This window comes from Calypte anna, chromosome 3 (genome assembly GCF_003957555.1).
Source record: "Calypte anna isolate BGI_N300 chromosome 3, bCalAnn1_v1.p, whole genome shotgun sequence".
In the NCBI taxonomy this organism is placed as follows: domain Eukaryota; kingdom Metazoa; phylum Chordata; class Aves; order Apodiformes; family Trochilidae; genus Calypte; species Calypte anna.
The window spans coordinates 42,325,057-42,469,235 of NC_044246.1; the positions used below are offsets into that span (position 1 = coordinate 42,325,057).

Here is a 144,179-nt window from a genome sequence, read left to right on the forward strand (position 1 = left end):
CCATTCCTTGTAAAACTTGAGTTTCCTGAGAACATCTTGTGAACATAAGATGCGGGAAGAGAGAAAACAAGAAGAGTTGATCTGTGTGACTTGAGGGTGAGGAACTTGTGGTTGTAGGCACCAAAGCTGTGTAAGATTCTTCCCTCTGGGCACCATAAGCAAAGGTTCAAGGCTTCCTGGCATGGCTTTTGGCTGGTGGTTGCTAGAAAGAGGAGGAGCAGAAGTAAGGAAGAAGACACTCTTTGGGGTAGCTGTGGCAGATACTTGGCTGTCTGTATCACGTTGATGCTGGGGGAGATGCTTGCAGAAGCCCTGTGTAACTGATGGGTGAACAGTGAGAGCAGCCAGCTCTCCTCACAGCTCCCATGAGCCCAGTCTGGACAACATTGCCCTTCCAGAGGTCCAAAACTGGGCTCAGTGCAGTTAGAGGATATTTGCCCTCCCTCCCATTTTTGAGCACTTTTCACACTGCTTTGAGGTTTTTCTTGTAAAAATGCCTGCTTAACATTTAGTGAGGTTTACTAAAGAGAAGTTGCAGTTAATAGTGTTGCCCTTCAGTTGTTGGGAGTATGTTAAAGCCAAGACCTACATCCACGTCCCTCCCTATGATTTGCTGCTTGCTCTGGTGAGCTGCTGCAGCCCTCCTGGCCCCACAAACCTGGCCATGTAACATGTAACCATGTTATAAATGCTTAATAAACTCTGCCCTTACTGTATGACCTTACCCAAGGGTGTCTTGCTACAGCTGCAAAGCTGATGCTGCAACTGAAGTAGATGCTGCTCCAAATGGTGGAGCCCAACCCCAAGGAAGCCATGGGGCAGAGCCTGCAAATACCAGTCCAAATGTTTGGTTACATCCTCAAGCTCAGGGAAGGAGAATACACTGTGCACCAGGGGAAAGAAAAATGACCACCAGCTGAGCCCTTCACCAGCTTCACCTTTCCTGCTAACGAATTACATGAAGTTCTTTTGCCACATCTATTCCTGCCACTGCTGCTTTTCTATATGCATAGGCACATGGCAGACCTGCTTGACAGACCATGGCTCTTATTCATCCCCAGCATGGTGAATCTGCACCATGTTTGAAGGCTGACATCTAGGCTTTAATTTACAGATACTGGATTTGTTTCTGAGATTTTTTTCTTTTCCTTCTACTATGCTTGAAATCCGTAAGATGCCTTGCCCCAAAGAAGCAACATTTTCAACATTTTCACCACCACCACCAGTAGTGAGTTTGGCCCAAGGTGTGGATCACCCACAAATGAGAAGATGTCAAAAGCAACAAAAATGAAGAAAAGGCACCCTCTAGCAAGGTACGCTGAGCCTGTGGCACTGGGCACTCTGTAGAAGGAGTGAGTACAAAAACTTTGAAGGATTTAAAGTAAATACTTTTGAATTTGCTTTATTTATTTAGATATAAGGAATGTAAAGGGATACAGCTATGTCACCCCCAAAATAATAATTAAGCCAAACAAGCCAGAAGTGTGGGAGGGATGGAGCATCTTCTGGCCTCCAAAAGCACTGCTGAGCATCTAAACTGGGGTTTAGCAGCACCTCTTCTCTCTCTGGAGCCAGACATCATGCTGTGGGACCTGTACCACATTGATAGGTCAGGGCTGGCCAAACTCTTGGCTCTACAAGCCCATATCTTCCCAGTGACCTGGGCCTTTTCAGGTGCTCTTGGCAGTTCAAAAGCCATGTTGTACTTGGCTGTTTGCCTTCCACATCTGTCAACTGAGACTTTGGCTGGAAAGTCACCTACAACCTTTATTGTAATGATTGTTGGTTTTGTTGTCTTTGGGTGGTTCATTTAAAGATTATGGCACTCTTTCAACAGTCTTTGGCTTTTCAGGACTAAGAGGTGCTCCTGATCCTTAAGTTTCCTGGAAGTTTCATGCCCTTGAAATATGCTTCATTACAGAAAGACAGTGTCAGGGAAATCAATTCCTACAGTGGCAGGGAATGCTGAAAGGAAAAGGAAAGCACACCTGATCAGCATGTGGCTTAGAGGCTGATGCCACTTCACAACATGCTCTAGTGGGTAATACAGATATTTCTATATATATTTTATTCTGGGATGATGCTGACAGCTGGACACAGAGGTCTTTTTCAACAGTGGTGGTTCTGTGATAATCGTCCTCTGGTGGAGAGAAGGGAATCTTAGTTTCAGGATGCCCTTTGGATTGTTGCTTGGTTCACGGGTTGTTTAGACAGTCTCACAACTTGATATTTCAGTGCTCTGTCTTTCTCTAAAATGAACTCTGCTTTTATTTCAAAACTGGCTTCCTGGTGTGCCTGGGGAAGCATAGGAGAGAACCAAGTTTAGGCTTGCATTTCCCACCACCCAGAAGGATGCTTCAAATGAGCAGGTGCTTGGAATTTGTTGTGAAATAAGCAGGTGTTAGAAGTACATGGCACAGACCCAATTGGCTCCTTGGACTCTGCAACACCCAGCAGCAGTGGTGGCACCCATTCCCATTCTTGTGCTGAAAAAACTTAATAAAATCTTGGTCCCTTCTTGCCCACATTGCACTAATTTGTGACAGCTGAGATCATTCTTGCTGGGCCCTTTTCAATGAGTGCTCATGTTGAATAACCACCATTTCTAAGGGGTAGAGGGGCCTTTCTCCATCTCCTGTACTGAACACTCTTTCTGACAAAACCCAAATGGTTGCAATCCTGTCATCTTGGTGGCCCTGTATGAAGGTCAGATCTGTCCAGATACATCAGGATGGACTAGAGAATGCTATACTGTAGAAGCATTTACGTTGACTGGCTGCTGCTTCCTTTGCAATCTCTCAGTGGTCCCAGGATCTTCTTGAACAAGTGTACCTGGTGTCATGAGAATCCTGCAAAGCTCTTCTAGCACTACTGTCTCCAAAAGCTTCTTGAACACCTTGAGACAACTCTTATTTCAGCTCGGAGCAAGTAAACAAGTGCTGGGGTTGCAGACCTCCTGCAAGCTGGATATAGAGCTAGTGTCAGGCAGCATTGGGAAGGTGAAAATGCTTGACAGGAAACGCAAACCTCAACCTTGCTTTCCAACATCAACAAAGTGCATTTATGTATGGTCTTTCACAGAGGTGAGGCTGATGCTCGATATGCTTATGTGAGGTTTTCCTCCCTCCAGGTTGAGTCCTGCCATCTGAAATGGCCCCCAAGAAACGAGCCCTAAATTGCCACCAGATGGAGCAGCCTCTCCGAGTACCTCCACCACTGGCTCTGTTTTCCTCAGCACTCTCTTCTTCCTTCTATTTATTTATTTATTTATTTTCCTGCAGCAATTCAATACAATGAAGGTTTTATCAGTGAATTCTGAAAGCATTATCAATGATATGCCACTTACATTAAGGGACTTCCAGTAATTGTAATGGAACAAGAAATTAGTGTACTTAAGTGACACTTTTAATTAAAAAAACTCAAAAAGACAAAAACAAAAATCACAAATCCAACCTAAGAATGATTAAAATCCCAAAGCACAGGTTTCACTTTACATGATAAACCAAGGTCAAAAAGACCTGTTTGGAAGGTCCTGTGCAAGAGGAGAGGAGACTTAAGAGGTTGGGGGGGTGTGCAATCAGAGCCAAGTTTAAACATGCACAGAGCACACTGAAGTGTGGCAGGGTCACATGGAAATCCTGAAAGCCAACCTGATTCCTGTGGGAAAATGGCTCTGAGAAGGCTGAGCAGAAGTGGTAACCTGGCTTCTGTTTCTGCAGACTTAGAGTGATCTCAGATGTTATTAGCTCAGCAAAAGCCTTCCCCAGGCACAAATCCCCTGGTTTTTTCCAAACAGGCTCGGGAAGGGAAGGTGTCAATCTGGCCAGCAGCAATGGGAGTATAACTAAGGATACTTTAGCCTTCAACTCATCCTAGCAGACTTACTTGCTTGCTCTTCACCTAATCCACATCATCTGGACAAATACCCTATGCTGCAAGGGGCTGAGCAGCCTCAAGACATGTGACCTCCCTCATCCTCCAAAACCATAGGGGTTTTTTTTTATCTCTCGACACTGTGTTATTCAAAAAAGGGTGAGATGGAGAGTACCTGCTTCTAGATGAGGAATGTTTAGTTTTCTCCTTTCAAACATATGCACCTGCCTTGGCCAAAAACTGTCCCTTGCATAAGCAGGCTACAGCATGTAGACCATAAGTGCCTCTTTCTAGGCTGCACAGTTCTTCAGATACAGTGAAAACAGTACTTGATGAACTGAATCTAAGAAGATGCTGTGTTCAGCTATTGCTTTTATTTGTCTTTCTCATGTTCAACTGCTGCTACTATGACCACACGTGACAGCTGGGTCCTGCATCCACCACAAAGGAAGACATTCCTCATGGCCATGTCTTGCTTTCTCATCTTCCATTTGACTGTCAAAGGACTGTGGGCAAAGGAAGGGCTGAATTTCAGAGAGGGAATCCATTCTTCAGAGACTTGTGAACACACCAAGACAGCCCTCTAGCTTTTGGTTATTAACGATTAAATCCTCGGCCTTGGATAAGAAGAATAAGGCAGGCTTGGCACAAGTTTTTAAATCTGATGCCATAGGAAGAAAAAAGCTGCCTTCCCAATTCTGGCAATATCTTCTGCCCATTCAGTCTTGAAATAAGTGGTGGCAGAAAGGTCAGATAAATAATATCTACTAAATACTGCATGTTCTCTATAATACCTGTGGATTGCATATATGTGGGGGTATTCTTTGACAGATGCCAGGGATTCAGTACTGGTATAACATCTGGGATGGTTTTTGTAAGATCTCTGGTAAAGCGATGGGACCAACTCAGTGACATTTACCCCTCAAAGCTGCAAAGTACCCATTCTTACCTTTCAGAGAGGCTGTCCAAAAATTCCCTTGAATTATCCGTTTCTCACAAGACTGCTGTCAAGTAAAGAGTAAATTTAAATGAGGACCCGGCTGGATGTGCCAGTGATTGCATGTCCAAACTGAAACACTGACAACAGAACTGACAGCTGCTCGATCAGCATGGCTCAGAGGGGATAAATACACAGGCTGCATCACCTCATCTTCAGGACAAGCTTTATTAACATTTTGCTTTAACAAATGTGGTAGTACGAAGGCATCAGTTCTTTAGGTTTCCAAATGCATGGCACAGACAAAAGGAAAAAATAACAGACTCAGAGGAAAATTCAGCATGTAACTGACAGATTAACAAAAGAGACATGTTAATATAGCTGCTAGACCATCTATTAGAAGACATTTTGCAAGCAACTGTCTACATTTCTTTGCATCAAAGTAAAAACAAAATTTTGGATCAAGGAAACTACCTATTTTATTTTTTAAATTTTTTTAAAAACTTCCTTTATATCACAAATGTCAGGCTAAGGCAAATCCTGGGTTGATAATTGATAATACAATAAAAACCCCTACTCCCCATGAAAATAGATCCACATACTCTGTTCAGCTCTAATTTTAAAAGCAAAGCTGGCATGCACTGCAGAGAGAGAAAAGTCTGGTTTAATTTTTTTTTACATATATTTTTTCAAGTGCTTAAAGCAGAACAGTGTTATTTCAGAAAGAAGCTTTTTCAGTGCTTCATAGAAAGACTGACAATTAGCTGCAGCGAATGTATGACCCAACACTACAGATTATGTCTCAAACATCCCCTTTGGATGTCTGAATGGGAGGAACTCCATTTGTCATTGGAGCAGTCACGAGCCTGAGGAATGTTGTGTCTGATGGTAGAGATGAATGCTTTCAGACACCGGGCTATTACCAAAATCCTTGACATAAATCCCTGTGGGGTGATCCTTTCTTTTCTACACAACCTGCACCTCCAGCAAGAGCATTGGAAGCTGCATCAAGCTGCATGGATCCAGCCTCAACTACTAATTCAGCTGAAGAACTCATGCTGCCAAACTATGCTCACTTTATGACTACAGAAAAACCACAACAACTCAAGCCAAAACCCACCTCAAGATTTATGGATATAAGCACAGATGCAAGTTGTCTTGGAAGGACTTGCTCAACTTCTCCATTTCCTTGGTTTACATGTCCTACCTGGGCTTCTCACTTCACTGCTGCATCCTTGAGAAAACACTTCACAGTTTCAGAGACTCGCTGCTGTTTTGAGTACCAAGGTTAAATGAAAAGTGCAATGAAATAACTGCCAGGGGTTAGAGAGTGTGCAATGTGACATATCTTTGCAGTTTTTGTTTTTTAAAAAATATCAATCTTCACAAGGAGTCTTTGTCTCTTTGCTGAATAGTCACACCTCAGCATCCAGCCTCCAGAGGGGCTCTCCTTTTCCTTTCTCCACTAAAACTAAGGTTGGCAATGGTGAGAGGGACATCGGATACATGGCTAATGACATCCTACAGCTCTGTTAATGTTGCCCATGAGTGAGCACAATTGGAACAAGAGCTGTGTTGACTCAAGTTATCATAACTATACAGAGTGCAGTTCACTCTGGCCAAGGATGTGGGCAGCCTCAGATCTCCTTCACGTTTTGTACAGCTCAAAGTTGAGCTTCCTGAGTTCATGTCCAGCTCTGACAGAGCCAGTTCCCTCGCTTACCTAGATGGAGAGAGAGCTCTTCAATCTTGGTCTTTCCACACAAAAGGGGAACTGAGAGGCAAGAAAACTACTGTGTTTATTCCTCTTCCTTCAAAAGTATTTATCCACTTTTGCCCCAGCTATTTTGACAGGCTGTTTCAATCAAAATCATCCAGTTAGGAAATGATACAGAAATATATGGGATGTGCACCATGCTGAGGTCCTACTCACAAAGCCTCCCACTGCAAAATTGCAATTGGCTGGAGACCAGGTGAAGGAACAGCAAGAAAAAAATAATCCATGTCCCAAAAGACACATTCTGTTGAGCATGACCCCAGGAATGGGAAATAAAAGCATCAGTGACATCTCAAAGAGGATGAGTCCCTGCAAGGATGCTCCGAAGAGAAAAAAAAAAAGGGCAGAGGAGTGACATCTAGCAAATTTAGGTAAACTTAGCAATATCATAAGCCAAATCCATAGGCTTTCTTACTCCTTTCACAGTCAATACAATTCAGAATTAGGCATCCACTGATCTCTGGGAGAAATGGGTGATAAAGAAGTCCAAGATCTTCTCTGGCACTAGTGTCATCTCAGTTAAAACACCACAGAAGTTGGCATGTGGAAAATACTCTTCTAACCCCAGCACAAGCAAATGTACTGTAGCTGCACATTGGAAGATAGGGGTTTGCCTTTCTAGGGACCATACACTCCAGGTGAAATCCTGGCCTCTTCTTTTCTTTTAAATATTTGTTTGTCCTGAAACCCTTTCAAATTAACCTGCAGCTGATGGCAGCCACCAGCTGCTGTAGACAGTGCTAGGTGTTTCAGGGCCCCATTTGACTTGCTGTTACACCAGCAGATGGTTTATCACCAAATGTTCTCTAGCTGGGATAAAACAAAACCACAGGAGGATGGAGACGCATCTTACCCCTTCCTTTACTTTACTTTTTCTTCTTTTGTTTTTTTTTTGGCCAGCTAGTATATAAATGTTTCCGGATCCATGCATATTTTGGGAAAACAACCCAACAAAACAACAGAATCAATTACTTTGCCCAAAATTAGCAAATTATTATCAGCAGCATTTTAAAATACAGTTTGTAGCACATCACTTCCTGGCCACAGGTTGCATGCTCCTCCATCAAATGTACTGTCTATCGGTTTTGGTTACAGTATGGTTGCGAAATGTATGTGAAACCCTTTTGTTCCTTTTCTAAAAATTTCAGTGCAGCATTTGCTGGCAGAACAATTGACATATGGTGAGACATTCCTTTCCAAATAACTGTTAATTGCTTTAAAAAAAAATAAAAAAAAAACATGCATATGCAGTAGAAAATATAATGAGGGCTCACACATGATATAGTGTGAAGCTGTTAAAGCTGGGAGACGTATTTAAAGATGTCTTGAATGCAGAGTGCCTGTTATCCTCTGTCTCTTGCAGGCTCGAGGAAGTATCTGTTGCTACCTGCACCTGAGGGTCATACCTACAGCCCTGATTTTCAGGTGTGCAGAGGTGACTGGAAAACAGCAGGACTGATTTTGGGCACTGGCTGTTTGAGGCCATGCATGTTCTATTCAAGTGTAGGATCTAGAGAGAGGCATGACACAGCGCGGGCTGGTCATGGTTTAGCTTTCCCATGCCAGAGAGAAAGGGGAAGGGCAGAGCTACGAGCAGTCCTGAGGCATTGGGATGAGACACTTAACACACAAACTCTGCTTCCAGCATGAACTCCAGGGAATCCAGCCAGAGCCTCTTCTAGCAGCTGGGGTTCAGACAGGGTGACCTGCTGGTAGGTGCTGGCAGGAGCAGCCGATTGACAAGCCTGGAGGCAAGCAACATGCAGGGCTGTCTCTATCTATATTTCTGAGATTTTGGAGCATTTAGTCTTTCAAAACCCTAGCACAAGGAGGGTGGTTGCTTATCAGTGTGTGAGGGTTATAATCCTTTGTGGCAGTTCATGTTCTAGAAGCAAATTTCTATTCATATCCTACAGAAGTTTTTAAAAAGGGAGAGGAAGAAGGGGAGAGAGTAATAATCTGGGTCCCACAGGTTTCCTGTAGACAGTACCATAATGAGGAAAGAAGATAAAGGATTGGGCCTGGAAACAGGCTACTGATTATATGATGCAGGAGCAAAAGAGACCCAATATAAGACGGACTCATGGTTCAGAAGAAACTGTTGTAATTGCAGGGAAAATTGCAAAACATTGTTAGAACTGGGAAGTTATGTTTCTTTCCAACAGGCTTACAGAACAAAATGCAATGAAGAACAAAGAGAAAATAAAGCAAAGAGTAATTTCCCCAAAGCTCCCTCCCTCCCAACCCGTGGAGCATCTCTGTGTGCTCTTTTCTGCCAAGAATGATGCTGTAGGATGTCGGCGCTTGCCCATTGGGTTTCCTCAGGTCTCTCCTCTCCTGCATCCTTCCTTCACCACAGTGGGAAAGAGAAAAGAGAAAACAAAAAGCAAAACTTCAAATGGCTGCACAGAAGCCCGGCTATCTTGCTGTCTTTCTAGCACAGTTACAGTTTCTTTTTCTGTCAAGCATGCAGCACATGTATGTGTAACGTGGCTTATCTAAACCAGTCACTGTTATCACTACAGTAAATGGGCTGAGCTCATCACAGTTTCTTAGTTTCCCATAGCTCCATGCTACCTAGCTTGATGTCAGGGGCCCCCAGCTCTGGTGGGTGCTTTGTTGCTAGACCACAGGACATACATTAGTACTTTAAAATACTACACATGTAAGGAAAGGGATCTCCTCAGCTCTGAAAAAACACAGCAAAACCCTCTGAAGTTTAACAGGCTGATTAATCCTCGCTTGCAATTAAAACAGTAGCAGCAGTGTCAGGAGGACTTAGCTAGAGATATGTGGAGGCTTTAATACCTGCTCCTAATCACGTGTATGTCGTTAAAATGCTGGGCAAGACATGGTGCTCAGGGCCCTTTTCTCCAGAAAGGTGCTTGGTGAAGCCAAGACTTGCAGTGGAATTGAAGGGAATTATTAATTGATTGCTAATTGTGCTATTATTCCTGTGAACCCTGTCTTCATAAATCAGAAATTACTCCAGCCCAAAACGTTCAGATATTCTTTCGCACTGGAAAATGCAGCGTGAAACACAGACTGCCTAGAGACTGCCTGAGAATAACAACTGTCAGATTTTTTTAAAGTGAGGAAGGGTATTAACCTTGCCATGTATTTTTAACAGTGAGGATTTCATAAGTTCCTCTTCCTTTTTTTGATTGATCAGAACATACAACCAGAAGCTAGGGGAGTGAGAAGGGTGGGCAGCAGAAGCTGCATTTTAATGGGGAGGGTGCCTTTAAGTTTTGATACAGTACTTTTTACCAGGGACCCCATCAGGGCTATTTCTCACTCCAGCAGCATGGCAGCACGCTGTCTATATGCTGACAAGGACAAAGGGCTACATGCAGTAATGAGAACTTGTATTTTAAATCTCTGTGATACAGCTGCCACCGTTGTGAAGCCACTATATTTGGTCTTGAGCTACATGAAAACCCATTACAAGCATAAATAACACATCTTGCTGTGTATGATATTGTCATCTCACAATAAACCTGTGCCAAGGAAGCAGTACGAGTTAACACTTTAAAACTACTTCTAAGGGAGAAATAGCAACTGCTTTTTGTCACTGGGGATGAGGCTCAGATTTTTGTCTTCCTACCAAATTATTCATCTTTATCTAGGGTGAGGCTGCTTACCCCTGTGACGAACCCTGCAGCAACATCAACCATTGCAGGCTCCTGCCAGAGCACTATTACTTAGCTTATAAAGCCATAAAAATCTCCAAAAGGCAGCAGAGCTCCAGAAGGCAGCTCACTGACTTTGCCCTGTTTTTCAGTGATATTGCTACAAGTGACATTAGGCATTGGAGACCCAAGGGCAATAAACCCCTCATGATGCAAAGCTGTTGTTCCCAGAATACAGATCGTACAGAACTGAGCTTGGTTCCAACCAGTATAAATTGCCTGTCATTTTGCTAAGCATTGCCAAAAATTGTTCACTCGGTTACTCTTCTGTTCCTTATCTCTGTGCTGTCTTGCCTTCTGATGATCTAAGACTGTGCACTGTTTAAATCCATTACAGTTGCAGACTGTTAGTATAATATTTACTTGACAAATCAAGTTTACTGGATATTTTTATTTTTTTGTGTAATACATATCATATTAGACAATTTATTTTCTTTTGTATTCTGTCTTCCTCTGTTTTTTTCTTGTGAATTCCAACATTAATTAAGGTAATTTTAAAAGCAAGTTTTCAAATAGAAGCTGAATGGAAAATGGTAGGGAAAAATAGCCATAAGGTCTTACCTGTTACTTAGTTTCCCGCTCTGTTTCCATAGGATCATTTATACTTTCAACTTGACTATTCATTTCCTCTGTAAAACAAATAAGACAAAAAATAATCAATTTTTATTCATGATGCTTATTAAGTCTGATACATTGAGTAATAACTGCTCCTAACCCAAAGAGGACATATATTGCATTAAAACTCTATGCTGTAGATACACAAAAAGGTCTCTTAGGCCCTAACATCCTACACTGTGGTGACATGGAAATCCCCATGAGAAGTCCTGCCAGGGTGCAGGCTTCAGCACTGCTAGAAATGCAAGCCTCTGGATCTAGATTTTCCCTTTGGTCCACACCCATCCAGTCTGATGTGGGTGCCCAACCAAGATGCCCAGCTCAAGAGCTCAAGGACCCTCCACTACCTCTGTAGGCCACAGACAGAGATACAGGTATCTCCAAGAAATGCTTTAGAATTTCACTGGGCTAAGTGGTCTTGATCCTTTGACTTGAACATCTGCAGACTTCAGACAAAGTCCCTCTGAGGACCTGGGGCTGAGCTGTGGCTCAAACATGCACTCAGTGCATGCACTCAGTTACAGAGATGCTGCCACTGCCTTCAGGTCCTTGAATAGAAAGTTGCTGCAATCCAGGACAGGGTCCAGGAGTAACACCACTATACTCCTACACATACTAGTTATACTCCTACACATACTCGTTAAACCAATATTTTTTTTTCTTCTCTTAATTTAAAATTACTAAAAAATAAGAAACAATATAAATACAAGGCTTAAGCTCATTTCAGCATGACCTTTGTCAAAATACCATCTAAACTAGGGCAGATATGGCTGGTGCTATCTAGGGTAAACATAAAAGGGTTACTTCACCACATGCATTTTATAGATTCATATTTAGTATGCCTTTGTATGCAATGCCTTTGAATGGAGACATTTATAGTAAGACCCTGGTTTTCTTTCTTTAACCTTGCTTTATGTTGTGGTATCAACTACAGATTGTAAGTCATCTGATGTGGGCAATGGGGGAAAAAACCTCAAGCCTGAATGGGAGATTTGGAAATTAAGGAAAGACAGGAGAGAGGAGGAGAAGACCCCAAAAAATCGGTAACTATGCTATATCCAACCAAGCAATACGATCTCTTCCAGAGTCAATATCATGTCAATACACCTGTTGGGATTTAGATGAATTATTTGTAAATTATTCATCAACCATTTGCAGAACAGATACTGTAATGGCTTCCTGGATGTATGCAATGAATAATAAGACAAATATCCGCTCCTGATTATGGAGCTCTGATGCACATCGCATTTAGTGGTGATGTATTCTTAAGTGCATTTGCATAGCAAAGACAGGATGCTTAATAAAAGATCATTAAGGGAAGGCTGCTGCACACTGAAGACAGCAGCCTTTCTCAGCCTCATTATGCCGTTCAGTTTCACTGGCTGCATTTTCTGAAAATACCATAAGGCTTCATTCACATTTTACAGAGATCTCCCGCAAAACCAAAGCTTTATTTGAAATCTGAGGTTAGGCTTTGCCAGCATCCCAGATGAGTGTGCCTCCTTCCCTTTGCTTTTTTTTTATGGCTATGAGGAGCTGACCCCTACCCTTCATGCTGCCAGCATGTCACGCCGAGGGAGTCAAACTGCAAAATGCCAGGGATGCTTTAAGGGCAATGCAAAAGCATGGGGGAGCCCCAGCAGAGGTGTGGGACCTGAAGCCCCCACCAATAGGGAAGCTTTTTCCTGTGTGCTTGGGACTAAGCTGGGGGCTCTTTGCATTGCTGCTGGTAAGGACAGCAAGAGCTAGCTGAAGGGTAAGCTTCTGCAGACAACTGGGTCAACCCCAACATCAGATGTCACCACGAGGCCACCTACACAATCCTCTATATTTGGCTGGAAAATCACACAGCAGAGAAGCACCTACTGCAAGAGCAGATGGAAGAGCTGCCACCAGGAGCTGCAGTGGGGATGTGACTCACAGCCCTCCTGTCCTCCCAGCATGAGTTAAGTGTCAGAACAATGTTGTTAGCCTTGGGCACGCTACATCTGATTGCATTGCAAGCTAAAACTGGCCTTCTCCCCACTAAACTATGTTCTTGGAGGTGTTTGAACTGCTAACTTACGTTAGTGGTCTTTTAGCACATACTGTAATATACTACAACAGCCAGCAGCTCAGCAAAGCACCTCAAGTTCATGGAGACAGCAACTCTCCTAAATTCAGTTTTACTTGCTCCCCCCTCATGCAGCTTCATGTGGGGCTTTTAATCCAGAAATAGCCTTTTCTGTGCAATGGAAACAGACATTCCTCTGTGTTCTCTCCCTGTCTGTTTTCCCCTTAGTTTTTCCCCTTTAAGGAGAACCTGTCTGCACCTCCTCTTTCAATCTGTGAGCTGCCTAGCAGCTCTCAAATTATGACCAGGGAAGGGTTTGCCCCCCAAAGCAAAGCAAACAAGTTCCCCACAGGTGGCAAAGGAATAACCCAGCAAATAGTTTACATCCATCAAAGTGCTACAGTTGGGGCTGACCCAGGGGATGTGTGGTGGCAGCAAGGCATCTTGCTTCTCCCTGCTAGAAAGCTGTGTGCTTAAAGGTCAGCTAGCCAGGAGTCATAGCACAGCATCTAAGTAGAGAAGACAGGCAAATGGGAGATTGGAAAAACATGTTTAGAATTATCCACGAGAGAGCGGGCGCATTTCCCCACCCCAGCATATGATGGGATGGCAGATGACATCAAAATATCACCATCTTGATTTACTAACAAGCTCAGTCAGACTTTTATTTGAAAACATAACCTATTTCTTCAGCTACTTCCTAAACCATGCTTCCCCTTGCACCCACATAACTTGGCTACAGTACCTTCAGCTGTAACTCCAGCCCACCTGGAAAGAAGACCATCTATCTGGAATTCAACATGAATGTGCAGTGATGAAACGCATGCAGTTCCTTACTTGGTAGTTATTTGTTTCTTGGATGTTACATCAACATCATAAAAAGCACAAGGATGTTAGCTGTTGAGATCTTGCTTTTATATTGCTTTAGTGAATCATGTGAAGGCCAGGTTGCTGATGGCACATTCATTAGCCTGCACAAGCTTTTTAAAAAATGGGAATTTTCAGGTTTGACACTGCCTTCAGCTTTTTATTTTCTTCTATTGTGTCAGCAAGTCAGGATGAAGCTTTCTGCAGGCTTGAAATAAAAAAGGCGAATGAGTAACCCCATTATGAAAGGAGTGAAGAGTTTGATCCGCCTGGTTTGAATACCGGCTGGAAACCAACATCCACCTCAGTAATTTACAAAGCTTTGGTGGTAACAAAAAAGAAAAGAAAAAGAAGAATAAAATAAGCCTGTCAGCAGGGAAACACAGTTGAGGATACTGATCACCAAAGGTGGGTTTTGTCATCATTAAAAAATTCTAACCAGTAAATCTCCCTTGGCTACAAGATATTTACTCTCCAGGGAGGTTCACTCTGGTGGCTGATGGAGATTGCCAGTAGCAGCCCACACCTCTGTACACACGTCCCTATTCAGGCTTATACATGCACCCACTGACAGCTTTCCTGACAAAGAATCATGCCCAGCTTTCAAGTTACAGTCATTTCTGAAATATATCACTATTACGGCCCTGCCCAGTAGATGAACCAATATTGAGATCCACCTGAGCTGTCTAAACTGTCTCCATTTCTAAAACACTTTTTTGCTGTGACACTGTACATGAAATTAGAACACAAGAGCTAGGCTGCCAAGGGGTACCTGGTGATATATGCTTGTGCTTTCAGCTGTGAAGCAATGAGCTCTCCTGAGGCAGAAGGAAGGGGTCCAGAGAAAAAATAGGCAATTTACATAAAATTACTGTCAAATGGAACTTTATATATATATAACTATATATGTGTATGTATATGTATATATATATATATAATATATATATATATATATATATATATATAAAATCTCAAGTAGTACCCAGTACTTTTAAAAATTGTAGGGCTTGTCTTCAGCAAAAATTGACCCCTCAGAATAAAACAGAACATAGGAAGTTTGATCCTTTCTTTTAAACATTTAATGTATGTCCACAAGAAAAAACACCCTGTAATACAATCCCAATAGCAATTAAGGCTGAAGAGAAAGGAAGACCTCCCTGAAGAGCAGTGTTCTTCTGCAGCATTAGCAAATACCCTTTACCTGTCCTTTCATACAACTCAGAAAGTTCACAGAAGAGGAAGTTACCAGATGAGTTATGCATAGAAGACCTTACAAGATAAGCAAGAGTTGAAACAAAGATACCCACCAAGATCATAATTTCAGAAGCTGTCAGCTGATCCAGCTGTGTTTTGCTGTACATTACAAGAGCTATGTAATCACTTTTCTTTCCAGTGCAAAATATCCGTAAGAAAATTTTTTAGTAAATTTGAATTTTTTTTCACTGAGTAGCCCAGACCGTTCTAGGAATTCAAAGTTCAAATATTCTACTGTGACTATGATTTTTTGGTTTGTTTGTTCAGAGGATGAGGAGAGAAGGGTGGTTAAGGTTTATTCTGCACACTTATTAGTAACAGCAGAATCTCTGGTATTTTTAAATAAAGAAAATCCATTACGCATGCTTTCTTTTCCTGTGCTTGCAAAAACTTCCCTACTGGCCTGTATATAAATCAGCCACCAATTCAAATGCCACAGCACAATCTGAACTCAGAAAAGGAAATCAGCATTAGATGCTTTGTGTAACTAATATCAAAAAGAAAATAATTGTTTTGTCTTTGAGATGTAAAAACATATGCCTTGAATGTTAATTATGTTGCTGAAGAGGTTAAAGGAGGAGTTAAAAATTGATCTTTGCTACAGAGGGGAGTCCACCATAATAAAAGGAGGATGTGCATCTCAGTTCCAAACACACTGCTGTTTGGAGCAGGAGACGGGACCCTTTGTATAAAAACCAAGAAAATCCCTTGCACAGCTCTGTTAAGCTCTAAGAGCTGCTTTAGAAGAGTGACAAAGGATCTGCCTCACCAAAACCTAAGCATCAGGACACTGATCCCATCCATTATTTCTTTACACACAGGAAGAGCCTAGAAGGGCAATTTTTTTTTTTTTTTTTTTTTTTTTTTTTTTTTTTTTTTGTTTTGTTTATGAATATGTTATGCCCTGCAGTGCCTTGGTACTCAGCCTTTGCCAGGATTTTGCCAGACAGTTGGGCTCACTGGGGTCAATGTCAAAAAGGTCTCATTTCCAAGTCAGGAGAATTGGGTTGATAAGGTCCACAAACCTGACTGGAACTGCTGTTCCAAGACAGCAGAGATTATGTAAATTCTCAAGCAGACTCATCTGAAGAGATTATAAATGTAACTCCTATTTGTGGGGGGAAGTGTGCAAGCAAAGCCCAAAAAAGCATGCTACATATCCACTTCAGGAAAATTTAAATATTTGAACAACATACCATCCTTTTTTGAATCATCTGCTGCTTCACATACAAGATCAACTTTCATAGGTTCTGAAGAAGCTACCTCTTTCCCTTGCACCCCTGTAAGACAAGCCAAAGATGGAGAAAAATCAGTACTTACAGTGCCTGGTTAATGTATAATTCTCAGAATTTGTATGCCTTTTTTTTTTGTTTGTTTGGCATGTTCTTACCTTTATACACCCTACTCCTGCATAGCATTAACCATTAGAGAAAACAGCAGAGGATATAGGGAAAGGAAAATGGTTTGAAAATATTTGCCTGAATATTTGTAGCTGTATGCACTCTTTTCTAACTGGAATTGTTAAAACCAAATCATGGCCTGTGCTTCTGTCTCCCTGCCATTCTTTTCTCATCATTTTTGAAGAATCCCTTCTGCTCATAAAATGCAATACACGATGGGGACCTAATCGCACTTAAAAAGTTTCTCTAGCTAGCAGTATAAAAATAGACACAGTGAGAGCTGAAATACATTGAGTAGTCAGACACAAACTTGAATTTAGGAAAATGCATTTTTTCACTGTAACTCAACATTTTTATCTTTTCTGCCTTAGGCTTGTCTGGAAGCTTAGATTCAATATCCAACAATTTTTGAAAAGGAAAAGAAAAAAAGTAGTTTTGCTGTTTCATACACAGCTCTCCTAATATTCTGCTATTTAGAGTGCTGAGTAGGCAATTTTCAGTTAATTTCCACCATGCTACTTATCTGCTTTTGTGGCTGCTCTGAAGCCTGTTGCACCTATCATGCGGTTGAACTACAGGATGCCAGGCTACTGGTTGCTAAGCAATCCAGACAGTGGTTTAGTTATTATGAGACAGCAAATTGTAGTATGGACTGAGGCATTTAAAAGAATGCTTCACTATTAAGCTGAAATAATTTACCTCTTCAGCAACAGAGATGAAACATTCACCATCCCACAGACATCACTTTCTCCTCTCTATGGAAGTCTAGAGCAGGTTTTCTCAAGTGCACCTAAGTGCACTACATTTATTTTGTACATAAATACATATCTGTCTCTGAAGTTTTCAGCCGGTTTCCCTTCTAATTGCATCTGCAAGACAAGGCACTGTCACAATCATTTTAGTTTCCTCAGTGCTTGCTTGGTTGTCAGTGCTATTTTTGCAGGCAACTTCCAGTGCACTATGTTCTGACCTAGCATCATGATGCTAAAACAAAGACCCAGCACATAAAGACACCAACAAAAAACCAAACCAAAACCAGCTCAATTATCCATTCCAGTGAGTGTAGTGGAAAGTGCTATGTATGACTTTACAGTGATCTCTCACCCATAATTTTAATGGATCTTATTTCTACTGAAGAAAACCTTTAGGGGATCATTAGATCACCAGCTCACAGGTTTAAAAATCATCTCCTCATACAAACAGACAAAATGCCTGTAAACATCTGCATGGCAGTGAATGCCCGAGATACCCCTTTGCAAGTGAATTAAGTCTCTGATGCTTCACCAGGGAATTCAGGATAGTGAGCTCAGGTTTTCTCCTGAGGTTCCTTATGGGCCAACAGGTCTAAGCTTTCCCAGCATTTACCCACAGCTCTTTTTGGCTCACACAAAAGACATACCCAGGGCTACCCATTGCAAAAGTATGCACACATGGCAGGAACTTGTCAAGTGCAAGGCTGACAAGGTATACACAAAATCCCTGTCTGACTTCTAGCAAAATCAATATGAAATCCGGGTGACTATGAAAGTGCTGACTAATCAGGAAGATTCAGGTTGTGCTACTATTTTGATTATCTGGGAACACAGCTCCATGGAAAATGAAGTTTTGGCAAATCAACTGTTGCACCAGGAGTGCAGCCTGAAGCAAACACAGCTCTTCCCAAGACACTTGAATGTCTGCTGTAGGGATTTGGGATTCTTGCTCAATGCTGACATACTGGAACTGGCAGCTGATGCCTCTGATTCTGATTTTGCCTCCTCTAAAACACTGTCTAGTGACCAAATAAAGCAGATGTGGCATGACAGGCTACATCTTGGCACCCCATTTCTCTAACAGCTAGCGATACCTGCTCGCTCACCTCTTGTCAGCTCCTAAAGATGCCTCTGTGAAGATCCCAAGATCTCCCATTAACTCGCCAGCACGCCTGGCTTCACCACACTGCTGAAAGGTTTCTTGCTTTCAATTTCAGAAATCTCTCATGCAGCTGACAGGTGCAAAGGATTATTGGCACAGTGCTAGGTGAAGAAGGAGCCTAATTAAAGAGAAGACATCTTGTGCACACGTGCGCACATGTGCTACTTAGGGCTGCTATTGCAGGGTTTGAAAGCAGAAGGTGTAGAGTGCCCGCTGTTCCAAAAGCTACAGGATCACCTCTCAGGGTGGACAGCCCTAGAGAGAGGCTGGAAATAGTAACATCAGCAGCAGCAAATTTGCATAATTACTTTTTGAGAGGTTTGGAGTCATAAACATTGTCAAAAGAGAGTTAATGCACGTTCAGCTTTTTTACCCTCTTTCCAAGGCTGAACAGCTGATTTCCCCTTCCCTTTTAAGAAGGGATTAGAGCCATATCAAGGTTTTGGTTTTTTATGATTTCTGTTGGTTGTTGAATACTGTCAGCAAGAAAATGATAGTGGGAAACAACATTCTGGGACAAACAAGTTAGAAGACATTTTAAACCTTAGCAAAGCCAAGCGCCACTTCAAACCTTGAGAGGAAGCTTGCACATTATAATGCCAAACATTTGGGAAGACTTTAAAACCCAGTTAATATAAAACCTCATTTCTTCCCTCGCTGCTATGGGGTGTGGGGGACAGGAGCATTCACTCTACTGCCACGCATGTGGAGAGGGTAGTAAACAAGAAGCTTCTTCCCTGCTGTGGAGTAGAACCAAGTGTCACACAGAAGTGAACCCATTTCACATAAACAGCAGAACTCAATCAATACCAGAACCATCTTGACAACCAATTCATTCTAGAGACTTCCCTTCACTCCCTTGTTTTGATTGCTTCAGGTTAGAGCAAAAAGAAGCAAGGTATTTCAGGTCTTGAAGCTGGAGCTGAGAGGTACTGAAGGGGAGGGTGCCTGGGAGACACCACTTTCAATTTCAATTACCATTTCCAATCACGCTCCTGACAGAGCTCATTACCTGAACCCTTTACAGGCTGGTTACACAACCAGCCTAGCACTAAGTGACAGCAGTCTTCTGGCACAAAGATGGCTCTCAGCCTTTTGAAATATGTAAGACAAGTACATACCAGGGAAATAGAAATATCTGTACTGTTATTTCATCTTTTTTTTCTCCTTTATAGTCACAATCTGTCAATAGTTCCATGTGGTTACAGTTCCTTCTCTAGAGAAATGCTGTTCCAGATTCATGTACGATTCACAAGATTAACATGAAGATGTGGTGGTTGTTGATATGTTAGCATTAATTTTAAAACTGCCCAAATACATAGGTCAGACATCTGTTCTCCACACCCCTGATAGATCCTATTAAGTAAAAAGTGTAACCCTCCTGCCTTTGCGCAAGGTTTACATCTATTTTAAGTGATAAAAGCAGGCAACTGTGCAGGCTTGGAAGCTGCAACACAGAGGAATCTATAAAACTCATTTTTACCTGATTGTCAGAAAGGTTTTGCTGTGTACTGAAGAGCACCTTTGTAATCAGGAGAGAGAGAGAGGCAGGCTACTCATCCAGGTAATTCAAAGCAAAATCCCAATGTAGTCTCCCTAGAATCAATGAATCATTCCTGGAAGGCAGCTGAACCGAGTGTCTGCTTTGAGCTGCCCACCTTAAGGGATTTTATTTCTCTGCGCTGACTCTTGTAGGAGTCTGGAAAATAGGACTCTCTTGGCAGAGCCTGGCCTTTTAGACCAGCCTTGTCAGAGTCCTCCCACAGGGTCTGGGTAAGGGATTGCCAAGTGGGCTCTGAATCAGGACACTGGATTTCTGCTTTTAGTTCCTAGTTTGTTATAAGGTCATAGACTAGCTTTAAGACAAACAGAAAACTGAGTTTCATGCATATGTGAGGGAACACCAAGGTAATTTAAATACTAAAAATCACCCACTTTTAGGAGTCTTGCAACTAAAAGGGAAATCATGACCCTAATATTATTCTGAATATTTGAATATTTTGTATTTATAATACAACAGTCCAGACGACCACTTCTATTTTTACAGGCAAAATGGCAAGGTCATTATTCCCATAGCATGTCTGCCCAGCACTTTTGGGTGTTGCCACAGGAATTCCAATAAAATAGTATCCTGCTCATGGACTATTTGCAACCAGGAGAAATTCATTAGTTGTAAATTATTCGTAGAGCAGTTGCTTCTACTTTGAAAAAATCACTTCTGTCGTGCAATCTGAAAACCACATTGCAGCTATTCTGAACAATCCAGATTTCCCTGATTCATACTCGATGAATAAAATTTATTGTTTTGAGTTTAGCCATAAATATGCTTCCCTAATTGGAAGACTCTGAGAGATGGAGGCTCGTTATAATCCAAATTTCTCTGTTTAAAATTTTAAGGCACCGTTTTTCATCTGCAGCAACGAAAAAGACAGACAAAGCTCTCCTGACCCACAGCTGCATTGTCTTATCTGTCAAAACCAGTTCCATTTTTCTTGCTCTGCAAATAGCCAGAGCTGTTTTTTCCTTCTTCCCAGTCATTTCACTGTAGTTCTTTGCTAATGTGACTGTCAAGTCTTCATGTACTTTGTTTACTGCTGTACTTTAGTAGCATTTTAAATGCTGCTTCACTGAGAAACTGAAGCTGTCTGTGATACAAAGGTTCAGTTTGACTCTTTGACACTTCCATCTGGGATGACTGACCCCTTTAACCAGACCAGATTCTACCACATAAAAGATTTACGCTGGCTTCTTGTATGGCTCTACATGCAAAACTACCCAACCTGCTGCTATTGGGGCTCTAAAAGAAACACAGCAGTCATGGACTGTCACTACTTTGTTATATTCAAGGTGGTGGGCAGCTTTTCCCCTTGTTATCATCCTGCAATGCACAGGTCAAGCACGACAGCACCGAGGCACAGGAATGGCACTGCTGCAAGGATGCTTCTCGCTGTTCAGTGTGGCTTCATTAACAAGAAATGTCTCCATCTGTTAAATCAGGAATATCCTCCCTCAATGAAAAAAAAACCAAAAAACCAACCAAACAACAACAAAAAAAACAAACCCCAAAACCAAAACACCCAGCAGCTAGGCACCATAAAGATGAAAAGAAAACTTGAGGATGCAGATTTCAGAGGAGAGTGTGCCGGCCAGGATGCCAGCTTTGCTAGGCTTTTGAAGGTGCTGAACATCATTTCTTAATGCCACACGTGAGCTGTCAGGATTCAGGTTGCAGCCCCTTCATTGTTAAATGGAGTGTTTAGCCTCTCCTTCTGGCATTTTGGCTTTGTCTCCCAGAGTAACCCAGCACAATGAAGCTCCCTGTCCCTCCAGTGTACTGTGCATCATGTCAGCTCCCTGTGTTTGTGCACACAACTGTACCCAAAGGCATCGCACTACTTCCAGACACAGTTATTTCCAGCCCAAGCTGAACCACATTTTTTTTTTAAATGCAATTTAAAAGTGTCTAAGATCCACTTATCCCTATCCCCTTCCAGCCCTTTATTAAACATACTCTTAGTAAATCTCATTATGCCTCCTTTTGCCTAATGGTGAGAGAGGGAGTGCAGTGAGGATTGTCTCTCAGCAATATGGTCCCTAAGACCCATACAAATTGGGCATCTCTAAAATCTCTAATGCCCATCAGGAGCTCTTTGTAGCTTTTGTCTCTCTGTAACAACAGGATAAGCCTGCACACAGCAGGATCTTGATGAATACAAAGGCTTTAAGGAAAGCCTTTTTTTTTTTTTACTTTTATTTTTTTGATTTTCGCAAAGCCTTAGCTGTGTAAGAGGCCATATTCCTGTTTTCCAGATGTTCTTTCTGTGAGACCTCTCATCATAGAAGAAGCCTTCGGCAGAGAATGTCTCAAATGGAGCACCTAGCAGCTTTCATTGCATTCCTCAATTGTCGAGTGTTAACATGACTAAAATGTTGCTTGGTTGTATTAAAACTAGTAGATCACCATTCCCAAATGGCTTTGGAAGCCCTTGTGCTCCATTTCCCTGCCTACAACTGAGGCAAACAGGTATTATGAAAGTCAGAAGTTTTCTGAACAGATAGAAATGGCATGATTATTTACCTTTCCCTGCCACCTGAAACCATTTACAAAACTTACAAGTAACTTGTTTCAGTTCCTGATCAGTAGCTTACTGAGCCTAAGCTGAGGAGATGTGAGGAGTTACAGCTCTGGAGGACCCTTTCACGTAAGCCACAGGAAACCTCCAGGTCTCCTAAGGATCAGCTTTCACCTGGAGGAATGATGTTTGGGCATTTTTTCTAGTTCCTTGGTGATGAGTGCAAGCCTACTGGCTGCCAGAATTATATGTGCAACCCCACTCCCATCACAACATTATTTTCTCTGCACACTCACCATGCTCATTACCATGTACTTAGTCTCTCTCCAGCTGTCCTTGCATGGCAAGTTTAATTCCTCTTTGCACCACTCATCTGGGGTGAGGACTAGGTCCTTAATTTTGAAGAACAGTTCCAGGCTTTAATAGACCTTGCTTTCCCTTCCATCATGAACAATTTAATAGCTCACGCTGCCACTGGATTTTTCATCAGCACACACATTGTCCTTATTCCATTTCAAACTTGAATTCACTGTATTTTCTGAGCATTTCAAACAATCATGAAGCAACAACAGCAAAGCAATAGACTGTTAAAGCTAACAGCTACTGGATCTCCTAAGTAGGCTGGGTTTATCATAAAACAACGCTATTTATTTCAAAAAAGGGAAGGAAATTTCACGTTCCCCTCCAAAGCATCTGCTCCAAAGAAGACAAGAACATAAAAGTTCTCAGTGCCAAGCAGATGCACAAGAACTAAGTAGGTGCTGAGGTTGAATAGAAACAGCATTGATACGAAACTGAAAGAAAAGGATGGGGAGTGAAAGGGTAAGAACCTGGGAGGACATAAACAGCAAATTGCCCAATAACTGGAAATTAGAAAAGCTCCCTCCAAATGTATAAAACCTTTCAGACAAGGGCCCTCACCTTTTACAAAATCCTCCAGCAAGAATGGAGAGGATGATGGGGTGGAAAAGCACATTATCTGCCCAGGACAAAAGGAGACTTTGCCTGAGTTTCTGATAATGTACACCTGGGGCTGCTCACCCTCATTTTTTGGGGTCACTGCTTCTGAAATTGCTGCTGAGTAAGCCCTGGTTTCAATTCCTTTTCAAGAAGACTATTGCAGAGTATATGAGGAATGAGCTTCGAAGTAGCAGGGAACAGCAGCAAAAGGGTAAATAAGGCAGGTGTATGGATATACCTCAAAAGCAGTACCAATACACAGCATGGGAGAACGATATCTTCTTGTTATTTAGCCAGAGACCCCAGTCTAAATTTTGCAGTTTAAAATAAAACAGAATATTCACAATGAGAGGCACATGAAGCTCAACAAAGTTCTGCTAATATATGTGACATTACAGGTATGATGTAATTTTCAGACACTTTGCTACATAAAGATATGTAAATCCAGAATGAAAAATAAGAATTAAAAAAACCCTAACACCCCAAAACAAAACTCAACAAAAACTGGGATAACCAGAGGCAGAATATGTAACATAACCTGCTGAGATGTCTTCCTCTTTGGAAAGAGTACTTGCATTTCTAAAGGCCTATCACCTCCTGACCAAGCACTCTGTTTTAATTTTTAGAAATTTGTTAGCTTCCCAAAACCAAGCTGAACATAATATGAAACTCATTTGCTTGAGAAGTGGTAAGTAGCAACACTCACTAACAAACACCTCATCATCTTTTTCCCCTACTGAGACACATGCTCAATAACATTTTTTAAAAAGCAAGTAAAGAACTGTAGATTTTTTAATTTTTTAAACTGATCTCTGCTCTGACTCCTCCAAAGCCAAAATTTTACAGTAATTTAACTATACAGCAATAAACACAAATCTGCTATAAAAGACTGATCTTACTCCTGAGCTTCCTCTCACCTGTTTCAGTTCTCAGGGCTGGATGGTGACTCATCAAGATAAGACAAGATGTTTAAACAAAACACAGAGGTGGCCACACTTCTGTGTATATATTTAGATCTGAGGGCAGTAAACAATGGTAAAGAAAGGAATAGTTGAGTCATAGATGGTGGTGCTGGATGTATTGCCCAGGTGATGCTTTCCATACCCTGCTCAGCAAGCTCCATGTGCCTCATGGAGAGAAGCTATTGCTGAGATCAGACTTCTGGAGATTCCATTGTGGGTTTTGCTGTCTGTGGATGTCATTAATGCTGACTGCTTTCCCCATTTCTCTTTTGAAAGCCTGGCATCCTCCTCTACAATGGTAAGCCAACACCAGCCAACCTCAAAGGAATGGAAGGGAAAGGCAACGTATTGCAAGTGCTATATTACCTCCTGAGCATGGATGTCATTTTTAATTTCTACAGATGAACATAAGAGAAAAATTTTACAATTATCACACAGAGTAAGATGGTTCCCCAGGAAACAACAGAACTACATCAGAGCAAAGGGTGGTGTAACCTCCAGCTGCTCAGTGCCAGCAGACAATAACCACATCCTCCTCTGAACAGAGCAGAAAGAAAGAAGCCATGAGAGAACCCAAACTTTCAAAACTGAGTGGTACTAGAGGAAATCTCATGCCACCTATTCCCAAACAGAGACAAGCCTAAAAGCAGCTACTACCCTGAACATGTCAGCTCCATGGTGACAATCATGCTCTTCTACTCAGACCAGTGACATGTCTTAAAAACTCTATTTTGCCACTGACATTTTGGGGAGAGGGAGGTGCAGAGCCAGACAGTGATAGTGTAGCTGGTGTTTAACACTTCAGATATCCACCTATCCTCCTGACACTCACCTCCTCCCTTGAAGCCCAGAGTATTTCCAAAACACAGTGGAAAAGACAACTCCTGTGGGTTGCTTTTAGAAAAAAGTTATCCACCAGCCTGGGTGTTATCTTCTGCATTATAAGAGCATATTGCCACATCATGATTGGCTTGGCCAGCATTTCCTGGCAAGGCAAAACACTGTCTTTAAATTATAAAATCAGTCAGTTTATTTGCTTTATTTATTGGAGAAAATTTTAAGACCAAATTAGTCTGTGTGGGGGTAGAAAAATTTTGCCCAAAACAGAGCTTCCAAAAAAGCAATTTTGCAGGCCATGAAAAACTGAGTGTCAGTTTTGGCAGTCACAGACTTGCTTTTCTCCTTGTGGAGAGCCATTATACAGTGTTTTCTAAAATTGTAAATGTTCTCTCTGGCTCACAATGGGAAACAAGACTAATATGCATCACAGGGCATAAGATAAAAAATGCAGAGCTATTGTTGCCTTTGATTTGTCTTCCATTTATTTCAGCTCTCAGTAAGAATTACACAAAGACAGAGCTGCAGATTTTTCTTCTCAACTTTTTCACATTTCATCCTTTGTTTGGTTCATAAATTCTAGGGTCTAAGTAGGACGTTACATCAGAAACAGGAATTTACATTTAGATAGCATGATGCAAAGAATACTAACAATCATAATCTTCCCCCCTCCAAACAGCTCCAGAGTACTCCCCAAATGACCTCAGCTTTGTTAAACGTGGATCTGGCTTATTTGCTAAAGCTGAATGTTTCTTTCTACTGTAACATATCATTCAGAGGTTTTTTTGGTTGGTTTTTTGTTTGTTTTTTCCTGCTTTTCCCCCCCACTTCTTTTGAGTCTCACTCCATATGTTGCCCCTAACTTAGTCTCTAGATGTAGAGATGTAGAGTCTCTAGATGTAGATGGCTCCAGTTTGTACTCTGGGAGAATACCGTGAGCACATTCAGAGTGTGATAAGTAAAAGAGGAAGGCAACTTTTTCTTTTGTTGAGTTATCTAAAAAAAATAGGATAAGACACCTCCAAAAACAGCTTTCTGATTGCAGGACCCTTAACAGAGATAGCTTTTCTTCTTCAGGACCTTATATAAGGAGTCACTAGTTGTGGACAAGCAACAAGCCATATTATTATGCCATAGAAAATTACTCTAAGTCTTCAGTCAGGTTCATCCACTCTGGCTTCTACTCGTATTGCCACTCAGGCCCGGTGATGAACAGCTCAGTTCAGGTGGAGGGGCAAGCACTGGGAGCGTTTTTGTCTCCCAAACAGCTTTATTTCTACAAACACTTCCCCTCACACAAGATCTTTCCCACTGTTTGAAGGGTTCTAACCTGCTGTTCCTGGTCACTGCCAGTTTCCTAAGCAGGAGAACAAGGGGTCAGAAATTTATTCCGTTTCACACATATCAGGGCCTTATCGGCCCAAAAGAAAGTAGATTCAAATCAAACATCGTGTTAGATCAAGGCTGGCTCAGAAAGCTCAGTGACACTCCAACTAACAATATGGCTTCTGCCTTCTTTTTTTTCCCACAACAGAATGTACAGAACTGCTAATAAAACCAGTGTCTACCCTGGAAACTGGCAGACTCTGGAGTCTGACAAGATAACTGTAATTTTCCTTGAAGCTATTGAGCATGTCTTAAACATCTCCCAAAATCCTCTTAATAACTGACAGCTAACTTCAGTTCTTTACAATGAGGTGTCCTGAAGGTCAGCCAGAATACAGCAGCCAGTGCTATGGGACACTCAGAAATGGATCATGCCTTTATAAAAGTACTGAAATCCAGGCTGGCAAGTTGCAGTATTTAGCCCTTCCCGTAATGCCACCTCCCTGCTATGGGGTGCCAGAAAACTTAGAGGCTTATACTTGGGATCTATGCACCAAAGTCAAGACCTCTACCAGGTCCTTAAGCCAGTAGAGACTAATTGTATTAGTAGCTGATAGCAGCAGGCCTTCGTCCTCCTGCAAGAGGAGGATGACAGGCACACATTAAAAGCATTTCCTCAAGCTAAACTCCTTCAGATTGCTGGATTTGGACCATGTTTTATGATTTATTCATAATGAAGAATTTCGTAGCCCATGAACTTGCAGATGCCCAAAGCCTTTTCATTATACAGCTTTCAATTATTCCAGACTTTAAAAAAAGAAATTGATATAGTGGGTCAACCAGCAGCAGCGTCATTCCTCCTCCTCTGGAATACCCACAGCTGGAGGACAACACAGAGCTCTTCCAGCCTCAGAATTAGAGGCTACAGATGGGCACTATGGTCCAGATCTTCAAGAATCTGCATGCCAGGATAAGGACTGCCACAACCCACAGCCTCCACAAATGCCTCGGTGTCTGTTACTTTCATGAGAATTACTGAAGCTTTGAAAAGAATGCAAAAATTGTTAATCCTCTTGTGCAAGTGACTCCAGCCTTGACAGACATTTTCCCAGAGTCAGAGATAAAACTGAAGGATTCAGCCATAAGGGATTAGGAGTGGTGTCACCTGGAATTAAGTCACTGGCCTTGAACCATGTTTATGTTCAGCCCTGTCAATAGCGAATCCCAGAATCTTGATTTCCTGAGTAGGTTTAAAGGTCTAGACAATTCATGTTCCATTGTTTTATAGTTTCCATTTTATACTACACTTCAGTGCACTAAAAACTGTCAGTCTGACAGTCTGAGGAGACTCAAACAACTTCTTCCCACAACTGTGTGCAGGATGTTTCTTGTGTATATAATGTAAGCAAAGCCAGACAATAAACACCTTGCACGGTGCTTTTCACATACAATCTATTTTAAATACTACAGACTTCAGAAGGAAAGGGCTTATTATGTAGAAAATAGGTGGTCTTTGCCCAGACAGTTTAGAGTTCACAGCAAATCCTGATAAATACCTTCCCTAAGTATCTAACCTGTTCTTCCCATGTAAGCACATCAGAGATACTTATATGAGATGTGCTTTTAATTTAAAGCCTGCAGCCTTTCAATTATCAGGTGTTGAGATGATTTTGAGTGGTAGGAGGGAAACAAGCCTTGTGCCTTAACGGGTTGTTCCAGTGCACACTATCTGTGACAGTGATGAGCAGTTCTTAAAAACCTCATACGAGGGTCCGAAGTACTGAGTACTATTGATACTCAGCCTAGTAAAACCTGCAATAATTTGGGATCATCGTGCAAAGCTAACTTTGATTTAGTACTGTGCACTACAAATGCACTACTGTGCATTAACAAATGAGGAATTTGCAAGGCAGAGACTAACCTGCATCTACACATCATAGCCATGGATTTTAGGTTTGTTCAAAATGCAACAGCCAAGTAAAACAAAACCTTACTTAAGCCTCAGACATACCTCAAGCACAGGGGAGAGAGGAAGAGAAGGTAAGTTTCCATGTCATGCCACATTGTGTGGCACCTCCCAGAAGCTTTGGCTGCCTTGCCTCCTGCCATCAAAGCCTGTGAAAGCACCTGGCTGAGGCTGGAGAGCAGCCAGGCACTTGGCAGGAGCCTCAGCACTGCACCAAAGCTGCTGCAGCTACTGCATCCCACAGGCAGCTGGTGGTCCTGCTGCATGGGGAGCTGGCTGGAAAGGCACACACGGCGTTGATCAAAATATTTCCAACAAAACCTTCTTCCTGAATCAATTTACTTTTTTTTTTTTTTCTTTCTTCCTTTTAAAAGAACTAATGGTTTTATGGGAAATGTCAAGTTTTCAGAGTTTCACACAAAAGTAGCCAAACAAGCCCAAGATTTCCAGACACATGCTGCTGGCTCCTGCCAAAACTATGAACCGAAGCTACTAGGTTTCTGTTAAAAAAATATCAGAAGTAAAAACTTCCCAAATTCAAAAAAGGAAATGAATATTTTTGTAAACATTTTCATGAGTGAGAAATAAGAGGAAAGCACTTCTGACTAGCTAGAAGGAAGCCCCGTGAGTGTGTGTATTGGTCATTCATGCAACAAGCATTTCTGGCAGAAGTAGGTGAACTATTCTTTAACCAGCAGGAGCTGGAGGAAGCCTGCTGCTCACAGATGATACATGGATAAGACAGCAGTACAAACGTGTTGGAAATCCATGAAACGGATGCTCCAAGAAGTTGATAAGCATGCAAAGCCATTAAATTTAGGCTGTACATTCCTTAGGTAGAGACAACCATGTACAGCAACTTGCATAATATTACCAGTTCAAGTTCAGGAGCTGTGCTGCATAATGTATAGCAGTAATGATTAATGATAATAGTAAAAATTCTTATAGTTAAAAGGACTCTGCTTATCCTTCTGCATGTTCTCTGTCAGCAAAATTTTCACTTATTTTCTTAATAGTCAAAATTCATAACCCAAGAGATAACTTAATAGTGCACCAGTTATGATACAATCAAAAGGATATTGAAAATAGACCCAAACTATAGCTTGCTATGTTCAGTTTACCACCACCTCACTCGCATGGAGTGTTTGCTATAGTAAGCCTAAAACTTCAGATTCATTTTATTTCTGCCTGTCCTCAGGTTTACTAACTCTGAATTAATGCAGCTCCTTCAGCAGCCCAAACACAGAACTCTGCAAATAGCTGAAAGAAACGATAAGGACTCCAGGTGACATAGATCATGTACTGTAAACAGAATTACTTTTCCCAGAGTGTGCCCACATAACAGCGTTTTGTGACATTCATCATTAAAGTTCAGTCCTTGGAGTGCTGCCATTGTGGTCACGTGCAGCCAGTTCTCCACGGATAAAGCAAAGCTTGTAACCAAAGGCCACCCCTCCTGAGAGCCACACAAAGGTGATTTGAATATCAGGCATTGGGAAAGGTGGTTTTCTATCCTTAGCTGGTTTTATTTCAGTCTTTCAAGGGCTGCTTGTGGGCCGACCAGTTTAAATGCATGATGGCTTTTATCAACAAAACTGTGAACTTTCCAGAAACTAGAAACAGGTGAAATGTGGAAAAAGAGTTGCCTTCTTGCCAAAACAACATTCCTGGTAGTATACAGTATTGGTTGAATGACAAAAAAAATTGTGGAAACACAGCATGTGCACAAACCTTGTCACAAAGGCTTTGGGGTCTGCTGGGTGGTAGTTTTTCTGGTGACCTTGGCCACCCTGGTTGAACATAGCCAAGCCTGGACCAGCCTCCTGTCTCTTCCTCCAGCTTCCCTACAGACATACCTTCCCAAATCTGATTTATTCCCTACATGGGGATACACACCTTCATCAGCACACTTTCTCAGTTAGTAAGCAGGAAACCCCTGTTCCTCAGAGCAATGCCTCCTCAGCAACTCCAAGCAGCAATGCAGGGAGAGGGCAAGTGTAATAGTGCAGTGTGTCCTATGGTTACTACCTACTGCGCTTGCTCTTGAAGGGTTAGAGCTCACTTAATTTCCAAAGCTTGCAGCAGGCCTGACTACCTCAAGCTCTCAGACTGAACAGGGATGCAGTAAAGCACTGAGAAGCTTCAAGTGGTGCAATTTCATTCTGCATATGCACTTTGGGCCCTGGGGTCTTTGTCCAAAGACTCTCCCTCCTCGCAGCCAATTAAGAGAAGGTGCAAAAATATCAGAGAAATGGCATTTCCTAGCAATTGCAATGAACGAAGTATATAACCAGCTACTTTAAAAGCAGACTTTGAAATGCCACTGCCTTGCTTTGTTCCGAGCACATTCCCAGGGAGAATGTCAGGTCACATAACTCATTTGTTATCTTTACACAGAGGAGCTCAGCTAAGCGCCAGCCATCATAAAAAATACTAACATTCCTTTTTGTGCAAAACAAATATGAAAGAAAAATGCCGCAGCTCCCTTAAAATAAGCCAGTTAGCACTTCAAAGATTACCACATGGTCTGTAAATACCAATGTCAATACACTGGGGAGCTGCAGTCCTCTTTGTTTAATGATAGCCTGAGTTACTCAAATGGAGGTAGTGATGTTATGGGCCTTTCCTGTGACACAAAAATACATCATGCATTCATTTAGATACACTCTTTGCCTTTTATTTCCCTCGATGGCTTAAAAAATACCAAGAATTGCAATAGCACACAAACAGCATTTCAATTTAGCCATAGATGAAACACTGCTTTCTTTTGGGCAGTGTGTACCCAGCAACATCTACTTTATATGTACTATGAAGGGGAATGTCAGGGAGAAAACTGAAGCAATTGAGGTCACGTCCTCTGTGTTCATGAAGAACCCCCCTCCCACACTGTCCATCTGAGGACACTTTCAGGTATTTATGTCTAACCTTTTTAATTATACATAAATATTCATCTCCAAAGTGGCTAAATTAGTAGGTATATAATTCTGTTGAGACAAACACCTGATGGCTGGGTGCTTTCATTTGCCTGTAAACGTGAAACACGAACCACTAAATTCAGTGCACAGGTACCTCTGAGGTATCCAGCATCCCCCACAAAATCTGTGCTTCACATACTTAAATATATTTGTAGGGTCCTTTTTTATATGTTTTATTTGCAGTCTTACAACTAGAGCTTGGAGATTAATAATAAAAGTGCATATGTGACAACGTGGAAACAAATGTTGTTCAATGTCAAATACAAAGGAAGGTGCGAATTTATTTTTCTGTCAATTAACCACACTTTCATCTCTACTGCTCTGATCTGTAAATAAAGCTCACAAGCTAGTCTCAAACAAGTCTGGGAATCAAGCAAACAAAATAAAACAAAAAAACCTCTAAACCAAAATACCCCAAACACAACAGCCTCCTAACACTGTTAGCTAATTATGTTTGCCATTTTTTATTCAGTGGCAACTAAACAGATTAAAACAGGTTAAAGGCAACAGTAAGTACTCTGGTGCTGGCCACAGGGCAACAACCCTCCTTGGAGTACCACCATCCATCAGATGCTGCCAACCACTGCCAGGAACCAAGGGGCACCCTTGAATATTCTGAGAAATAAGAATGGGAAAGGAAAGATGGACAGATGGATGGATGGGAGGACAGGGAGAAGGGAGAGAAAAAAAGAACAAACGACTGGTTTCTGACACTAAATAAAATTACACTCTCAATCAGCTATGCCTAGCCCCTAAGGATCTGTTTTCCAAGCTCTTTATTGAAATTGTTCAGGTCCTTAACTCATCTCCTGGGGGGCAGAATCAGGGGGGCTGAAAAGCCTTAAGCTAATTAAGCATAGCTGAGACATGCTTGATGAGATGGGAAAAACACAAAGCTTTTGAAAGGGTGAAAAATCTCTGACCATCTGGTAGTGGCATTGCAGAGAGAAGAAAGAGGAAAGACAAAAGGGCAGCTCTCCACAGTGAGAAGGTACAGGACTCCTTTAATTACTGGGGCACTGAGACCATTACTGCTTCCAATGCCCGTGAAAGCCCACTAAACAAGCTTAGGAGGCTCAGCAAAGCCAACAGCTCTTAGGAAGAAAAGCATCCGCGAGAAAGCAAATCAGAGCAGCTCCCCCCAAGATTCATCTGCTAATTAGAAATGATAGGTAATAGATGGGGTGGCGAGGCCCCAGGATAGAAATGAGACATTTTCCAGCAACCTCTCTCCTCTGATTGCTGTTCTCCAAGGCCCTGCAGATGGTACTCTCTTTAAATTAATACCACCCTGCCAGCCAGAATGAAGCTTCTGTTATACTTGGCAATACAGGTGAACAGCCTGCATTTAGGTTGCAGAACAAATGCCCCAGGTGTTTCACCAATCTGGCAAGCAGCTGATGTGCTCCAGCTTTGTCAGGCCTGGTTAAGGCTCATCTGTGTTTTCCCATCTCTAAGACGGGCTAGAGCAAAATCACAGCATTCAGAGAGCAAACTTTGCACACCGGAGCAAAATCTGAGCTATTTTTGCTCTAAATGGCTTTGTCAGCCATGAGCTGTGGAAGTGTCAGCTCAATCCAAATGAAGAGCACTCCCCTGCTTTCTCCTCTCAAATGAGCTGGATATGGCTACGGGTGACTACAGGTGCATGCTAGCAAAGAGCAAGCTGGTTTTGACACCAGAAACTGTGACCAAACCCCTGCCAAAGAGCAGCACTACACTAACTCTTACTTTGGGATGAGAATACATGCATCTGGTTTCCTTCTCTCCCACATGCAGATTCTTCTCCAATTATTTCAGCTGTGTGCTGTGATCCAGTCAGGTTCACAAGCTGCAAAAGAGCAGGCTATATCCATCCTTGGATGGGAGACCTCATTAAAAGAAGGCAGCATTATTGGTGATCCAATGCATTGCACCACACTGATGTCTCCAGGATCAGATATAAAAGCCAGGCCTTCACTTCCTGTGATTGTTAAATATCCTGTAGCAGCTGTGAGAGAACAAATGGCACTAACCCTATTCTTCAGTCAAATCTCAACACAAATTTCTCTCCACTAGGCTCCCCTTGAACGTTCATTTGGAAAGAGTTCCTGTGGCTTAAGCTATCACACTTTTAATTCAGTACTGTTAAACATTGGCTGCATTTAGTGCCAGAGAGAACAGTTTCACAAGCAGATTCTGTGATCTCTGTGTACATCAGTTTCTAAGATAACTTGCATTCCTTTAGATATATTTATAATATATATATATATATTTATCCTCTTTTTTTTCACGCTCACACACTTCAAGAGTCAGCTGGATCTGCATCCAGAAAATCTATTTCCCTCCACCTTCTACATAATGCTGGAGGCCATCAATATTAGAAACATTATTAAAAGACATCTTTCTTTTCTTTCTTTTATTTTTTTAAGGAAACTTGCCCATGTCAGAGAACCAGGAGATTCAAAACCAAGCTAAAAACATACAAACTCTTGAACACTTAAATAAAAAGCAGCTCTGCTCCAGCTGGCCCATGATGCTGTGGGGTGCTGCAGTACCACAGTGTGGTTACTGACTCATCTGGTGAGGACCGTGCAGTTCAGTTCAAGGCTCAGGTTTATAAGTGCAAACATATACAAATCCACAAAGGGCACCAGTTTTGCCACTGGGAGTTTTTAGCTACATTCATGTATGAGGAACTGTAAAATAGTTAATAGTTACTGTCCCAAGGAAGAGGTGTCAGAAAATGAGAGCATAAACTTTGGTCTCTTTTGGAGATCGAGCTTTTCAGACCCATGTGAGCACCAGCAAGGAGCTCCAGGTATCCAAAGGAAGGACTGGGTGTACTGACAGGAACCACACCAAAGACACTGGGAGGTGTCTCATCTCATTGTGAGGTGAGATAACAAGAGCCAGGGCCAACTGTTTAACTGAGATGTTACAGCAGCAGACACAAACATCCAAACGCAACTGAGGAAGAAGGACCATGCCAATACCTACCACTGCCTTTGTACCCTGCTGATCAGAGTACAGTGAAAATAAAGCTGGGTTTCAGTTCCTCTCCATTCTGGAAGGGGTCAAATCCTTACTCTCACATCCTAGAGAGCCCTGCAAGGCAGCTGTAAGGAAAAGTGCGTTCCAGTCTTCCAGTGCACGTTGGGCTACCGTCAACAAAAAAGCGTGACCTGTGAAGAACTTCTAACACTCAGGAATAAGCAAAACAAAAGGCAGTGTAGCTGCTCTACCCTTGAAAGACATGTCCTGCTCATTTTTTTTTAATCCTCCAAACTATTTGGGTTCTGAGCTGGAGGTGCCATACTTTGGGTACTCCAGAGCCAGACAAGTGCTAAGACAATGCCCTGCTCACCCTCACCCTGTTTAGTCTGTGAGCTTTTCTGACAATCTTCCCTGTTGCCTGGCCAGCTGGAAGAATCATCCAATTTAATTTCCTTGAATCAAGCTGCTGGAGTTAGGTACTGATCTTTCAGCACAGTGGCATCTTATTTTGAGTTATCTCCATTTGTGCTCATCTCATGCTTTTGTGCCAGATTTCAGGCTGACAGATTATACAAGCACATCCAGGGTATATGTGTTTTAACTTACTGAAACACCTGGCAACCATGAGAGCATTTTGCCTTAAATTGGGAATCTCGGTTTATCCCACTGAGATAGTGACTTTGCTACCCTGAAGCCCTATCCACCATTGTTAGCTGTAACCAGAGGGCAGTAGAGAAAAGATTATTGACTTTTTCTCCTTAGAATCCAGAACACAGTTGAACTGATTTTCTATCCAGGTAAGACTGCTATAACCTCTTAGTGAATGTTTATTTCCACCACAGAGAAAATGCTTAACGTGTAAACATGTTGTCTTTCAAGGGCTGTCAAATAATGTAGGTATCGAGTGTTTTTTGACAGGAATGCTGTAAATGGAATAAAGGCATTTTTGGCCTTTGTGGTAGCTATGTTTGCTGCCAGAGCTATGCCCTTCACACTAGTGACCGGAAAACAAACAATGAACAAACAAGGCTGCACATCTGCAGAGATATAATGAAACAAAATGCTTACATGTCCCAACATTTCAGGGTAAAGACCCTGTAGCAATTAAACAATGACAAAGGGTGTTTTGTGGTTGAAATTTTCTAGCTGCAGAAAGCTATGCATGGTAAACCTCAGGAACAGAAGCTACAAGTGAAATACTTACACGAAGCACTCTAGCAAGTATACGAGTAATTAATAGAAAATGCCATTCAGTGCTCTTCATATTTCTCTTGGATCTCTCAAACAAAATCAGATGGGTTTGCATTTGCCCATAGATTGCCTATAGCTGCAACTCAAAGAACTCAAATTGCATCATGCAGAGCACCTGCTTTGCTGGACTGGTTTGACTGCAGCTATGAACACACAAATTCTCCAGGAAAGGACTTCCAGAACTCATGTAAGATCCCAAAAAAGAGAAGCTGAACTTCTTGATAAGTAACAAGAAGTCCCAAGGATCTGCAGTCCTGTACCCATATATTCAGATAACCACTACTGCACGATCGAGATACATCTCTGCAGTCACAGAGATGTAGAAGGCAAAATAATTGCCAGCCTCCTCCCTGGAAAAAAAATTCATGGTGACTACAGACAGGGTCAGCTGGGACTGCTGGGTTAACATTATAGGCCATGTATACTGGTGGTTACCTCACATGGTCATCTGGAGGTGAAATGTTATGAAAGCCAACCAAGGAGAGGAAAACTGTCCCAGATGGCAAGATCTGCTTGAGAGAATGCTCACCTGTCAACTGCATTAAGAAAAGGTGAGGGGACAGAAAACTTGTTGCCAAAAAATTATGACTAACAAGCAGAAAAAAGGAAGAGGAGATCCAGAGGTATAAAGATACCTGCCTCAGAAGTATGAATGAGACCGGGTGGGATTTTTCCTGTTCAGGAACTGCAGCAATTAGAAGCAGATTTAATCTCAGGGTCATCCCCTATCAAGGTAACTTTCACTTTACAAGTTGTAGATGCATCTTCCATGCCCCTCCATGTACAGATCTGCCCTTACTTTCCAAGTGCCAGGAGCAAGGGCACCACTGAAGCCACAGCACACATCTCCAGCACAGCCAACACTGTAGAGCTGTGAAGAGCAGAGATGAATGAAAATGTTTGCCTCCTGACCCACCTGATAGTATGCAGAGTGAGTAAATACCACACTTCTCATATGAGAACAGGGTTAATTCACCCACACCATTGGGCACAACTTCAGCAATAAAGCCACTGACAGAGAAGTGACAGTGTTGTTCCCCTACTCCCCCACCAGAACAAACAAGGGTATGTTTTGATCCTAGGACATCAGCCACTTTTATTGAAATAGTTTCTGTTTAATACTTAAAATAAGAGACAGTTCTCCCAAATCACCTCCCACCCGCTTTTTCCCCCCACACTTAGTTATGATCACACCTCTCACCCTGCCCCATGAAAATCACTGGCTAAGTGCCTTCTCTGCTGCCCTAAGCATGTGTGTCCATTTGCATTTACAAAACAGCTATAAAATAGTGCAAAAACCTGGACAGCGTGGTACATCCATACATAATGTAAGCAAGAGGGAGCCTGGAATGTCAAGCTCACAGAGCCAGTTCAGTTGGATCTGGGCATATTCCATCATAAACAAACTTTATAAACAAGATAGAATTCCCAAACTGAACAGTGGATTACAAAATGAAGCCTCCTTTTTGCAGCAGACAGGGCACAAGAACACAAAGTTTGGCCATGAGGGATGAAATTATTTTCTTGTGTAGCTCCCCACACCCCATTGGATGGCTGGACCTATTCTAATTTGAGACTGAAGTTCATACTGTCAAAAATAGGAGTTAAGCCCGCTGTTCAAACAGATGCCTCTGCAGCTGTAGAGTATATTTAAAATGGTGCCATTTCTCTGGAGGTGCTAAAGATAATTTCCAGATACACTGTTAACTATGATGCCATCTGTAACAGTGCAGTCCTTGGCCAGTGAGTTCTACTTTTCCAGTATGTTGCAGGAAAAAGTTTCTAAGATTTTAGAGACTCTCTCAAATTCTTTTCACTCGTTCCTTGGATGTTATTTGAGGTGATTTGAAAGAGATGCTTCATTTCCATCAAGACACCACTGCCTCTCTGGAGATTTCAGTTAAACCAAACCCTAGCAGACCTGGACACCACCACATGAAATATTGATTCCATTTTCTTTCCAGGTTTCATATGCTAAGAAGGTATTATTAGCATCTTTATGCTCTTTTAACCTTGTAACTCACAAGCGCAAAACATGTGACATCATGTAATAATATTATAAATATACAGGGGCTTAGAATGACTTCGTAGCATCTGCTTTTTAGGGGGATTTCATGACTCTGTTTTCTGGCACTTCTACCTTGGAAAATAAAAATTTAAATGGGACTTCAAAATACTCCATTAAAAATACTCAGTTTCTCCTCTAGCTTCTCAGAAGATTTAGCATTTTAAAAATTTGCTTTTATTTTTCTGGATATGGAAAAGAGTTCTAAAAATTGTTTTACTTGATATAATGTTGAGTGTGTTTCAATTCAGTACTGTAACATGAGTTAATTAAACTAAACAAAGGCCACATTTTCCACACTTCCAGAACAAAGAGGTGATATTTTTAAATGAAATAAAAATTGCCAATTTGTAATAGCATTTCTATTCTGCTTACTGAAAACGAAATGAAGACAGCAATCAAATACACACAATAAACCTTAAACACTATAATTGTTAAAGTATTCCCTTTTCTTCTTTTTTTCTTTCTGTTCAGCTTTTTGTCTTGTACACTGCCATCAAACGTGATAACACAAAGTGACTGTGACAGCAGGCAAAATGTTTAAGCTGAAACATTTGTTAAATTTTCTACTTTTTATTAGAAAAGAACATAGAAGACAGATATTGTTTGTCATTGAAAGAGATGAAAAATAATTAAAACCTAAAGTTGATCTTCCACCACCTACCCTATGCATACATTGAGACTAGAATCAGATATACAGAGAGCAATGGAAAGAAACAGGTTCCTTTTGTGGCAGGGAAAAAAATAAGACTTTTTGCTCCCCATGGAGACTGAAATCAATATCTGGAGCAGACTACTGACAGCATAGTAACCATCCCACCATCCCATTCTGCCAATGCACAGTGCTGCTCAGCACAGCCCAGGCAGCACCCTTAGGGGAGGCCCAGAAGGGCTCTGAATCCTATTTGCTGCCTCTCTCAGAGTTGGGGAGGAACATCAGTTTTGGGGAGCCTGTGCTGCCTAATGTTGCAACATTTCTGCAGCATCCCATACTTAGGAAATGAGCTAACCCCATTATCCCCATGGTGCTACTGGTAATGGCAGCCTGCAGTAGCATGTGGTCCACAGAAGTGATGCTTGCTCTGAATAATCTTGCTGATTCTTCACCATAAGTGAAGCAATTGCAGCCAGCAACTACCCTGTGCTGATAAAAGATCATGGAGACCTCCCAGCTCAGAACTGGCAAAGCCACCATAAATATAACCATGGACACTGGAACGGGACACTGGAATCCCACTCCTCTTCTGCAAGCTGCAACATCCAACTGGAGCCCAGAACATGCTCGCAGAGAGCCAATCACAGGCAGGTCTGTCTCACCTGTCTTCAGCTTTTAACAGAGCTGCCCCAATTCCATACCCATGCAGGACATTTTAAGTGTGCTCGTGAAATTCAAGATACCATTTGCAAATTTGGAAAAATGCTGCCACTCCTTCCAAAAGTAATCTTTTGTAGTCCGAAAGGTTTATTTTTCCTGCCTACACTTATGGCCTTTGCTGCTTCCACAAGGCATAGAAATTACCTGTATATACTTTTTTGCCACAGCTATGATGCCTTCAGAAGAGCCAAGTGATTTGAGCTGGGTGATGTAGACCAAACAGCCCTTGGACCACCACAGATTGACCACAGTGGGCTGGCAAGCAGAGCCTGTTCACAAAAGGCTCCTCATCTGCCTGATAATGCAACTGCTTGAGTTTTGTAAAATTCTCAAGAAAATAAAAGCATGTATGCTGAGGTTTCTTAAAACTTACAGGTGTACTTGGATAAAGGCACTGTTTTGACTTTCCAGTGATAATCTAGTCACTGCATCCCTCCAACTACTCCCAGCTACTTGCGTTGCAACAGTCCACCTCTCATTATAGCTTAGAGCTATAGACACACAAGTTTAAAAACTCATTGGCAATTTTCTGGTTCAACAGCACTTCCAGCATTTCTGCAAAAGGTTCAAAGGTGCATCTTTTTTCTCTTTGTCAAACATCAACACCTGACAGAAGCAGATTTTAAAGATATATTTCATATTTAGGGACAGACTACTCTGTTACCTCCCCCCAAAAATGTCATCTGTTCCATTTAGTATGGCTTTTTATCAAAGATCAAATGCACTGTACCTGGTTCGGAATATTTATTGCTTTTTTCTTTGGGCAACTATATAAAAGAAGCTGGAGCTTTTATACTAGATCTTCAGAAGTCACAACACTCCAAAATATCTTTATATTCTTTCTTTCCAAGCAAAAATAGAATAGCTTTTTGAAGATATATAACGAAGATTTTTACAATATCTTTATTTCCAAAATGTCTCATCCATCTCCATTTGAGGCTGAAAAGAAGTTCTGTTAAGAAATAAAAGGTAGTTACAATTGTCATGACTCAAGAATAAAGATGTCAGATTTGTCTGAAAAGATCTTTCTCAAAAAGTATTTCGTTTATCTATTACCACAATGTCAAATCAAAAAAGTCATTATTTTGACACTATTTACAACTGTACCAATGCATGTAAAATCATTTACGTGTCTGAAACTGAAACTCTAAAAAATTGAGAGCTTTCATCCTTCATCTTCTGGAATATTTAATTCTCTCCAAGATTATGCCATAAAATTATCTCACTCGCTTAAGCATGGGTAAATGACATGAAAATCCAGCTGTTTATGTGAAGAATGGACAAAATGGTAGCTACAGAGTTACGTAGGTAATGATGTAATAGACTATTGAGCAAAAACATGCTTAGAAAGAACAGAAAGCAAGGAGAACTCAAACTTACAGCAAATTATTTAAACTGTGAAACATCCCCCAGCCCACCTTAACATTGCATGGTTCATACAGAAAAAATGATGGTCAGTACAATTCCCTAAACATGGCACTCAAACAGGCTAAGATGCAGCAGCACAGAAACACTACTTGTAAGGTCTGTGTCCCACTCTTAAGCTAAATCCCTGGATACTTTACAATATCCTTTTTATAGGCATTAATTATGGCATTTTTTCCTCTCATAGTGCTTCAGCAACACTATGCTTCTATATTTCTGGACTTGTCCAATGGGAAATAAATGTGTCCTTTGCCCAGGGAGGATGCAACCTGACCACTTCTAAATTTGTTTCTTGGGTGGAGAAACACAATGTTAAGCTTGAATCATCTTACAAATAGCACAATAAGACAAAATATTTTGGCCTAAAGAGAGCCAACAGAGAAATAACGACTATTTCTGTTCATATTCCAGTTCCCTGACAGAAAACCTATCCCCAAAGAGTTAAGAAATTTCCAGAGATGATCAGTAAAGGAAATAATCATATCTACTATCTTGACAAAGGAAGATAGAGATAGGAAATAAAAATATGAAGGGGAGAGAGAGCAGGCTTAGAGGAGGAGATGGCTACATATTCCCACAAATAAACATACGACTTCTATTTCCATGTCCTGCAAAATCATGACTTGCAAAACCTATGCTGATTAAAACTACAACTAAATGCTGATCCTATGGTCATTACAACATGACAGGACTATTACCAATCGTACATATTAGGAGACTGGAATGGTCTGTTAAGAGAGTGTGAACTTACCTAGTCAGCAAGTAGGTCAGTGATCACTGCTTACTCTGCTTTTTAATAAAGGGATTTGAGAATATTCCCTAATCTTGCAAGAAACATATATTTTCATTATTCTTTTGTGAACTAGAATTAGCATTACAGTAACTGGACAAAATTAATAAGTACCTTAGTTTGTCTTTCTACAGTTGCTCCTTAAAATTATTTAACTTTAAATAACAGAAGTAAAAGAGGAAATAAATTGGTACCTGCTATATTTAATACTGATTTTGGAAAAAGCAACAGCAAGTTTTTATGAACCACACACAGGCCTTTCACTGTAAAGATCTTCAGGGTAATGTGGATTGTTTCATGCTGTTGGTGATGGGAAACAGTAGTGAGATTGACAAGACTTTGATTCTTTGTTCCTTTGGGTTCCCAGTGCCCCAGAACTTTGAAAACACCAGGGTCCATGACTCCTTAGTAATGGGCACTATGGTGTGACCCTGGAGCTATGAAGGCAAATGAGCTGTACAGAACAGATCCCCCCACCCAAGCCCTGAAATCCCTCAACACAAATAGATAAACTATCTGAATTAGATCAGAAATTTTACCTTAAGTTTGTCAGGAGGTTGTGAAAACTGAGACACATCTTAAAGCCAGAAAGAAACAGTCATTTTTCCATGGAAAATCGTATCAATTAAAAAATTTCTAGCATGCTTCAAAGCCAAAGTAACTAAGGGGAAAACTAGCTTTAAGTTGGACTTTGATTTTGTTGCTCATTTAGTGGCTCCCACAGCTCTAGTGCTGGGGATGGCACCGGTAACAAATAACTCCCATCATTTTAATGGCTCCCAGAGAAAGAGAGAGGCACCCATGTGCTACTCTTAACTCCAGGATGAACTTGGTAACACAAAAAAAGGATCAGATGTAGAACAGAAAGACCAGGCAATTTGGAGTATAGTAGTTGCTAGATTTGACTATGCATATAGGTCTAGCACAGGCAAAAACCACCTAAGATTCATGCATTTCTTTTTAATGGGACAAACAGTCCCATTTTAACTGTTTTTTTAATGTGTTCTCAGACAATAATATGACATTTCATTATATGTTAGATATACTATGGATGCTATTTAACTGAAATAGTTTATGAGGTAGCACATAGGTTATGTGAAATAAAGGTACTTCTTAAATCTGTATTTTATGCCAGGTAATCTCTTTCCATTAAGATGAAAATCTCTTTGGGAAACACATCTTATTTTGTCAGCCTGAACATCATCTAATTTCCTTTTCTTCCTTCTTGTCCAGATCTACCTTTGTGGCAAATTTTCAAAACTCACATAGTTTTGTGGCCACCAGAACTGGAAGCATTTAGCAGGACAAGCACTGAGGGTGCCTTACATGTTCTTATACCCATACAAATGGAGCAAAGCAAGGGAAAGTCTTAATTTCCTTTCCCACTCAAAGTCTTGAAAAAGCACACTTTTATTTTCCTTGACCCAAAGACAGTATTTATACAGGAAGAAGACACAGACAAAGACAGGAAGACAAAGAAGGAAGAAGAAAGGAAGAAGTTACACAGAGTACCTATGCAGTTACCCTGCAGGCAGACTCAACACCTCATCTCCTCTTACTACTGACCTGAGAGAAAGCTCAATTAAATTAATGAGTCCCTCTATGAAACTTCAACAAACTTCAGGTTAGACAAGTCTTGTATAGGAGTAATACCTGAGCCCCCATATAGGAACACATTCCTACCCATGTTTGGAAAGAACTTTTTAATCACTTAATAGTCAAACCTTTTAAATCAGGGGCAGGAAAAAGAGAAGTGCCAAGAACAACCCTTTTCTGATATGACCTCCAATTCCTTAACGTTGCATATTTTAATAGTAGGTAGAACAGATGGTGAAATATAATCTCTCCACTGAGAACTAAATGACACTGACTAGCTGTAGGGGACACTAAAGTATTAAAGAGAAGGAAATGTACAAATAATGAAAGTACATTTTGTCCAGCTTGCTTTTGATGAGGCATAAAGTAAGATGTAAATAAGTTCTATTAGAAAGACGTTAATGTAACAACTTTGGTACTTGCAATCAAAATGAGCTTCTATTATTTAACCTGGATTTATACCTGAGGTAGCGCAATACCACTTACCTGGATTTGAAGTAGGGATTATATCAATCCTGTTTTCACCATCAGTAATAAAGCGCAAACCTGATAGTATTAACAGGACTGATAATAAACAGATGTGATTAGTCTGAACTTGGATAGGCAACAAAAAGAAAAAAAAAGGAGAGGAAATGTTCAGCTGTATATGAGCAGAGAAATTCTATTAACCTGGGTTTGTAGTGAAGAAAAGTGTAAATATTGCTAATATAGGTTTGCAGTTATGTTGGTGTCAATGTGGCTGGGAAATGGAGTTCATAATTAGGACAAAACAGCTAGTATTGATCTGAACTTTCAATAAAAATCATGTCTGCATTTTAATTCAGAACTGTAAAATTCATCCCTGTTCTCTACAAATGACCAATATTTATTAACTTCTAGTTACTTCACAATCAGAAAATTATTTGCATGATATCTTAATCTTTTACATGACCATGTCCTTGTTACAAATGGTGAGCTGCACGGAGGGCTTCCAGAGGTATCTGACACTTAAAATTATACTTCTACATTTCTTTGTAAAAGCATTATTAAGAATTTAAATACTTTAAATACTGTTGCTGAGGCTGTGTTCCTCTTCCAAGTATTTTTCTAAATCAGAATTACTATCTTTAATTAATTACTAGCTAAATCTCTATTACCTCACAAATAATTATCATGCCCATTTACTGTAAATACACTCAATGTTGATCAAGATGATCAAGAAGGCACGTAAATGGACAAATTGGTTGTTTAATCAGCCTCATGCACTTTAAAATAAACACTTTTCTCATTGTTGGTTTTCTCCATCAAAGTCACTTTAGAGCCTCACTGTGCACCTTTTTGCACTCATTTTCCTACGTAATTCCAAGTCCAATATATCAAAACAACGTTTAAGGACAGGCAAAAAAATCTGGTTTTTTTTTTGGGAGGGGGGGGTGAGGAGAAAACTTCTATGTGCTTTTTCCATGTTTCCCTTTTAACTGAAAAGGGGAATATGAGCCAAGCAGCATTCTCTGTCTCAATCTATTTTATAAGAAGCCTCACCTCCTCCTCCTTTTTCTTTTCCTCCTTCTTCTTTTTCCTCTGCATCATGAATCAAAGGTATCTCAACTTCTGTTGTGTCTTCCTGGTTTGACAATGGCTCTGAATAAATTTGATAAAAAGGAGATGAATTTTAAGGCTTTTCAGAATGGACGTAAAAGGATTAACACACACTAGGGACATTATAATTAAAAACACTGGTAGAGGAGAAGGATCCTTTTCCCCAAGGGTAATTACAAAAGCTCTCTCAGGGAAATCCAGAGGGCTGTGGTTGACAGCAAAGCCTCGAGCCTCCAAGATGCTGAGCTTTTTTGGATTCAGCCATGTGGCTTGCTCCAAGCATGGGGCTGTCACAGGGACTTGACACAGGCTTAGACACACATACTCCAGTGGTCTGCTAGACTGGCATTCAGTGCTCCAAATGTACACAACTGAAAAGCTTGTCATCAGAAATAAGAAACACAATGTCAACTTGTTTCTCTAACAGTCACAGTCATTAAAAAGTCAGCTTTTATCTCTGAGAATCCATAGATATTCCCCTGCTCAACGCTCAATTTAGAGTTACTGTAAGACGTGGCTTCACAGATTCAGCTTAGTAGGTATAGAGAAAGAAGGGGAACATAAACACTGCAATATACACACACACACACATATGTATATAAATATCTGAGCAATAATTAGTTTTTCTGTCTGTTAATCTTGATTCTTAGTCTGATTTCAAGCTATGTGCAGTACCTTGTACTTCCATGAAGGAGCTTTGGGAATCTGCACCAGTTTTCATCTCTTCCTCTGCAGAAATATCCTGTTGTCCTGTTCAGATGACACATTGGAAATCAGATTAGCATGATGGCTGCACGCAGGCAATGGCAAGTTCATCAGAACAGGACACAAATCTAACATAGAGTACGTCCCTTTTCAGCAAAATACTGCTTTCTTTATATTAAATGAACAATGTTGGAACCATTTTATATTTGAAAATATCACTTAACAAACTCTAGTTAGTAAGTACATTAAATGGCTGGTCAAAACTAACCCTGAAACATTTTTTTTTCTTCTTTTGGAGCTCAGCCTTGACATACTGATTCTAATAGGAGCTGTGCTTGCACTTGACAGTCAGCTTAGCAAAGGGAACAGAATCACCCCATAGGCATTAAGAACAACAAGAAGTACAGTAATAACAAACCTATGCACCCAGGATCAATGTGGTTAAAGCCACATATTTGGAGATGTGTTTCTATTCCAGCAACACCAGAGATTACTGCACCACAACTGGCTGGCACACAACTACTAGTAGCCAAGAGCGTTTTCTTAAGGCAGTAGAGGGAGGTCAGGCTGAAAACCACTGGATGCTGAAAATGGAAGAACTGAGGTTCCCAGCTGGTTCATTATCCCTATCTTTTTAAGAGTTTTGATAGAAAACTTTACCTTCAGCTTGATCTTGTTCACATCCCACAGGATGCACTGGGTCACTCTCTTGTGCACCTTTGCAGTCTTTCAGAGAGTCTGAGGAAACAGCAAACAAACAAATCCTGCAGTAGTTTTCACGCTAGAAAATTCTGGAAGTTATTTCAGACATAGGTAGCCCTTAGGTGATACCTTTATATCTGGCATTTCTGATACACTGACAGATTTTCTATCTATTTAAATGCAGACTTACATACTACAAAAGCATGCTCATGGGTTTCAATTATTCAAATCAATTTCAAAATCCATGCACTTATTGAGCAGTTTTTTGCCTGCAGTACAAACCTAAATGAGAAGCTGGCAAGAAAGGATGTGTAAGAATAATCAGAAGCACTACTGCACATTTTATTTCTAATGAATAGAGTGGCACGAAGCTCTGAGAAACAGCACAAACCACCTACTCCAAAACCAAAGTTATTTCTTATTTATTTAGAACACCACAAGCATTTTTCGAGGTTGAACTTCCACAACCTTGACAAACGTTAAGTCCTATAAATCCTAATGCAGATCCTAGCCTCATTTCACTGAAGCCAGAACTCTCAAGGTCATTATTGTGGTCTAGACTGCTTTTTCTTCAGGGACACACCAGCAAAATGAACTGCCTAAAGACATACCCTGAATCAGTGGCACAGCAAGGTTTAAATTAGACAACACAAGTCCAAACACTATGCTATAAGCAGTCATCATAAACCCACAGCCTTATTTTGTTGTGTTGAACAATGTTGTCTGACAACTTCCACACCACAGTTTTTGCTCAGGGATGCACAATAAATGCATCATTCCACTGCAGCTGGGAAATCACAGTGACACAGCCACCCATTTTAGCTCTGCTCATCTGCATAACACACAGCTTTCACTGGAGAAAGAGCCCTCTTCGAGCCTTGATAAAAATCACTGCTGATCTAACCAGGCATTTCTGCAAACTGCAGGAGTGAGGATACTTGAGGTTGTAGTAAAGGTAACAGTAATCACTATTTGTGTTCCAGAGCAAAACACTTCTTAAATTACTGCTAGAAAGAATAGTTAAGTAACAGTTCCAAAAGATCTATGTTGCATGATAATAAATTGTACTACGACAGTAGTCTTTTCACTGCTCTACTTCTGTCCCTTTCTACGACATATTAGAGCAAATCTTAAAATATACCAGCGGATGGCCCTCTAAAACTCTGCTCCTGGAACCTGCCAAGAATAATCTCTGATGGATAAGTGAGAAAGCTGGGTTGTTAACATCCGATCCAAATTTAATAATCTGTAGAAAAGGTATGCACTGAAAGTGTGTGGCTTTAATTAACTGCAAATAATCCCCCAAGGCAAATATTTAATTACCTGCACAGCTTCTTACTTCTTTTGTGGCATAACAATAAATTTAGAAATCCAAGTTTCAAAGCAGAATATCTCACTGATATACTGTGCTAAATTTGCCTTTGCTGAACTTTTTTTCACCCTACCATGGAATTAAAATGCTACTCACTGCTATCAGCTGGACCACTGTGTTGGCCTTTCATACTAGCATGTTACAGTGTCTTATGAGTTACAAGGAATTACCCTATCAGACCAATTCAGAGCAAAAATAAAACAGAATTTCATAAAATTCCAACTTTAATCAAAAAGCGAGTTGAAGGACCTCATGATGGATGTCTGCAAAAGGAACTGTACCAACAAAGCTGGAAGCAGAAGTCCTCTGCCTTAAGTACTGTACAGCCAGAGGCTGAATACAGCCCTTCAGACAGCAAAAAGTGATGATAAAGTGTGATATTACCTGCTGCGGGTGGGAGAGTTATACATGGCTCTGTCCCACTAGATCCCTTATAGTGATCTTATACTATTGTGCCTACTGCACAATACCTCCTGCTCCCAGACCTGTGCTTTTAATCTCAGTCCACAGGTGCCACCTGTTCTCCCACAATGAGGAATTACTCCAATTTCATGCAAAAATCAATCCCCAGCCTCAGATGAGCAATTACACGCTTTTGTCAATAAAAACAAATGGAGCTTAAGGAGCCTCATGCTTGGCTGATGTATGTGCCCCATCACACTGCTGTTTTTTCACAGAGCATCCCGTTGCTCATGGCAAACTCCAGATACACACAGTGTGGGGGGGTTTTGCTGCTCCCCCCTTTGGCACAGCTGGCAGTGTGGCCCCACAGCTGCTCTGAGCATCAGCACTGGCCGCCGCACCTAGTGACCACCTATACCATTCAGCACATCTCCACACATTCCCATTGCTAGCGCTGCACAGTTTATCCTTATGGGATCCTAATTTTGTGTTAAAATCTCATTTTTATCATATCCAGTTTTCTAATTGTTCTGGGGTTCGAGAAAGCAATTTCATTGCACAGATCCCAAATTAACCCAGGCAATACACAATGATAATTTTGCATGAGTTTTGTTTTGCTTACTGCCTAGCTGAATGAGTCCACCATTTTCATTTCAGCAGTAGAAATGAGATTTTGCATTACTGTGCAGATTCTGAGTTTCAAACTCTTTAGGGTCAAGACCATGTCAAAGATTTCTTCTTTTCACATGCAAATATTAGATGCAATTATTCCATCCCAAAGGTCCAAAGATGGATTTATTTTTAGGATTAACAAGAATAAAATAAAGCAAAGGACTAAACCCAGACATATGAAGAAAATCAGAGCCAAGCAACAATAAAAGTGTAAGACCGAGTGGTCAAAAACCCCCACCTGTTCCCAAACTGGATATGAGGCATGAGCACCACCTCCATTTCAGTTTAAAAGCAGTGGTGGGAATCTCACAGATACTGATGCTATACTACTTCGTGCTTGCAAATTTTCAGTAGTGTTGTGGTATTACTCAGGCTCAGCAGGTTCTCTGTGCTTGCTTGGCCCTTTAGTGCTTTATGCAACTGGGCATAAGCCAGTGTTCTGAATTATTCCAGGGTCTGCGAAAGCTCTGGCCATCCCTAAAACATTAATTCACCCCTAAATGGCTAGGGAACTAACTCAGAATTATTAAACAGGCCAAAGTAGTGTTAGTTTTCTTGTAACACAGCTACTTATGTGTTAAGTTGTACTGGGAATCCAAGTCAGGACATTATTTAGCAGCCAAGTATACTTAATTTTTTGGTAACACCCTGGACACAATTCACCTTGGGTAGCCACAGATTGGGAGTGTAGGGGTTAACATTCCTCCTGGCAGAACTGAAACCACTCAGTGTTTCTGATGGTACACTAGAGAACAGTTACTAATGTCATCATTGATCACGCATGAATGAACTAAACATGACATTTAATGATATAAATGGACCAAAGATAGGCCACTTTTATGTACTGCACATCAAGCACTGAAGTGCTCATTGAAGTCTGAGTATCCCTTAGTTCTTTGAAATCCATTTTTATTTGGTGGCTGCAGTGACACTCTCCACATCAGGAGTGCTGGGCTCTGCACCCCTCTGTTCTACTGAAACAAGTATTTCTTGGGGTTGCATGGTAGAATGCACCTGGGAATCAGTTTCAGCCTTTAGTGACCCATGAAGAAAACATTTGGACTTTAAGCCAGCCACAAAACTCCCCAAACATATTCACAGATCCAATGTATCAACTCTGTATTGAGCTCAACTCCAATGCAGCTTGCTATCAATCAAGCTTGTATCAATACAACTATCAATCCTACCCTTCCTGCCAAAAATCAGAAAGTATTTTGTCTAAATATTTCGTAAACCCCCATGCTTTTCCACACCATTTTTTTTTTTTTTTGACTGTATAAAGCAACACTGCTCAAACAAAAATTTTGCATATGCTAAGGAAGAGAAAAAATGGTAAGATCTGAATGTTAAGAGGTTTTAATGATCTTCTAAAATTCACTTCCCCAGCTACTCTGTACGGCTTATTTACTGAGTCATTTCTAATGTGGAACACACCTGGGTCCTGCACACAGCCTAGATAAATCACCATGTTTTAGGGAGCTGTAAGAAGATTAAAGAAGGAAAAACTGGTCATTATGAAAGAAACAGGTTCAGTGCATTTTATTTTTTAAGCATGATACTGTGAAAAATGACTGGAATATTTCCAGAGTGAAAGAAACCAAGCAGGCATCTAAAATTACAGGTAATGGTGTGCATGGAGGCTGCCACATGATTAGGGTATTCTTTTGCCTCATAAACTGAGGAGAATGTGTGAAAATGAAGTCCTATAAAATGGTGATTTATGAGAAGTTAGGGAGATATTCTTGAGCTTTGACTTTAAAATGTTATTTTTATATCCAGCAAGATTTCATTTTAATCTATCTTTATGACAGATTAGATTTACTGGAGCCCAAGTTTATATGGCTTGGTAAAACAGACCTTTTTAGGTGTAACAACCTGTAGAGATATTTTTGCAAGTGTTTGGATAATAGAATAGGCAGTTCATTCCTGCAGGTGGGGTCAACCAAGTGATGCTCCTTCCTGCTCATGCTTCGAGCTGACAGAAGGGCATATCCTCTGACCTCACCTTCTGTCACAGAAATTTCAGGTGCAGCCAATATGATAACTGTGGGCACCCTGTTGCTGCCATCAGGGGCAGGGATTGTCATGCAAGGCTCCATGAAAGGAAAAAGCTGAGAAAAACCTGGATGCCTTGGTCAGAGCCTTCCCAGGAGATGTCCCCCAGCTGAAGGCGAGGGTTGGGTGGGGGGGATAGACACTCAGATCAGACTGACTGGGACACGTCTGGATGGCTCCAGGTCAGTTAATATCTGAAAATAAGTAGGATCTAAATAAACCAGCTAAGCAGACTGTGGCTGCCTGTACTGGTGAAAGGTAGGGCAAAATACCAAGAGTAGTTGATGGGCCAGACATTGCACATGTCTGGATGTGCAATGCTACAGATGGGTCAGATTAAAAGAGAAAGTCTGCATTAAAAAGAATAATCTCCATTATGTACACCTCAAAGTTACCATTATGGAAGGTATTAAGAGAATAGGCACTTGGTTGGATGGTGATGGTTACATACCTGGGTTTAAAAAAAAACACTTCATCACACCATTTAACTTATGTGAGCCAATTTGCTTTCACAGAAATCCTCCTAACCAAGGGTGAGAAAAATGTTATCACTGTAGCTGGCATGCAGAGCCACAGCTACAGTTGGGGGTGTTGAAACTCTTCCATTAAAAAGGTTCTCTTTCAGTTACCTATAATTGAAATTTTTCAGGCTGAAATTTTCCAGGTCTAATCATAGCCCAAGGGTGAAGTAAAAACATTTCATTGGTGGCTGCTGAGCACTCAGCACTTCTGAAAATCAGGTCATTCATTTAGATGTCTTAATATATACTTAAGAGCTGATTTTAAACACCTCTTTTTGAACATATTGGTCTTTCAGTCAATCTTTTTCACCCACTTATCAATGTCTAATTTGTGCCGATTTACACAGCTACCCCTGTATTTGAAATGCTCTTTCAGTTTATCCCTTCTCAATCACTTATGCCTTAGGACACCAAGGTTTGTCCTTGGGGAGAACTACAGCTGGACAAACAGGAATTTTATATCCATTATGTATTTCAGGCAGGATACTTACAGGCTTCTGGGTTTCACAAAGTGAGTTTTTAGGACTAGCCCCTAGCTAAGGTATATACCTAATTCTGTTTCTGACAACAGAAGCCTTCCATCTGACTGAATCTGACTCCATTTCAGAGAAGGGAGAAAAATAGTGACTTGCTTTAAATGGCACTCCCACAGGAGCACGGACTTTGGTGAACACCTGGAAATAATTAATCGCTACTTTATTTTTAAAATTAATTGGCATATGATTTAATTTAGTTGACCTTCAAATGAAAATTCAGTTCTTATTAAGTGATAAAGAATTAAAATCAGTGTATTGTGCACAGAAACCTTGCCATGATTATGTTCATTCTTCACCTGTACTAAACCAGTTGCTGATTTCATTCTTCTGTAAGAAGGCCCTTTCATTAAGTCAGGTTATATCCTAATTTTTAGGATATAAAGAATTATAGAACCACAGAAAGAAAAGGTGCAGAATAACCACTCACAACCACAAACATTCACACACTCTTAAAAAAAAAAATCAGAGGTTCAAACCAATCCACAGCTATATACAATGGTCCATTTAAAATGAGTTTGTCGTCCCAGCACAATCTTGTATGGACAGGCATACTAGGCTGAGTGCAGCCTGTCTGATACGTGTTTTATCTGCTGCATAAACATTAATGACTTTAATCACTTTGTTCTGCCCTTACACTTCATAAAGGGAAGCATCTCTAACTTGAAATATGCTGTGTATAAAGGATCTACTTCCATATGCACAGTAATGAAGCGCTACGAAGGTGTTGCCTAGAGATGTCAGCTCTTTCCCCAAGAGCTAATAGCTATGCATGCAAGTTTTCAAGGGCAAAATTGCCACATTTCTTCGTGGTATTTCCAGACAGTGGAAACAGAAACTTGGCACAGAAATAAGAGCATAACTCCACATAACATCAAACACCTTCACATTCTTGGAATATGCTTGTTCTGATTTTTTTTTTTTTACTTTTTGTTCTGATGGCAAACAGAGCACTCAAAATTCAGTCTGCTCACAAGATACATGCAAACCGGGCTCAAACAGACATTTTTTTCCTGGACAGTGTATTTACCACAAATCTCCTTTCTCAGTAATTAGGTGGAAGGACTGAAAAAACCATAATTTCTTTAAACGTTTTACATTCAGTTCATTTAGTTGAAGATATGATCTTGACTCTGGAAAGGTTTAGCCATGTTAACTGAGTGAGCAAACAATTTGAAGGCTGAAATTAATTTTGGAAGCAGCAGGTGCCTTTCAGAGCCAAGGTTTTGTAGAAGTACCATTTCCCAAGAAGGAGTAAGGATTTTTTTGTAACATTAATATTAATTTTAAAACAACTGAAAATCTAAAATCTAAAAAATTGAAAATCCACTAATAGAGACAAGAATTGAAACTATGGCCTGGTGAATGTGGCCACTTCATTGTTCAAAATTCTTGGTTATGCTTAAAAAACTAGCGAACAAATCCCAAAATGTGTTCTTTTTGCCACCATTCCTTTCCTCTACAAGTACAACGTAATGAACAAAATATATGAAGGGGAATCTATCTCACTCTTCCATCCCAAGTGCTTTCCATCGCACTTTTGAGGAGAGAGAGATCATGAAAGAGAAAATGCCCTTTAGATTTCTCAGGGTCTGCCAACTGCTCAAGAGAAGAGAGGAAGGCACTCTACTCTCTGCATATTATAGGGAAAGTGAGACCTGCTGCTTTCCTGAAAAAGGGCAATTAATACAATGGGTCAAAAAAAATGAATGGTTACACATTAAGATGGCCACTGAGACCCTGTCTTCATAGTCAGGAATGAGCACTCATAGCAACACCAAAGTGTGGGGATCTTCAGTAAGATCACTGCAGAGAGAGAAAAAAAAACAAACCAAACCCAACCCAAAGCCTCACTATGACCCTCACATACAAAATGTAAAAAACACATCTGATGAGGGATCTTAGAGATATAGGCTGCATAAACAGGCCAAATGTCAACAAAAAAAAAAAAAAAAAAAAAAAAAGGGGGAGAAATGAATGACAGGTAATCACCAACTCTGCAGGGACTAAATCCATCATTATTTTTGCCTTCCACTACCCCTGCAATGACTTTAATCTGTGAAGATACCAAAAGCAAAAGACAGTGTTCTAGCAAGGGTTTGTGTTTTTTTCCCTGTGGGATAAACCTATCAATTAAGAGAGCACTTAAATCAACCTGCAGAAGGCTTTGAACTCATAATCAGGTAAGTATGCCAGCTCTCTAGCATGTGTCTTTGGAACAAAAGGGCAAGATCTCACACCCTGTCACACTTATCTAGAAAAATGAGAAGAGAGTCAAGCAGTGACTCTGAATTACACATTAAATCTTTTAAAATAAATAAGTTAATGGATGTTAATAATTATGTTATCTCAGTGAAATGCATTAAAATTTCCTATTAGTCTTTCTTGAAGGCTGTATTGATGGACTGTATTTATTATAGATAGCAGAACTCCTGTTTTGAATTACCAGTAGCGAACATTTTATAAATCATCCCAGCTTTTTCCTGACGTACCCCCACAAAAAATGCCCCAAACTGTAGACTGGCACAAGCAATAAATAGTGTGATATCAAAAACATTACATCTGAGCACTGGTTCCTATCTGTAAACCAACAACTCTATGGAAAAATCTCAGCTTGAAATATTTAAATTGGATAATCTCTCCTTGTTTCCTAAACTCCCTGTCATTTGGCCCTGTGACACTTTTAAATATTTATCACAAACTAAATGGTCTGAATGCCTAGCACAGGCTGCACCAGATAAACATTACTTTCTCCCTCTCAATTATGACTTCATTTCCTCCTGTCTCCTCTTGATGTGTTTATAGCTATTGTGTTTTAATTTTTCCCCATCAGGAGATCACTGAATAGGGAGCTAATATTGCTGGGATAGATGTGCATGCTTAACATTATGCCTGTAGTTGCTGCCGTGAGCCCAAGCTTTGGGCTTATTTCTGATATGTCATGTATGACATTTTAGTATTACCTCTGTAACAAGGGGACTTAGGAATTCACAACATCTCTCCTACCAGCACAACAGCTGGTGCCACGTTCTTCATTACAAAGACTATTGTATATAACAATCCAAGCATTTACCTATTTCTGTATTGTTTAGCTGTGATTTTTGGCAATTTCCAGACAAAGGAAAAGAAGGCTTTACAAAATGTCCTCTTAGGACTGGATATTTTGAAATGCAATTTACAATCTGTGTACCTTTATCCTTACTCAGCTCTCTTTCTTCTGATGATGATAGGCTGGCTACAGCTGAAGGTTTTGTCTCATCTGTGAGAATGAAGGAAATGAAAGACATTATTCATTAGATAGCTAACTGATAAACCACTTTACTGAGAAAAAGCATTATGCTTTACTGAGGCAAGATGCTACATCTGAATTTGATTTTCTGGGCTTCCATCCATTCATTGGCCATTACTGGTCTGATTGTCTTCCCTAAGCCAGGGTAAGCTTACATTGCAATGCTGCCAAATCAAGTCTGTATTTCAATTCCTTGTAATACAGAGAGAGCAACAATTATCAGTTTCATGGGCAGGCTGGTGTTGCTATTCGCTCTGAGATTCCTTTTTTCATTTAATCTATCTATTTTGAGAAAAAACAATTAAGCTATTCTTAACTTTAATCATGTCCATGAATCCCGTTGGAATCAAAATGATTACATGCAAATGCTTTTCTGAATCAGAAGCTACCATGAATCAGGCCTGAAATTTAGCAAGACCCTGAAAATCTGCAGCCTGGAGGTTTTTAACAGTATGCAGATGCAAATTATCCAAGTTAATAGATAAATCCAGTACCTGAATTTAATACAATTTTTAAACTTTCAGTGTTTGTTTTTCTTAGCGATTTTTATAGTTCTAAAAACATTATGAGCCTTTGTTTTAATTCCTAGCCTTTTACTTCTTTCAAAAAGCTTGCATCTGATTAATCTGACAAAATTTTTTTCCTCATATAGTCATTGAGTATTTTTAACAGCTTGATACAGGACCTCTAAACACCTGCCATTTTTTTTTTTCCATGTGTTAACTGATCACTGATGATAGATCAGAGGCCAGACTGAAAAAAACATCCAGTAAAATCTCAGGCCAGACTTTCTACACTGTAACTGGATTTTTAATCTACTGTGTAGTAAGAATTTATAAATCCTTATGGAATGGACTGGGTATGAATACAGTTCCTATTTCTTCTACTCCATTTTCTTTCACAGTATAGAATATAAGCCTTGTGATTTGTCATACTCAGACGAAAGCTATGTCTTTTGGTTTAGAAAACACAAATAAAACTTAAACATTTGATAGGATTGCTGATTACAATGATCATTCCTAGTGATTGGAAACACTTTGGGCATACAGCTGCTCATCTCTGAAAATCAGGTCATTTCCTAATGCCAAGAAAGGACACAGGAACAGCAATCCTAAAAGATCCTAACCATGTCTTGTCTCCACAATGAGCAGAGTGGAAATCAGCTGCAACTCGTTAGGTAGACATAACTAACTCGAGGTAATTGTATAGCTCTGTGTTCTTATCACTATGCAAACCAGTAGGGATAAATATTAAGCCAAATAATTTTTTCCTGTAACAGTGTGTGCCTGTGGCCAAGGAGGTTATTCATGACTATGTGTAAGCCCAAAGAGATCTTTAGGAATTTACCTAAAACACGTTCCTAAAGTATGACATGTTCCAGGACCTTAAATGTCTGGATCTTTTCTTTGACACTCTTCATGAGAGTAACAAAACATGACTACCAATACCAGATAGCAAAAGAACGTATATCACAGCTCTGATAAACCAGCTCTGACAGCTCATAACATAACAAGTCATAATGACAGTTTTGGGAAAAACACAATACACTTAAGACACCTTCAGTAGCAAAGTAATAATTTAGAGAGGTACATATTCCTTATTTCTCTCGGGAAAAGTGAAATGTATCTCATTCAATTGAGTGTTTTGGCAAATCAAAATACCAGGGAAAGACACATGCCATCAGAGTGAATATCACTGACTAACGCAGGGGACTATATGTAGGATCTGCAGAAAGTAGTACAACTGGGTTTTACATGAACCTCTGCAACTGGAGTTAGGAGCTCCTTGCAGTATCAGCTTCTAGGAAATCTAGCAGCCAAGCAGTACTCCTTAGTACCGTTAAAAGTTCAACATTGCTCAGGCAAAGGTATCCCACTGTCTAATCAGAGATTCAAACCAGAGTTTGGATTCAAGACAGAGCAACTAATTCTTCCCTTCTCCTTGTCCCTTTCATCTCTTTAATGTATGATATGAGTAGCATAAAAGTGAAAAAGCTGGGAAAGAAAATGTGGCTATCCTAAAGCACTTACAAAAAAAAAATACCACTGCGTGCTTATCTTGGGGAGGATAAAGGGCCTAGGTACAAAGCTTGCTGAGGTCCACGAGAATCTTTTTTATTCTGTAATACCGTGTGCCAATGGCTTTGCATCCCACTGCTTCCCCCATGCAAGGACATAAAGAGGAGGTGATAAAGAGGACATGAAATATAGAAGGACTTCAAGCACCAGCTGTCAGCTCCTGGTTGCAGAAGACTGACCTGTGGAGTGCACTTCAACACATACAGTGCCCAATGCATAGGAAAAAAAAAAGACCCTCATAAAATGAATCCCTCATCTGCAAACAGACACAATGAAGAAAGCAAATAATATAAGTCAAGAATCTCAGCCTTCTAAGCTTTTTGCTGCATTTAATTGCTGACCTTCAGCTCAATGGCCTGCATATGGAAAACAATCTCAAGTCTGATTAAAAAAAAAGTTTTGAATAAAACTGTTTCAGGTTCTCTGAATTAAGTTTGTGTAGGTAACATCCTGCACTACTGAGAAAAGAAACAACAACACAAAAAGCATTTTGTTACACGAAATACCATGCAAAAAGAATTTCCCAGGCATTTTGATTGTCACTCCAGGTCTTTTGATTAATTATAGCTTTATTTTCTATTGAATAGGGCTGGGTAGGATGAAAACTACAACCATAAAGAGAAAAAAACCACACAAAACTCTAATGTGAACATGGAGAGACATACTTCAAAACACTGAACTGACAATTATTTATAAGCATAGCATCTACAAAACCCACTGAACATCAGCTCGTGAACATCTGACATTCATTCTCAGTATATGCAATATCTTTCTATATGGATTTAAATCTTCATAACTCCTGAGAATTCTGTAGAAAATTTATCACAACTTGAAAATAGCCTTTATAATCTACAGAAGCAGCTTCATGAAATGAAGCCTGCTTTCTCCTCCAAATTTGCCTTTTCCCCATTTTTATTCTATGCAAAGGGTTACTGGTGTAGAAATATGGAAAATGCTTGCCTTCTAGTTAGAGGACTAGCTAGAGGTAGTCCACCTTAAAAGGAGAATGTAGAGCTGCTAAACTAAAGAGGGAGGTCTGCATTCCTGTACTGCAATACATTCATTCATAATGAATGGAGCTGTGGTCTCTAATGGGTGGATTGCTCAAGACCTGAGCTAATCTGCTGAAAATGTACAAACATGCTCTGTCAATAGCATTGACTAAGGTTATTGTTCACCAAGATACATAAAACCTAAGTCAGTTCTTTAAGAAGCTTAAGCACAAACCTGCTTCTTGGCTCTGGGCCTTGGTTTCTTCAGTGTTTTGCTTCTCCTCTGTGCTGTCACCACCTATCGAAGAAAAGACATTAAGATTATTTATGAGATAACTCTTTATTGGTAACAGCAGCAGCAATATTAATTGTAACCAGTTCAGCACATACTGCTAATTTACAGCAAGGTGCTGTGGTAGAAAGGGAAAGATATAAAAGGTAAACTGAAAAAAAATGGTGAACGTAACCAGTTACATTTAAAACAGTCACATTTTCACATCTCAAGCTGAGGAAGGAGGATCAGATTGAAGGTTTTGTCTTAATTGCCATATTGGAAATATCTGTATACCAAACAGAGGCATGTTCCCCTAAATGCTGTCTGCAATAGATGAAATTGTTGCTTGATCTTAGCCTATGAATTTTATAAAGATTTCTCCTCTAGGATTAGCTTCTTCCAGTAATGTTTCCACAAGATCCTTGAAGTGGCTGAGTTTACGAGTTCCAGAACCTACTTTAGTGCTTATGAAAGGTAAAAATAGGAGGGGAAGAATCAGCCAGATTTTATTTTAAAGCAAAAGGCAAAGTGCCACTTAGCATAAGGTATCACAATGCATCACGAGTGACTGCAAAGATGAGAGCAAATTAAACCAAAGTAAAACTGCTAGGATTTAATGCATTTTCCCCCTTTTTACATTCCCATTCATTCCCAATCTTCTCCACTACTTTGCATTTGCATTCATTACCCATTTTCTTCCCTCCAGCTCCCCCTCTGAAGGCAGGTACCAAACAGCACGGTACCACCGAGAAAAGTAATACCCTGGGGAATGTCTACGGACACAACACCAAGCTCTCTTAACCTTTTCTTGGCCCTACTAGAAACATATCAGGAAGTCTGTATGTTCCATGACAGAGAAGGCTCTTTTAGCTTCATAATAATATTAAGAGGCTGCGGTGCAGCTTGCTGGATCAGATGTGCTGGCTACACTCCCTCTGTTCCAGCATGGCAAGATAGACGTCGAGAACAGCTGAGTACCAGCCTTAATGAGGCATTTGAAAAACTGACTGCTGAGCATATACACTGGGAGAAAGGAAATTCATTCCCAGGCCTGTAAATGACTTGATAATGATACACATATTTTTTGCTGTGATCTTTCCTGGCTCCTGGGCTTTTCTGATTACAGCTTTTCTAAAGCAACACGGTTAAAGTTCCTTGCGTTGCCACCTTGCCTTTACTTAACACATGGAGTCTGCTGAAGAGAACAGCAGTAGCCCAAATGCAATTAGGTGGATGGAAGAAAAACAGAAAACGCATGTTTTTCAGAAGGAAACGTACACATCTGGTGGCACGCTGCGTTCAGCTAATATTTAAAGGCTAAAAAGATACGACGCCCTCCCTCTTTCCAGCAGGCAATACATCCCAGCTTCCAGCAGATGGAACTAGCGGAGAAGTATTTCCAGGCTGACCTTGCTCAGAGCTGCTCTCAGGAGAAGATGGAGCAGGATTTTGACACCCCAACTGAGAGGGAAGAGGTGGGCAGGGAGGAGCTGATGGCCATCAGTGGGGACTCAGGCCTCCCACATGCTTGGTAACTTTTTGTGCTCATTTTAACCAGCCTAAATGGATGACTAACTACAGTGATTAGGGTTAGCTCCAACTTGTACAAAATTGCGTTGCACCAAAATGGCTGGATAAAACCAGATGGGGTTTTTTCCTTTCCTGGAAATCACAAAGTATTCTTTTCAAATCAGCTTTCTGCCTGTCCATGAACATTAGGAGAACTGCATGCAAAACAGGGAGTTAGCTGTACTAGAAGACAAACTTTTCTCTTCTCCTCTCTCTCTTCATATAAAACATGGGCTTGTTGCAAGCTGCAAGCTTTGCATCAAGCAATTAATAAATAAGGTAAAAAATCCTTTGCATCACCAGAATTTGTTTCAAAGTGATAAAGTCATCTAGCTTAGGAGCTGCAGAAAGGCACAGTCCTTTAAAGACAATACGTTCTACAGAGCAGTGACACTTGAAAAATCTCTACTATTAGGTCACATCCAAAGAGAGTATTTGCATCACTGTGAAGCAAGTGGTGCCAGAGCATAAAGAATTTCATTATGTCCAACTGCAACATGGTTTGCTTTACCTAGAAAAACTTTAGATTCAGAAAATGCAAGTCAGGCATAAATGGTAATTACAGATACATCACTGAAAATCATTTCAGCATTTACCTTACTGCATTCACATTGCAGAAGTCCATTTCTGGGTGATACTTGTTTCTGTATCCATTATAACAAGTATGATTATAACCATGAGTTATTTGCCTCAAAACAGGTATTTCAAGGATTCCTTTACATTTGTTGCCAAGGGACTATATGTCTTCTTAATTCTCTTACTCAGAACAAACTTAAACTACAAAAAAAAAGTTTCAGTAATCATCTTGTTCATCAGATAAAGCACATATTCATCAGTACATTTTTTTCAGCCCTGTCTATTATTTCACTGGAGATTTGCTGTTTAAAAGTGGTATAACAGAATTATAATTACAGTGCTATATATTGGGTACTCAACATGTTTTCCATCTAACACTTAATTTTGCTCCTTGAGAAAGAAAAATGTACAAGACTTCAAGTAGAAGTCTTTTACTCTGACCTTAGTCCAACAGACCAACTGGATCGTGACATGAAAATTAATTTTGATCGGCATTTTGGAAGTACATGTTGTGCCTGCCAAGTGATTTCGATAGAACTAGAGAAAAGGAAATGCCAAAAAATTAAGAGTGGACAAGTGATCCTCAAGTAAATTACTTGCAAAAGGAAGAGTTAAGCTCTGCTTGGCCTGAAGAACCTCTTCATCTTAGGAGAAAGGGAGGAAGCAGAGTATGAATACACCAATATGAAAGCAAACTATGGGGTGGAGAACTGACTAATCCCAAAGCATCTGACAAACATTTTTTAGAATTTTTTTTAAAAAAAACCTTTCTAATATGCCTCTCACTATGTATCTTCAACTGATGAAGAGTCTTTCTGTAATTATTGCTCTCCGCTGGAGCTAACAAAGGCTTTAAGTAGCACTTGCTCAAGGCAAAGAACTGGAAACATATTTTAAAAGAGCAGCAAAGCAGTTTTTCACCATATTTTTATTCATCCCTGGCTCTCCTTTTCTCCAGGCAGAAAAGCCAGACCCAGTACATTTCCCTTGAGTCTTCCCCATGACATTATTAATAATAAAAATGTCTTTTCCATTGGATGGCTTCTGCTATCCTTCTCTTTCCACTACTACAGCAGTTGGCTATTGCACTTCCTTTAGGTGAAAACTGTCCTCCAAATATCTGCTTTTCTATTATACTAGTAATTGAACAGTAATCTGTAACTTACTCCAAAGGAGACAGAAAAAAAGTTGTGAATGACATGTCATGTCATTTTAGGCCAGCAAAGGTAAAAGATTTTGAGACACATCAAAAGATGAATGGCAACATCTGTTTCTTTTACCCAGCATGGCAGTCAGTTGATAAAAAAAAACAACAGAGTTTGAGAATTACAGTAGCACCATACATACAAAATAAGCCCATTAGGCACTAAAATACCTACTTCTGGCCATATATTTTCTTTCCCTCACCAAGCTGACTACTGCCTAATCAGCAGAGGCTCTCTCCTCTTGGCCTTTTTCTTTGGGGTCAGCAAGAAAATACCATTCCTCCCCCCGCAGCAATACATACCCTCATTTATATTTGCGAAAAACAGGCTAAAGAGTGATCAATCAGCATGCTCAGTAAGCTGGTAGAGCAAGCAGCACTTCTAACTAAACCAGGAAACAAGACCCCCTGTGAGTGCCTGCCCACTCGATGTGAAGGAGAAGTATTTAGCATGGACATCGACATGCCAGCTGCAGGAGCAGACCCAAAATAAAGCAGATGATATAAAGCCAGCAGTCAGAAGGGAGAGGGCTAGAACAGGATCCCTATGAAAGTTCAGAGGACAAACTCGCAGTAGCAGTACCAGAGCAAGTTTTAATATTCTTCCCATTTTCTCTGCAAGAGCCTCGAGGCACTTGGCTTTTTACATCTTCTACAGTTCTTGCAACAAACATTCCAAGTAAAAAATCTCAATAGCCTGATGGCCTATTGGCCCATTTCAGAACTAAGTAAGTGCCAGGTCCACTCACACAGCTACTCCTCTTCAGTAGTTCCTTTTTTCACATGCAGTGATGTACCTAGAGCTGAGCCTAAAGTCAGTGCCTCAAAGCATGGTGCAAAAGGCATCTTAAAAACTGTTATAAAAAAGACATTTTTTCCAGAAAAAAACCAGAATTGCAGATAACGTATTTGTAGGTAAAAGACAAAATTTTGCATAACCAGTACAAACCAGTCTACTTCTCCCTTTTCAACATAGATGTTCTTGATATTAAAATTGTTTTCACTATGGAGAAAGTGTACTGTACTTATATCATCCATAATGTGTCAATAGAGTTCCTTCAAATAACCTTCTCCTTCCTGAAGTAGAAATAAAAGACACAGAGGGCCAACACCTCAGGCTCACATCTTGTTTGCCACTCTTACACATGTGTGTATGTGCCACATCCCCGAGCACCAGGTTTGACTCTGTTATATCCCTGCATAGCACGTGGCATGCAAATCTGTGTGCATCCCCTGGTTCTCCGGGTGGGCAGTGACTGTGAATCTCTCCCATCTCCCAGTCTCTCTTGCCTGTAAATCTCCCTCCAAGCTGGGCCTCGCTTCTGTGACAAATGCTAATGCAAACCAAGATCTGGCAGATAAAGGATGCCGCTTTTGAATTATCTTTTTTTACAGCACAAAAATATTGCCATGGTAATCATACTAATGATGTGAAGGTCCTTCTAGGATAAAAGGGAAACTAATTAATGAGAAAATTAAAAATATAGGCCTTGATCCTACAAGGATCATTCTGCACACATGAGCAGATATGCTGACTTCAGTGAAACTCCTAATATGCGAGAAGAAAGAACACGTATATCCACATACACACTCAAGATCATACAGCCTGCAACCATTTTCAGACTGTTCCAATGGCAAAAAGATACCAGACATAAAACAAAAAGCACACAGACACAACGGTTATTATTGTGGAACTACAAACACATTAGAATGAATCATTAGGGTGGTGGCCTGAGGTTACCGAACATTTTCAGCTTGCATTTTAATTTCTTTTAATTAAATTATGATTTAGGTCAGTTTTAATCACCACTTCTATCTAACTCCTTTGGGGTAAATTTTACGAAAGGTTACTAAAGAGGTGTTGCACTAATTGTTTAATGGAGTTATGATACTACTTCCCTCAGTGCTGCTTCAACAATTTCCCTCACTGCAGACACTGCAGAGCTGAGCGCGCTGCTGCGGATGCACCCAGCCTAGCGAAGTTGTCAGGGTAATAAATAACAGGTTTTCATTTTCATGCAGCATTTTGTCAAGAATTGTCAGGGACTGTGGGAAAAGAATGAGAAAACTAGCTCATGGGGATTATCTCAGAGGTTAAAAATAACACTATTGTATTTCACTCATTAAACATCCTGAGAAATATAGGAGCCTAATCTAAAGCCCAGTGAAGTCATCACTAGGTGTGTTCCCCTTGCCTCACTCCTCTGTGGATCACAAGGCAAGTAATTGGGCTTCATTATACACTTCCGGGCTAGAGAAGAACCAGGGGACAACAGCTAGAGCATCAAAATAGGTTCTTGGAAGACACAAGCACTCTGACTTGTCCTAACCCACTTCATGCATAACACTGCTGGGCACTTTGTGGGAACAAGGTGCAGTTCTTCTGCCTGACTTACAGTGTGACAGATTTTGAAATACAGGTGCCGAGCAAGAGACACCCTTCCATGCCCAAGATGCTGACCATTGCTACTTCTGACAACCTGCAACAACGGTGACTGTTCAAAACAAATGAAAGAAGACATCTCCTGGAAGCCAGAGTTCTCCAGTACAACCAGAATATGGACACCACTGCCTAGACACCATCCGCAGCCTGTACAAAGGACAATGATACAATGAAAAAAACACACACACAGTGCTGCACAGGTATTACCACTGTTATCACAGTAAACAAAAGTGGACAGAATTCATTCAGGTGAGTTGACACATGTTGAAGAGCAAGCTGAGGCAGAGCCCAGAGCAGAATGGAGGAGTCCTGACTGCCAGCCCTACAGGCAGCGCTGTTTAAGAGACAGAAAGGGATCACGTATGAGGAAAGTGCACGATACAATCACAAATTTTATTGTTATTGCTTCATTTTACTATTTGTTCATACTTTCTCAGTGCACCTCAGGGACTTGGTAGCTGCACACTCTTAAGGACTGTGGCACAGCTTCTTTTCCAAACTACAGTCAAAATAAAAGATGAGACCTTTTTTTTTTTTTTTTTTTTTTCATACAGAAAACAAAATCATGTGGTGCTGCAATGTAACAAAGAGAAGAAATGGACATAGAAGCCATAAAGGAGATTACGCTTGTTTCAAAACCATAAAATAGGAATATAAACATGCACTGAATAATCACAGGAGTTTACTGTTATTCACATCATGGTCAGAAATGAGAAATTAATTCCTTGAAAGATGAATCCCCTGCAGGTATTCTGGTTTGTCACGTTGTATAATTCTTCCCTGACAGCATTGCATTAGTCACTTTAGTAACTCAGTATTTTTCACCTTAGGTCATCTCAGGAGGAAGAAAATCTGCTCTGAAGCATCTAGTGTGGAAACAGGAACTGCAACTGTTTGCTTGGTACAGTTTACACACATGCACATTTGCCTGCTAAAAGAAACCCAAATAGGTAAATGGTCAATGCAATAGGATTGCAAGGCAGCCATGGAAGCCAAAATAAGCTGCATTTTCGAAGTTGTCTTGTGTAGCCACTGCATGGCAATTTAACAAAACAGTAGAACCCACTTCAGCAATGAAAAGAATCTCCTCAGAAGGGTTTGCTTGGAGAGGAAATACAAATAAAAATACAGATAACATCTTGTTTTTCCCCTGGCTAGGTGGAAAGCTATCACCCAATATTTTGAGAGCTGTAATCAGTCAAGACAGATGGTGGATTTCAAAAGAGAAGTGAAAAAAGAAGCTATCAACCGAAGTGGACAGGGGTTAATAGCATCACGTTAGACATAACCAATCTGCATTATGGTGAAACATTTTACAGATAGGTTTGATACACATGCTTCCCAGTGAATTTCTTCTGTAGTACTTCATCTTAATTTTATTTAAGGGTTTGTCTTGGTGGCAAAAAGAATACAGTTACTTCTAAGCTATCTTAATAAGAAGTAGCACTTTTAAGGCTGAATAAGACAGTGTGTGTTTTTGAAGTACAATTATGTGTCTAGATGTTAATTTTCAGTAGATTATGAGTGGACCAGAAATTTGCTCATGAATATTACTGCACTGTGGGATGCAAAAAAGAAATGTAGCTACAATTTCTCAAATGATAAAAGAACTGCTTGCTATAAACTGAGGAACATTTAAAAGCTAATCAGAAGTCAAATCTACTTAATATTAATCCATACCTCAAAGAGAGATACAATTAGGCCAGCACACTGTTAGAAGACTCTTAGAAAAGATGTTCAGAACATTGCTGTGTAATGGTAACAGCAGCTGCTGCATGCAATACCCCAGCCCCAGGGAGGATTAAGCCCACCTTGAAAGAAAGCAAAAGAAGCCAAGCATTGTTGACTTCTGTCAGTGCATACACAATATCCCGCTATATATAGCCAGGGAGTGACCAGCAAAATTCCAAAAAATTTAGGTCTATAAATGGAAACAGGGAAAGGGAAGCCTTACATTAACCTCACAATTAAAGGACTAGGCTGTAAAATTAGTTTTATTTTCTGTTCCCAAGACTATGCGCTTTTTGTCATTGGGCAAAAATACTCCAGAAGGGATGAGGAGTTAGGGTGTCTCCCTCTCCGTGAGCCATGACCTGCTGAAGCAACAGGTTATCATGATAAGATGTGACTTCCTTTTGCTCATTTCTGCTATGCAGCACAATCACTAGACTGATGTTACTTGTGGATGGAGTGAGGCAGGAGCATGCTGATGAGCCTCTATTCCTGACACTGCCATGCAAAATTTCAGGCATTTGATGGGGCCCTTGAAAGATCAGGGGTTGATAATGTGATGACCCCATCAGGCAAAGGAGGAACAAATTCTACCAACTATCTTTAAGGTGATTTGTATTCATTGTGACCTTCCTGGCTTGACTTATCCATCAAAATGTTCTGTTTCCACCAAGTGAATAGCAAGCAGACAAAGTTCATCTTGGATGAGCAATTTCAACAGAACAGAAACTCACATGTACAATAGCCTCAGCTAAGGTAATCACATAGGATCAATCAATCTATCAGGAAGGATCTGATCATTCATTTTGGAAGAAGCTTATGAGAAGAGATGAAGCAAAACAACTAGCAGAGCTCTAGTTCTGTCTTCACATCCCTTGAGAGAGGGAAAGGAGGAGCCTAACCTCAAGAGGCAAAGCAATGGCTTTTGCTGCATGGATTGATTATCTTTCTCCTGGTGGAGAAGAAGGATCAGGGATTGATGCTCTGCTGTTAGATGTATTAGTCATCTTTGAGGCCATGGGAACAGATGGGTCAGCTTTTGGGTAGGCTCCATGTTATATTTTGCTGAGAAATCCCATAAGGAAGGAAAGGGCAGTTTTCTTCTCCTACTATCAAGAAAACCTACTGCACACACCTCACCATTCAGTACACATAGGATGAAATTTGGAGAGGCAGCTAAGAGAAATAAGAAATATTTAAAATTTTTGTTTTATAAGACTTCGGTAAAAATTCTTTGCTTTTGCTTGGTGACAATCAGCAAGGATGAGGACAGGTGACCTGGGACATTTGTGCTAATTCATGGCCAGTACATTGTGAGGAGTACTGCCATTTTTTTGTCTATGTAATTACTTTAGGATTGTGTTATTAAGCTAGTGAAGTAAGACATGCTACATTTTGTTTAGAGCCAAACATTTTTCTCACCTGAGACTTTACAATCACTCAATCACTGAGTGCAGCTGACCAAGGGGAAAGGCAAAATTATCACCAGCTGATTTTACTTTCCCAGGAAAGGGGAGAAGGGGAAGGGGGAGGGGAAAGAAAATTACACTGTATGTTTGCACATGTCAAATCTAAAATACTGCAGGGAACCTGGGACTAAAGAATATTTCTCCATGTATCTATTCATTTCCCCAGACAACAACCCACACTACAATGAAAAACTACTGAATACAACCATTGACAGGAGAATCTGCTATGCAGTTCACACTTATTTTTTTCTATTAATGGTCTGTAGGCAGGGAACAATATATCTAATAGCATAATAACAGACCCCATTAATACTTTAGAGGTGCAGTATAAAATTGCTTTCATTAGCACGTCAAGTGTTTATTTTAGCTTAGTGCGAAACAAGCTTCTTACATAGAGCCACTTATTCGACTTTCCTTGATTGCAGAGAGGTTGATAATGAAGAATCCTACTTTCCATGATCTTCTGTGGAGATTTTTACATGCACTGAAAAGATATTGCTCCATTACCTTGAGCCAATGAATCAGCTTGGTGGGCTGGAGAAAAATATTTCAGCAGTAATATTACTGAACTCAGTGGACTAGTTTTTACAGACTGCCACAAGGGCATGCATGAGGCTGTTAAAATAGAAAGTTCAATCTAAAAGGACACTGACAACTAAGCAGAGAAAAAAAGAAATCTGGATCTTACTGTGGCTCAGTGTGTATTTGTAAAAGATTTTATATCTGGTCATGTTGCCTACAGGAAAATAATATGTTAAATATGCATATCTTTGGACTTGCTTTTTTAAAATATGCTGGTCACAAAGCACTCAGTTTTACAATGACGAAAATTCAACATAGTTGACCTCTAGTAGAGTTTGTATTTCTTTTGTTTTATTTGAGACTGTTTATACACATTAGCTACTCAGAAGTCCTCTAAAAATGAAAAAAAAAAAATGCAGTTTTTGAAAGTGAAGACAAGCTCCTACCTAAATAAAATTACTCAGAAATGTAGTTGTGGTTCATGTCATATTTTCATGGCTTTTGTAATCTTCAAGACTCCATATTAAAATTCTTTTAGTCAAAACCAACAGCTAGTAATTAGAATAGTAGCAACTAAATCCTATTCTCAGACAAATGTGTGCAAATCCCATTTACTTAAATGGGAATGGCTCACAGGTGTGTTACATTAGACTTTACCCACTCAGCAACTTTATAGGAATTCAGTGTCTGAAGCTTAATGGCTTGACTCCTCTTCAAAACAGAGGAACAGAGGCACAGGTAATGCCACAGAAATCTGATCCAGCTTTCTTCCCCAGCCTCCCTCAGCAAACACTTTAATTACCCTTTTTTTTTTTTTTTTTTTTTTTCTCATGACAACCACCATCAAGTCTAAATTTCAACTTTCAACCCTAAACGTTAAACATTACAGGCCTCATTCCTGCCTAAGGAGAAGAGGACTCTGTCACCAGACAGATTTAATTCTGGAGCAGTGATTATGTGTTACCAGCCTCAATTCTGCATCAGCAAAATCCACAGTATGACACCAAATTCAAGGAGTTCAGGCATTTTACAGCTCGAGGGTAATGCCGTCATTCTATCGCCATGCTATTTACTTCACCCTTCCAATGCATTTGTTTGTGCTCCACAAAGTGAACTGTAGGTCACCAGAAAACACGGACAGGCATAATAAACTAGGACGCTGTATCTAGAAAGCCACAGAAATAGTGGAACAACATCAGTTATTTTTCTAGTGGCAGGAAAACCTTAAAGGTTGTTTTTGGGTTGGTTTTTTTTTTTTTTGTTTTTTTGGGGTTTTTTTTTTTTTTTTTTGAGAGTGATAAAAAGAAAGCTTTTAGCTACACTCAGTATTGAAATATATAATTACAACTTTTGCCTATTTAGGAATATGACATCACGATCCTGCATTCCATTTAGTCTGCATGCAAATTGACATGTGATGTGTCACCATTGAACTCTGTTCCAATCAGAACATGAAATTGGTATTTTAATTTCAGCTGGGTTTACTGTAGCATAAGAGGAAAGAAGACCAGTCAGGATGAGATTTCTTGGGTTCCCCCACACCTTCCAGGAGATGACAGCTATTGCTTTAAGTACTTGCCATTAACGACCAGTCACAATGTTAGTGACAGGATGTTTCTAGCAGTTACTTAAAGTGATAGATGTTAACATTTTTCTGCTCTTTATAACTCACACTATATCCCAGTCAGAATATTTTAGGAGCTGAGTGCACAGCGCTGGGTCAAAATGATGAAGATCGTGGAGCCGCCGGTTGAGGTGCAGAATGAGCCATGTCATTTGAGGAACATTAGGTCAAAGAGAATCCATGATAAGGAACTGTCATGGATTAAAGATTAAGGTTTATCCTTTTAACTATTTCACATAAGGGGAATTCTCCAGCATTGGAGTGTTTTGCTCTTCCACACATATAAAAGCATTGTGAAACTCTGCGCTCTGAATATGTCTTTGATGTTAACATCTTTTAACAGCTCTCCCTAGGAGATACAGATTAAAAAAAATACTTTGATCCAATCTTACAACAACATAGACCACATTTACCTCTGTACACATGAAAAAGTTGCTCTGTGAAGACTCAAGTGAAGGAAAGCCCTCTTACAAGAACAGCACTATAGTCATAATGTTAAGCACCTGTGACTTCTGACCATGGATAGATGTAATACACTGGATAAGGTCTATAGCCATAAACACTGTAAGCGGAGTGGACAGGGATACAGGAAAAAATCCTTGCAGAAAAGGGGAGCAAGAATTCTATTGCTCTGTGTTTTGCAGCATGTAGATGATTTACATGGCAAATTTAACCAACCAGACTATGACCCAAGCCCTGTACAACATTCAGTCCATGTTTTATTATTAATTATGTAAAGTTAGAGCATATTAGAGGTAAAACAAACATTTTCTCGTTTTATACCAGCAATAATTAGTAGCCCATCATATAAAAGTAGCATTTGTAATTCTGAACCTACCTTGACAAGAAAATATACTTCAGAAGAATTAATCTCATGATCTAGACCAAAAGGAACTTTTGAAGTGTGTGCAAACAACATTCCTAGATTGAAGCTTTCCCATTCTTTCCCAAGAATTCCTAGTGAAACTCCACACACCCCCCCCCCAAAAAAATGCAAAACTGATAAACAGCTCTAAAAAATTGTCAGAGCACTTACCTTCAGCATTATCTTGCAGGTCCTCAGGATGCTCTGCTTTGCTCTTTGCTGGAGATGGAGGATGGCTTTTTTGTTCCAATCCTTCTTTAAAAATTTAAAAAAATATATCAGTTTGAAATTGTATTAGTGTATCAGATATTACCATGTGTGATCCTGCAACTATGAACACATTTTATCTCAGAACTCCATTCAGTACCTGATGTCTATCTTTCTATTAATAAAACTAGTTACTGCATAATCTTTTATAAAAGCCATAACAGGCATCATTCAGCTTGGACTGAACTTTCTCTAACTTGCACATGACAGCAATGAAGAAAGCTCACACTAAAATAATCTTTCTTCACAAGCTCTTAATCTCTTCAGAAATAAAAAAATTATTAATGTTTTAATTTATAGTTTTTAATATAATATATATTATACTGCATTATGGAACTGTGGAGAAGTAATATGAACAAAATGATTTTTCTCTGTCAGCTCAATCCTCCATTCAATGTTATAACACAGTGCCAAATGAATATTGACTGAAATTGGTAAAGAAATGAAAGGTAGGGAAGCAAGTTTGATAGCGAAGTAAAGTTAAGGAAATGAAAGCTTTATGAGATAGAAACGTTCTGGTTGAACAACCTCTAGTTAGAAAGCAAAGGGAAGATAGAGGAAAAGGAAAATCTCTTGAGTAAAAACTATAATTGAGGCCAGTAAAGTCCAAGATCTCTCCTATTTGTAGGGACGGCAGTTCAGAATGTTTAATATCAGTTGGTTCAACTTTAAAAATTATGAACTTTTTCTACAACATTTCAAGATTTCCTGCCATCTTAACACATAGGATGAAATGACTGTTTTTTGTTAAGATAGACTTCAAGGTAGAAAATGGTAGCACATAAAGCCTATTTGTACAAAGGGGATGCCAAGCCGGAAATTAAGCATAAAAGGTATTTATAAATTAAGACATTTAATAAAAAGAGTTTCACTTACTAAAACATTCTTCAAGTATTATTGCCTAAATGTGAGAGCAGAAAATGGCAGACAACTGAAACTGAATTCATGGCACCTATTGAACCTACTCAGCTGTGATGGAGAAATGACTTTCTATCATTTAGCTTTCTGTCAAACCTCCTGATTCCCTTTGGCACTCTGAGGGCTTGGGTAAATGAGAAGCCTAAAGAAAACAAACATTTGTGTGTGCTGGAAAGCAATTTTGACCATTTTTAAGCAGGATTTTCAAGATGTCATGGCCTTGCTTGATTTACCCCTATTGCCATGCTGTAGCAAAAGAAGAAGCATGGCATTACCTCAAATTGATCAGCTAATTAACAAGTGAGGGGTGGGAAAGCTATCCACCTGTGTATTATAAATTGCTTATGTATTCTGAAAGCTCTCATCTTTTCTGCAGTCATACATACCCCAGGCAATCATCTACTCTGTGTGTCACTGGATTTTCAAACAGCTCTCAGCAATCAGATACCCATTCTCATAAAGGACTCAGCTCTGCTATGAGTTGTAGATACTATGCTTTTATTTCCCACCCTTCCACAACTGCATATACCTACATGCACTAGATACACAAAAGTGCCAGAGGTTTCCAAACAGGAGATTTGAAAGAAGTGAAAATGTGGAAAGAGAACGTGCAGGGTCAAGGAGAATATTCAAAAGATGAAAAGGGAGTGAATCATTGGCCAGAAAACCCAGCAACATTATCTGTCAGCCCTCCTAGGAAACTGGTTGTTCTACTGTTCCTAAATCCAAAAAGAAGAGCCACAGATATAAAAGATGAGCAGGAATTTACATAAAGCAACAGCTCAAAATGTCAGCAAAACTTCAAAAATGGAGATCTGTGTGTGAGTCATCAAATTCCATCTTGCTTGCTTAATTTTAAGGAACGAGCATCACTCCCCCCTAAAAAGTCAAGGTTAATATGGTCCTTAAAATTTCTTCTAGAACTGAATTTCTGTTTCATTATAGAATTCCATATAGTTCAGAGCATGAAGTGATCTTAGTGATCAGTAAATGAGTTACTGCAAAGCAGACTATAATTTGAGGTTAGGTTTTGTATCAGGAGGTAGACCTTGCCTGACAGCACTTAACATAGGACATGTCAGGTGTCATGTCATCACATTCGCTCATGTGAATTTAAAGATCAAATGGATTATTTTGAGAAAACCACGTTGAATTAATTTCTATAAAGTGAGAAAACAGGAGTAACCACAAGAAGTACTATAGGGTAAAATAATAACAAAACCCACCAAATAACGACACACTTTGTCAACACTTTAAAGGGGTTACTCAGGAGAAACTGTAAGAGTTCAACAAAACCATCAATAGAAAAGAGAGATCCCGAAAATAACCAGGCTTTTAAAGACGATTCCTGGCAACACTGTCCTTTGCTTTTAAAAATTAACTTGAATATTTATAGAGGACCATGCTGATGTATGGATTCTTTGATTCTAATGCCACTGTGAACTATGTGCTATGCTCCCTTTTTTTGGTTGATGATTCACATCAGGGAATGGAATCAATAGGAGTGTTTCAATCAACCTTCACTCCTCTAGTGATGAATTTTATCATCTAACCAATCTGTGAGACTTCCACCAGTCCCACAAGTAAAATGTCAATCAAGTTTAAGTGCAAATGTCCAGTCAGGTCTTTCAGGAGTATCTGAATACATTAGATAATACAACCAACATCTTAATTGACAGCACAGAGAGGGAGGAGGCTTACATTCAGAGAAATCTGAATTGCTACTATCTCAAAAGAAATTATCTTTTTGCATTCTATAAAGAACCTTAAAATGCTCATAAAAAGATGTAGAGGCACTGTCTCAAGAGAACAAGATTTCAATCACAATTACACTGTTTTTTATCAGATTTCCCTCATTCCAGAGACAGAAAAGGATTTGTGCAAGCTTCAAAATAATATCATACTATTATGGTCAAAATAGAATTCTTAACCCTTTCTGCTCTTCATTATGTATATCTCCAGTGTGCACGTCTTTCAGAACAGTTAGCCAAATATTACAGAAATTCTGTCTGCAAATTTCTGTTTAAAAACAGCTCACCTAGACAGGTGTCTGAACTGATTGTATTAAAAGCTTTTCTAATCGTGATCATCTGAGCAAAAAGGTTTCTGAGCTTTAACACTGGGAGAAATTATTCTTCTTTATAGGCTAATTCAGAGGGTCAACAAGCCACTTAAATCTCACAGTGTGTCTCCAAGTAGGCTATTCCCAAAATCCCTCACAACTTCCAGATCTCCCTGGTTACAAGTGATTGCTATTTCCATCTAAAAAAAAAAGAGAAAGCTTCCCTCCAAGGAAAACACGTTCAAGTATAAGAGCTTGCAACACAGCATAATGTACAAAGAAAATCTGTATTTATACAGTATTCTTTATAATAGGGCTTTCCTTGCTAGTGTGAACAAGATCCTGCATCCTGCCATCCTAGCTAGCTGTGGATTCTGAAATAATGAGTAGGTAATTAATTACAATCGTCAGGATGGAAACAGAATAAGCAGCGGGTTTTGGTACCTGGCAGAGATTGAAGTTGAATAGGTTTGAGTGACAACGTAGATTCAAAACTAAAATTCTTTTCTCTGTGTGAAGTGTTTTGTTGTCATTGTGGTTTGTTTTTGCCATTCGTAAGAGAATTAATTTGTGTCAGTGCATAATAATGCAATGGTATTGTGAAGGAATCTGGATAGTGCTTCTTATACTGGCAGCTGCTTCTATAATTCCCACATGCAATCACTACAATTGTGCACACAATTATGGCAGTATTGGCCTTATTTTGCATGCTTCTGAGCAAAATGCATCTATGAGTATAAAAGCAAAGTCCTTCACAAGTTAAAGTTTAGCATAATCTTCCCTTAATGGAGCTTAAAACATTAGGCATCATGATTCTGCTGTGTTAAATCACTGAATTAAATGCAGACAAGACTGTTAGCTCATTTGGTCCTTCTCTTTACTTATGTAGGAAATAATTCATAAAGGAAAGCTGAAATGTAGAACTGCACAGGTTCATACCCACTATTACTATATCTGCCCTTGTGATTCAAGCTGTTCTAACAGCAAACTCTAAGGCGTATGATAACATCAGAGTGATTTGAATTCAATGGCACTGTTAAGTCAGCAGCTGCCAAAGGTTACAGCATCCAGAATAACAAACTGATGGGTTAAAAATTAGTCAAAAACCATTAAACAGTGCTCCTGAGAAGGTATATTTAATGGCTAGACTAGATTATTCTTATTTTTTAAAGTTTTTCTTATTCTAGTACATCCAACATATGCAGTGACGTTATGTGATTAACTCGCTAAAGTGATCATTTATGCTTGTTGATTTTTTAGTTTTAATTAAGATATTAACGCAGATTATCTTACAGATGTCACTGAGATATTCCCTTATTTATATTGAAACAAAATCATAGGAAGAAAAGCATTTCTGCACATAATGAGATATTTGCACTTCAAGGTGGCAGAAACACATGACAGATTACTTTCATGATAACACACATTTGGTCATCTGTTATTCCTTACTCCCATTTAAGGCTCTAGCTGTTCTCAAGACCTTATCTGGTGTGCACTGAAATCAATGGATATACACCCACTGACTTCAGCTGACACCAGACCAGGATAATTTTTTTTCCCTCTAATTCTTGCCACCAGGTTTTGATTAGGACCTATTCTGTTACCTCCACCTCAGTCTACTACATTCTTCACATAGGAATTGCTACAGATACAGTGCTTCTCGTTTGTGTCTGTAGTATTTCTCTGTGCTTTCTCTTGGTCGAATATCTGCTCTCAGAAACACCCAGCCAACAGGAAGCAGGAGGCACAGAAATTTGGGTGAAATTGAGAGTATCTTAATCTCTGCCAAAGGCAGAAGAGATAGAAATAACCCTAAAGCAGACTGGATATGGACAGCTCAAAACCCAGGGTCATCAGTAAAGGTACCAACTGCTGACTCTGTCTGCTGGAGTCATGACCCATGGAGTCAAATGGAACGAAGAATGACTGTTCAATTGGTATCTTGAAGAGGTGAGTCCACACTGCTACTCTGCTTTTGCCTTGCAACAGTAAAAAGCAGAGATCCTTCAAACTGACAAAAATCTGTGAATAAAAATGAAAATTCCCCTGAATGCAGAAATTATGTATGTATTTATAGTTCCCTCAAATGCACCCTACAATTATTGAAAAGACCATACAGAAATAGGTCAAAATGACATAACTTGTACAACTGCCCCACTACTGGAGCAGATTTACAAAGGAAGTAAAATGTCTCTTTAGCTATGTAGATACTGATGCACTGATGTATAATCAATGATAATCAATGCACTGATTCCCAAATGATCTCGAAGACACAAAGAAATAACCAAGTACATGCTGTTTGAAGCCCATGGAACTTTATGGGCAAACCTGTGAGGGAAGCTATGATCTCATCTAATTCATGTGGACAAAGTAGGGAAATATCTTCCTCAAATGACTTAATTCAGTGATAATTTGCCAGAGCATCTATGTAGCTTCACTTAAATTAATGAAGCTTTAAAGAAAACAAGGCAAGAATGAAGAGACTGGCTAATAAGTAGAAATGTACTTCCTTTTAATTCCAATTTAAAATGCTTTAAAAAAAATCAATGTAATTTGCATAATCATAAAAGCAAGCAGACAAAAATGCAAATAATTGGGCTTATAAAAGTATACATGTCATGATAACTGTAAAAAATGAAATTTGAAATGCTAGATGAATACAGCAAATTCAACTGTAGGTTAATCTTTGGCAAATATTTGTTGTATAATGACAGTCTTCATTTTTCTATGTTTAAGTATGTATGTGCAACTACATCAATCACACTAATCATACTAAAATTTCTCAAAGTTCCTATCCAGTAATCTAGATACCAGTAAGTAATTATAACTATATGTAATAAAATCAATAGGTCAGAACAGCCATAAAAGAATGCACTAATCCATCAGTAAAACACACATCTATCTGTGGATATCCATGTTTTCATGTCTATCCATATGCACCATTCCTCAAGTATTCCTAATTCCTAAGCCAATTTACTGGTGCATAAATCACTGTCTTTAGGACAATCTTGCCAATTTCATCTGCCAACATACTGCTTCAAGAGGTTTTACCTCTGTTTTCTGGCTGCTTTACCTCCGTGTTTTTCCATGTGCCTCTCCTTCCTGATCCTGTATCTTGCCATAAGAGATGAACTAGAAGTTCTCAGCCATGATGGTTAAAGAGATCCAGGTGACAAGGCAAGTGCCTAGTTCACTGTCACAGACGGGTACTGGCTGGTCAGGAAGGAGAGGCAGAGGAAAAGAGTAGGGGGAGCTATGCTGTTTATAAAAGGAAGTCTTCCACTGCACAGAAGTCTCTTATGGAACAGGAGATGTCTGCCGAGAGCATCCAGGTGAAGGTCAGCAGGGAAAGTAATACAAGCTGCTGTAGTCAAAGTCTGCTACAAAAAGCCTGATCAAGACAACTGAGTGGATGAAGCTCTCTACAGAAACTATCAGAAGCCTTCTGACTGGAAGCTTTTGTGCTCATGGCAGAGTCTCCCTCTCTCCCTGTCCTGTTTTTGTTTGGTTTGGTGTTTTTTTTTGCCACTTAGATCTTTCTTTCCTTTCCACCTATCCACCATTTCTATTTCAAGTCTATCAGTACCCACAAACCCTAAGCTTTGACATTTATTTTAAAAAGCAAACTAAGAGGACCAGGAAAAAAATTCCTCTGAAATACTATCCATTGAAGTTCAGTGTATTTAGGACCTAGCCAGAGAGTTTTGCTACCATATAAGATTGCAAATGACTCAAGAACTGCTGCATTCACACCTTTTTACAGACAAAGAGACTGCAGAATTTTAATTATTTCCCATTCATGTTCAAACTAGTTCTTAATAAAAAGCTACTGGGTATCACGCAGAGGCTCATTACAGATGATGAAAGGTAGACTCAGCCATTCCTACTGTGTACTATTTATTGTCAGGGATGGTTTACCCTGTGTCATTTAAAACATAGAGATGACTGTTATAACATAGACAATAAATGACTGGCACTGCTTATCACAACCAACGAAAATAGTTTCAAGAATTCTTTCAGTTTGGTTGATGCTTCAGAGAAATGATATATTTTAGCATAAAATACTGTTTGCTCACCTGTCTCCTCACTCAGCTCAGTTCCTTCTTCGTTGGCATCATCTGCCAAAAGATTTGAAAAACAATTATTAACTGGAATACCAGGAAACATCTTAAATTAAATATTTCACTTTCAAATTGCCAATATCTCAGTTTTCCTCCTCCCATTTAAAATTTTGTAATGAGATCTGGAGGTGGATGGGAAAATAAGGTTTTGATACCAGACCATTACTACCAGATACAGGAAATTTAGAGAACAAAGACAAGGAATAAAATTATGCATAATTGACAGAATTCTTAAAATTATGACTTGCATAAAATGAAATAGCATTTGCTTTTCTAGCAGAGTTTTTGGTGACTTTGTCACATTTCAATTTGCTTTGTTTCCCAAGAGCAGCTGGTTAAGCTATGAACTCGTTATCCAGAAATCATACCACATAAAGAAGTTACTACAAATTTTTAAGACTTTGGTTTAAGACCAAACTTGAGCTAGCTAAGAAATGAACACTTGTTGTGATTAAGATAATATATGAAGAAAACAGATTCCTTTTGCAGAAAGTTGTATTTCAGTAAAAAAGTTATTTCTTTCTGCAAATTTTTTTTGATGAAGAAAAAAAAAAAATCATTAGCTTTAGTTAACATCTAGGTAATTCAATGTTCCAGAGGTGTAATCATCTAATGGAGAGATCATTGACCACAAAAGTTTCTGTCAGCCTTGTTCCTAATTCATATAGATTCCACTTATACTTTTAAATGGATCTAAGCATTTGCAATTTCTGTAGCAAGACTACAATTTCCCTCTAGAGCTTAACATCTCTCAAATTTGCATATGTGCATATTATGACCACTATTTGAACCCAAAGAAGTCTTGCAATGTTATCATCAGTGGTAATGGAAACCAACAGTAATACTTAGGTCCTAATTTACACTGTCAGGTCTTTACACTACAACCTATGCTCAGATCCAAATGCTGTGTAACACACTATGAGGATTAAGCTCTTCTTTTATCAAGATTTGGAGCCTGAAACTATTAGTAGCATGAGTATAGAACAATTGGTTAATAATTGAGGCTTCCACTAGGAATTTGTCTGCTATAAGCATTCAAATCAGGAGCATGAGAATTTTCATAGATAACTGTGTATCTATGTTAGATGGATCTGTATCCATCCTTCCCCCCCCTTCCAGCTCATTCATACGTGATCCAAGGGGCAGGATGTTCAGAAGCCCCTAAATGACAAGGTTATGTTTCTCTTAAGTACGCTTTAGCCCATCCCCAAAGATCAGGACTGAAAAAAGTTCCTGCACATTTTAATTCCTTTCCTTTTATTCTTCAAATAATTGTTTCAGATATCAGAAAGGCACGTGAATCCCTAATGTACAAATATAAATTCATACACAGAAAATTTAAGGAGACTTAACAAGTAATTTTTGAGAAAAATGAGAAATCTTGTTAAAGACAATGGGAATTCTGCCTCAATTTTCAACTGAGGTCCTAACATTTTCCAAAAAGCACTAAGAAAATATTTGGTTAACACAGAGATTATTAATTATTCAGTTTCCAATAACATGTTCTTTCCACGGAAGTGTTTATACTGAAACCAGCATGATAAAATTGCAAATTAGTCCAAGACTTGACACTAAATCAGCAGAATATATTATCTTAACATACATATATCACCTGGTCTTCCATGGAAGTTCTTAATTATGGTTCTGTAAGTGACTTGGAAAATGAAAATCCCAAAGCAACAGAATAGCTTCTAAGTTGGTGATAATGGACACAGACAAGAAATCTGATGTTATTAAAAAGTAGTGAAGTCATTATGCACTGTAATTATGAAGACACAAAAATGCTTTTGTGAACTAATTGTGAATTAAAGGCTGTTTTTTTCTGGGAAAAGGAATCTAAATCTCACTGAAAGGCAGTGAAATCCTTACATTATTTTTGAAAATGGGAGTTGGCTCCCAACCTTTTGGTGATCTGATCTCTAGGTCATTGTGGTGCCTTTGAAAATTCTACCTCAATCTAGATGAGTCTGAGTCTTACTTTGGCACACAGCACCTCCAACTCACTTTGTGTGTCTATAGTCTTACTCTCACACTATTAATGCATCTGGTGGAAGTGCTTCCCTGTCACATATAAAGTGGTCTCTCTTTCCCTGACCTTGCTGTGGCTGACTGAAGCAATAAAAACCATGTTTAGCTGTTGGAATTCAATGCCAAAACCAGTTATGTGCAATAAAACCCAGTGTTTAGAAATCTATACTCAAAACCCATTCATTCCCACTCTCCCTCCTCCCCCCCCCCCCCAAAAAAAAAAAAAAAAAAAAAAGACATTACAGGTGGTTTCTTGGTTACTGGTCCTGAAAAAGTACAAGAAAGAAAAAATACTTTTAAAAGAAGCTCTAAATGCCTTCTAGTACCTGAAGGGAGCTACAGGAGAGATGAGAGTAGATTATTTATTAGGGCATGTAGTGTTAGAACAAAAGATAATGGTTTTAAGCTTGAAGAGGGTAGACTTAGGTTAGACTTTAGGAAGAAATTCTTCATTGAGAGGGTGGTGAGACACTGGAACAGGTAGCCCAGGGAGGTTGTGAATGTCTCATCCCTGGAAGTGTTCAAGGCTAGGTTGGATGAGGCTTTGAGCAACCTGGTCTAGAGGGAGGTGTCCCTGCCCATGCAGGGGGGTTGGAACCAGATGACCTCTAAGGTCCCTTCCAACTGAAACCATTCTATGATTCTAGTATAAAGACAAATCAATGTCAAGATTGCTATAAATTAGTTTTGTAATACCTATGTGTTTTGTTTGGGTCTTCTTTAATATTTGCTATCCATATTTTTTACCACATCTAGAGGAAGTCTTCTAGAGGTTTGCTTTGGTTTGAATTATGCACCACAGACAGTCAACCCCAAAGAAAAATTGAGTAAAGCCACAGAGTGAATCTCTGACCCCAGCAAACATTACCTTGAAGACATATAATCTACATTTCTTGCATAAACTCCTTTATTGGAAAGACCAGAGGTAAGTTCCTCTGTAATTTTCCTGCTTATTCAAGAACTGTTGAAAAATAACTGACTAGGAAAAGGTGTTACAGTGTGTGCGTGTATGAATTCACTCTTGGTTACTCTTTTCTGCAGAAGCAGAAGAGCAACTTTTCAAATGGTTTCTCCATTAAGGCCCTTTGAGAAGCTAAACCAAAATGATCTTGCTGGAAAAGGAATTTCATACCTTGCAGTCAGAAGTGAGAGAAAAATTAACACTGATTCCTTGCAAGGGCCAGCCCATTTCCAAGAAAACTTGCATCAGTGTTTAGAAGGCTTAGGATACAAGTAAGCCATCTAATCCACAATTTGTCATATAGTTGAGAGAGCAAGATATTCCATCTTATAAATTACGCTGAAGTATATAAAATTAAGGTATTAGATGGCTGATGTATAGGAGAACACTTTCCAGTCAAGTATAAAATAATTTACAGTTGAGAGTCAACCTGTGATTGAAACTTATCCTTTAACTCTCATGTTGTTTGGGGTAGCTATATCTCTAAAGATCACAGAGCTTTGCATTTGGGAGCAAGGTGCTCAGAGCGTACACATTTGTATGTCACAGGCTCCCTGGTGGAGTCATGTACCGAGTGATATCTCACTATTTCATTCCCCTCTCCCTTGTTACCTGCCAAGCTCTGTGAAACAGAATAATTGCACCCTACCTGCTCTTACTGACACTGGGAAGAAGATGCCTTCATCTGCTGTATACTTTTTTTTTTAAATTTTGACTTGCTGGTCAGGTTATTTCTCTGTCTCACTAGTCATTGCATACAAGCAAACATAAGCCAGATGGCTAAAACCATCAATCTGTGTTAAGATTTATGTTAGGAACAGAGAGGTGAAAGGCTCTAAATACCACTGCTAATCCCTAAAGCCATTAAACCGCCTCCTCCTTGTTGCTCACACTTCTATTTGCATTCTTCTTCATGTTAGCACGTGGAGACTCAACGCTATACAAACAACTTTTATTTTTAACTGTGCATGCATTCAAGAGCTCTTACACAAGAGCCAGCTCCCCTCTGCAGGAGGCTGCTGTTTCATCTGCATTCAGGGCCTGAGTTCTGGGCTGGTCCCCAATGGCACTGCATCCTGCTAACTTCTCCCTGCCTTCCCCATACCTTTCCTCAGCTTCCTTGCCCATCCTTCAGGATTTGGTGCTTTTCTCGGCATTTGCTGCTGCTTCCTGATTTTCAGACTTTTCCTGATTTCTAGCCAACCTTCACGTCTCAGCCCACCCTTCCTTGCAAGTGCAGCTCCACATAATGCACAAAACCATGGGAGAGGCTGGGAAGGCACTGGGACCAGACCAAACTCGCCCCCTGCAGCCAGTATATACACATCCTGGCAAACAGAGCAATGAGATGGGCAGAGCTGTATAAGAGACTGCATCAGAATTATGATTTAAAAAAAAAAACCAACACAAAAACCCCAAAACAAAGCCATAAAGCCTTTCAGCACTTACATCTGCAACCATTCCACAGACCTTATTTGCTATAAAAACACAGAGGTCCAGCTGAAAAAGTTGTTGCCCTTCAAGAATTTGCCTGATAGGTACTTTATTTGATTATATAATTTGTCTCTAGTAGTTTCTACCATCTCTACTGTAGTTTCCCACTACAGTAACAGAGGATGTGCAGCACAACAGCCTCACAACACTGAGGAAAATGGATCCCTTTTTGGAGTAGGCTTTGCCTGCTCAAATGAAAAGCTGTTTGTGTTCCATTTCAGAGTGGGCAGCAGTGTGGGCCAGGGCAAACTGTCTAAGCCATGAAAATACCAGGTTTTCAGCAGCTGAAAAGATTGAGTGGGTTCTCATTCTCCATATTTCTCCCAACTACGTTTGTCTTTCCAAACCATTGCTCCAAAGCTTCACCCCTCTACCTATGTGATTATCTTAGCATCCTTAGGGCGCTTTATAATTATGGGTCTTATGTTTATTTTCAATCGTCAGTAATTTAAAAAGACCTTTTTGATTTCTTATGAAACCTGCTGCTACTACCTGCTGCTGCTAACATTTTGTGTGGTATAGTAAATCATATGAGAACACTCTAGGTTTTGATGAAGCCCAAACATACACAATAATCAAGGACTTCATGAGCATTTTCGGTTGTTCTGATCCATTCAACTAATTTCTCCAGCTGGAGAATACAACAGACTGGCCAATAGCACAGAAAAAAAAAAAAGGAACATTTTCTTTGAATCATAGAATCATAGAATTAGCCGGGTTGGAAGGGACCTCAGAGATCATCTAGTCCAACCCTTGACCCACCGGAGCAGTTGCTAGACCATGGCACTGAGTGCCACATCCAGTCTTTTTTTAAATGTCTCCAGGGACGGAGAATCTACCACCTCTCCGGGCAGTCCATTCCATAGCCTAATCACCCTCTCTGTGAAGAAATTCTTTCTAATATCTAACCTAAACCTCCCCTGGCACAACTTAAGACTGTGTCCTCTTGTCTTGTTGAAGGTCGTCTGTGAAAAGAGTCCAGTTCCCACCTCGCTACAGCCTCCTTTCAGGTAGTTGTAGACAGCAATGAGGTCTCCCCTGAGCCTCCTCTTCTTCAGGCTGAACAGCCCCAGCTCTCTCAGCCTCTCCTCATAGGGCCTGTGCTCGAGTCCCTTCACCAGCCTGGTTGCCCTCCTTTGGACCTGTTCCAGGACCTCTACATCCTTCTTAAACTGAGGGGCCCAGAACTGGACACAGTACTCGAGGTGTGGCCTAACCAGCGCTGAGTACAGGGGAAGAATCACCTCCCTGGACCTGCTGGTGACGCTGTTTCTGATACATGCCAGGATGCCATTGGCCTTCTTGGCCACCTGGGCACACTGCTGGCTCATGTTCAGTTTCTTGTCGATGCAGACTCCCAGGTCCCTTTCTGCCTGGCTGCTCTCCAGCCACTCTGTGCCCAGCCTGTAGCGCTGCATGGGGTTGTTGTGGCCAAAGTGCAGGACCCGGCACTTGGCCTTGTTGAACCTCATCCCGTTGGAATCGGCCCAGCTCTCTAGTCTGTCCAGGTCCCTCTGCAGAGCCCTCCTGCCTTCGAGTTGGTCCACACTTCCTCCCAGCTTGGTGTCATCTGCGAATTTGCTGATGATGGACTCAATCCCTTCGTCTAGGTCGTCGATAAAGATATTGATGCAACTGGATGCAGCCCCGTTCACCACCACTCTCTGGGCCCGGCCCTCCAGCCAGTTCCTAACCCAGCACAGGGTGCTCCTGTCCAAGCTGTGGGCTGACAGCTTTTCCAGGAGGATGCTGTGGGGGACGGTGTCAAAGGCTTTGCTGAAATCCAGGTAGACCACATCCACCGCCTTCCCCTCATCCACCAGACGGGTCACCTGATCATAAAAGGAGATCAGGTTGGTCAGGCAGGACCTGCCCTTCCTAAACCCGTGCTGGCTGGGTCTGATCCCCTGTCCATCCTGCAGGTGCTGTGTGATTGCCCCCAGGATGATCTGCTCCATAACCCTGCCAGGCACTGAGGTCAGGCTGACGGGCCTGTAGTTTCCCGGGTCCTCCTTCCGGCCCTTTTTGTGGATTGGCGTGACATTCGCCAACTTCCAATCGTCTGGGATGTCCCCCGTGAGCCAGGACTGTTGGTAGATGATAGAGAGAGGCTTGGCGAGCTCTTCTGCCAGCTCCCTCATCACTCTTGGGTGGATCCCATCCGGTCCCATAGACTTGTGGGGGTCCAAGCAGCTCAAGAGGTCACTGACTGTGTCCTTCAATATTACAGGGGGGCTGTTTAGATTTTTATCACCTTCTATAGGCTCCAGAAGCCTGCTGTCAACAGGATAACCTGTCTTTCTGTTGAAAACTGAGGTAAAGAAGGTGTTAAATACCTCAGCCTTTTCCTCATCTTTGATAACTATATTCCCACCCATGTCCAGTACAGAATGAATGTTTTCCTTGCCTCTTCTTTTGCTATTGATATATCTGTAGAAGCATTTCTTATTGTCCTTCACAGAAGTAGCAAGATTCAGTTCATGTTGTGCTTTTGTCTCTCTGATTTTCTTTCTACATGATCTGACTATATTCCTAAATTCCTCTTGAGAAGTTAGCCCTTTTTCCCATAATTGATAGGCCCTCTTCTTAATCCTAATTTCTTTCAGAGTCTCACAGTTCAGCCAGACTGGTTGCCTTCCCCACCGGCTCGCCTTCCGGGACTCTGGGACAGCCTGTTCCTGTGCTTTCAGAGGAAAAGTCAATTTGGAAATCTCTTCCAGATGAGATCAACTACGCCCAGGCCTGATTCTTTTCTCATTTACTTGTAAAACCCCAGTATTTTCCATAAAGTTTTCCCTCATCCTCAGTGCTCATAAGAGGATGAAGAAGAAGGAAAAAAAGAAAAATAAAAAAAAAAAAAAGAAAAAAATATATTCTTCTTTGGAAGAAGAAATAGGACTTATTTTGGTTCTGAACCTTTTTATCTTTTAATCATGCAATCTCGCATACAGAGCAATAGGCACTATATAAACCTTCTCCTGACACTAAGGAAGTTTAACAAATTTTTTTAGTCTGATTATAAAGCAGCTTCCACTGATACACTCTGTACATCCTTGTCTTACTGCAGCAGTGGTGCAGTTTTTCTTCCTGTGTTGCTTAGTTACACTGGTCCCATAACACCGGAGCCTCACCGAATATAAAATGTGTTTGTAGCTTTTGAAGCCATATCAAATAGAAACCCTTAGTACCAAACTCCTAAGAAGTTAGGCACTGGGTTTTGGGTTGTTGTTTGTTTGTTTTTTTGTCACCATATAGACAGCTTCTTTTATGTACCATATCACTTGATCTGCTATAAAATACATATACCCATGTGAGCCTCAGCTGCATATAAAGGCCACAGCGTAGCTGCTGCTCCCACTGTGAGTGAACTGGACAACATTGTTCCAGTGCAGGAAATGGTGCTCAAAGCCAGGATCAGATTTGGATTTCTATTTCCCAGATGCTCCTACCTTACACAAAAGGAAAGAGGCAGTCCTTGAGAAAATACACATCAGCTTTTACAAAAGAACCTATTGCAAAACTTCCTTATTTCCTCCCTGCCCTAGAAGGCTGAAAACAACTGAGTTTTGTTTTCACAAGTGCTAAAGTGGATTTTTCACCCACAGGTATGCTGATGTAGTGCTCACACACAAAATGGTACATTTTGCATGCGGCAAAACATTCCTAAGTACAAGCTTTTAACAAAATCTCATCAGTAAGCTGAGGCAGAGGCAATCAAATAAGACAAACCAGTTTAACTGCATCCTTTACAATTAGAAGCACTCCAGCACGTGAAGTGACTCAGTGTCAGTGATCAGAGAGGGCAGGTTATTTCTGAGCATGACATAAAATGCATTTGGAATGCTTTACATGGGGTGTCACAATATGCAGCACAGCAGGAAGAAAATATCCATATCAAAGATGTATTCACATAGGGTATTATACAGGAAAAGCTTCTGTTTTTTCACCTCCTGGTGTCAGGCATCTATGTGTGAAAGACTGAGTGCAGAACAGAGCAGCAATACATTTCCCTCCCCCTAGCAGCCTCTCTCTGAGCCTAAGGTTACATATAGACCATGGTGATTAATAGCCACAGCTGGACTAGTTCTCTGTTGGTTGAGCTAATCCTCTTTTTAACTATATTTAACACCTACAGGCTCTGTGTCACCTCATATCAAGTATTCTATACCCTAACTACATGCTAGATGAAAAATTTTTCCCTTTTGCTTGTTTTAGCCCTGATTCATCATTTCTTGGGACACCCTGCACTTCTTGCATTATGATGGTAAATAATAGATCCACGTTCACCCTTCTAATACCTACACTCATCATCTTCCCTGTGCTTTCCCACTCTGTTAACACAAGCAGCAGACTGCTCCTTGCAGCTGCATGACCCCTGTCCCTTCAAGGGCATCCTCATTGCCTGCCACTTCACTATTTCAACACAGCTCTTACCCAGGTGTCTCCCAGAAGCTGGATAGCTCAGGGATTTGGAGTGAGTGGAATAGGCAAATACATAGAAACAGCCATTTCCCTTGGCTTCTGGATTGACTGCAGGCTCCATCTTCAGTCTCACAAAAGGATGAAAGGAAAAAGTTTAGAAGATGCTATTGGAGTAAAGAAGAGGAGGCTCCACCTAGCAAAGCAAAAGCTCCTGACAACAGTGCTGAAACAGATTATAGTCCCACCTTCTGTCCATAGCCTGCTCCAAACAGTGCCATTGCTGCAATTAGGAAAGAGGAGACAAAAGAGTTCCCAGACTATACAGCAGATACTATCACAAGCCTCTGATAAACTGAAGTAGGAAACTGTACGCTGACATTTTATTAGCTACTGGAAACCTACTACCATGTTAGAAGGTACTGGGAACCTCTCTTGGTCTGCATATCTCTTAAGATGCTGTGTAAATAATCTCTGAGCCATCAGCTGCACACCCTGCCTCCCAAGCACTGCTCCTGAGCTGCCCCTTGTTCGTCCTCCTGCACCACAGACCATCCTGAGGGTTGAGTCACCAGTGAAAGGAGACAAGATGGACAATTCCAATGAGTAGCAGCACTGGCACAGTCATTCCCATGGCAAATGAAGACAAAAAGCCATATACACCCCTCATCTTACACTTTTATGAAGGCCTTTAGCTTTTAGTTAGCTTGAGATTTTATAAGCTAAGTAAGACGTACTTTGAAATGGAGAGGTATATAAAGTATTTTAGCCATATGAAACTTCAGGATTGTGAACAATATTTACAGCATCAGTTTTATGCTGGAGTGTACTTTGTAAGGATGTGTAGGTGTTGTGAGAGAGAACTTGAGCAAAGTCAGCATCCTATTCTGGTGCACAGGCTCCTTCAGCTCACCCACATGGACAGTGCTTCCTTCAAAGCCTGCACTACTGAGGGACCAGAAACCACCATGGTAAACCACAGAACTGAGCTTCTGTTTTGAATGAGGTCTTCCAGTGAGAGCTCGTGCAGCAGCCATCTGAGGATGACATCCTTCAATATAAAGACAGCTAAAAGGAGTGCACAGAGCATTTTGAACCCATGTGAAACTGTCATTGTGTCACAGCTTCCTCATAACCATTGCTGCCTTCCACCCACCAAAAAATCCTCACTTGTTCCTGCCTGAACACATCAATGCCCCCTCAGATTTCCAATCTAGGGGGAACATTAAATGCTGGCACAGAGGCCAGAGCAGGCCAGATGGCTGTGAATGCATAAATAATGAGTAGTACCCTGGTGCACCCTCAATGGCTTGATACATAGCCCTGAAAAGGGAAGGGGTGTATGGTCATGCACCATTTCATTGCACATTCACCTTTTGAAAAGCCAGGCGGGATCTCTAAGAGTCCCTCTAGGTGTCCCAATAAAATAGGAGGGATTGCAGCTCCATCAGGGCTGGGGGCTCAGGGAAGCAAGACTCTTTTCACTGCTTCCAGCAAATGCTCCTGGGTTGCAGGTGATCCTGCCTACAACCAGGAAACAGGCAAAAGACTGTGACACCACATCCCAGTTTGTGGCTGCTGTGGCTGTTCACTTTGGCTCTGTCCCAGCTTCTGCTCATCCAAAGATGTGTTTGTGTACCCACACAGGTGTCTGTACACAAATTTAGGCTCCATGTTACCATCCACAGTGCGTGGAAAATTTCATGAAGGAAAGCAGTGAAGAAAGGGAGAGGACAGTCTGACTGCCTCTAGTTTCAGCCTGGAAAACACAGGCAGTTACCATCTTTGAACACAACAACCTAAAAACTCTGCATGGAGACAGGAAGAGTAGCTGCAATCCAAACTTTCAGGATGATTCTCATTGATCAGGAGAAGACCAAGGGGATTTCCAGCTCCCCCAAATCTTACTCCTTAACAACCATTTCTGGAGAGGCACTCCAAGCCCCAGTGGCCTTTGCACACCTGCCTGAACCAGGCAGGAAAACCAGAACCTTGTGACTTATGAGGCAAATCACCACCCAGGTGAAATCTCAAGATGAAGGATACTGGGCACTTCCCATAAACTGCTTGGCACCTATCCACTTAGTAAAATAGAGCCCATGAAATAGAGCCCATATTTTGTGGAATACATTCAGGTGATGAATTAAGGAAGCGAATCGGCTCATGAACACTGCAAATGCAAATAGAGAGGCTAAATTTATCAAATGAATTACCCATTTGATACAGGATTACTTACTAAAAGCTAACTTATGATTCCTTTGCTCACACTGAGGACTGCTTCAACCCCAGTGAAGTCTGCCATATTAAGTGGAGAGGGAGATGCTTCTCAATACCAGTACAGATATTACAATCTCTGCTTAAGAGTTCACTCACGTATTCGTGCAGGGATCTGCCTTTTTAATACAAAGCCCTTCATTCAGCCATTTAGACAGTTTCCAATTTGATTCCAAGCCTGGTAGATCTCTAACAATGAATTTCCTCTGCAATTGTAATATATTTGCACATTTATGCACAATGAAGATGCTGTGCATCCTCCTGAAGTAACAGAAGAATTAATGTTAGAGAGTAGCACTTACCCATGTGCTTTGGGCAGGGAATGGTGTTTTTGTCAACCAGGATAAAAGCAGAAAATGCATTAATAGTCATAACCTGGAATAGAGGTGAGAGGAAGTTTTTGCAAGATGAAGCAATTCCTCTCCGTTTCCTAACACCAGCTGATATGGCTCAAAAAAAAAAAAAAAAAAAAAAAAAAAAAGCTCTTGGCTCAGCATCTCTGCATCCTTTCATTATCTCTGAAAGAACACGGAGTCTAAAAGCTTGCATCGTCCATCTATCAACTGGTCTAATAAAAGTGCAAACGTGCCCTCTCCTTAACAATTTTAGTGATGCCTTAGTGAAGTAATTCTGTTACTCTGTTTAAAGTAGTAACAATATAATACAATCTTTAATGATGCAACTTCACAGTATGTACCCTTTATAACATTATTTTTGCCTAAAGAACATTTTAAAAAAAAATTATTCCCCTCTCCAATCCACTGATAACAGGTGGTAGATTTAGAAATACTTTTACAATTTAAGATAAGCCTCCTATAATATTCAAGAGACACCATGAAAAATAAGCATTTGCCGAAGGTCCTTACAAGAATATCTATCTGACATAATAAGTAGCTATGTATACGCAGCATACAGGAGGAAAAGTAAAGGTTGCCTCCAGCTAGTAACTGTTTACACTCTTAATTTTACTCCTACAAACAGCATCTGAGAAGTACATAAGGTAAATGTTGGCAGATCTAGCTTTTCAAAGGGGTCTCTTTTTATACCATTTCCTGGTCAGTCTCACACATATTTAGCAGTAAAATCTATGCCTAGTATCTAGGCTCCAGGTAGAATTCCATTAGAAGAAACAAAGAATTCCAAAAGAAAAAATGGTATATCATCTCTTTTCCTGGAAAGCTCACTGATACTGGTAGCAATTAATCCAGTGATGCGAGAGCTATACATCTCAGCTAGAACTGCATATTTTATTTCATTGAAAGATAACTAACAAGGAGTTCTCTTGGGTTTTGTAGAGAGAATTTCCCAACACAGCTGAAGGCAGAAAGGCTGTGCTACCTCATTTTACTGGAGAGAGGACTCAGTTGGTAAAAAGAAAAAAAAAATTAAAAAATCACTGTTTGTGGCACGTAACATGTTAAAACAGTGGCACATCTTAAGCAAAGATTGGGTGTTTTACCAAAACAGTCTTTCACAATACTCTTTTTCTACCAGGACATCCAAGTATTTCTTAGCAAAACCCCAGAAGTTTTAATAAAATTTCTGTGTGGACTAAGACCCTTTACTTTCTAAACCAGCACTTTTCCAGACAACCACTATGATGAGATCCTAAATCTTAGTTAAAGATTAAGTGGCACTACTTCTTGGAGCATACTGGTCAATGAGATCAAACTAGAAATGCTGAGACTGTGACAACTGCTCTGTTGCTGAATAGCTTTGCTAGACTCCAAAGACAGTAAATTACTTAGAAGTCTCCTCCCTATATATTTAAAGTTTGCAAATGACAAAGCTCTTGGCAGCTGTCTTAATATCAGTACTATTACTCAACTAATTTCTTTGGCATTCCACTTGCAAAAAAGGACTAATGATATGTTCAACTAATGGAACAATTTCCCTATATCTATATTCCACTTACTCTAATGCACTGAGGTGTAACTCTAGCGTCATTTCATTACCACTTGACTAGCTCAAGCACTTGGATGTCTTTCTGGATTTATTAATGCACCAGGTTTAAAGTAATAACTATTTATGTATATAACTCCATTAATATATACTTCTTTCTAAGCATTTTTGTCCACAGCTCTTACAGTAGATATATTTCATAATGTTTCTCAATGCGAGACACACTTTAAAAACATCTCAGTGTTTTTTTCTCTAAGCTTAAAATAATATCTCAGTATTATTCTCTCCTGTGAATGTTCAGATAGTGTCCTATCAAATCAAATGTAGGTCAAATACATCCTTAAAGACTTTTCTTTCACTGTATTAATAGTTTTACTTAAAAACAAAACAAAACCACTGGAGTTTTGAAAATTCCTTCTACAGTCTAAATATCAGTAATTTATTGCCAAAGATAAAGACAGTTGATAATTCACTGAACCACAGAATTGTCATGGTTGGAAAAGACCTCTAAGGTCACCAACTCCAACCATCAGCCCAGAAAAACCACCAGGCCCACTAGAGCTTGTCCTGAGGTGCTCCATCTGCATCATTTCTTAGTACCTCAAGAGATGATGACTCCACCACTTCCCTGGGCTGCCCATTCCAGTTCCGGAATACTCTTTCAATAAAGAAATTCTTCCTAATACCTAGTCTAAACCTCCCCTGGTGCAACTTCAGGCCATTTCCTCTAGTCCTATTGTTATTTTCTTGGGAGAAGAGGCCAACTCCCACCTCACCACAACCTCCTTTCAGGTAGATGTAGGGAGTGATAAGGTCTCCCCTCAGTCTCCTCCAAACTAAACAATCCCAAATTCCACCAGTTTCTCCTTATTGGACTTGTTGTCTCGATCCTTCACCAGCTTGGTTGCTCTTCTCTGAACATGCTCCAGCAACTCAATATCCTCCTTGCACTGAGGGGGCCAGAACTGAACACAGTATTTGAGATGCAGCCTCACCAGTGCCAGTGCAGGGGCATTCCTTGACACAGCACCTTGCTGACAAAGTGCTCTGTGCAAGGAACAAGTCCTGACAAGAGATGGAATATCCTTGCAGCTGGAGAGTCTGCTGATAACTCACCACAGTCTACTACATTAAATGCAGATGGCAATTTACTGCAGACCAGAAAAAAGGAACAAGCAGTAGACATGATGGTCATCTGGTGATAACCATTGAGACCTTCAGCTCATGTTCTCACCAGCTGGCTCTCAACAATTTAGGATGGGTCTGACTTCAGGTGACATCTGTTGAAGTGGTGGTATCCTGCAGAAAACTGTCAGTTCAAAGTGGAAAAGAAAGCCTGAGACTGCACATTAATCATTAGGGCACTACTCCAAGAGTGAGACCCAAATGCTGATCGTTTCTCCAGGGACACTGGTGGAGAGTCATTTGGGTAGCATGTATTTCTCTTGCCTCTCCCCGTATCCTCACAAGACCTAAGTGACTCCCATAAAGGCATACCAAATGTCTGTGGTGATAAAAGACATTAAAATCAGATCTCCCAAGTCACTGACTACTCACCTAACTACAGGAAATCCTTCACTGAGTCAGGGATAAAGTTTCACATGGTAAACTGGTTCCTTTTAAAGATCCAGCTCGCTAGCCAATAGATGCTCAAGTCCTTCTGGAAATGAGCATCATTAAGGCATATCAAAACTAGTATTCAGAATTATTAAGTTATGAGAAAATTACAGCAGGAAGCCTATGATCTTTTAGCAATCTATACCAAAGTGTGGCTTCTGAGAACTAAAACATTCTTCTCTGAACAGCTGCCTGCATAAGCCTGCATAACTGGCTCAACCTTTTGAATACTGGCATACCTGTAAACCACTGGAGTTGCTGCACATTAGAGGGCCTCCACCATGACCACCTCTCTATGGTCACAAATCGAACTCTCAGTTTTAGTTCAAGAAAAAAAAAAAAAAAGTAAAACATCCAATGCATGAGAATCAACATACTATTACAACTGTGTACAACTGATCACCTACATAATGTCGCATGATGGAACTGTAGGTCTTTATATAACATGACACCCAACCACAGAGGTTCTCTGTAGACAGGAGTTCAACAATGTCAGGTTTTGAAACCAGAGATTAAAAGAACTACCATCTTCCTCACTTACCACCTTTGGGCTTGCTATGCTTCAGCTCTGAAGCATCTTCTTGTCTCTCAGGCTTTCCAACCCAAGTGGGTGTTATATTTGTAATAACAATACCAGGCTTTAACCCATGATTTCAAATACCTTACTCATGAAGGTGAGCAGTAATACTCTAACTTCTTGGCAAATTGACACTGTAGTCTACTCTTGCTTAACCTGAAGGGCAGAGACAGAGCCAGTGACAGAAGGCAGCATACTGCCACTTTATCTTACGTGTTGGGGTGCACTGCCAAAAAAATAAAAATCACACACTTGAATGGATTAGACATGAATGCAGTCTTTCAAATGCACGTTCAGTGTGCTCCAGACAAAAACCTATTATTGAGTGGTTACACACCATTCTGTGTTACCTGAGTAATTCAATAGGTCTTTACATTTCAGCTGCCAATCATTGTGAACTAGAGATTACGAAATCGTCTACAAAAAGCTTTGTTCTAGTGAGATGAGACAGAAACATCACATTTCCATACTACTATGCAAAGCAAAAGGATAAAACCACTGTGGCTTCATTGACCACGAAGACCTGTAAAATTCATAGAGACTCATAACACACCAAATTTCTGCTTCTTACGACTCAAGAGACCTTTCTACCAGACAAGCAAGCATGGGGAATATTTAAGTGACCACCACTTCTGAAGTAGGTGAAAAATCAAAATACTAAAGTCTGAATCTTGTCACATACACTAGGACTGATGTCATGGAAAAAAAAATTAAATGAGAGTAGGTTGATAAAAAAAAGATGAACACAGATTTCTAATGATACACGATAAAAAAAAATCACAGGTGTATGGGGAGGAGGGGGATTAAAAAATTTACTACCCACCAGGTTTTCTTAAATTCTAGAAAGTAACCTCCTGTGTGAAACGTAAGATGAATGGCTAACATTTCCCAAGTGCTCCAGTGAGAGCCATTTTTCTCCCATTCATTCTTTCACTGGGACAGCTCAAGTTTAAAGTTCTCATTCAGCCACAGTTGGGCTCTAACCCCTGCAGTATCTTTTCAGACCCAGAGAAGCCCTACCAGCATTGTTAATGAAAGAGCAAAGCATCTACAAAGTGCATGGAAAAGCAAGATACACTAAGAGCTAGATACATTAGTGCAAATCATTCGCTTCTCAGTCAAGACTTCATCCAGTGCCATGTACCAGGTTTTGGGAAGAGATACAGAGACAGCAGAGAATGAAGAAACCAGCTGTACTGCGTATACAAAGGGAGGCCTTGATTTTACAAAGGCAGTATCACAAGTAGTTTCATCAGTTTCACAAATTTTAAATGTCTGCATTTGTCCAGGATCAGAGCCTCTATGTGCAGCTGATCTTTAAAGAAAGTTCACATTTTAATATTTGGCTTCAGTAGGGAAAGAAGAAAGGACGCCAACAGTTGGGTTTTTGCGGCATTATTTTTTAAAGTCAGGTGGCACTTGATTATTATACCTACCTAGAGGGAAAAACTCGCCCATTTTCTTCTTGAAAATTTTGTAATCAACCTCCAAAAAGACACAGAAGATGATACGATCCACCTGTAAGAAACAAATTACTCACAGTGAAATGATCACAACAATATACATTGGCAATATTAGTTTATAAAAGCAAAGAAACTTTTAAGCCAAGATGCTTATATACTCCAGGCAAGCAAATAAACCTCACTGGGATGCATGTTTTGACTACTGTGCATCTATGTTGTAATTTACAAAATAACATTTGCAACCACAGCTCACCATTGTATTCTTTGTTAACTGCCTCCTGCTTATGCAAACTCTTGTGCAGAGTGTAAACTACTTTTGGCATTCCAGATTAGGACTAGAATGCAATGTCTGATGAAAGTGTCACATGGGGGGCTTCTAATAAGCATATAAATGAGTAAATGGGTAAACAAAGACCTCTTTTTCCAATCCTTGTCTGATAAACCTATTTGCAAAACCATGCAGTATTTTAAAATGGCTTTAAAAGGTTTCATGTGGTTTTAATTTACATGAAACCACTTACTCTTGCTGTAATACAAGCAGAATGCATCAAAAACAAAAGCTGATTAGATGACAGGTAGCACACAGGGTAAATAAAACATTTAATATGCTGTCTTCTTAGAGAGGCTGAGCATATCAATGAAACCACAGTCCATAATATATGCGCCACCCACCAATGTTTTCAAATAAATTGTTTGGCTGATCATGGTATGTGAAAGGTTTTTCTAAAAGGGAACCAAAAAAAAAAAAAAAAAGGCAAACAAAATAAAACCCAAACAGAATTTCAAAGCCTTTAAGACTGAAAAACACCTACTCTGAACTTCACTTTAGCCTTGATATTTCTTTGTTTTATTAATTTCCGTAGCACAGCACAAATTGCCTCCGCAGCCAAAACCCAGCTCCAGGAGAGAGCTGTGGAAGTGAAAAAGACCCTCCCACGGCTGAGCTGAGGGACCCGCAACCCAATAATCAGGTTTTTTCTCTGAAGTGCATGAAAGCTTAACCAGAAAGGGATGAAGCCCAAGCAATATGAAATTCAGCATCTTGGCTGGCTTTATGCTGTCGCTGTGTCTCCATGGGCAATAAGCCGATCTGAGCTCCTCAAGAGAGCCTTTGCACATGTTAGAAAAAGCACCATCCACCCCCCTGCAGGGAAACTGGTGGAGGAATGCTCTCAAAAAAATGCTCTCTTTCCCTTATCTTCAGTAGAAAATGCTTCCCTTTTCCTAGAGCTGCTCTTCGAAGCAAAGTACAAGTCTTGGCTTAAAAAATACAATTATGCTGAGCAGCTCAGGATGTCATTTCAGAGCTCTTTTAGAGCAGTGTAGTAGAACCCAGAAAGGAATGACAGCAGGCAAGAAAGAGTTGTGCTGGAAAATGCTAGTAGTTGCTAACAAGGATATCTTTGTATACAGCTGACTACAAAGCCTTGAAGAGCTGGGCAAGAAATAAGGGACTGAAGATGCAGGTTCTGTGGGCATTAAGGAAGAAAGGGTCTTGTGAACAGGAGAGAAAGACAAAGGGCAGAGCTTGGGTGGTCACTGCTTTCCAGGGAAGCTTATTAGCAGATTTCTAAGCAAGAAAACTGCCTGTTGCTGTCTGCTTCTATGACGTTCACAGAAACAAGCTGTTCTGTGCATCCCTCATAAACAAACCAGGCTAGACCTCAAAAATATGCTGGGCTGTGCCATCAGCTGCTCTTCACAAGGGATAGAATATAAACCCCAAATTCTGGCCACGTGCTCTAGCTAAAAAGCCATACTGATCTGTGTACTCACAAATTTATAATGTAAAGTACCAGAAAGGTGTGCCATGTTTTACCTATATGAGAGATTCCACCTAAGTAAAGATGTATGTTTTCAGAAGGGAAGCTTTAGACAGTGAATGCTTAAATTACTTTTATTGTGAAAATTGGTTTAGGATAGTGATGGGGTGATGCTAGATTGTCACCTTCTTTCCAACTCTTGAGCAAAGCAGATACTCAGCCATTGCAGTCAGTGATAGGCCCAACATGTGAACCAGAGCAGACAAAAGAGCAAGGAGACAGAAATATATAAACCAGAGGAGGAATGATACTCCCACACAGAGTAATTCTGAGTTGTCTGGTTCTCTCTATAGTTTCACATTCTCTGCTGTAAATACTACAGATATTTCCCTCATTTTATATAGTTAAACTTCTCAAGGTATTTGATTTACTTCTATTTATTCTGTGCAGTTAACAATGATAAAAGTTCTGTAATCCTGAAAATTTCTACAACTTACTAATATAATTCCTTAATTTAAAGATAGGGAATCTCTCTAGAAACAGCAGACTATTTCAAAATTTCTACCCTCCTGACCATATACATCCTATATATAAACATGTTCAATTTCTTCTTGGTGTGAGAAAAAGTGCTTTATTTTTAAGTATGCATAGGATATTGTGATGACAGCTGAAATCCCATGTTTATCTGATTGAATGGCATGTGTTGGCAGATAGTAAATCTGAAATTAAACCATATTCTATCATTCCGCCAGTCATTGACTATTTTATCTAACATCCCCAGCTAAAATAACTCAAAACTAGGAATGGAAAGTAACCTTTGTCCTCACTCTTTCCATTCCAGCTACCACAAGGAAAGGTTTAATCCAAGTGACTCCAAACCTGCCTTGCCTGCGGGCTCACAAAAGCTCAGCAGGCCTTTGGGGATGCACACTTATGAAAGCTGCTCCTTATTTAAAGAGGGAATCTCTCCTCTTGTTGGGCTATAAAATGCCAACTTGCTTATGTTTCATGCCTCCCCTTTACAGAGGGGAGTGAGTAGCCCCCAGGAACTCCCCCAGGCATGCCCAAAGAGCCCCCAGCACCTTTTGTAGGTGCCCAACTCCTCCACAGCTGAGCAAGCACCACTCAACTGCAACAGAAGCTTAAAGGACCTGCAGGTTGAAGGTATTAAAGCTCATCCTTGATTGACAGCTCTTTTTTTTTGGAGGCTTGTATTAAAATCAGCCAGCCCCTGTCAGAGCCTGATTAAATTCTGTTCGCTTCACAGCTATGAATAGGTGGATCAAAGAACCCCAAAATTAAGAGCCCTGCAACACAGGAAGAAGGGAGTTAAATTGCATGAGCTGTTCACTTGCAAGTCAGCTTCACAGCTCAAGGCTGAGTGTACATTGATTTTTTTTCTTTTTTTTTCTTCCTGCTTCCCTTGCCTGGCTCCATTTAATATTAAAGGGGGATACCTTCCTGTTGGTTATCTGAGCTGCACCTGATAAGGATCAGTAAGCTTCTGGGGCTCTGCATGGCTCACAGGGTTCAGGCTGTTTTGCAGTGGAATGGACCCAGAGTCAGTCATTAATGCCAGGATTTCACAGGGATGCAGCCAAATCTCACAAGCTGAAAACCCCTCCATTGGGTATAAAACCAGCAGCATCTATCCTAATACAAAAAGATGGCAAAACTATTTTATCCTGTTATTGTGGTTTTTTGGGGTTGTGGTTTGTTTTTGTTTGGGGTTTATTTGTTGTTTTTGTTTTGTTTTGTTTTTTGTTGTGTTTTTTCTTTTCAGTGGGTCTTTGTTTTTGCTTGCTTGTTTTCCCCAGTGAATTTGAGAGTGCTTTGAATCTACTGAGTTTTAAGTTTATTGGTGGGTTAATGCACCATGGGGTTAATTCACATACCACTAATGGTTTAGAAGAGCTCTCAGGGAGGCTGGGGAAGGTGGGTGCTCAGGAACTGCACCATCATGGCAGCCCAGGAATGATGAAAAGATGTCAAGGATTCCACAAACCCAGAACAGAGGTGGGAGCTGCAGCTCTCCCCAGCAGCTCAGCTCCAGTTACACACAGCCACTGCTGGCCAGACCACAGCTCTGCCCACAGAAGACAAAGGGGGCAAGATGGACATGTGCTGCCTGAAGAAATTATCACAAACCTCACCACGTCCAAGGCCACAATAAATCAAAAACCTGCTGATGCTTTCTGGCAACTTTACAACCTTTTTTTTAGGGATTTTTTTTGTAGGAAAAAAGCCCCACTTTCCCAGCAAAATAAAGTGCACATAAAGTCCCCTAAAGGACCCTGTCCTCTGCTGCACCAAGGAGGAGGAGGATGCATGTCTAGGTACACATTTGAATGCACAGCCACTGACACAGGAGGGATTTATATGTTACAGCTGTACCTATATATATTTTAGAACCAAAACCACCTCTGTTTTTATCCCAGCTCTTTTGCTGTGGCCTCTGGCAGGCTGTCTGATTCCTCTGACTTAATTTCCTATTCTCTTTAGAGGACAGTAATACTTAGTCAAGCACTTATGCATTGCTACAAAGAGGCATTGCCAAGCACAATCCACAGGAAATGCCAAATGTTGTTATACATAGAGCTGTATGTATACCCAGGTGCCAACCTGTATATATCAAGCAAAGATTTGAAGCAGGAAACTTCAAAAGCCATTCTAAACTGTTTTATCTAACCAGGGTTTCCATTTCACCTTGTGTCCTAACAAAGTAACAACTCCCAATGAAAATAAACCCAACTCTATTTCAGCAGTCCCAAGTATCCCCATGCGTATCCCCAGTACCAAGGCATTCACCCAGCAGGCAGTGGCTGCTTTTTATTATATGCCACAAGTTTCATCATATTTTAAATCTTACCAGAAAATGCACAATAGAAAAACAATGCTAACTTGTAAAAACTGTTTCCCGATCCCAAATAAAATTACTGGTAGCAAAACCCAAAGAGAAGAAAGAAGCTTTCTGCTCTTTGTATGTGTAGAAAATCCTTTTTATGAAATACTCTTGCCTGATCCCACCAGGACCTATTGTTGTAAGGTAATGGTGAACACCAGGAGCCTGTTATATCATTTTTAGGTTATCGAACATTCTGTGGACCTAATTCAAAACTCAGTGAAGCTGAACAGGGGCTTTTTATTGACTTCAGCATGTTAGGATCAGCACCTATACTCCATAACACCAGAAATAACATTTGCCTCCTTAAGAATTCAAGTTCTTTTGATATTCAAATTTCATTACCCTAAATCTTCAGATTCTTTCTCAAACATATCCTTGATAGTCACAGTTCAGAGCTGCCTGTACCCATTAAGTCCCCTTGACTACAGTGCCTTTAAGGAATAAATCCTGAACATTCAGCTCTGCTACAATCCCATCTTTTCCCTTTGTTTGGACCATGCATCCTGTGGCAGCCCTGTTGGCTTTCATCACCAGACCTCCCTTACAGAGACCAGTGGAAACAGCCCCCACCTGGGTTAGGTTTTCAAAGCATACTCTCATCCAACCAAAATCTCAAATGTTGGAAGTAACTAATAAGGAGGAAGAGATTTTTTAATATACTGCAGGATTAGGCTACAAGTGTCCCAGCTGGTCCCTGCATACTGTGTAAAATTACTTCTATTTCCATGACAAGGGCTCAGTTTCCTCTTCTGAAGTCCACATCTCTTTCACTTATCTTCAGGGACCTCATTTTCCATTTCTCTTTTCTCTGGTTTTCTGACAGAGTTCCTCCCTACCAGGCACCAAACTGACACAATGAACTGGCTACATGCAGAGGTACACTTCAAAGAGACTGAGAGTTGTTTCTGTACCCTCAAAGTACCACTAAATGATGCTCTCAAAACCAATAGTCCACCCTTCAGCCTACCCTCTGCCTAACCTGATCCTCTGGTAATGCTACTGCAACCAGCTAACACATGGGAATACCAGATTTTTAAAATAAAACAGGCATCTGCCATATCCCTCACAGAAGCTGTGATCCCCTTTGCCAGAGGCGCTGCCTTCCCTGAACACCATGCACATCTGGCCAGCTGTTTGAAAAGAAAGAGCAGAGGAGACTGCACCACACTTTGAAACACACTGTGGACAATGCCAGAACTGTTCACACACTCCTCCCAAAGCTGAATGCTTCAGGTCTTATAAAAACTACTCAATTCACAGAACTGTAAATTAAAATTCCACCTCTTGGTATTATTACTAATTTCATAGAAACCATAAAGTGTAGAGCCCAGCTGACTGTCTGCTCCTTTCTGCATGACATCATGGTCTACAATTGCAGAATTACTCTCAAAAAGAACTTAAGTCAAGTATTTATGGCAAATACAAACCTCAGGCGATGCTTCTATACTGCTAATACGATTTAAATGGGGCAGGGGTGTCAGACTGGTGATATGGTGAATTTGACAACCAGAGAACTGCGTGATGATGTTCACAAACCAATTCACCTAGCCTTAGATCTTCACACCTGACACCACTTCAAATACACTGCAGGCCTGAGCCAAAACACTTCCCTCATTTACTTCAACTTGAAGACAACCCAGTGAGCACAGCTTCAGGCAAATGGACAACTCTAGATCACCCTTTGGTCCTGCTGGTGGAAGGAGAAATACCTATTCTCTCAGGACAGAGCTCTTCTATTGTCGTGGTTTTGAGTTTTGAGACTCCTTTGACTCTAAAATTCTTTTTTGACTCTAAAATTCTTTGAATCTAATCTAAATAAACCCCCACATTAGTCAACCTACTGCAAGTAATGGTATTAATGGAACATTATGATACCATATGAAAAGCAAATGCCTGTTGAGGACAAGCTGTGAGGAAGCAACTCTGACATAATCATCGTATTACTTAGGCAGTCATGGAAGAAATGCAAAAATCATGAATTATGAAATGTTTATGCTTATCACAGAGTGGAATGTTTTCTGTGTTGGTCATACTGAAGTTTTTTAAAAAAAAACAAACAGAAAGTTATTAATGCTTTAATATCCTATATCCTAATCCATGAGGGAAAGAATAATTCACTCGAAGTAAAAAATAATTAAAAGTCCAAAGGCAATTTAAAAACAAAGGGGAAAAAAAAAAAAAAAGAACCATCAGAAATTTATTACAAGTTTAAAATATTAACACAACCAACCTCCCAAAGGAACACTACATAAGTCTTTGCAGCAATCCCTGCCTCTAAAACAAAACACTGGACTCGCTGTAGCACACATTTAGCAATGAAACTCAACATAAATTTAAAACTTGGTCAGAATGTCTCTCCCTGTCTATCATGTCTGCAGCTCTGCTTGTATTCAACAGATGAGGGCAAATTACTCCCCATATCACACGGGTGCCAGACACACCACTGCAGGTACCACTATAGCATATCACTCAGCAGTACTGAAATGCATTATAACCCATAATATTTGCAAGTGGAGATGAATTTTTATCTGCAGATGTCACATGCAGGTAAGCATTACAGTCTTGTGATACTTCTGATAGATCTTTAGATCTGATATATCTATAGGTGGCAATTCAATGTGCCCAAGGTCCCAGAGAACAAGAGCAGCAAAGCCAGAACAGGACCCAGGGACTTGTTCTCCTTTTCTCTCTCAAGTAAAGATGCTAAAGAAAAAAAAAATCCTCTCAATGTCACAAGCAAAGCTCACAAGCCTCACTGCACACTACCAGTTTTCCTCTGGTATATCCTCCCAGTGTACCCATGTATTGTGAGAATCAATAATGATAATTTTTTCCCTAAAACATTGGTTGTTTTTCAAAGGTTAAGATTTCAATAGCTCTCTAATACAATGTACTAGTCAAGGACAGGGAGAGCTTTCCCTTTGGGACCCGGTGACGCTTGTGCTGAGCTGTTACTTTTTTGTATGAACAAAGCACTTACTACACAAGCAGAGTGTCTGTCCTAACAAAGCAATCTGTATCCAAAATAGAAAATTATGACAATGTTTTATCAGGAATTCACAAACGGTCAACAAAAAAAAATGTATGTGTCCCAGTTATTTCTATATTGCATGACTGTATGACAAGTAAGACATGATAGTCCTGTAGTGATAATATAAACACAAACTATAAAATAATCAGTAGTTACTAGTCCACATGTAGTTTTTGCTCAACAACTAAAAGTTTTTTGTTTCCTAAAGGTGAAAGAAACTGTAAAATCAGCCTAGGATTTAAGGTAATGTCTCAGTATATTTCTTCTGATGGTCACTAAAACTTGTCAGGAAAGGGGCAAGAGAGTAGTTTAAAAATGCATTTGTTTTGACCAAGATATCCATCAACCTGCACAATTCACTTTTATGCCACACAAACACAATGACATAAAGCTCATTAATCTTTTCCAGCTTAATACCTACTGTCCTTTGAAGATACATGTTTGGAATATCTGAAGGCGACCTCCATTTTTCACAGTTACCAGTCATAGGGCAGCTGACACAGCCAAGATAATCCTGTATTCAGCGAAACCGGGGGAATGAATGGATTCTGATGAATGTAATTTGCTATCTCAGTGACAAATGGCAAATGTGAAGAGCGGGTACGCATGTAAATGCAACTGCATTAAATAAGGGCTTGTGAAGGATAGTACTCTGAAAATATCTGATAGGCAGTTTTACAACCACCATGTGTTTTTGAGGAGGAAAATCATCAGCTTACTTAAAAGTTATCATTATATCCTCATTCTGGATCTCCACTGAATGAGATGGTTCTGTGGAACACAATCAAACAGGGTGTTATAAGCCCAACGGCCAACTTTTTGCACCACATTTTACCTTACAACATAAATTTTTCAGTATCTGTTTATTACCATTTGGACTTAAATAACCCCAAAGTCCCCAATAACTGAGTTTCTGAAGGCTGTTTGGGCATCAAGCCTGCAGTAAACTAATTCCCAGAGGATGCCATGTTCCACTAGCACCAAAATCTCTGCTAGATCCCCTGAGGCTGAGGTGCCACTACAGAAAATGTATTCTCGATACTTCTACCAGTTTTGCTGCAGTACTGCATAATATTTACCAATAAAATTCCTACTCCTTTCCAGGGCCAGCAGGAGAATCAGCAGTACTTCCTCAGAGTCCACCACTCAAGAAAAAAGAATATGCTTGAAAAGAGAAATTTAAGCTCCTCCTTGACAACATCTTTGTGACTGCTGTAAGATTTTGAAAATAAAACAGCCCCAGGTTGTATTAAAACCTCACAGAGAGACCAAGTGATGGTATCTCCTACCCTTCAGACAGGTTTGAGCAATTTGGGTTTGGATGCTACAGCCAGCGCTAGGAAGAGACAGAGCTGCCTGAGGCTAGAGGCCACCAGGGAAAGCAATGTGGATTCATGCCCTGGAAAGCACAGCTCCCTACTGCTGTGATGCTGAGGTGCAGGTGTCTTGCAGGCATTATGGGAAGTCACCAGGTTCCTCAGCAATGGAAAACACATGGCTGTCAGTCCTAAAAGTTCTGCCTTCCTTGCTCTTCCCTGTGGCAGGAGGAGTGGGCTGGTGTCTCATGGTTGGTACAGAAATCTGTTTCTGGCTATGCTTCTGAGAAGCTCTGAGCAGGCTCCGGAGGATGTGCAATAAATGTTTGAGCTCCAGAAAAAGAGCAGGAGAAACACTTCCTAGAAGCAGAAAATCATGGCTTAAATAACTTTTGAGTGCACTGTTATGGGCAGGGTAAATTTGCAGTCATGATAAACTCGGCAGCAATTTTCTCACTGGTTGAGCAAGGGTTTTGCCTTGCACTGGGGAGAAGGAATCTTTAGAGTTGTTGACTGCTGTCACTTGGGCTTTTCACGGTATGTTCTAAATTACTGACAGGAAAAAAAAAAAATATTTCCATCAAAAGATGCCAGATAACCCCCCCCTACAAAATTATACACACACCTAGAACCTGTAAGATTTCACCTTTAAAAGCTCTGCAAAATGCATGATTTGATGTAGAAATCCCTCAAAAGTAATGCAATTGTGAGCAGTCCCTGAAGGAAGCTTGCACTGGGTATTCCCCTTGTTTGCCATCGTTTCTTTCCTCATTCTCATCTTCATCCTCTGCCTTAATGCTTACGTTAGCTTCTATCCAAAAGCCACTTGATTCAAAGGGGTTTTGCTTCAGTGCAGCTGAGCACCTCCCACCCTGTTGGGAAGACAACTTCAGACACCAGGTTTTTCTGACTACAGCTATGTTTACAAAATTCAAGAATTGCCATACAGCCTGCACTTTTAGGGGTGAAGAGTGTCCACTTAAACTGTATTAACAGCACTTCCACTATGATCATCTGCAACGTATAGCAAGTTCTCCTCCCCAGTACCTCCATATATTATCTCTTCTGTATTTAAGGGAGAACATACGTAGAGACAACACTGGTGTGGAAGTTAATCATTACTTCCCATTGAGAGGATTACAACTCCTGTAGTAGAAGCAAAATGAAGGAGTAACATACCTGCTACCCAGGTTATAAAGGAAAAAATATATACACAGTTTGACAAATTCTTCTTCAAAAGTTAGTTGTAGATTAAAAAGAGTCTCTTTTAAAAAAAACCAAACAAAAACCTCCAGCTTTCCCAAGAATATAGACAACATCGCAGCATAACTTGAAACAGTTCTGAAATCATTGCTCATACTAAAACCTGGACTGAATCTCATTTATGTAAATATTACCTTATCTCTCTCCTTGAAGAAAATGTTTTACAATAAAGTTATCTGTCATTTATATATCAAATTAAACTCATTAATGCAAGCTATTAAAGACCATTTTTAAAGGACAAAGGCTGATTTTCTCAAATATTTTATGTCTCTCATTTTAATGCTGGAGATAATCTTTTTTTTTACCATCAAAAAAGACAGAAGCACGCAGAAGAGGAAGCCATTAAACTTCCAGTACTGCTAGAAAATAAGACTTCCATTCCCAGGATGCTCACTCCAGTGTCTTCTCCAAAAAGAAGATTAACTCAGGATCATTTACTTATAGTCTGTCAGATCCCAGGTAATGCAAGTAATTTTTAATTTTTTTTTTTAAAATCTATTTACCTCTTTTTGTAGAAACTCATTTCTTACAGTCACAATTGCACCCTATTCATGCCTGAGACATGAATAGGTAGGTACCAAAATATAACATGTTTTTGTTAAATACGTCTGACTGTAGAATGATGTTATTTTCACATGATTTTGAAATGGTTGATTACCAGCATCTTGGAAGAAACCAAGTCAGGAGTCTGTATGATCTAAAAGGCAACCTCTGCAGGGTTTCTTGGTACTCAGAAGGGAGGTCAGGAGGAAGAATGAGTGAGACATGAAAATTTGATGTAAAATGCTTAGTCCTCAAGTACTCAAGAACTTGAGATGATGCCTGGGTTAAAGCAGGGAATGGCTGCACTTCAGAGGCTGCTTTTGTGATATTTGCACCTGTGAGAGCCTGGGACCAGTCAGGAAGATCTATGCTTGATCTATGCATATGTGATTATACATTGGCAGGTGAGCTTGGTCTCTGACTCAGCCAAAGGGTCATTAAGCCAGCTTCATACAATTGACAAATGTCTTCCACAGATGATATTGCAACCTCAATACAGGTTGTTTAGAAAAAAAACTCCCAAAAAAACAAAGCGCCAAAAAAAAACCCCACTGGGACATAAATGTCAACATTTTTCACCAGGACTGGGGAAGAAAAAAAAGAGGTTCATCTCCAAGGAATAATTTTAAAATTAATTTTAATAGATGGTAATAGGCTGACAGTTCTCTGGAAATAGCCAGCAGATGTTTAGTGCGTTACCAAGTCCCAGTGTCTAACCTTGGGTACACGAATTCCAGAAAATCAATCTTCTGGACAGAGCTTGGTTTCTGCAGCTGGAATGCTAATGATGGCTTTTAGTGGTTTCTGACTTCTGCCAGCGTGTTTATTTCTGTGGCAGATCACAGTGCACAAGCCACAGAGGCAAGTAAGCACAGATTTATGCTTTGTTAGAAAGGACCAGAAGACACTTTATTTATGGTACACTGCTATCTACAGATAACCTTCGCTCTATCTATCTGCTCATCATAAGATGAAAAGCACCTAAATTACCAAGATGTTTCTCAAATACAATTGAGAACATCACCACAATTTATATGAATTGCTCAAATGCACTGATGCATATAAAGTCTCCAAAACCATTTATTATCAAAATGTCAATTCTAAATACACAAAAATGTAACTTACTTTATGTCATTAATTAACTAATGTTTGCACAGCACTTTGAAAATGTAAAAGCACTTTGAACACTGAGAGCTAAGCAGTATTATTTTTACTTGTATGGACTCACTGTATGAATCATATATAATAATCATCTCTTGTGGAAAGTATTTTTGGTCCGCAGCCAAAACCTAACCTATGATTTGGCACTTCTGTTCAATAAAGCGTCTGTAAATGGTCCTTTTCAGGTTTCAGCTGGAAATTTTCTGCAACACATTCATTACTGATCTCTTCACAACATATACCAGGTGTAAGGTACCTTCACAGCTTTGTAATTAACATTGTATGGTGAGACAGCAAACATTTTATTGTATTCTCCTCATTCTCACTCAAAACATTTGAGAATAGTGGCTCACTAGCATTAGCTGTGACTTAACCCCTTTACTTTGATCTGTACAAGATGCAACAGGCTTAATGGATAAAACACAGGACTGGGATTCCCTTTCACCTTTGTGAGAGCTGTAGCTCTCAAATTATTTTGTGATCTCCTGGTGGAAAGCATTACACAAGAACTGGGCAGTATCATTATTCCCACTCTGTGATTTCCTCCCTTCTGACCACCCTTTGTCTGCTTTTTTCCTCCTCTTACCCTTTATGACTGAAGCGATGCCATGACCATGAATTTTCCTTCTCAAGTGAGACAGCAGAGAGCTCTCACAAGGTCACATTTTATACCTACAAGCACACCTGTTGCATCAGCCTTGAAAAGAATACGCTTGGCTCTTCTATGTCTAACAAAATTGCTTCTCCGTGATCACATTCATAGAGGAAATCTAAGACTAAAATAATCAGAAACGAACAGAACTTCACCATTTTCCTGTTCTGATTAGTTAACAAGAATAGTGATGACTTACAGCTGGCCTGAGTACCACCTGGAGTCTGGTTGGCCCTACATTTCCAGAGGTTTTGGCTTCCAGGCTGACCTGGCGGTGATATGTTCCATCATTGTCATAAGTCTCAAATCAGAAGATATTTTATGCATGCCTTATATAGGTTTAAACACATGTCTACCCATAATATAAATAAGTCTGTGCGGGATTAACCTAGCCAAGAATTTGTCCTCTACAAATATGTCCGGATGTTCAGATTCAGAGAGTTTTAAAGAACCTTGTCTGTAATACACCACACCCATCTCCTATTAACAACTACCTTACTATACCCTGGATATCTGGTAAATATATTTATTCAGCATCTTTTTTTTCATTCTTGAACTAATGGATAAATAAAAAGTGTGGGAATATGAGACATGGTTAACATTGATCTAGAAAGCTCAGACCTATTTTCTCCCCTTGAAACGGAGAAACTATTTTAGAGGTTTTTAAAAAGAAAGAAAAGGAAGGATATTTGAACCAACTGACTTTGAACAGATGAAACATTTTACAGTGTTTACAGCATAAGTTTACAAACCTTTTTGGGGCCAGATCCACTGCATATCTTACCCATAAGGTAAACACAGTGAGATCATATACCGGCCCCCAGAACCGTGTGGCCCTTACAGATCTCACACTCAGTGCGGTGCAGCTGCCAAGCTGGGCTCCAGAGGGGCCCCAGCCTCAAAAGTGAGGGGTGCACTGAACCAGTCAAGAGGGAGCTGAACTGCTGGAAACACTGCTCGCCACCTGCTCTTACTCTGCCTGGCTCTGTGGTGAGCTCTCAGCCTTTCCCGCTCACAAAGCAACAGCTTTATTTCATTTTAGCCAGACAGAGAAAGGGGAAATGCAGGGAGGGCAGAGGAGAGTTGGCTGCTGTGAGTGGAGCTGGCCTCAGTGTAAGGCAGTGTAGCTGCCAGTGGGATACAGCAATTTACTACAGCAAAGTCTCTTGTCTGGGAACTCACTTTCATACAGTTGCTCTCCACATTCAGTAATTTTTGGTGTTAAAAATCTATATGGTACAGTCAGTACATATACATATACATAATATATGTATATATTATACATATATAATGTATAATGTATATTCATTATATACAATGTATATAATGTATACAGATATATACATTATTCAATAATAATAAGCCACAGAATTAGGCAATACTCTCTACTGCTCCATTCAGACTCTCTATGTCTGGCTTTACCTGCAAGTACTCATCAAGCATCTGCAAAACTATCTGAGAGATGAGTCCAAGTGATTTAGCTTCTGACATTTAGTAGTCCCTTATTAAAATCCACATGATATGTCCCTGTATTTGCATTACTCATGATTATCAAAAGCAAATTATTACTTGCTTGCTGATTACATAACTCCCACCCAAAGCTCCACCTTCTTGTACCTGGTAACTCACCAACAATTTTTTCTTCTGTAAGTCTAGTGTGCTGAGCAGCAACTTGAACATGTCTAAATCTCTGAAAAGCCAAATCAATTTTCTCACGTATTTTCTGTTATAAAAATACCTGCTCCAGGGCTGTGATTTTTATGCCAAGTTTCAAAGCAGAATAAATGTATACAGTTAAATTACAACCCTCTAAAATGTGGATTTATAATACATACAATAGAATCCCTATAACTGTAACATTTCAAATGTGACATACCCACAAATGCCACTTTTCAAGGGATGTTATATGATGGCTCTCAATTCATGGCAAGATGATGCTTTCTTAGGGGAGAAAAACTTTGCTATTTTCAGGTTATTTTACAGAATGAAGATGGCATCTTCCTCCCTAGAAGGCAACTCTGCCTACTAATAAGAGATCCTATTGGAGTGATAGATGGTTTACTAATAAGAGACCTCATTGGAGTGGTATATGATTGAGCTACTGTGGGACTAATATAGCTTTCACTTCCTAAGTTCCTCATTCTGTCTGCAGAACTGAAAACATACTGTTGCTGTAAACACTGTATTTATATCCTTAACCATCCAAAATCATGACAACAGCTTAAAAATCATGGCATTTCACAAACTAGTAATTGCATCTCTTGCATCTCTTCCACCTTGTCATTTCCTAGCTTTTAGGAACTAAGGTCATGTTTTCACCAGTGTTTTCCAACTATGAAGACTGAAACATATTAAAAACACACATGACAGATTAAAAAACTAAATTCCGCATTTTTCATGGCTCCAAAGATCACCCGGAGAAAAACATCACATATCACAAGAACTGGCCACAACAGACCTCTCTATTCATTCTTCAGAAGTACAGGAACTTGAGACAGCTACCAAGGCAGAAGCATAAGACATATCTGAAACTCCCTGATATGATTTGCTTTTGCTCTGACCTGCTCATGCAGAACTCAGTTGGGCTCCTTTGGTTATGAGGGGACACGTATCAGGCTTTCTGTGAAAGCCCTTCAACGTTTCTTCCTCTGTAGAAGAGAACAATTGGTCACATCCCTCCTGCCATTATCTGTATGTGTCTCTGTGTGGTTATTTTCTCTTTACTGCAGTGAAAAGGGAAGCATTTTATTCTGAAAAATCCAAGGAGGTGCTCTGAGAATCTGAAGCAGCAGCAGAAGAAAATGCTCTGAGAATGAGATTTTTTCCTGCTGCTCTTTATCCTACCACCTAAGGACATATTGCCACCTCATAGAATCACAGAATGGTAGGGGCTGGGAGGGACATCCGGAGATCATTTAGTACAACTCCCCCTTGCTATTGCAGTATCACCTAGCACAGGTGGCAAAGAACTGCAATTTTGAATATCTTCAGAGAAAACTCTACAAACCCTCTGGCCAGTCTGTTTCAATGCTACGTCACCCTCAAAGTAAAGTCGAATTTCTTTATGTTTTGATCATACTTCCTGTGTTCCAGTTTGTGCCTGTTGCCCTTTGTCCTGTCGCTACACACCACTGAGAAGAGTCTGGCACCATCCTCCTAACACCTGCCTGGTAGATATATAAAACCATTGATAAGATTCCCTCTCAGTCTTCCCCCGGCTAAATAAACACAGGTCTCTCAGTCTTCCCTCTTGACAGAGGTGCTCCAGTCCCCTGATCATCTTTATAACCCTTCACTGCATTCTCCCCAGTGAAAGAGACAGACTTTCTTGAACTGGGGAGCCCAAAATTGGACAGAGTGCTCCAGGTGTGGCCCCAGGATACCACTGGCCATCTTGGACACAAAGACTCATTGTTGGCTCATGATTAACTTGTAGTCCACTAGGATTCCCAGGTCCTTGTCTGCAGAACTGCTTTCCAGCAGGTGAACCTCTAGCTTGTATGGGTGCCTGGGGCTATTCCTCCCCAGGTGCTGGACCCTACAACACTTGCCCTCGTTCAATTTCATGAGGTTCCTCTTCACCCAATGTTCCAGCCTGTCCAAGTCCCATTGAATGGCAACACAGCCTTCTGGTGTTTCAGCCACTTCTCCCAGGTTGGTATCATCAGCAAACTTGCTGAGGGCATGCTCTGTCCCTTCATCCAGGCCACTGATGAATATATTGACTGGGATGGGACCCCTGGAGGAAACCACTAGCTGCAGGCCTCCAACTTTCTGACCTCTATTGCCTGTATTTCTTGGCATCATTTCCTTGCTAAGCTCTTCCACTGAAACCTGTAATGCAGCACTAGGGAATAAAACCATCAACACAGAGGACAAGCCGCAGCAGTGCTGTGTGTTACAGAATGAGCAATGCAGCAGCAATCAGAAGTAACTCACACTCAAAAAGCTACCACTATCCTAACCCTTCCTTTGCTGTGAAAAAAGCGGCAAGAAAACTCCAAAACAGCCCTGAGAGGAGAGGCCTTTTGCCTTGAAAGCCTTCTATGGGACTTCCCATATGAGGTTTCAGCCTGACCTAGTAAGTTTACCTGGAAAATTAATGAGTTCAATAATAGTGCCTGTTGCAAACTCCTGTGAGGGCGTGTTGCTTGATTTGAAAGTCCATGATTCGAGGTGGTGAGTGAGGAAGTGCTGCAGACAGGATTCCTGCAGTTAGTACAACTTAAAAGGAACATACTCACTTTACAGTAAACATCATAGCCACAGACAGGTTTTAAAGCCTGCTACTAAACATGTTCTGGCAACAGAAAGCAGCTATTAAAAATATTTTCAATCAGAGGAACTGAAACGTGCTCTCTGTTGAAATGAGGCAAGTATACAAATCACTGTTTTTAGGAGTTATGCTTTTTTTTCTACCCTGTCATAACATTCAGAACCATCTACTTCCCTTTTACTCATGTTGTGTTTATTTAAAAGGTTCAATCTGCCTTAATTCAAAGCAATTTTGATTGCAAAATGTTTTTTTATCATCTTTTATGTGCTATTCTTTTTCTTTTCTTTCCCCTGCCACCCTACCCACACTGAAGCCAGACTACAGCAGCTCATCAAAAGGAAGCAAGGCGGCCTGAATTTTATTTTACTGTTACTGTGCTATAGCTGCAGTGGGCAATCTGATCTCATCAAGAAACAATTGCAGTAAAGATATCTAAGTGGATGTCACAGCTCTGCTGAAAGATAGTAAAGTGAAATGAACCAAAAAAACAATTTTTCCAATACAAATCACATAGTTCAGTTGTAGTGATTTGCAAGCAGAATATGTGTGTGGGAGGAGGGAGATATAGTCAGAACTGCCCAACAAACATTTTAAAATTATTTTTAACATATTTGGTGAGTGCATAATTAAGGGATTTACAACACTAAAACCTGGAGCTCTTGTGCAGTACTACACTAAATGAGACAATCAGTAACAAGGGAAAGGGTGAATTACACCACCTTCCACTGCAGTTTGAACTACTGTCTCCCAAGATAAACAATATTGATTGCTTTTAAGCCTCCTCTCTATTAGAGACTTCTAATTTTGGGGAATCAATAATAAAAGATAGCAGAAAAACACAGATTCTCTCCACATAAGCCTGCAAACAGGAAAGGGCAGAACCTCACATTAAACTGGGAGATTACCCCTGATGTGCAGGGTGGAGTATTTGCCCCTTGGGCTGTGTTATTCTTCAATGCTGAATCTGCATCAGCATCCACAAACTATTGTTTTAATTTCCTGAAAGAACAACAATGTCCTGACACACATGTTTTAGCTTTTTTTTTTTTTTTTTTTTTTTTTAATGTCAACTCTCCCTTCAGCAGCTCAAAATTAACTCCTTAAGTAGTTTAACAAATATCTCTTCTATTCCAAAGGACTTTGGTTAGAGACCAAAATAGCATCAGCTTTCAAGCTGTGGGGTCCTTTCTACTCCTTTTGTCTATGTAACACCAAAGGAATGGCATGGTGGTATTGAATTACCAATGCTGATGTGTTGAGATGCTGTCGGGGTCTCTGCTTGCTGTTGAGTTTTTTCCTGGGGAGGTACTGTTTTTAAAGGCACATAATATATAAGCCCAACAGACAATGCCAAATCTCTAACAACAGATAAACACACAACACTTCATAAACCACATTTTGGCAGACATTGTGCATTATATACCATTCTAGATGCCCAATGCACCTTCCAAGAAAAACACCGACATGGACTGAACACAGGCCAAGGATTTTCTCATTAGCATGAACAGAGGTTAGGCAGGCACACAGTGCTTCCCCCTTCTGTTTTCCATTTACAGAGGTGATGACTCCTGGGCATATTATACCTAACACACAGTTGGATCTTCTACAAAGAAATAGTTGTGGTTTTTGCCTGACTTTTGCTGCTAAAGCTCCTGTCTGCTTGGTATTCATCTGATTTCCTCTGAAACTGGTGAGGTTTACCATAATATGATACTGTTTTTCTTACGTTCTAACAGGCAGTGGTCATCCCACGCTGGTATTAAACCAGACATTTCACTGGTGACTCTCTTGTTAGAACAATTACTTGTGGCCATTATCTAACTGCATCTCTTAGTATTAGATTGCAAATTGTTTAAAATAAGTAAGAGGGAACAAAAATAACTCACAAATACCAGGAGATAATTATATGGTTAACCCTATAAATGACAGTTATACAAGAACAGCAGAGGAGTTTTTAGTAAAGTAATCACAAACAGAGTAATAGCTTGGAAAGCAACAGGAGATTTTACCTTCCACAGCAATGGGAATTTGAGCAGACCCAAACCAGTTCTTGACTAAGTAGAAATGTGCTTATCTATATCCATCTCCCCTGATCGCCTCACTTCTCACCATAAAGGGAAATCAATACAAGGACTTGTTATTCAGAAGAGTCTCAAGAGTCAGGCACTGTGATTGCACCTCTAATCCTGCAGGAATCTATTTCCAACAACTACATCATATCAAATGCAACAGGCACATTGTTTACAGCTGCTTTGCAAAGCCTGCAATAAAGGGAAGCAAATAAAACCAAATATGGGATATCCAAGCTGACCTCCTACCTCTGGGTCTGACTCTTATCACCAAGAGTATTTGCACTAAAACAATCCTTTTGATTGCATGCACAGCGAGGGTTGAGAGCTTGGTTATTGGAGAAAATAGTTTGATTCTCTGCAGAGTTGCCTATGTGAGGATTTCTCTTGCACTCATTTGGCTGACCAACTAGGAAAACAAGGGCAGTGTAAGGGTTAAGCATCGATTTCTGAGTTCCCTTGGTATGCTTGGGGAGCTGCTGCTAATAACACTGGTGGCAGTTTCCTGAGCTGTAACTCACAGCATGATGAGAACAGCTTCTGATCTGATGAAAATTCCTCCCTCACTGCAGAAAAACACCCTATCGCTTAAAAGTTTTGAATGTGCTAACAGCTAATTTATTAAAGGAACTCCTGCAGTGTCCATGTTTACAAGGCTCAGGCTGCATACAAAAGAAAGGCCTATTCGATGCACATAAGGGGAGGAGAATTGAGCTGTATTTTTGGAAAAGCAGCACAGTGTGCCAGGAGAAGGGCTGGACTGATGAAAGGAACAGCTATGATGTTGTGCTGAGACTTCTTTCAGCCTTCACTAAAAAGAGCACAATTACCGATTAGAAATTAAGGACAAGTAAAAATAAACTGTGTTTTACGAAATTCTAAAAAAGGTGAAAGAGGCCAGAGTAGAAGTACAGAAATAAAAAACTTCCTGGATGCTCAGATATAGTAATGAAGGAAAACATACATGAATGTAGGCAGACATTTCAATTAATTTCTTGTTGTGGAATGTCTTCTCTTCCTAGGAAGATACACACTTTTCCCTATAAATCCAGAGCTAAAATTTCTCAGCCCAGCAACTACTGTCTCCCCCACAACAGGGGCATAGAAGGGGTTGGGAAGGAGGGGGGCAGAAGAGAGGCTGCATTTGTCAGAGACTTTGCTTTTAACCAAGAAAATAAGATACCTTCGACAAATTTTCAGTGAGAAAAATCCCCCTATCTTCTGCACAAAAATCACTGTAACAAGACATTTCCAGCTATCTCCAATAACGATCACGTTCCAGATGTGCCTCTCTGACAGGCTGTTAGATTGCCAACGTCTGAAAATGGAAGAAGTCCAAGAAGGAATTAGGTGTCCGCTACATCTAACAACATTACCTCATTACCTGCAAGTAAATATTCGGCATAGCCTGAGTTTAGAAAATAAGGCTAAGTGCAAGGAGCACCTGGTTAACAAGCTAATGGGCTAAATAATTCTTGTTAATTTTCAGACACTACCACTTAATGTATTAGTTTTCCTTCTCCCAGCTGTGTCACGTTGCTGAGAAGTGTTCATAAAATAATCCTAACAACTTTGCAGTATTCATTTAATTTAAATATATACACTTCAGCTTTAGCTAAAATGCCATTGTTGGAAGCCAACCACTTGATGTGTTGTCGAGTGACACACTAATGAGTATGATTTTCAATGAGGTTGAAGTAGCTGAGGGGAAAGAAGTGAAAGCATGAATTTAACACCATGCTGAAGGTTTGTGGGCCCAAGGTACTGCACTGTTGCTGAGCCTCTGACGTACATTGTATAAGAAGGCATTTCCATAATGAGTATGAAGAGATAAATATGTTGACATTACCTTTTCCTTACTTCATTAAGCCTATTTTTAAGTATCATCTTAAAATATATTCCCAGTAGTTTTGGCTCTGTGAATAAAGTTACATATTAGGGTGCACTAATTCTAAGAAGCACTGTTCTGCTACTTGTTGCGTAGGGTCCTCATGATCCACATATGTCTACATTAACAACTTCTTTGCCTTGATGGGGCCTCAAAAAAAATGGCACATAGCACTTACAGCACACCACAGTGATACGTATGACGGGCTGGCCTGGGAACAGTGCCTTCTTTATTGTTTACCTTTTACCTATCCCCCTCAAGTCTCCTCAAAAGCAAAAAAACCCAGCCATGTTCCCAAATCCTTTTGTGTTTCATAAAATCACAGAATGGTTTGGGTTGGAAAGGACCTTAAAATCTATCTATTTTCAACCACCCTGCATGGTCAGGGACACCTCTCAATAGACCAGGCTGCTCAAGGACCCATCCAGCCTGACAGAGAACACTTCCAGGGCTAGAGCTTCCACAGCTTTCCTGAGGCAGCCTGTGCTAGTGTCTCACCACCCTCGTAGGAAATAATTTCTTCTTAATGTTTAACCTAAATCTACCCACTTTCACTTTATCATAGAATCATAGAATCAGCCAGGTTGGAAAGGACCTCTGAGATCATCAAGTCAAACCCTTGATCCACTATCGCTGTGGATCAAGTCAAACCCTTGATCCACTATCGCTGTGGTTACCAGACCATGGCACTGAGTGACACATCCAGCGTCCTCTTAAAAACCTCCAGCGATAGAAAATGCACCACCTCCCTGGGCAGCCCATTCCAATGCCTGATCACCCTCTCCGTAAAGAATTTCTTCCTAATATCCAACCTAAACGTCCCCTGGCAGAGTTTAAGTCCATGCCCTCTTGTCCTACTGATAGATGCCTGGGAGAAGAGATCAACCCCCCCCAGCTACCCCCTCCTTTCAGGGAGCTGTAGAGAGTGATGAGGTCTCCCCTGAGCCTCCTCTTCTCCAGACCGGACAACCCCAGCCCCCTCAGCCCTTCCTCACAGGACTTGTGCTGGAGTCCCTTCACAGCCTCCTTGCTCTTCTCTGGACCTGCTCCAGCACCTCAATCTCCTTCCTGAACTGAGGGGCACAGAACTGGACACAGTACTCAAGGTGTGGCCTCACCAGCACTGAGTACAGGGGAAAGTTATTTAAAACTATTCCCCCTGGTCCATACCCTTTAAAAAGTCCCTCTCCAGCTTTCCTGTAGCCCCTTCAGGTACTGAAAGGCCACTATAAGGTCTCCCTGGAGACTTCTGTTTTCCAGGCTGAACAATCCCAACTCCCTCAGCCTGTCTGCATAGGAGAGGTGCTCCAGCCCTCTGATCATCTTCACAGCTCCTCTCTTGACTCATATCAACAGCTTGAACAGCTTACTGAGTTTAATCCCTTCTAAATTCCAACAAAGCAGCAGGCTGTTAATCACCTTCCCTCCTGGGCAGCACGGCTCCATCCGCTGAAGTCTTATTAAATCCCTTCTTGCCTGAGTTGCTATTCTACCTCTGCCTCGTGGTTCCCCCCACCTCGCAAAACAACCATGTGACAGTGTGTTGGCTAGTTGTATCATCTGAATTACTGTTAATAGCTCATTTTACCCCAGAAAGCTTAACAGTCATCTTCTATATGTAATATTCCTATTTCTGTGCCTCTGTGCCAGCCCGTTTCTGTGAGCAACTGGCTAGTTCCACCTCACTTGCACTATAAAACAGGTTTATATCCAAGTTCTGCACCAAGGACTCATAAATCTCCTGAAGCTGGTCAGGAGCCTTTTTAGTGCTTTTGCTTTTCTGCCACCTTTTTTCTCAGGGAGGCACAGTGTGGGTTTTAAGATGACCGTAATGTCCCGCTTTGCATGTCCTGCTTGCTAAGCCTCATTGGTGCCTGGCACCATCAGCCACAGACAGATATGGCTCCATGTTGGTGTAAGGAAAACCAAGTGATGATGCCTGATAGTGGGGATGTTGAAAAAAAAAAACATGAGGTACAAGAAAAAGGGTCAACAAAAAACTAGTCTGGGGGAATGCACAGAATGCCCACAGAAGAGGATTAAACCTTGAGGTTTAATCAAGAGGGGACCACTATGCTCCTTACAGTAGTGCCAGGGCTGTGAAGTATCTTGGAGGGTTATTCTGATGCCAGAGGCTGCTCAGCCTGTGGATCAATGTACTCCTGAAGCTATGGAGGCATAGATGTCTCTCACATCGTCTCCACCTCATTCACTGTGGTATTGGCTGGTACTGCTATTGGGTTTATCGTCTCCTTTTGTCATCACATTACTGTCCCGATGCCACCCTTTTGAGGTTTCTTACATTGCTCAAAATATTTTGCTTACAAATAATCTGACATTTCTGATTTTGATATGAAGTCATCTATAACTATAAGGTTCTGAAAACACATTAAAAATAAATGTATTTTTAAAAAAATGTATATTTTCTTGCAGTGGTGATAATATGCATGAACTAGGCTGAGAGGGCAAAAATAGTTTCATATTGATTTGAGAAGGTCAAGAAAACATCCCTTCTGAAGATTATGTATTAAATTAAATCAAGACAAATTCCTAATTTATGAATGACAGTCCTGTAAAAGTCATAACAAGGCTAGAGGAAGAGAAAAAAAAAATGTCTTATACATTCCCTTCTAAACTGTAACAAGGCAGGAAGCTTTAATGACAGAAAGGACAATTTCATTGCAGAGGTAATGGTACTGTTGAAACACACATGTCCAAGTGTGTGATCCAGTCTGAGGTCTCCCTAGTGCAGCAGAGTATCAGCATATGTTAAAAAGACTCGAGCTGTGATGGACAGAAGGGACATGAATGTGTCCCAGCCCAAAAAACATGCTGGCAGGAGTGAGGGGGCCCAAAAGCAGCTGTGGATGTGGTTACAGGACCTGCATGGGCTATGGGAAACTGGTGAGGATTTTTAGGGAGCTACAGAAATTCTGCTGCCTTCTCCTGATGCATCATCTCTGGGGTGTATCATTGTTTTACCTGGTAATACATGCATCAATCTGAGACATTCAAAAGAATCTGAGATTACTTTGAAGTGACAGTCTGATACACTTTCAGAAGCTCAGATACTAACAAGCTGCTTCCTTCAATGCTTTTGATTATTTTTCTGAAACTGCTGGATGTTTTGATGGCAGTCATGAACCAGATTCCACAACAGATTTTAGTCCATAAAACAAAATTAGGCAGAGGAAAGTTCTCTTGACTTCTTTGTACTTCATTTCCCCATTTGTCCCATATATTCCAGGAAATCCTAGCCATCATATGGATCATAAAGTCTAAGCCAGTCACTGCATGAGGATACTGCCATCAGCATCCAGTGCCAGTAAGGAGCTACATGCTCACAAACACTAAAGCAAAATTGGTTAAAGGGTGCTGGTGGAGGCTGGGGCTGTCAGGGTGTTTGGCTTTTTTTTTTTTTTTTGGGGGGGGGAACTGTTTAAGTTCTACCTATTGTTGACAAACCAAACCAAACCAAACACAAAACAAAAACCTCCAGCAGAGACCAGTAATTTCTAAAGATATATTTAAGTTGAAAAGTCAAAGCACTGATTTCTGACAGTCTCAAAAAAAAAAAAAAAAAAAGATAATGCTGCAGGATCTGTAAACAGAAACAGCAGAACCAATATCCAGGGCAGTGTCTCTGAAGAGGCATGTCAAATTTGTTCACTGGCTCAGTCCAGCAAATTCTGTCATCATTTGGTACCACAGAAATGTCTGCTGGAAAACAAAGAAAAGCCTTTTCCCAACAGTTAAAGAATATTTAAAGATTTGTTACATTTACTCTCTCTAATCATCTGCTCCAAGCCTGTGGCTGGGGACTAATTACAGTAACTACTGAAAAAACAAAACATATATTATGCTGGGTATTTTACTGAAAATATACTATAATGAATTTCAGTGGGAGAAGAAAAACAGTGTATTTAAATCTCCTGGCAGATATATGTGTTTATGAAAATCAGTCCCTAGGATGAAGCAGTGAGAGGAAAGCATTGTTACCTATATGCTAACAAGATTTCTAACATATGGATCCCTGTAGGTCAAATAACAGACATTAAAACCCCATCCCTGGGACTAAACTTGCTCTTTAACTTTCAATGAATTGTACACTAATTCTAACCTGACAAGTACAACAGACAGGGACAATTTTTCTTAGTGAACAAACAGTAATTATTAAACATAACACTGCTTTGAAGTACCCACATGTAGATGAGACAAGGATTTCTAACATTTTAAAATTATTATTAAATCTCCTTTTCAATTAAATAAAAGGAGGACCTATTCCTCCTCATTCCTCCGTTTTCAGACAACCATTATTTTGTTTTAGATGTGATGGGAGGAAGAGAACTTTTAATCCATAACATATTGTTGTCAAAATCTTTATGCTGTACCTGGCAGATGGCTCGATAAATAAACTAGGAACATCGATGAACACAGCCAAAAGCTGTTCTTCAAAGTGGAAAGTATGGTCCCAACCCTTGCTAGCATGCACAGTGCAGCTCTGGCATATGCAGAGGACACCTGTGAGGTGCTCATTTGCCCCAGCAAGGAACTTGGCTTGTTCATGGTCTCCTTGGCTGAGACCAGCTGAGCTGTTTCCAGTGCAGGTGAGGAGAAACCTGCCATGAGAGCAGGAGTCCTGGGGTGCTCTGAACCTCTCTTTATGCACAGTGATGGGCTTGTGAAGGACTGGGTCACATGTGGGTCCCTTGAAAGCACTGTGTTCCAGAGGCTGGGGATTCACTGATGTGACCCGCTCTGCCTTTATTTCCCCATTTCAGAGGGCAGCTTCTTTGAACAGCCATGGTTTCTTTGCTTCCCTTCAAGAACCAAAATAGCCCCAACTTGTGATGCCTTTTTGCTGTGCAAACTGGGGAAAAGCTTTCCCTCAGCCTCTGTACCAAGCTGCAGTAAAAGTACAGGACAATTTGCTTCAGTGTCAGCCAGAGGTGAATGTGAAAAAAACTGGTGATTCTGAAGAGGACTTATGATCAGAAAAGTCCCTCCTTTTATCTTGCACATTAGAGAAAACAGAAAAAAAAAAATCACAAACCCCCCAAAATAAAGAAGGAATCATTTCAGCTTTCCTGCATAGAAACGCAAAAAAAGCAGCATCAGCTACCAACTTCATTATTTTTGCGGTCTTATAACTTACAGCTGAGAGCTCAAACAAACTGCTCTCAGTTCTAACATTTGTTTCTGGTTTCAGACTAGTAGAAATCTAATTTCCTTCTCCCCAAGAGCAAATGTCAGCACAAGCGGGATCTGAAATTTGTTGCTTGACACCTGCAGCAAAGAGCTAAATTGAGAGTAATATTTCAAAGAGGTACTTGGGAGGTATGTGCTTAAATTTGGTTACCAGACAAACAGGCTTGTGTATGTTCCTCCTGCATACTCCCTTAAATGTATCCCCCACCATGTGGACTGATGTAAGGCAAAGGAATGGAAACTGCTAGAACCACTCTGATCAGAACCATGCCGGCCAAATCCAACATTTCAGGAAACTTTGAAAGTCTGGCTTCAGAAATTATTATTAAGCACAGGCGACAAGAGCCTGCCTAGATTTTATATAATTTGTTAACAGTAAAACATGTCCACAAGTAAAAAGAATATCTGATGGTCATGATTCAGGATAATTGCAGATTAAAATCCTGATGACTATGCACAGTCAGCATCCTCTCTTCCCCTACCATTGGGTTGATGTCTAGGTTTTTTACATCATTGCAAGCAGTCTGCCTGTCAGTTTTGCAAGAAGAAATCAGCACCCAGTGATGGCTGTGAGCTACTAACTGCAACCCAAGGATTGCTGAAGAATCCTTTGAAGAGGTATTCAGAAATTCAGAATTCAAATGTAGCAAATCAGCACATCCTGTAATGGTATTTATTAATATTTATTCTAATTAATGTGTGAAACAAACTATTCCAATGCAACAGTTGGGTAGTCCAGCACATCAGGAACCTCTAGTTTAGTAAATCACTCCAGGCTGAGAAACAAGTTAACTCCTATCCTGGTCTAGTCAGTCCAGGTCTGACTCGGCATAGCTCACAAATTCACTACATTTTACTGCTTAACTGGTGTGTCTTACATTAGCCTTTTTGTACAATTTCTTGGCACAATTCCAAAATCTGCAGTGTTGATTTCTCATTTTGGGAAAAGGTCCCCGTAACCTGATAATACTTTATACTGGCAACTTCTGTCTGAAGATGTCAAAGTGCATTTTCAATTGTCACATCATCCTGAGTAGACAGATATCTTACGAATATATAAATGCACAGAGCAGGAAAACCGAGCCACAGAAATGTAATCAGGGAACCAGCTAAGTTAAAAAAATCAAATTGCCTGTCTTTTTGTTCTCACTACAAACACAGGGGTACAAGAATGTATGTGGCATCTCAACTTAATAGAGCATAAATGATGTAAATTAACAGTGCTTCCACAATACAAAAGAACAAAGCAAAACTAAAAGGATGCGACAGATCTTAAATTGATCTAAACTGGCATCGTTCCATTAAAGTCATAGGGACCAGGGTTGTAATCCATTTGTCTTCAATACAGAAATAGTAATATTTGGATAGGCTAAGAGTTATTAGAAGTTCTACTGGCATGGAGTTTCTTTAATCTCAGAATCAAGCAATGTCTCAAAGTTGCTTACAGGAAGATGGCCATTACTTTCAGCACCCTTTTCTAAAGCTTCTACAGAACTAATAGTTAATGCTAAGGACAGATGATGCACATGCAGTAGTACACACAGAATAAAAGTTCTGATTTAAGTGAGAAAAAAAGATTGCCTGTAGCCTCCCACCCACAGGGACCATTCTACTATTTTTAAGTCAATTAGTTCAACTTCTCTCAAAAGTGAGCCCTCTCTATCCTCGTTAGTGGTGACAAACACAGTTTACTGCACTTATTATTCCTTTAGCAGCTCATTAGAACTGGAATACATTACTGCCAAAGGATCTAAAGGTCATTCATCACCAATTTCTTCAAATACAAAACAAAAAAGCCATCTAAAAATCTCCAAAAGAAAAGCAATTACTATAAATCAGAAAACACAGAAAACTGAAACAAAACCATAGCAACATCTGTATTTGTTGTTCATTACTTAAAAACTAAAAGGAAGGGGGTAACACTCTTTCATAGCTCAAGTGAAAAAGATAACATTATTTCACTTGATCAGCTTCCAAAAGTGGAAACAAATTTAAAAACCAATAGGATGATTGTAGGTCACTGCATTGCTGAGGAGCAATGATGTATCAAAAACAGAAAATGCCTGACCAACCTGTACTATGAAATGCAATATCTTCTTACAAGAAGCATCATTCATGAAGTGCCATATTCACCACTAAATCTGGTTGCTTCCAGGATAGCAACTGCACAGATCTAGTAAACGTCGACAGAAACCATGTATTTCATTATTTCTCACTTGTATTGGGCTTTTCCAGAAGTGTTGTATTATGATAAAAATCATCAGATGCATTGTAGGAAAAATGTTAAGATTTCTGCATGAAAAATCAATCATTATGTATAATTACAACATAATAATAGGAATTACTGGATAAATAGTGTCATAAATTCCTAGAAGGAAAATGCCTCAAGATACCTTTAGCTGAAACTAATTGAGTTGAACAGGAAAATAATCTGAAAAGCTCAAGAATTTATCAAAGAATGACAAGCTTTTTATATATTTTTGAACCATCTTATGATTTCTATCCCACAGGCATAACACTTTATGCTTAATTTAAAAAAAAATCTTGGCAGAAATATTATCATCACCTCCTAAATTTTACAGTAATTTTTCATTAAAAACCCAAAACTTCACACATTTGGGAAAATCTTTGGTATATAAAAAAAAAAGACCTCAATGTGTATGCATTAGTCTGGGCAAAGAACAAAACCTGTATTTAAAAACAGCACAATCAAACCAAAGGGAAGTTCTTAAAGCTACAGTGCAACAAAAATCCTACTCAAAATGGATCAAAGAAAATAATTTATAGCCTAAACCTGACAGACAAAAAATATAGATATAAATAAAGGCTAGATAAAGACTCTTTTAGATATCTATGCAGACTAGCTCTAGCATGGCTTTGCATCTTGAATCCTGTCAGAATGGAAAACTAAGAGAGGAATCCCAAATGCCAGCCCTAACAAGCATGGATCCCTCTTGCCTTGGCTGGTAGGAACGCAGGAAAGCTCAACATACACAACCAGCATGCAAAAAGCTGGCAGACTGCTGAAGGGAAGCAGAGAGATACCCTCTGAGGATTTGGGAATCTCAGAGAGCATCACTGTGTCCTGCTGAAAGCATCCTCCACAGCTGGAAGGAGGCTGACAGGCAAGAGGTGATTTAATACCACGTTCCTTTCAGTCATAAAACACAATGCTTTTTGCAGATGCTTTGATTTTACATTTACATTTGAAAAGTGGAAAAAGTCCACTTTTCAAGACAAATTCAGGTTAGAAGCAAATATGGTGATCAAGTTAATGCAAGCTAAGAATTTACAGCTCCTCACCCAAGCACAGTAACCTATCACTCCCAGTGTAAGTGAAATACTTGCAGCACAATACTTTAAACCCATACATTTATTTCATGCAGACTTTAAAGGCAGCATCATAAGCCACTTTAAATGGAGCATTAGGAAACCACAGCTTTTTTCTATATATGGCTAAATTTGTGCCATTGAAAGTAGCTTCTAATTTTACACAAAACTATTCAGGTCAAAAACCCAGTTTTATAAAAGCATTAAGGCTTTAATGGTCTGAATTAATGTAAAGAAGGACCAATTAGTCAAGTTCTTTCCTAAGGGAGAATATTTCCTCTCTCTGTTTATTTTAATTAAATACCAAACAATGTCACTAAAACTCATCCCCAGCACTGTGCAGGAAAACAAGGTAGTTAATCCAACTGGTTTTTCTTTTTGAGGATATGAAGATGAATGCATTCAGAGAAAGGGAAAACTGCTTTTATAATGCAGAACTGATATTCCCTACCTAACATAAAAAACTGGAAAATACAAATATATCTAATGCATATTTATGCAAGGAAGCATTTAACTGCTGTATGATATCCAGAACAAAACTCTGCAGAAGGTCTATGCAGCTGATTCCAAGGAAGGTCTTGCACATACGCAAGAGGAAAGGTGCACACATGGCAGGTGAGGTGCCAGGCACAAACCAACAAACCTCTTTGCTTGCTATGGAGTAATAATGAAGGATGGTGAAGGTCTCTGCATGGGCACCTGCTCCTGCACCCACATGAACACACAGCTTCTCAGTGACCAACACACACAGGCAGGCAAGACCATCAGCATATACAATTACAGGTACACTACATTCTACCATTCTTATCTCAAATGTTCCCCTTATTTTCATTAAAAAATGAGCGGGTTGTTCCCTGAAACAGTTTGAGAAGTCCACTTTTCAAGACAAGCAGTCTGAGACATTTTGCAGGATGCAAGTGTTCAGCATTACTAATGTTCAATAAGCTTTTTCATCATGTCATTACTAAATAAAACATCAGCTGAACCCTGCTGAAGTTCTACATACATAAGGCAGTTGCTAACTGTATTTATATGGCATGCTTCTGCTTTCCTGCTATAAACAATTCTTACTGCAGTAGATTCTAATTCAGCACTTCCCTTTTGGGTGTTAAATTCATGGAAAAAGGAAAAGAAATCCTCATTTGTTCATTTCCTATTGAAACATTAAGGAATGTTATGCTTAACCAACTGCAGTGCAAACACATCCATACCTGATAAATAGCTGTAAGTATACCTGTCAATATAAAGGAAATAAACCCCCCTGTTTTCAAAATTAGTGTAATAAGGGGTCCCCTGTAGTTAAGTCGAAAGCACTGTAAGGGTTGCAAAGACAGGTACTGTTTTTCCTGTGCTTAGCTGGACACTGCATTTATGAAATGAAGGCAATGCCTCCATACTGTTGATACTCTGCAGCTTTTGATGGAGGAGAGGGATCCATGGAGCTGGTGTCTGGGGACAGGATGCAGTTCCCATCCAGGCTGAGCCTTCTGTTCAAAGGTATTCCGGAAGGATTTCCTCCCCTTATGCTTCCATTCCCCAAAAGTATCACCCACAGGAGGACATAGATGAGAGTGCATCAAAATGAAATGCTTCCCACTCATTTCAAACGTGTAAGAGGGCAAAAAGGAAAATACGTAGAGATCAAAAGAGAGATGAAAAACAAAATGCACAGCTAAAAGAACAAAAAAGATCAACTAAGATGGTGAGGAGAAATATTACTTATTTATATATGCTAATGACCATTTTCAATAGCAAATAAAGAAAGCCATCCTGGGTTATAATGCCCTCCAAATATATGAGAGCCCAAGGGGCTTCACATTCTATATTCTGATCTGGCCAGCCAGCCACTGGACTCCCCACTACCACCTCCACTCTTCCAGATTGTCAAGGAATAGGGGGAGGAATTTTTTTTTTCTTATGGACTGCAGGTTAGGAGCAGAGATGGAAGACAAAGGGTAACACTGGTAAATGCAAGATGGAAGGTGAAGTGTCATAACCTAACACATTCAGAATTATGGCTTTTGCTTGCTTCGGGTAAGATTTGCAGAGCTTTGTACAGCAGGAAATCTCTCGAGACACACCTAAATGTGGCTTTTCAATTAGACACATGTAGCAGACTCTGAAGTCTTAAATGCCCTGACTTCAGTTCTAAACAAACTGAACTACACCACTTTTGCACTTATCATCAGTCTTGCTAATAGATGGCCTTTGACCGTGGGCTCACATCTGAAGTATCTTCACTTCAGTTCTGAAACACAGGAACTGCTGTTTTAGAACAGATTGAGGGTCCAGTCCCCTTGTCTGTGCCAGATGCTACAAAAACAAGCTAGCTTAAATTTTGCTGCTAGCAACATTCATCCACATACTAAATAACTCAACTGAAACCAAGATAGTGCTGAGCCCTAGACCAGATTTTGACCCTTACTGTATGATTTACAGCATGGGAAAATTAGAGATTTCTTCTGACCACAACAGATGATGCCCTCGAGCAAAGTGACTGATAAAAGATTGGCATGCAGTGGTAATTTCATTTAAGCTGGTGTATCCAATTTGGTGTTTTTGATCTTTGAGGATAATGTTACAGGATAACATTTTCAGAAGTGCCCAAGCAACCTTAGCCCTTCAGCTCCACTCACTTTCAGTGGGGTTTATACACTAAATTACTCAGGGACATTTGAAAACTTTGCCAAGACGCTTGAAGCTATAGATATAAGCCAACAGATGTACCCAAGCTTTGCACTGTAAGCGCTATGGGGTTTTTTTTGATGGAGCAGAAGTGGCTTTTCCTTCTATCCCTGGTCTGCACCAATTTTTTGCAGTCAGTAGAGCAGCAGTTATCATGCCTCTGTGGCTTCACCCCACTACATCAGCAGAAACCCAGGAATTGGCAGCCCTTTTGCTGGCAGGCTCCCAAGTCCCCAGTTTGTGCTCATCTGATCAGTTCCAGAACGGAGCAAACATGCTCCCACTTCCCAAGTTAGTGGGAAATTTCCCACTAACAAAAGCCTGGCTTTTGTTTTTCTGTCTCCTCTTCTGGCATGAAGAGCTTTTAAAAGGCTCATTGCAAAGAGGCAGAATATTCCATGTTTCATGCAAGGGAAAGGGATGCATCAGAAATACAGCTCAGTTAATTTTGAACACTATTTTTAATTATAGACCCTTTATAATTTGTTTTGTGCTCTGATCTGCTTATCAGGATGATCCATTCAGTGTATCATTAATTAAGTTGTTGGCTGAGTGAAACATTTCAAACAGCTCTTTCTGCTCATTGTGTGGCCATATATATCACCTCATCTCTTTGAATCTTCATTTCCTTGGAATTATGGCCGATTTGTTTTCTTTATTTCTCCCAGATTCTGTTCTCTCATTTTTCTTTTTACACTGCATTCATCCTAGGATGTTAAAATGACATATCCAGAACACCACCGCAATGCATGTCGCTTTAAATCCTGGTTTGAAATCTATGCTTCCAGTTTGATGGATGGGGGAAAGCTCTCTTTTTCAGGTGGAAATGTACTGCTAAGTCTATGCAGATGGACTATTTTTTTCTGTGGTAAAGCAACATGAATATGGATAACCAGCTGTAGTGCTTAGGTGTAATCAGGGAGGGAGATGCAAAAACACAGTGACAAGAAGGTCAGTATGTTTTGGTCTAATGGCAAATCCTACTTTTGGTGCAGCTGAAAGAGTTGAAGGGAAAAGCAGGCATTAAGAGAAAAATATTTTAGAAGTTATTTCATTCCAGTAAATGTGATAATTGTGTATGCACAGAGTAGCCACTGGAGACCAACTGCAGAAGATATGTTGATTGGAAAGTCATTAAAACAATAGATTGGTACACAGTAAACATTGAAAGGATGTATTAAATGATGCATCAATTAGAAAAAATAATTCATTTATATGCATCTAAGTATTGTTAAAATAAGGGAAAGCCTCTCATCCTCTGCACACATGCACACACCTCTGGTTCCAAGTATACAGCCATCCCATGTACGTAGACTTATTAAAGATAAATCAAGGCAGAAGAGGAGGCTCTGCACAGGAAGTCACAGCTGCCAACAGCCAAGTCTTAGGATTGTATAGCCAATGCCATGATGTGGATATTGCTGTGAACAGCCCTGGAAACAGCCCCACCTTCCTGATGCATTCACCGAGACACTGACAGCCAACACTGGTCCATAGTGGATACGAGAGAAGTCAGACCTACATCATTCCCTCTGAGGTATTGTACCCAGCCCCACAGTTTCCTAAAATAGCAGAACTGGGTAGATGGGGCTGGGATCTCCTGTTACAACCTCCTGCAAGTCTGCCTCCCATGGAGCTGGAGGGCATCTAAGTTGAACTGCTCTTTGCATTAGTATTGAACAGCCCTGTGACTGCAAGGAAATAATGAGGTTTGAAAACAAGCAAACCTCTCCTGCCTGTTCCCATGCCTTCTGATACAACAGAAGTGAAAACTGAGGCACTTCAAAGTACAAAAAAGCTTGTATTTCATGCAATACCTCTTCTCTGGTTCCTGCAGGGACAATGAGAATGATACTGCATTACAGAGGCCACAGATTTTGCATGTTACCAGGTTCTGTGCTGCATCTGAATCCTGATATGCAAGATATAAAAAAAAAATAAAATAATTGACTAAAAGCAGAATCTTTTTTAAAGCACTGAAAGAATTAGAAGCATAACTAGCCCATATGAATCTCTAGTGCTCATTCATGGACCACTACACATAAACTCTGTCTGCTAAGTGCTGCAAAAGGCTAAACTGTTGACAGCGATTTACAACAAATCAATTCATTGATCACTCCACTGTTTAACCAATATATATTCCCATACAGCTTCAATTAGCCCTGTGAACAAACTGACACCTGGCAAACAGAACCATAAATTACCCTTTGATGTTATCACATTCTAAGGCAAAGTACACAGGGGTTGTTTATTTTACTAGCTGGCCCACATTCCTGAGTACACTTTACAATAAAAAAGGAAAAAAAATGCACTATTAAAACCTTTGTCTAAGGGACTCTTCTGTAGCTGTTAGAAAGTCCTTAGTCCTTTCCTCTGTGGAAAGCAGGAGGGCAATAAGGAGGTGTCTGAAAAGGCCACTGGAAAAGATGTGACATTTTTTTATAACATCATAAAATAACAGAAAATAGAAAATGCTGAGGTATTTTCCCAGCACCCCTTCTAGTATGTAATGACATTCAAAAGTGAAAAAAAATCAAATCAAAATGCTGAAGGGGGAGTGTCTGAAATTATGGTAGGCAACAAAGCACGCGATTCAGAGCCCACAGCCAGGAGAGTCCCAGATTGTGCCACTAAATCATTCTTGGGGAAAGCAGTCCTTAAGTGTCCATCTCTTTATCTGCAAAGCCTCATAACAGCAATTCGATTGAGTTTGGAGTAAATCACTTAATATTCAAGAGATATAAAGTCCTTTAATAGTGTGAAGTAATACTATAAAATATCATGGTTGCAGAAACAAATCAATACCCTGGATAAGGATGAACAGCCAAGGACTGAATCAGGGAGATGAGAGGTGGCAGTCCAACACAATGAAACAATCAAAATGTGCTATTGATATTTCTAAAGCTCTTATGTGCTGACAAACAAAGGTCCAGAAGGTCTAAAAGTTTGGAGTTGACATCTGAGGCTTTCACACTGAATGCTAAGTCAGTCATTAAGTCATGACACAGCTTTTACAACTTAAGTTTCATCTATGCTGAGCACTCTCAAAGCTGCTTCCTAAATCATCCATGGTGATTGCTCCCATAGCAACATTCTGAATGAGTGCTGTTTAAAAAAAGACATTAGGAGCAGGTTTTAAAAAGCATTAAGGTGATAGAAATTCATGACCGATATCCAGAACTTTGTCTCTTCTTTGTTTTCTCAAGTTCACTATCAAGGAGCCAGTCATCAAGGATCCCCATCAGAGGCTGAGATGCCCTGAGGAGATTTTGCAGATTTTCCCTCTCAGTCAAATCAGCTTTTGGCACAGTTTAGCATGAGATTAAGTGTATCTTGCAAGATAAATGTAATGCTCTCAATAATTGATAGCATGTTATGCTAAATTTGTTAGAAGAAAAGGAAGCAACTAAAGCATTGAACCCCACAATATACATAGAAGATGAAGAGACAGTAATTAACAGCATACTCTGCTAGACACATTTCAAATCTAATTGACCTAGAGGGCAAAATGACAGACAGACACCTTCAGCAGCACTTCAACATCAGAATTTCCCCTCCAGGACAGCATATTCTGCAAATCTCAGCACCAGTAAAGTGTTCCACCTTTCTGACTTTAAAGACTTAGCTCAACTATACTATATCCTTGCTTTTTAAAAGCCCAACTCCTTTTTAGCTTTCAGATGAAACTGTGCAGGCCAGACCCTCATCTGCAGTTAATCAGCATGACTCCACCAAAATCAACAAATCTGTGCTATTTAACACAAGTCCAAGAGCCGACCCTGTGTTATTTCCCAGCATACTGTCTTCAGCAGAGACTGAAGATGTAATTATTTTGATTCTGGCATCTGAAATGGTTGATCAAGAGTGAGTTAATTAGGTTACTGCCAGTAGAGTGTCTTAAACTCCCATCATTGTTGATGTTCACTAAAACAATACATATTCTGCAGCTGAATAAATATTTCTTATGGGAACGTAATGTATGAATTGGTTCTCACTCCAGATGTAGATTGCATTTATACAAATTTGCACTGTGGCTTTGATGTGAATCCTATCCTCCTCTGGTCTGTAATAACTGAATGCCTGTAGACTCACAGATATATCGATAGTGATATTCTAAACATCTGCAGTGCCTTTTTCTACTTATTGCTTTATATATACTAATGAACTAAGCCACAAGGTTCCCTGTAGGATAAGAATTATTCTGCTTGTCTTATAGATAGGAAAGTTATGACAGAGAAGGATAAAGCCACTTGCCAAGGTCGTGTGAGAAGTCTGAAGTAAAGCTGAAGAGAACTGCAATCAACACATGAGAAAAGTTCCAGCTCGATTCAACAGTGAGAAATGTCTGCAGAATTCAAGCAGTAGTTCAAAATGTTGTTAGGTAGAGAAGTGTCACCCCATATAAGAGCAAGCGAGAAAAAAACCCTACAATGTTATTTTGCTGAATGAGAATTAAATGTAGTGCATATTTATTGAATTTGAGAAGTTCTTGGTTTTTTTCCCAGCAATTCGTTTTCCCAAAGGAATCCAACTTCTATGTATCGGAATTTCCTTTACTGGGGAAAAGAAGTCTCCCTTCATGTATCCAGTAATAGAACAGCACAAGGAATACCTATTCTGGGTGGAACTTGCTGGCATTCATTAACAGTATTGACTCAGATGTGGGACATTTCTGGAAGTGCTGGGAAAAAAAGGGAACATTTCATCACTGACAGCAAAGGTAAAGCAATCCTGCGCTATTTTAAAAATCCTACCACGATGTGCTGAAATACAACAAAAGCATGAATCACTGATCACCCTATAAGAAATCCTATTTTGATACTTAGATTGTATTTTAAAGTTAAATATTGCAAAGGGATTGTAGGAAGATACTTAGAAAATACTACAGATCATGCGGGTCAAGTGAGACAATGTTTTCAAACAATGATGGTTAACTTGACAGCCCGTAAGACAAATAACTGTCCATGGCATTAATGGCTGTGACAGCAGAATGAAACACTTGGGGACCAAACAAGCCTTGACTCCAGAGTGGCTCTGAATTCAGAGATGAGTATTATTGCACATTTGAGAACTCCTTTAGGAAGGCCTAACATATCATCAGCCATATAGGCTCAGGCTCAGCAGTCACAAGGACAGCGGTACAGATGCTGATTCAGGAAAGGTTCCTCTTTCAACAACAACAACAAAGTCAGACCTAGCTGAAGTCCATGAACTTAGTTATGTAGCTCTGAAGAGCTTTTGATGAGGGATGTACTAAATGCCTATGTCAGCGCTCTATCAGTACAGAAAGAAATGACATTGTTTACTTAAGGAGTGATAAGATTAAGCAAAATAGATTAAGAAATATCTTGATCCACCATGTATAGAACACCCCAGCCTGTATATCAGGTTGAAGTAAAAAACAACTGAATGCTTTAAGTACTAGAAGATAGTCTCTCTTTAGCGTGGAATGTATCTTTTTCTGGACAATATGCTGCATTTCCAGTGGAAACATGACAATTTGTTGAAAAGGAGACTTTTATATTTCTGTATTTCAGAGGTCAATTTGCATACTAATCATACACCTCTTCTGAATTCCACAATACCAAAAAGTTCATTTGCAAAATCTGGTACAAATTGACAGGGCATAATAGTTACTATTAAAAATATAAATACATGATCACTGTTGAGTTGCAGTTTACAGCAGATCTTTCTTTTTGGCAATGTTAATTTGCAATTGAGGTAGTCACAGAACTGCTAGAATTCATGTTAGAGACAGGTTTCAGAAGAGGAAAAACTTTAAAAGTGGAGAAATAAAGATGCTACACAACACTAGAAAGTAGATTACACCACAGAGAGAAGACGATTGATAAAGAAAAAGTGGAGGGATACATGTGCTAAGGAGAGGTGACAAAGGAAGGTGAAATGGCAACAGAAGGAAGGCTGATGGTTGGCATAGAAGTAAGGATTCTCAGAAACAAAAGCTACCACTGACTGATAAATTTTGCTGTTAGATAGAACCAAATAATGCAGAGATACTGCCCGCTCAATAAAAAGCTACTTCTAAATATGTGCTTTCATTTTTATTTTTTTTTACCAGCTCTTCTGCTTGTGATAAACATTGGAAAGACCTAGCTTTTCTAATGCTCTTTTCTGACAAAAAAACCATAGAAAAATAAAATTTGGACTTTTTTCTGTTCTCTTTCTTCAGTGGCACACAAAACCACTAACTGCTCATAAAACACTAAAAAGAAATCATTGCAGAAGAGTTCTTGCATGGCTGAAAATAAAACCTAAAATCACATCAAAAGTGTTGGCCCAAAGTCATTTTCAGTGAACCACAACTGTTATTTCTCATGCCAGCTGGGAACATAAAAAGATTTTATTAATGCATGATTTCTACGTTTACCTCATATTTCTAAGTTGGAATAAATTAGAAACAGACTTAAAGGCCCCATTCCACAGCATGAAGTAAACAAATGTATTTTACTATATATGCTTTTCAGGATGAATTAAATTCATGCAGTATTTGTTCTATTTGCTCACAGCAGACAGCGTTCATTCGGCACAAAAGTCTGTAAGAAAACCAGAAAATGCAGTGAAGGCTGGCACTTAACCTTCAAATATGGGACAACAGTCCCATCCACTTCTGCCTTGTTCCCATCACTGCTGGGTCACTGTTCCGAACAGCAACGGAGCTAATACGTGTTTCAAACAGTAAATCAGAATCACAGAATGATAGGGGCTAAAAGGGATCTCCGTAGCTCATCTACTCCAACTCCTCCCTGCTACTGCAGGTTCACCTAGAGCAAACTGCACAGGATTTGCATCCAGAAGGGTTTTGAATATGTTCAGAGAAGGAGACTCCACAACAGCCTTAGACACCTTGTTCACATTCCCTCCATTTAAAGAATTTTTTTCCTAACATTCATATGGAACTTCCTGTACTCCAGCTTGTGCCCATTGCCCCTTGTCCTGTCAGTGGGCACCACTGAAGAGAGTCTGGCCCCATCCTCTTGACACCCAGCCTTTATGTGTTCATAAACATTGATAATATCCCATCTCAGTCTTCTCTTCTGTAGGCTAAATGGATCCAGGTGTTTAAGTCTTTCCTCATTAGACAGGTGCTCCAAAATGACTTCCAACTGAATATATATCTTTTATTCAGTACTGTGTTATCTGCAAGAACACTGGTATCCCAAAATTTAACAATAATTCAATGCAGAAAGAAGCATGGGCATCAAAATCCATGCTCATCCCTACCAGACAGTAGCAGTAAACAGAAGCAGTGCAAGACTGAGGTTGTGGGGACTCTGGAAAGCTGACTACTGGCCAGAGCTGGTTACATCTTTATGAATATAATCTCATACCTTGTTCAGAGAAGGACTGTCCCATAGGTCAACATGTGATCTGTTAAGAATACCTGAGCAGAAGAACTTCCACCTTCATAAGCAAGCAGAAACGGGTATTGACTTTTTTTTTTTTTTTTTTTTTTGCTGGGGTGGAGGTCTTTTGTAAACTGAAGGAAGAAGAAAAAAGCACTGCTGTTTCTAAACTCAAACCTATCAAACTCTTTCTTTCAAAGAAAGAAAAAGGAGAGCACCAAATTCTACTACAAATTCAACCTCATGAACAGATCTGAACAAAAGGTGGGTCAGGATTAAGCTGAAACTTTTTGCCTTCTTGCCAAAAGAGACTTTGCACATGGGCCTTGGAGCACTCTTAGCATCCTCTAGATCCAGCACTGGGACAAGTGCTGCATGAAAAGATAACTCAGAAATTCAATAACTACCTCATAATATCTGAATGGCTTCTGTGAATAATAAAAGCAGGTTTTCCTAACCTGGATTTTCAAAACATATTTCTTTCAAAGAGATTAACTGATTATGCCAGCCTCTCACTGTCATCAAAAGCAACCATAGCAGTTCGTATGCACAGGATGTCTAGCTATCAATCAAGTAAATAACTTAAAAAAAATTTCATCACTGGAATGGAGTTTGGATTAAATCTTTAGAAGAGTGCTAGTAAGTAATTATTATGCACACGATTTTGGTATTTCTGCTGAGCAGTACTTTTCGAAAAGACCCCAAAAAGTGAACAAAGTTGAACTTAACAGGTTTTAAAAATATAGCCATAATCTTACACCTGGGCCAAAACCTAAGGAACATCCCTAGGACAAAGTTTACTTGAAAAGAGAAGCTAAAAGCATCACAAATGCACATTTCTTTTCTCGTTTGGTATGGTGAATACCTAAAATGTCTTGGTGTCCATCCAATGGAAATCAAAGTGAATGCTTAAGCTAAGCATAAGAATTAGCTTAAATTCAGAATTTCCCCACTAATTATGGTGGGGACCTTAAGAATATACACAATGAACAGTATCTTGTTTATATGGCAATTACCATTAAGGAAAAAAAAGTATGGAAGAATTAATGATGAGAATCAGAAGTTTGAAGTTAAATACATAAGCAGCCCATACAAAATAAACCTTCCAAACCCTTTATGACATTTTTTGTAGATATATGGGAGTTTTAATAGCATATGCACAGATTTCCATAATAACATTTTTATTCAGAGTTACTCTGCCTTCATCTTTGTTCATATCTGTTTTTAACATCAATGAAAGCGATCTGCCTGTATTAGTGAAAGACTGGATTCATACACTTGGGTGTCTCATGCAAGTTATTAATTTACTGGCAATAATTTATGTTCCAAAGGAGATGCACAACATATAATAAACATAATGACGTCAAGTAAAATAACACAAAATATTAAAATGTTGAGTTAGTCCCTCTGAGATAAATATATTCAGACATTGTGAATGATTAATGAATCAGGTCATCCATATAAATTTCTCATTTCTAAAGCAGAGTGTCTGTTTAGGTGCCATGTATTCTGCACGTATGAATTACAGAGAGGATTATATATCTTGTCACTTCATATTGTGTCTGACCTAGTGTTTTCACTGTCAAGGATTCTAGCTGCAGTGCAGTTAAGACACATCACAATTGCAAAAGGAACACATAGTAAGACTTCCATCTATAAGCACAAACTGGAAGAGAAGATACATTTTTAGCAGGCACATCTTAAGGTCACTGAATTCAGGTGTTGAGCAAGTGTTCTAAATAAACTCTCATTACAGCGTTTAACATATCCCTCCTAATCATCACCGGCACCAGCGAGCTGCTAAGAAGGTTCACTAATCCACTCATCACTATTAGAAGTATTGTGAAAGTCTACCACCACTCATTCAAATCAATATCAGGTCACAGTACATTTTGAAGGCAGCAATATTTTTCTTGGGGGAAAGGAGATGGCATCTTTCAGGTGTACGCAACCTTTTAACTGCTGTGTATGTTCAAGCGACATGCTCAGCAAGAGAATTAAATTAGGGAAATGCTGTTAATCAGAGAACATTTCTATATATGATCTGGGGGCAAGAGGAACAAGGAGTTTTGGGCACAAATTCTGGCTTAAGTCCAGGAGTGCACTTTAGTATACTCCTGAGCTAAGCACTGAGGGTCTTTAAAGCCACTGGACTGTAAGCAAGTGCTTAATTATAGAATTAACTGTTTTCAGAATTCAGTCCAAACAGCTTGATCTTGCAGTAGATAAACACTCTCAGCTGACATTATATTGAGCTGTTAATGCTGTGAGCTGAAGTCACTGTAAAGTTTGGGGGTGCCTGTGCCAGATGGAAACCATGTCTCTGGCATTATGGATGAGAGGTAGAGCTTTTGCTAAGGCAGAATATTGGCTGCTTTTCTTCCCTCAAAATAAATTCAGTGGTTCACCCCCTTTTATCCCACCAAACTTAGATATACAAATAACTTCCAGGGTAAGCCTACAAAATGATGAAAAACTCAGAAATCCAAAAGAGAGAGAGAGAAAAAGGTTAAGATTATAAAGTAGGCTCGAAAACATCACCCTCTGTGTCCAGAATAGTTTGCCTGGGATGACTTCTGAGAACAGAAGCAGATTTTAAGTGTTTTAAGTGAATTCTAATGAAAGACCCCTTTTTTCAGCCCTATCTTGCTTTTAGCAGCATTATTTCATTTGTATTAGTATTCAGGTTTATTAATTGTCCATTGCATGCCTAAAAGTACTTCTGGGGAGCTATAATCACAGCACATTCTGTGATGGAGGGAAGACTTTGTTAGCACTTAGACACTTGAAATGTGTTAAGTGGTCTGAGAGTGGTGCAACTTGAGCCTTGAGTGAAAGTCTAAGTAGATTCCAGAATATCTGACAAGCAGGATTTAGACACAAATTTAACAAGTGTACACTAATGCAGATGAATGTCAAAACAGAAAGGAGATATGCCACCCTAAAAATGGCAAGTTATTTTTGACTGCTTGAGACTTTCAGAATGCATATTTGATTGTTCATTAAAGTGATTACTGTTATAGACTTTAAGTGCATTATACTGCCTCTTCGCAAGATTTCCTATCCAAATCATTCAACTATCTTTGTTTTCTAGTCACATAATATTTAAATTGTTTAACAGAAAACTGGTGCAGTCTGGTGACCAAAAGTTCAAAAAAACCAAGCAGAACTGCTAATGAATAAATTGCAGATGCATTTTCAAAATTGCTGGACTTAAAGAAGATTACAAGTCCTGTTTGAGGGAAGAAATCTCATCAAATAATGCTATTTATCATTTCAAACACATTTCCTTGTCTGTTGAGGAAGGGAGGAAGGAAGGAAGAAGTCTGTTTAGGACTGAGCAAGTGGATGAGAGAACAATTGCACTAGTCCCAGCTTCAACCTTCAAAGCTCAAGTGTTTCCTGTTGACAATTTATGTACATCAGAGAAGCAAAAAACTTAGTACACAACAGAAAAAAAACAGGACCATAAATAAATTTTGTTAATATTATGTATACATCTTTCTCTCCTTCTTTATACATTTGCACTGAGCCATAAGTGCATTAACCTGTAAAAAGATACAGTCTCAACCCTAACTAAAATATAATCCAGCAGATTGGCCACAGAAATAATGGCAGTAGCGCAATACAAACACATCAACCTCAAAATTAAAATTTAGTCTTCCACCGTTTGCCTAAATAGGAATACTTCTAAAAAACCTAAATTTTAACTATGGAAACCATTAGTTTGAGAATCTGTTAAACCATAAGCAATATGACCAGTCAAGGTAAAGGTAAAGAACAACTGAAAACAGTATGAGGATACTAGTTTGCAGAAGTTCAATTCACTATCTTTTCTCTCATGGATTTCTTGCTAGTATTTTACAGGAATCACAGCTGACGTTCAGTCTGCAGCATTACATGCAAGCATACAGCATTACAAAATCTGCTCCCATTCTAGCAAACAACTATGAATCCAGAAAGGATCGCTCATTTTTAGTGTAAGTTTAGTTCTCAAATTACTTGAAAAGTTCAAAATAGAGGAAACTTTTGCAATATGTTCACATCTTCATCCAAAAATGTGGAATTACTTTTCTACAACAGTATACTATCTTGACTATCCCTGTGAAATTCAGCCATGCTGCTGAGATAGCTTTTCCTAGTCAAGTAAAGGTTATAATTTTTCAAAAAACTGGCATTCACACAGATGGCAAGAAATAGATCTACTTCTAGATTCCTACTTTTTCAGTTATTTTGAGTATTGCAGACTTGAATTCACAAAGAGCAAGACACTTGGCTCTTCCTAATATTTCCCAAGTATGTACAAAACAGGTGGTAATATTATTACACTACCTGTCGTTGCTTGCAATGCTAAAATTTCCTGTTTCCTCTATTTGTAAAAACTAGTATTACTCTGAAAACCAAAAAACCCCAAAACTCAAAACATTTACGCTCTTCATGAGTATACGCTTTCTATTTTTGTAATAACAATAATTTTTCAACTTATTACATTGAAATTAGAGAACAATTTATAAATAGTATCTATAATCCCATAAGTTGATAAACAGCCTCACAATGAGCATGAATTCAGTGAACCGTAACATTTAGTTCTTATTCCCAGTAGCCCTTTACGGACACAGATTTAGGAAGACTTGTAGCAACTAAGGATTTGTTGCTTTCAATTAATATCTACATTAAGTTTCTTCAATTTTTACTTCTAATCAGAAATTATAGATTGGAAAAGAAATCATAACCTAACTAAATTTAGGGATCAAAGTCACCATTCTAGTAGTGTCACTAGCTGCACGTAGAATGACATCACCACTTTGTTGGTACAAGTACAGAATGAAAATACCAGTGGAATTATTTTAAAACATTCATGACTGGAAAGAAATACGAATAAAACTTTTCTATATGCATGATACATCCAGGGTGTTTTTCAGTTTGCTGCTGACAAGCCAGGAGACCAACCAGCCAGGCCCCTGACTTTCAGCGTGCGTATAATGGCACCCGGTCCCCTTCATTAGCCACAAGACAGTCAGGACATTAGCATCAGTCTTCCAGAAGGCTGTCAACTTTTTGACTTTGGGTCTTATGGGAGTTATAATTGAGCTAGTCACGGTGTTGCTCATGTACTGGAGTTACTGAAACACTCCAGAGGACAAGGCCTAGCTTGTACAGAGAATTTTGCACAGCCACGCTCCATGACTTTAGCACTTTGACCAGGTTACTTTACCAGACAGGCCTAACATGAAGTAAAGTAAAGCAGGATAAATGTATATGAGATAAGACCATTAAAAAAAAAAATAATCTTTTCTTTTAAGGAGTTTTCATGAGGAAAATGAATGGATACACTTCCCACCACTCTGGGAAACAAGAGCCTGAACATCACCATGGACAGATGATGGTGGCAGCAACAGACACTGCTTCAGTGCCTCCTCTCCTTGGCCACAACGGTGGCCTCCAGGCTGCAGGGCTCAGTTAGCTGTGGTTCACCCCAAGGAGGGCTGCAGCTCTGGGCCTGCCTTCCCTCTGCACATGAAGCTCACAGGGCCATTATTAAAGCTCACTCCCACATCCCAGCCCTACAGAAAGGCCATTTTTCACATGTGGTGGCAGTGTTTCCCAAGTCTGTCACCATCTGCCTGCCAGCCCTGCTTTGCATCGCCCTCCACAGCAAGCCCAGACCCTGATCACAGTGAATGGCATCAGGGAACTGATCCATCTCAAGACAGACACAGAGAAAAAAAAAACGATGCTTTTTCAGCTGTCAGGCATGCAAAACGTCTGTCACAAGAGGCTGTTCTGGCCAAATGGGTTTTTCCTTTGGTTTGAAAGGTGAGATCCCCATCCAAAGAGGAGACCTTCTGCAGGGTATTCCCTACAGAGTGCTGGCTACAAACCCAGCTGCAAAAGGCATGGCAGCTGCAGGCAGCCTGCTCTTTCTTTCCCTTGGTAATACATACAATCTGGGTAGCTGGCTTTGAAGGAATAACAAAAAATTTGCCTAGCTACAATCTGGCCTTTTATTTTTTTCTACTATACACGGTACAATAATAGTGGTTTTCACTATCTGCTGCCCCCAGTCAAGGCTTGAATCTTTGCAGATGCCAGCAACTCTTCCATTTCACTTCCTCATGAACTGCAAAAGCCAGCAATCCTACCATAGCTTGTTACACATTTCCTAATGTTAACCTATTCAGTTTTGAACACCAGCAGAAATTGTATGTTTATGTTTTAAAGGAGGCTGCAGCCCATGGCCAGCTCCCCATTCAGCTGCAAACACAAGGAGATGGAGCTCTGCAGACACTCAGGTAAAGACCTTGCACACAGAGGGCAGTGGATCAGAAACACCACCCAAGCACTAGCTGTCTTGTTTTTCTGTGCAGCCTGTTTTCTTCTCATAGCAGTGAAACTCAAGCAAGAAACAGACTTACTGAAACTTCAGGTGTCTCTTGTCATATCAACCATTTAAAGACTTGTTACTGTATGGCAAGAAATCTGTTCAGTAATATTCAGTAATGTTTCCGCTTCTACAGCTTACCTAGTTTGGGTAAATGAGACAGACGGCCCATAGCTTCCCAACACAAAATCCACACTCATTGAAAGCCCAGTGTTGTTATGATAAAACACACATGATGCGGGCACTGTTTGATAAGCAGGAAGATCCAATTGCACCCATTGATTGGGGGAATGTCTCTTTTGGAACCAGGCAATAACCAACAGTTATCTGAAGTGATGGTACCTTGCTCTTCCCTTTTTTGCAGGCATGTGGGTTTACCTTTTATATGATACCATCAGCTGTAAAGGAATTCACAGCAGTTACAGGAATCTTTAGTCTCCCTGGACAAGAATACATCCTAGTAGGTTAAAAATTCTCAAATCTTAGATAAACCTGAGCCCTTAGAGTACTCTTATCTATAGCCTATCACAGGACTAAAACCTGCTACAAAGCAAGCATGACACTTCTCTATAACAACACGCTCCTGTTGCTTTTAAAAGTGGTTTAAGTGAATTTGGGGACATGCTGAAGCCCATGTCACAAGCTCCCGCATCAGGGGGTGGGTTGGGGAGGGGATATGCTGGGGTTTCAGTGGAGCACAGAATGCCATGGCAGCTGAACTCCTGCTTCCCCCTGCCAGAGATGGGTTGAGCTGAGCTGAGCTGTGCAGTGGCTGCCAGGCTGCACCAGCCCTGGGGCTGGGCTTGCATTAGGGAAATCGGTTCTGGTGTAACTGCACATCAACAAATGCAAAATAACAGAAGTATATTAGACAATGAAGAAAAAAAAAAAATCAACATCTGCATTCATTCAGGTTCCCCTTAATGCCTCAGTTAATAGCCCCAGGATATTCAGAGATGTAGGACTCCCTAGCACAGTCTTCTTCTGTTTGTTTCTGGGTTTGATGCTCTGCTGTTTTCCCAAGAGAATGAATAGTTACTTTTTATCTCATCCAGGAGAGCTGTGGCTGAATTTCCGAACTACAACACACGTGCTTGTGTGAAAAGACAGCTTGCCAGCCTACAAAGCAAGTTTAAAATGGGTGGGGATCCCTGAAATCAGGCATTCAAACCCCAGCAAGTCTGCCTTAAGCCTTCAGCTCTCTGTAAAGTAAAGTGCATAGCATGTGCTTTAGGGTATGGGGTGTCCCTCATGGAGATGGAAGCTAGGAGACAGTGAGGGGGCTGCCATCAGCTTAGGACAGAGCCCACATTAGACCAGCTGCATCCCCCCCACACCCTGCACTCTCCAACTAAGAGCAAAGTCGATTCTTTTTTTCTGGGTAATTCAAATGGAGATAGAGAAATCATTAAAAGGTGAGAGGGACTGGATGGAGGGATGGGGATTAAATATGTGTTATGACCAAAATCTATTTAGTGGTAAAGAAAAAAGATAAGTAAATCTGAAGGTTTTATGCATCTTTAAAGCCAAGGCTGCTGTCCTCCAGACTCCCATAAGCCAGCCCTGGTGTTTTAACCACAGTCATAATACACCTATACATTACCTCTGTGTCACTTCATCTGAATCATTAATGTCACGATGAAGAAAACAGTTTTACTTCCTAGGTAATTACTGTATATCTATTAAAATGAATTAAGTCTCTATTGAAAATGCTTCTTTGTTCCATATCCATCCTGTTAATGTGCATCTTTTCCTTTGTTATATCTGGTAAAATGTCAAGCCCGCTATGTTGGGGAAATCAATAATTAAATAGCTTTACAGTAATTACTCCAATAACACACATTCTTGCCACTTAACAACACAAATTAAATCCACTAAATTAAAATTTACACTAACAGACCCAGAGAGGCATGTCAAGCAGTAAGCCTCATGGAGTGTCTATACTGGTCAGAAAGTCATTACACTGACCAACAAGTCCCCAGCAGAATATTTTACAGAGTACTTTATTTGCTCATTTGTCTTTATCATCTGTGTGGTTGCAAGGTATGAGAGGCAAGTCAATACAAAAACAAGGTGAGCAGCAGCTGTAAGGAAAACAACATGTAGCTTTTCTCATGTGGCATGAACAAACTGAAATAATTTGCAGATAATTTTAGTCTAGCTGACCTCTCTGCATCTGAACCAGTATTTACAGTAAGTGCCTATATGGAAGCATACAGAATATGAATATGTTTAAATATATAGGTTTTTATATAATGTTTAATATGTAATATTTAAAAATACAAATAAATATTTTCCTGTGTTTATTTATAAGCATACAGCCACTGCTTTGATAACACATATAATCAGACGCATGAGATTTTTCAGGAGGTTTTTGGGTTTTTTTTTAATTAACTGAACACTGCTCATTTAATTATTTGAGAACTAATATTTTTGTGCATTCCAGCTGAAGAAAACTAGTATATGTAAACGTGTGTGGCTGCAAACATGTAGGCATGTGCATGCTGGATTATCCTAAACACTTAACTGCAACATCTCAGGATCCCAAGTATTAATCCCATCCTATAGGGGAGGTTGATGGACAAATATTCAATACCATGGGTTCATGGACACAAGCAATTACAGTATGTCACAGACAAAATAAGGAAGCATGTGCTCTTCCCACCCACCCTGACTGCTTCCTCATGCACTTCCACCCCAACACAGCCTCATGGTCAAATTGATCTGGTATCAGAAAGGCTAATTTTCATCTCCATCTTTGCCATTCTCTGCCTCCCAGAGACTGGAGTTAGAAGGGTGGGTAGGAGCCAGGAGTGTCAACCTGCTCCTTTGCTGGGTGGCAGAAACAGAAATCACAATTTGGCAAGCCAAAAGCTGAGGTATTTGGAATCTTGTGGAAGGACCAGCTACAGACATCAAGTTGTCCTTTAGGCCAAATTCTTCATCCAAGTAGCAATTTTAATGGCTTAGTCATATTTGCTTAGATATGAACATTTTCAGATTTTCATTTTAGAATAACCAATATTTTGGCCTTGCCTACCTCAGGGAAAATGCTCTTTTTTCTACAAGAGGAAAAAAAAGCAAACTGAAACCTCATGGCACTGACAAGATTCTTGCAATTTCTTTTAAAGAACTGAAGAACCTGACACAGGTCTCATTGTAACTATCACTTCTTGATAGAATGTGATAGGTCACATATAGACTTAATCAGCAAACCCAAATTTTCCAGTTACACTGCAGTACCTTTTAATGTTATCTTGATTTGAATATTATCATAGATATGGAACAATTTCATTTATTGAACATCATTATCCAGCCTTGAGCACTGAGCACAGATGGATGCAGCTGGACTTCAAGCTCTCTGTTCAGTTCAGAACTGAATAGAGACTGTTCAGTTCAGTCCCTGCTCATAGGAAAACTTGGCAATGTGCTTCTACAATGAATTAGAGATCAGGGCCCACAGAGTTATTTGGGTTTTTTTCTCATTTATGGAAAATACAATATTCTCTCTGTTTTTTTAAGTTCAGCTAAGCCACCAATATTCAACTTTTTGCTGAGAAGTTTACAAAATAATCACTTGACATTTCACAAAATATCACAGTGTTCCTACTTATAAGAAAAGCCTTGCTCAAGCCTTAGGTGGAGTAAAAGGATGCAGTAGACCAGCGCTGCCTAAAGACAAAAATCTTCAGCCTTTGGGAAGCAAATCACAATTTCTTCTAATCTTATTGACAGAACATTCACCAGTGATGCCCAAGTTAAATTTCAAGGTTGCTTGTTCATGCAAGCATATACAAGATTGTTTTAGATGTTGACATGAGAAAATCTTTAGGTTAGATCAAGTGGGACAAAGAGGGAGCAGGTATCTTTTCTCTACCACTAGCCTCCTTACCCTGGATTTTTCTTGTTTCATTCCATGCAGGACCATTGCTCAAACTCACAAAGCCTGTTTTCACAGGGGGAACCAATTCCCTGGAAGAGACTGAGAGTCACCTCTGATATTGCTGAACCTGAAGAAAATGCTCTGCATTTAGGGTGACTGATCCTTGAGACGAGGGCATTTCAGATGCTAAGCATACTTTCAATATCACACGGGTCAGGAAAG

General features: G+C 40.0%; 1 protein-coding gene across 4 annotated transcripts; it reads right to left on the reverse strand.

Moving 5' to 3' along the window:
- Positions 1 to 5,494: 5,494 nt before the first annotated feature.
- On the reverse strand, positions 5,495 to 94,289 carry LOC103534901 (mono-ADP ribosylhydrolase 2). 4 transcript variants are annotated; one of them, XM_030447223.1, is made up of 11 exons: positions 94,212 to 94,289; positions 77,459 to 77,500; positions 70,307 to 70,387; positions 58,094 to 58,156; positions 54,690 to 54,758; positions 45,903 to 45,980; positions 45,213 to 45,287; positions 44,481 to 44,579; positions 16,265 to 16,348; positions 10,841 to 10,908; positions 5,495 to 8,935 (listed from the first exon to the last, which is right to left on the reverse strand). In XM_030447223.1, exons 1-10 carry the CDS (start codon positions 94,231 to 94,233, stop codon positions 10,844 to 10,846), a joined length of 678 nt encoding a protein of 225 aa, XP_030303083.1. In that variant the 5' UTR covers positions 94,234 to 94,289; the 3' UTR covers positions 5,495 to 8,935; positions 10,841 to 10,843. The 4 variants fall into 4 exon arrangements, with proteins under 4 accessions (XP_030303083.1, XP_030303082.1, XP_030303081.1 ...); XM_030447222.1 differs by having other exon boundaries at positions 5,495 to 8,931; positions 70,307 to 70,390; XM_030447221.1 differs by having other exon boundaries at positions 70,307 to 70,390.
- Between the last annotated feature and the right edge of the window lie 49,890 nt (positions 94,290 to 144,179).

What these genes read in the sequence shown, in the direction of transcription:
- LOC103534901 (XM_030447222.1), bottom strand. Translation starts at nt 94,233, where the DNA reads ATGGGCGAGTTTTTCCCTCTAG. An exon ending in GGGCGAGTTTTTCCCTCTAG is followed by an intron (nt 77,501 to 94,211) that starts GTAGGTATAATA and finishes ATCTTTTGGCAG; the next exon opens with ATGATGCCAACGAAGAAGGA. An exon ending in CCTGCAAGATAATGCTGAAG is followed by an intron (nt 58,157 to 70,306) that starts GTAAGTGCTCTG and finishes TTTCTTCGATAG; the next exon opens with GTGGTGACAGCACAGAGGAG.